This window comes from Neltuma alba, unplaced genomic scaffold (genome assembly GCF_004799145.2).
Source record: "Neltuma alba isolate B1F8T4 unplaced genomic scaffold, ASM479914v2 tig00011274_pilon, whole genome shotgun sequence".
Lineage (NCBI taxonomy): Eukaryota > Viridiplantae > Streptophyta > Magnoliopsida > Fabales > Fabaceae > Neltuma > Neltuma alba.
This window is the reverse complement of record NW_021635984.1, coordinates 5,036-125,649: the sequence shown is the minus strand read 5'-3', so window position 1 is coordinate 125,649 and position 120,614 is coordinate 5,036. Positions and strand designations below refer to the sequence as shown.

Genomic DNA, 120,614 nt, shown 5'->3' with positions numbered 1-120,614 from the left:
TTTTGGATAGGTTTGTTAGTTTTACATTGTCATTAGCTTGTATTGTTGATTTTGCTTTTTTTATGTGCTTGAGTTGTTGATTAGTGGCATTTGGTGTGAGAAAACCTCAATTACTTCTTGTATACGGTATTAGAAACATGTTTAAATGTTTGAAGTTGATTAGTTTTGAAGTTTTTGATTTTTTTTATATTTTTTTTGTAATAAATTTGATGATTTAGTAATAAATAATCTGTTAACTGTTTTGCGAATTTTGTTTTTCCGTTATGAACTTTGATTGATGATAAAGTGTTGTTTAAAATTTCATTACAAATGGATATCTTTTGTGTTCCTCTTTTGATTCAGAAGTTTTAGCTCTAAGAATTTTTATTCATTGAATTGGTTTGAAATTGAATTCTTATTTTTGTTTTATTTTTTACATTTCTTCAAATTTATCCTGTCTATAATTTGTTTATTACATTGTTAAGTTGGTTTGGTTGATTGATTGATTTGTTTATTTTTTATACGAATTTAGGATTTGTTATAGGAAAAATTAGAATGGAGGACCTAAAGGGAATAATATTTTTACAAAAATTTACTTCTTTAAGTATATATGTGTTTTAATTTATTTTTACAGAAACCTAAATTTTATATACAAATCTATTTTCATTTATTTCTATAACTTTAAATTAGAAACAAGTGTTTGAAAAAAAAATTATATTAAATTAATTTAATATTTTTATAAAACTTTATGCATGTTGAAATATGTTATGAAGAATATTTTTAATTTTGATTAAAATAATTTTTGTTTAACTATTTTACAAAACTTATATATGTTTGTTTGATTTTATATTTTTATCAACATTTTTGCTCATTCACTATATATACCAACTTTTAAGAAATAACATAATCTAATTTTTGAAAGTAATTATATATTTCATTTTTTCATTATAATATATTTAATATATTTATGGTCCTTTTAAATAATTATAATTTTTAAGAATCTTTATAATGAATATAACTTTTTCTTGGTCCTTTACTCTAATTTTCCTTTTGTTATATATTTAAGGGGAAATTCTGTCAAATTTTTTATTTTTAAAAAAGAGACATTCCCTTTAATTTGTAATTAAGTGTTAGTCAATTTTAATTTATTGACTAACATTTAATTATTGTATTATTTCAATATTTGAATTAAGGAATTAGAATTGAGCTTGACAACTATGTTCATTGACTTTGTAGAACAATGGATCCTAGTTGGATGAAAGCTAAGAGAATTAGCAAAGAATATGAGGATAAGGTTGAATGGTTTCTTCAGTTTGCTTAGAGAAATGCCCCTAGTCAAAGAGATGGATTGTACTATTGTCCTTGTGTCAAATGCTTCAACAATAGTTAGAGGAGTATTTTTGAGATAAAAGAGCATCTTATCTATGATGGGATAAATTTGAGGTATACAAATTGGATATGGCATGGAGAAATTAGAAAGACTACACTATCTAGAAAGGAAAAGGTTGTGAATGAAGACTTTGGTGATATAATTTCGGATATGTTTCATGACATAAGGTCTAAATCCTCTACACAGTTCTCTCCCACTTTTGAAACTTTGTGTAGTGATGCAGAGACGCCTTTATACCCAAGGTATAAAGATGATTACACAAGGTTGACAACCATATTAAAATTGATGAACTTGAAAGCAAAAAATGGTTGGATTGATGCTAGTTTCACGGAATTACTTGAACTGCTGAGTGATATTCTTCCAAAGGAGAATTTACTTCCAAAACGAATATATGAGGCAAAGAAAATTTTGTGTCCAATGGGTTTGAAATATGAGAAGATACATGCGTGTCCTAATGACTGTATATTATTCAAAAATGAGTATGAAGGGTTGAATAAGTGCCCTAAATATGGGACTTCAAGATACAAAATTAAGAAAAATGATGGTGATTATAATAAGATGACTGAAGGTTCTGCTTTGAAGGTTATGTGGTATCTTCCAATAATACCACGATTTAAGTGTCTATTTGCTAATGCCACAAAAGCAAAGAACTTGAAATGGCATTTTGATGAGAAAATATGTGATGGAAAGCTTCATCACCTGGCAGATTCTCATCAATGGAAAACAATAGATAAAAAATTTTCTCAATTCAATAGTAAGCCAAGAAACCTTCGGCTACGGCTTTGTACGGATGGAAGTAATCCATATGATAATCTTAGTAGCACACACAGTGCTTGGCATGTGCTCCTTGTAATTTAAAACTTACCTCCTTGATTATGTATGAACAGAAAGTATATCATGCTATCTTTGATGATCTCAGGGCCAAAACAGCCAGGAAACGATATCGATGTGTATTTGGCACATTTGATTGAGGATATGAAGAAATTACGGGAGGAAGGTGTTGTTGTGTTTGATGTATATAAACAAGAGACCTTCAATTTACGTGTCATGATCTTCACCACGGTAAATGACTTTCCGGCATACGAAAATTTGTCAGGATATAGTGTTAAGGGCATAAAGCATGTCTGATATGTGAAGAAGGCAACCACTACATGCAATTTAAACATGACAGGAAGACGGTCTATCTTGGTCACCTAAGGTTTCTTAGTCAGTACCACCCTTACCGTAGGTTGAAGAAAGCATTTAACAACTCACAAGAATATCAAATGGCTCCAATACTATTCTTGGGCACAACGATCCATGACATAAAAGTTCTGAAGGATCAACCAAGGGTGACGGTGGATAGGATTCTTCATGGTCATAGTGGTACACCAGTGCCCAATCTTACTGATAAGGTTTGACTATTGGTTCGGGCTAAAAGACATTTCATTTTATGGACAAAGAGACTTGTTACAAAGCCATTGACGAAGAAGGCAACAGCGAAGAAGGCCACAAAAAGCGCATCATCAGATCCTGTACTCCTACCTCTTCCTGGTGATCTTGCCCTTATGTATTCCAGTTTGGAGGTTCTTCATTCCGTAATGGCAAACATGGATGAGCTTGTTACTTTCCAGATTCTGTTGGGGATTGTGGGTTCAAATGTAACATACAACTTCACCATTGACAAGAAGGACCTCGTTCAGTTCCTCAATTTTGAAGAGCTGGATATAGTCTTTATGCAGCTAGCTATTTGTAAGTTACAATCTCATTTTTTTAATTCATACTATACTTATGCATGTCCTAAAGTTTCTTATTTGAACAACAGGCACTTTACTCAAATATGTCAGCAAGGAGGACTTCAAGGAACATATGGCTTTATGTGTTCTCAAAGGGTGCAGAAAATAGTCAATGCTATAGAAGCGAGGTCAATCTACATGATGACCACAATGACTCAGGCAAGAAAGTAAATATATTGTGCATCTTGCGTGAAAAGTTAAGTATATAAGTTAAGTATATTATTGTATTTGAGATACACAAGTTGTATGTATAGGATTATAATTAACATGGTTTTTATTTTGTAGTTATCACTAGACCCTAATTGTTTGTGCCCCTTTTGATAACAAAGTCTACTAGTTCGATTTTCTCTGTGGAAGTCCATCCGAAAAAACCAGAGATGTCATCGACATGTTAATTTATGTTTATATATTTATTACGTATAAAGTTTATAAAAACATACTCTAACATCAGTAAATTTTATTGTTGATGGGACTTTTCATAGTTTCAATGTTGTGGTGATAAAGCAAAATAGACAACCACCAACATGAATTTTTCCAAAAGTATGTTGTTTTGAGCTAAATATGTACTTTTAAATCTTTTTCAATATTAAAGTTAATGTTTATAATCAAAGTCTAATATTCAATTTTATGTTTCATTTTGTTAATACCATTGTCAATAAGGCAATGTTGAGTTTGGATATTATATTTCAAAAATCTACACCTGTTTAATTATAAAAATAATCATTATCACTCAACAGCTATGTTAGACTCATTGAAGAGGCTGGAGCATCGATGAGTTTTTTTTTTTTGAGCCAAAGACAAAAGCACAGGTGAAATGTTTAAGTTAAGGGGGAGGGAGGAAGAGGCAATATGACAAGGCTTAGTAAGGAGTCAAGGAAGAAATTAAAAAAAAATAAAAGAGGTAGCAGAGGGGAAACGAAAAAGAGAGAAGCCCAATCCATCTCTCTTAACAGAAATTTGAACCCTTATATTGTGGTTTTTCCCTTAGAGACTAAGACCAGATGAGTTAAACACTACTACAAAATATTTGATTTGTAGCATTTATTAAACAAAACGCTATAGCTAATACTCATTAATTTATTAAAAATAAAAAATCATATTCTGTAGCACTTTTCTAAGAAAGTGCTATAACTAGTATAGGCCTTCTTGTAGCGCTTTCTCAAGAAAGCCCTATAAAAGGTCTTTTTTTAAAAAAGAAATTATATCTGCTATATCTCACTTGTCGTAGCGCTTTTTTAGGAAAGCGCTCCAGAAGGTCTTTTTTTAAAAGATATAGTATCCCACTTCTTGTAGTGCTTTCTTGGTCTTTTTTAAACTTGTAGCATTTGCTTAAATTTTGTTTTATGTCCCTTTTTTTTTTTCATTTTCCCTCTGTTTTTTACCCCCACACAGTCGCACCTCACCACTCCCACTGCTCATCTTCACCATTTTTTTCTTGCTCCCTATTTCCCTATAACACCCTCCGGTCTCCACACTCACCTCCTTTTCACCAAGCGTCCCCAACTCTCATTTTCCCTCCCCGCTTCTACTTTCCATACCACGATCCTTCTTTTCATCCCCACACACGGTTCCCACCCCATTTTCCCCTTCCTTATTCCTACCCCTTTCCTGTCCCCACACCATGTTTCCTTCCTCATTCCCACCCCGTCCCCTTCCCAACTCCCCTTTCCTTGTCCCTATCCCAACTTCCCCTTCCCGTACCCACCTTTCCCAATCCCCATTTCTATTCCCTTTGTCCTCTCTTTAACTTTTCTATTATGATGGACTGAATGTCTTTCATAAGGAATCAAAGAAAGATACAACGATTTTTTTTCCCGAAAATCCCCAACAAAAAATACACATTATTCCCTCTTTTCTATCGAATCGATCATAATCACTACTTTCATTCCACGAAATTGTTCACCACAAATAAAAGATAATAAAAAGACCAATGATTCCATAAAAAGACATCACAACCCCTCTTCCCCATCCCCACTCTCTTTTTACTTTATTTATTTTTTTTATAGTGCATTCAATATAGTTCCGCTCAATTGTAGATTTTTGTTCCCGTTGTCCCTGTCCCCGCTCTCTTTTTATTTTATTTTATTTTATTTATTTATTTATTTATTTATTTTGCAAGGCACTCAATATAGTTCAATTCAATCTACAATGCATTGTAAGTATTTTTATTTTTTATGCTAACATTATTTTAAAAGCCTACAAATTTACATTTTTCAACAATAAATATTTTAACTTGCTTAATATTTTTTATTTTAGTTGGTCAGATTTTGTAAAATTATTAATTCATTTTTATTTTATTTATTTTTTTGCAGGGTACTTAATATTAGTTCAGTTCAATCTACAATACATTGTAAGTACTTTTATTTTTTAAGCTAACATTATTTTAAAAGCTTACAAATTTAAGTTTGTTAGTAATAAATATTTTGACTTGCTTAATATTTTTTATTTTAGTTGGTTAGATTTTGTAAAATTATTCATTGATGAAAACTTGAAATATGTTGGAAAATTAATTAGTGAGACATGATTAATTATTATCAATTAAATGTGAAAGTATGTTATAGTTATAATTTTTTATTTTCTATTTTAGGTAGAATAATATATTGGCAAATATGATCTTTATTGTTATGGGCTGTGAAAAATCAATGACATATGCTATATGAATTGTTTAATTAAGTACCATTAGTTAAAAAAGAAGTTTTAGGAGCCAGAAATTTTTAAGTTGTTATGCTGCTAAATTTTATTAAGGTAAAGAATATTATTTAAACAACTATTTACATAGTTTTGTACTTTGATATTGTGATATATGCAAGTTAAAATGGTCTAAACATGAGACAACAAGAAGAATAATTAAGGAAGTAATGTCACAATATTTAATCTGTTGGCTTTTAATGCTTTCTATTTTAGATTTGATATATGTTAGCAAACATGATTTTTTGTTGTTGTTTTTAGTTGTGGAAAATCATTGAGTTATGCTGGATTAATTAGTTGATTAGAGATAGCTTGAACCTGGGAAACTTCCATTTTTAAGCCGTCATGTGCTGCCGATTTTATTTTGAGATAAGTAACAAAATATAAAAAGTTATTAATAAGTATAATAATTTGATGATATTACTGCAAAAAGCTACGTGTGGAAAAAAAAATTAAGGTATAATTTACTCAAGTTTTGAAAATAAACCACTTACATTCATAAATTGATTTAATTATTTGATGATATTACTGCAGTGCCCTTTCCAACTCAATACTAATGATTGTGGTTACTATATTATGATATTCATGAAGGGTACTATTATTCATTATCAAACTTTTATTCCTGACAATGTACATAATTTTAGTTTAATTTTATATTGTTTATTAATTTTAATTATTGTCTAATAGTTAATTTTTAACGATTTTAATTGGCTATATATGTAAATTATTGAGTAGTGTTATGAAGATGCACATTGCGCAAAGTATACTAACAACCAAGTAAATAAAGTCATTAAAGAGTGGTGTAGATATGTGTTCCAACAATACTTTATATAAGTGGATTGTTCTATAGCTTCTCTTCTATGTTTTGCCTTTAGTTGAGAACTAAATAAAAATATAATGCTAGTAAGTGTAACCATCATTGTTAGATGTATTTATTATATTGTAGAATTAGAATTAGATTGATCTTATTCACAACTGTTGTCAGTATACATAGTAGTAATCTAAGTTTGTTACTTAATTAGCTATGTTGTTCTGAGAATTTTATTGTATGTATTCAATCTCTGAATTTTACTGGCAGTTGAGAAATTTCTATGTAAAGTTTTTGTAAATGTGATTTTGGAAATTATATAGTAAATATTTTTTTAAACAATTATATATTCTGTAGTGTTTCATTAAAAAAATGCTACAGAATATCAATTAATTTTTTTGAACGAAAAATACTTCTGTAGCGCTTCCTTAAAAAAGTGCTACAGAAATTATAACTATGTTTTGTAGCGCTTTTCTAATAAAGCACTACAGGAAATGTATCTCCTATAGCGCTTTCTCATAAAAGCATTACAGGATATGAACTTCCTATAGCGCTTTCTTGAGAAAGCTACAGGAAGTTACCATATTAAAAAAAATAAAAAAAATATTGAAGCACTACAACTTATTCCCAACATCTTTTATAGTAGGTTTGAATGTAACGTTTTGAAAATTCTACAAAGGTGAAAAAATAATCACTATAGTTAGCTTTTTCTGTAGTGATGAAAAATCGCAATTGTGTTCATGATTAGGTTCAGTAAAATTAATGTGTAAATGAAGTTGTTTAAAAATGGTATTTTTGAAAACAAAGGTTAAAATTAAAGTTAAAAACTTGACTTTAAGACAAATATAGATCTGGGAATATTTCTCACTATTATACTTCATAAAACTATTAGAACTTCTCATTTAGTGTGTTAATGACAAGATATGTTAGTCTAAGATTCACAAATATTGATTAAGTTTTCTCAAGTTAAAACCAAGTCTTGTAATCTTAATAAACTTTCACAATCTCTTGCTTTTGTTGAAAAAATTACACTTTGAAAACCAAAATACTTTCTGGACAATGGCAGGTCAATAGATATATCTCTATTCTATCTACAAACCATTCATTTAATAGATAAACTTTTGGTCTAGTATGTTTTTACCCAAGTTCAAATATTAATTTAACTTACTCAAGCTTCAACCAATCAAACAAATCACTCCAAGTGGTGGCCAATCGCAAAGAAACACTAAGTTCAAGGTAAAAACAACATAACATTATCATTAATACTAAAGAGGGAGTTAAAACAAGAGTGAAGAGTTCGTGAGTATGCTGCTTTTAAATTCCATCTTCATCATGGACCTGTTTCGTATGAGGTTTTCATCAGAGGAGAAACATAAATACGATCCTATACTGAACCAAACTTGGCTGAAACTGAGTATCGACAGAGACTTGATGGTACTTGAAAGCTAGATTTCATTCTACATCTTGGATAAGTTGTATACAATTGTCGTCCCTGAGACTTATCAGGTATATGAAAGATTTATTGATTTAGTCTCTGACTACTTTCAGTGTTTTGATCCACATGCAAGGTTCGATCTTGTTGAAACCCTACTGAAGCCAGACAGTGATTCCAAGATCTCATTAAAAAATGGCAACAATCGTTCGGCAAATGACCCCCAAAAGAGGTATTCCCCCAGATTGCAGAAGTACGAGATCAAAGATGCGATTTCACTGATTTGATCAGGCATTTACAACTTTACCTACTATCTTAAGAAAAAGAAGAAAGGGTTAATAATATAAACTTTGGTCCTTCATGCTTGCCCTCATTTTGGTTTTGGTCCCTCAGGTTTCAAACCATATGTTTTGGTCCCTCTAGGGACAAAATGGTTGAAGTTTTATTAGATTATAGGAACCAATATTTTAAATGAAAAGAAACTTGCGGAATCAAAATTTATGATTTAAAACTTGGGGAATTAAAACCAAAATGAAGACAAACTTGAAAGACCAAAGTTTGTATTAACCCTTGAATAAACAACTTATTTAACTCATTTTCATAATCTTTGCAAATTAGTTATCTAGCTTCCATATGTATATTCGGGATCAATGAAAGTGCTATCTACAATAAAAATGGCTATATGATGAGAAACACAAACTGACACATTCTGGATGGCAACTAATATGATAGGTCTTTCTATGTCAATCATTTAGAACTAATTAAAAGCCCTTGCCTTCTACAAATGCAAGGAGTGCAACAAAGTTGCGAGAAGCAGGAGTAAGCTTTGAAACAGTTAAGGAAAGGGGTTACTTCGTATAAAATTCAAGAAGCATCCAATTTCGAGCTGGTTTCTCTGCTTGGGCTGTAAGCCAGCTTTAAGATGCTTCAAAGTCTGTTCAAGAATGCCCCAGTTCAAAGTAGACCACACAACAGAATATGTTTTAAGCAAGCTCATGGCCCTGGAACAGTATCATTACGAAGATAAACCCTATGTTTGCAATTATGTCTCTCTCCTTGAGACTCTCGTACACACCGGAGATGACGTGGAATTGCTGCTTGAGAAGGAAGTCGTTGTCCATGAACTTGGGAGCAACAAAGAAGTGGCCGTCCTAGTTGATGGTCTGTACAAGAATGTCATGACTAATGGGACCTGTTATAAGGTCTTATAGATGACCTGAATAAACATTACGAAAGCCCCTGGAATCATACAATGGCTGCTCTCAATTTGGTGTCCTTCTGAGACACTTGGAGAACAAGTTCCACTGTGATAGGAATCTATCCTTATATATATGATGCTCAACTTTTACAAACTTCTTCGTGGCTTCTTTTCTTATATGCCAAACATGTTACAAATTACTTGACTCAGCTATATTTGTAGTTGCATGTTATCATTTATTTCAGTTGGAAGTTTAGTAGTCTACTCGTTGGATGTAGAACTATGTTGCTTAATTTCAGACTTGTATTCTAAGACTCAGGACTTTCGATTCTTCTTTTTCATGTCTTATCATAGCGTTCTATCGTTAACGGAAAAAAGTTTTATCTCACGATTAATTAAAATGAACAATGAGAACGGGACAGGGGAAGAAGGGTGTTACACCCCAATTTTTTTTGGAGGTAACTGGCAAGGAATATGAGAAATCTCACATTCCCGAGCCTTCTCTTTCACTGACAATTAGTTAACAGGCACAGGTATCTTGCTAACCCGAAACATACATCTCCTATAAATAAATCATATAATCAAAATAATAAGCTGATTGTAGAAATTTCGGCAAAGTCTCCGTAGTAAATCAGACTTCCTGAAAGTTCTACAATGGCCTACAAGTTTAAAACAGTATTTAGAGCTCTACTCCCCAGCACAAGTATATATATAATTACATACCAATTTATCCCAAAAGACTAGGATCTAACTATAGATTTTGTGGAGCGTATAACTATAAAATTAAATACATAAGTGTACTCTTAGGTTTACATTAGTTAACAACTACTCAAAATAGATTCACATGTTTTGGAACATCACTGAGGCTCTTCACTGGTCAGTTGGAGGGACAAGGTCTGTGGTGCTATCTGAAGCCAAAGATAATCTACTGGTGAATAACATCCCATTATAATTTTTAATAAAGTATTAGGAACTAAATGAAATAAATTTAATCTTGATAGATAAATGGCAAGAATTAAAATTTCTATAGTATACAATCCTGAAGTAAAAGGATAAGTATATACTTGAACTCATTAAATAATTAAATCAAATCAAACTTCATAATAGGACAACTTGATACATGAAAATGATATAAAACATTATTCTATTTATTATTATTTTTTTCAAATCTTGTCTTTTCATAGGACCTCAACATAACGGGATAACAAGCGCGGCTTGAAGCCATGAATACAAGTGTGAACACATAGTTCACAAGGGTGAGTAACAAATCAAGCGCAGCCGAAGCCACAAAACAAGCACAGGGACGATGCTATGAATATCAAGCAAGCTCAAGATTTCTATGGTGCATGAAGGACTAACAGTACTGCTATTAGTGATCAGCGTTTTATATCCGGTCCTCCAAGAAAAACTCACAAGCATGCATGAGATCACTTCATAACTAACTTAACAGAGGAAAAAAATATATAAATTTTTCTAATAATGGAATCCCTTAAAAAGTATTTTTTGTAACAAATGATCCCAACAAAAAGGTTCTCAAATAACATTTTTAAAACTCCTGTTCAAATTCCAAGCATAAAGATTTATTAATTACCAAATGCTGATTAACATATCACAAGTGGCAATTTATTCAACATAAGAAGCAAAAGTATTTCTCTAAAAAATGAAACATTAAGACATTAAATAATTAAGATTTTAAATGATAACCTGGATAAACTATTTAGCAACAAAAATGATAATTTAACTAGAGTAATAACAAGTAGTAAAACCTTTTCTTTTTTTTTTTAACTATAATAATGGGATGCTATTCACTCACCTAACAAGTTCCCAAAATAATACTTAAATTTAATCATGTTTGTATTAGGAACTCTCCTCAATCCACTAAAGTCCAAAAACAAGAATATTACTACTCAAGTCAAAATTTATATAAAAGTTTTCACAATAACTAGATAGATAAAACTTCAAGAACCATCTAAAATAAAAATTCTAACAACTAGAACTCACTATTTTGACTCCCAAATTCTAATAGCTCTTATAGGATGGGCATTATGCTTTTAAATTTCTCTTGCAAGAGTCACCGTATTGGGTACTATTTCAACATAACATCCTCATCAATTTAAACCCAACACACATGAGAGCAATTTAACTTGGTCTTTAAATGACAAATCACATGTTTTACGTTCAACTTCAATTCTCCCGTTACTTGAATACCATCAACGTTGCAAGCATAAACCTCAACTACTCACGTTACAGCCCACAATTCACCGTTGTCATCAATCTTTCAATCCATCAAAGATCACGCAATCATTTAAACTCATCCACCGAACAAGCATCTTGGCTCAATAGATAAAGCATGACTTCTAAGCAAACCTTTTTCCCAAACATTTCTATAAACACCTTGTATGCAGTAATAATTAAACAAGATGACCAAGCATATTAATGTACCGTTCCAACCTTAATAAACTTCATAACAGTCACAACAAACTGAAAATTTCATAGCCTAGCACAATTATGAACATTAAATCCAAAACAGAGGAATAAAATGCAAGAGGACTAACTTATCTCCATCACTGAAAGCAGCAAACTAAGAATCTAGAGGACAGGAAGATAAAGATCGCATCAACAATCAAACAAGAGTAAGAAAAGATGAACTCCAAACCTTTGAACCACCAAAAATCAAATAGAGCAAGCAACAGAGATGGTACAGCAAAGCTGGAAAATTCAGAACCAAAGCAAGCCAAAAGAATCACAACGTCATGTCGGCGATAGCAACGTTGACGGCAAGGAACAGTGGAAGGAGCGACAAATCAAAGGAGGGAGAGTGGAGAGGTTAGGGTTTAAGATTCTAAGTCATTCTCTCAATTCCTGTCTCTCTTGTCGAAGTGATAGCACCAGAAGAGAAAAATAACCCTGTAAATCTCTCTGTCTTTTTTAACAAGGGTATTTAAGTAATTTTTCTATAAAACTGAGCAAAAATCGATTCTCCTTTAAATAGGGCTGGGATTCGAACCTGGAACTCTGGCCTCCTTAGCAACCTTTGTTACCATCTATCTCCAGGCTTGATTCAGACTACAACAATTAATATAAGTATTAATTAATTTATTATGAAAATTTCAAGATATTACAAAGGGTAAGAAAATTGAAGTAGGAGAAGTGGAGAGAAATACAAGAGGAGGTACTTAAACTCGTACTTTCATTAATAACGAAGAGGTGGTAAGGAAGCTCTAACCTTAAGGAATAAAAGATGAAAAAAAGAAAAAAGTAAATCTCAATATTTAAACAAATCTTGACCAAATAAAACAAAAAATACTGAATCTTTAAGATGAAGTAAATTTACATTTTGTATCCCATCACCAAGGTACTATACTTTATTGTTTCCTAATTTTCCCAAATTATTTCTTGAATGCTTCGGAAAACGCCTCTCGGATAGAATGATGGTAACTGGCAAGCAACATTTGATCAACTTCGCCATGTTCACTTTTTTGTTTTTGGGTGCGTATTTGGGCCTTCCCTCCTAGTCTCCAATAAACATTTTTCCCGATAGCAATCTTTATTTCCTTGTTTCCTAACCAATAAAACAAAAACAAAAGGAGGGAAAAAAGCACAGAGGCTTTAAAAAGTTTGGGAGGATTCAAAATAAGTGTTTTCATGTTTTGCAAGACTAAATTCTTCTCATATACTTATCTTATGTAGCATAAAAGCACTTCCCTATTCGGCCTAACACACACACACTAGACACTTCCCTCTCATTCTCCTTTCCAGGATGATTCATGTATATATATAATCCAATAACCTAATATTTCGCTTCATTTATTAATCAAATCAACTTAGCTTTGTAATTCTGAAATTTTTGTTTGAAAACATTAAATAAACAAATTGATCACTGGGGAGGGGTCCTTATGATTTGCTAAGAACAAATATCAATAAGAGAAATTAATATAATACACAAGAATAGCACAAATTCTCACTTCATGAAAGGACTAAAATTGTTCATGAACAAGAGGAAGGAATACAGCCTGATGATACTTTTAGGTGCAAATTATATGGGACCAGAATTTAACAATATTATCATTTTGGTCACCTCTCATGATCACCCTACAAATAGTCAACAGTAGAAGGAATACTACTCTCAATCCTTAATATAAGAGCTAATTTAATTTTTAATTTGATTATAAATATAAGATCCCAATCTACTTTGTTTCTCATATTTATCCATTTTTCTCAAGGTATTCTTTGTAATAGTTTCACGTATTAAAACTTTCATCAAATGATAGTTCTACTTAATACACATGATTAGTAACGGTATTTTAGGAAAAACAACACCTATTTATTATAAATAACTAACTTAACTAATTTTCTTAATCTACTCAAATTAGTTAAATAATTCTTATATTAAGGACCGAATGTAGTAATAAACAAGAAAACTACTAAATATATATACATATTTATTAGTTATTAGATAGTCAGGCCGCAATCTAAGAAGTTCAACGACAAAAGAACATACAAAGGGAAAGGGAAGAAGGTGGACAGAAGGACTTTTTTATTTTTTTTATTTGCTAGTCACAGCTATCCTCTTATTAGAGGTAACTCTATTTAAGGCATTGTCGGGCATCAAATATGGGTGCCTCTTTCAGTGGGGATTCGAACCTTGGTTCACTATATTATAAAAAACTAACCCCTTCTGCTAGACCTAACCCCTATTGGTGGACGGAAGGAAAATTAGATAACAAATTCCACACTTGTACCTAAACCCAAAAACTTTTCATAGTCCAAATTGATGAAGCCTCTAGCCCATTTCTAATATGTTACCTCTGGGTCCAGGCCCATACTCACAAAAAAAATAAAGCACGTTCTTTTTTTTGGCCCAAAAAAGCACATTCTTTTACATAACTGTTTTATAAGAAAGATTAACACAGGCAAATAATCATACATAAGACAACATCATAAATTAGACATCGGCATATAAGGAAGTTCATGAGACAAAACATAGTAACTTCAGACAGAACTACTATAATCATCCTAACTAATAACCAAATTAAGGCATGACAGTACAATTTGAGGGATTAAAAAGTTCACAAGCCAACTTTCAGCAGCAGGAGTAAAAGGATAAAATAAAGCACATTCATGACGTCACCCCTCATATAGAGATACTATTTGGGATACCCTTCCCAGTCAGCCCAGGTTCACTACTAGGATAAAGCAACGTGTAGGGCATATTAACAGGACCATGTCGATTTTTAAGTCTCACATCATTGTTGTCTGTTTCAATTCTTTCCTCAATTTTTCTTATACTTTCTTTGAATCTCTCAAATGCCTCTAAGGGCTCTTTATCTGATATCCAATCAATATGTCAGCTTGTCCAAGGTATGCCTCGGTAAAAGAATGCCTGGACAAAATAGCTAACACTGCTGTGACATTGATTGCCTGGTCCTTGGAATTAATGGTTTTCAATAAAGCTTTCTCTGGATTACTCTTAAGCTCTTCATATTCTGGGGTACCCTTTCGAGGCATGTAACGTCTAGTGATAGTAGGACGGTTAAGGATATAGCCCCCATATGGGTATTGCCCAAAATTAACAGCTGCATGGAGGCCTGAAGTAATCCATATCAAAATCGTGCAGGATTCTATCAATTCTTCACAATTTTTCATCTGGGGCCACCCTTGATCATCTTTCTTGTCACCATGACCAACCTGAACGAGTTCTTTCCACCATGATTGAAGTTCATTATCTTGTTGAACAGCTTCATCTGACTCATAGAAAAAGCAGCAGTAATCTTGGACCCAAGTCTTGATCGCAAACCAGACATCTAGTCCATCAACAGCATAAGGGTAATCCTTAATTGCAAGATTAAGGCCGTGAGGAGAAGTTGAATCCTCAGTTGCCATTCCCCTAAATCAAGGAAGAAAACAGCATCAAAATTACATATGATGCAACATAGAAACAAAGAGTTCTTAATATTGATGATGACTTCTTTTGGTGATAGATATTTACCTCTTCAGAAGATCAGCTGGCAGTGCTTGATCTGTAAAAACCCAATTCTTATAAACATTAGATGAGAGCTCCATAGAATATTTTCCTGGCAAAAATGTTGACTCTATAATGCCATTTGCATTAACGAGAGATTGTCGAGCAAGTGCATTTATCTTCATAGTGTCACTAAAGTGTGGATCTAGAAGTCTGAAAATAGGATGAATCACACTAAGCTGTCGATTTGTTGCAATGACGAAAGGCTCAACGACAGCGTGAGTGAGTAACCTGTTGTCATTCACGTAAGTAAAATTATCAATAAACAACTATGGAAAGGAGAAAAGCATGCAGTAATGTAAAAAATATGTTTGTGCGTGTATATATATATACCAATGGCTAATTAGTTGGTGATAATTGGAGTCGTTCACCGCAACGTAGGTTTTAGCCAACATCCAAATCCATTTCTCAACGCCTTGTTCAGCTGGCAAGTAGACTTGAGGAGTCCCATCACAATCACCATCTCGAGGCAAACTTAATTCAATTGCTAGTGGTTTTAAAGTTTCATCATTTTTCAAGAGCAGAATTGTCCTCGTAGCATACGCTCTAGGGTGAACTTTAGAACTAATATCCTCAGCAGCAGTTGTGTTTATTAGTCGTAAGTATGGAATGAAATCGTCATAATAATCCAGTATAAACAATTTCTTGTCTTCTATTGCCTGATGAATCAAATGTAGAAAAATTTTTCTTAATACAGGAAATCAGTTGAACACGATGAATTTTAAAGCACAGCACTCTTTTGGATGAATAAAAACCATGGTTTTAGATTAGATTACCTGTTGTACAGATCGCCCTTCTAGGTTTTTCTCGAGATCATCTTCACTTATTTTGCAGATAGTACCATCTACCTTGCTTTTAACAGGCCAATCCTACAAATAAATGGATATATACATAAAAGAAATGGAAGTCTCCATTGTAAGAATTTCCCTCGCAAGGTTATCATAACCATGATCCTTAATATACAACTACATAAATTTGCCTTTAAAGAAAATTTTTATTATCTGAAAAAACTCCCTTTCTTTCAATTGATAGTGCAATCTAACTATTGACCACAAATAATTAGGCATACTTGGAGACAGCAAATTTTGACGGGGTTTACTCCAGCAAGCATTTCTCTTGCGAATTCTTCATCTTTCATCCATGCATTTTTGTTATCTGCAAAAACTCCTTTCAATAATAACTAGTGCCCTTGCAATGATCTATAGATTGCATAATACTAGTGAGAAAATCGTTAGATAAACTCTTGTCAATCATTTTCTTTCTACACATTACACCAATTCATGTGTGTACTGCATCATTTATTTTAATCATTTCACAACTCCCTTTAAGCATATGATCTAGAATATTCAATGCTTGAACATCATGAAATGATAGACTACATATCTATATGTGGCATACCTCTAATCACTTGTGGCTTTTGAAATCTGAGCAATTCTTCTCCATCAATTCGGAAAACTTCCTTTAATTTTTGGAGTGGAATAAAGTGACTTACGGCCTTAAGTAAAGTCGTTGGCAACTTAAATCCACCTTCGTAGAGATCAAGAACTTCATCAAAGCTATCAAACTCTTCAGAAAGACGAGATTTCAAAGCAGGTCTAACAACCTTAGTCACAGATTTGAATCCAAAAGTAACGAAGTCCGCATTCTTCAGTGGAGAAAATTCTTCGTCTCTTGGAACGTAAACTGGGGCCCAAAGCTTCACTCTGCTCTCGTATTCTGGATCTGTAAAATGATAAAGTAAAATGTATTTTGAGATCGAGGCAGTTATTTGCTTATAATCCAAAACTTAATAATGTTTATGTGTGATTTAACCTAATTAAAAATAATAAATGTCAATGAAAACCAATTCTAGAAACCTGACCTGACTTTACTAACGACCTTCCCGTTCGTCCTCTACGAGGGTAAGGATATTTAATTTCCCCTCCAACAGTTCCTCCGAGAATCGGACGGTCATACTTTTTCGGATTGTTCAAGTCATTATAAACAGCATAATCATAGATCCTATCACGTTCTTCAAGGTGCCTATTTCCAATTCCATCCCCTCTCAATTTGGATAATTCTTCCTCTCTATATCTGCGAAGTGGATCTGGTGTTTTATCAGGAAGATATGTCTGCAATAACATTAGACGAACGTTGTTTCTTATCAGAAATTGAATAATTAAACAGTTCAATATACGAACAGTCTACTTCACTTTAAAGTGGAAATTTTATTACCTTGTTGCTAAAGAAAATGCGACCCTCTTCGTTTCTATTTGAAGGGTAAACCCAAGAATTGCAAGGGAAGTGGATTTCACTTTCGCCGACGAGCGGAACATTCTTTAGTGTCAAACTTATGAGAAAGAACTCGTTAGGATGCTTATTCTTAACCAGAATTGCTCCTGGAATCCCTACTTCTTCTTCCCACTCAAAGTGTACTTTGAATTCAAATTTTTCAGCTGTCAGATCTGGGGATTTAGTAATCCACTTTTCCAGATATGCAGGCTTTCCAAGTTTCCCTTTGGCTCCCCTTTCTACAAAAACAAAGGTTTTGGAATTATCAACAAGCTTCATATTGAATATAATGATATTATAATTATTAAGCAATAGAAGATGTTTTGGTAAATTTGTGTGTTTTATATATATATATATATACTCATTTGGGTCTATTTATAAGGTAGAAAGAAGGTTTTTCTTAATCCTATTTACAAATCACTTTATAAATTTTTTACCATGAATGTACTATTTTGTCTTTTACTGTAAATGTTAAATTGGGTACAATTGAAAAGTTATATTTTAATGGAGAGTTAATGCATTTTAAGGTTTTTCTTGTCTATATAAAATATGCTGGAAGTACCTTATAAATAGAATCAGATGAGTATGTATACATATATAATGCCCAATTTTCTGTTTGTTAATTGGGTGATATCATATGCTCTCTCTGATCTTTTTTATAAGAGTCTGAAATTTAAATTGTTTTTTGTCCTTTTTATAAGATGTTATTAAGATACAGGATGCACTAAAAATAAAATTGGCATGCTATGTGCACAAAAAAAAAGAAAAAGAAAAAAGATCAAAGTATTGGATGCATTACAAAGAAGATCTGGATGTTAAATACACCTTTACCTTTTATTCACTTAAGACTACTGTAGCTCAAAGCAAAATTTATGCTATACCCGATCCTCATTATAAAGAACTCTTGCATGTTCATATTATATAATATGTTTTTGTCTTAAGCATTAATTCTTTTTGGTGACATGCATTAACATTTTTATCTAATATCCTTAACTAACAATCAAGCTTTCTAACTAATTAACCAAACTCCTATAAGTAATTATTTTTATTTAGTGAAATTTTGAGATTTTACGATAAACAATTGATGTTGCCTAACTTTTTTTTAACTTATGCAAAGTAATTAATTAGAACGAGTAACAAACAAATGAAAAAAATGAAAAAAAAAAAAGGAACTGTTATGCTTAAAACATGAATAGAAGAAATTGTCATAGAAGAACAAAAGTGCTCTACTATGTAAAAAAGTAATAGATGCATCCCATATTGCCTAGCTTTAAGAAACTAACAATTTTAAGAACACACATTACGTTATCAAAAATAAGCATGAAACTTAATCTTAATGCTTTATTATCAACATCAGCCTTGCATCTGGAGAGTAGCTAGGGGGTTGATGAGAGATTAACGGACCATCTTTGACATACTTTATCTTTCTTTGGAACGAATGTTGAAGCTGATATTCCAAGCAAAAAGGAAAAAAGAAACTTTAATTGGATGAAGAGAAAATAGGAACTGAGGATGAAATTGGAGAGAAGAAAAAAATTGAGAAAATTTTGAGGAGAAAACAAATGAGGCCCCATGACTTTTTTTTTTTTGGGAAAAATGACAAAAAACTTATTCATAAATTTCAAAATCCTAAATTGTTAAATAAATAAAATTCCAATTTAGGTATAAGTGATCAAACTGAGATTTGCAAATTTACTGAAATGATCATATTATCTCTTATTTTTTTAAAAAAAAATATTAAGCACCCTCATCGACCAACCGGTGCGGTCACTAGAGCTTCAACAGTTGATCCCTGAAGCTCTAACAGCTGACAAATTTTTTTTTAATTTTTACAACTTCAATAACGTGATTAACAAGTTCTTTAATGCTATTAATAAGTTTGGTATAACATTTAGTAACAGATTTTTCAGGAAATTCAAAAAGTGATATTTTTACAATTTCAGTCACGACTAACAAGTTTTATAACGCTATTAACAAATTTGATATAGTAGTTAACAATAAGTTTTCTAAAAAAATTCAAAAAATAGTATTTTTACAATTTCAGTAACACGGTTAACAAGTCATACAATGATATTAATTAACTACTCTTATAATATCATTAACAAAATTTTCTTATGAAAATTTTTGTTTTTAATATTAGCTCCTTATGAAGGTTGTACATCAAAATTTTTTCATTTATTAGGCAGCCACTATAATTATGAGAGTTATTAATATTATCACATGACTTGTTATAAAGTTGTTAATAACATTACAAGAATTGTAAATATCATAGCATGACTTGTTAATCGGGTTATTGAAGGTGTAAAAATGTCATTTTTTGAATTTTTCTAAAAGTTTTGTTGTTGATTATCATATCGAATTTGTTAATAGCATTACAAAACTTTTTAATCGCGTTACTGAAGTTGTAAAAATATCATTTTTTTTAAATTTTCTGAAAAACCTGTTGTTAATTGCTATACCAAACTTGTTAATAGCGTTAAAAAACTTGTTAACCGTGTTACTAAAGTTGTGAAAAATTTTCAAAAAAATAGTTGTTAGCCACCGGAGCTCTGATGACCCGTTGTAAGCTGGCTGCCGGAACTCTAGTAATGGCAGACCACCTGACCTCTAGCTGCTGCCACCGTCACCGAAGCTCCCACGGTTGGTGGCAGGTGAGAGTGCTTGTATTTTTTTAAAAAAAATAAAGGATAATACAATCCTTTCAGCAAATTTACAAATTCTAATATAGTTACTTATACCTAAACTAAAATTTTACTTATTTAAATGACCAGGGATTTTGAAATTTAGAAATCATTTTTCCTTTCCTTTTCTCTTGCACTATTTCTTCCGTTTTTTAATTTTATATTTTTACCCAAATAGAGAAAAATCCATTCCCCCGTCCCCTTTTCTCCTCTAGATTTTTCTGGGCCCTTCTTTACTTTTCATCCAAACACTGGTAAAACTACGGTGCGAAGTTTGAAATGGAGAAAGGAAAGAAAGTTAAAGAACCAACCTCGGTCGAATTTAGAAGCACTGATGAACTGGATAGACACGCCTCGGCCTAAACGCAAACACTCACTTGCACGATCCGACAGAGACACGCCAATGTCAGTGAAGTCGAAGGAGTTTTTCTTCTTCACTAACACCACGGTCCCTTCGATCTGTTTGCCTCTTTTGCTGCCTAAGAAACCAGACAACATTGTTGCCTCCTCGTTCAAGTTTCACTCGAAGACACTCAACAACAAAACGATTTAAACTGCAGATGGCAAAAGACTAACAATCACACAGGCCGCAGGTGACCGAGTTCAGTGAGTATTTATAGAGAGAGAGAGAGAGAGTTAAATGAATTAAAAAAAAAGACCAGAAGTCAATGTTCCTGTCTTTTTTTCGATAAAAAAAGGATCAGAAAAAAAAAAAAACTCCCAATGGTGCATATTATACGAAGTCTTCTAGGGGATATTTTTGATCTTTTTACAAGAAGTTGACAGTTTCAATGATCATTATATAATTTTTTATATAAATGCGTATATTTAATAAGAATAGTGAGAGAAAACAGAAATTAATATCGTCTTGTTACATTTACAAGTTAATTAATATTCTTTTTCAATTTTATCTTTGTTGAATTAAATATATGAGAAAAAAACATAAAACATATTTTTAATATCTTTTATTTAATAATGATAAATATAAAAAAATATTAATTTAATGTGTTTTTTTTTATTTGTGAGCTTGAGATATAAATAAGATATAAATATGAATATAATGGTATAACGTTAGAATTAAACGTAAATAAATAAATTTAATGCTTTCAATTATTTTTAATATTTCGTATGACTTGGTTCGAAGCTCATCTCCTGTGAATCGGAGGGAGTAGCACCACATACCCTTGGTTCTTGAACCTTTGAGCCAATTAAGCAATTGTCCCCACAATCATAGCGTTGCTTTTTGTCAAAAAAAAAAAAAAAAGGGAAACTTGGGGGAAAATACCCATTTAAAAATTTATTTGGGAATTGGTTCCTAAAAATTTGTGAGAGGCTGAGGTCCTTTGGTGTAAATAAATACAATAAGGGAAAATACTAAAATATCCTTAGGTAAAAATAACGGAAGATTAATTGTATTTGAAGAAATTTTTATTTGTATATACAGATGATGTATTACACTTTATTAAAGTTTAGTTGCACATAGCCTCAAAAAACACAATAAAAGATCAATTGCATTTAGAGAGATTTTTATCTGCACATACAAATAATATGTTGTGCTCTGTTGAAGTTTGGTTGCACCTAGCCTTAGGGAAGATCAATTGCACTTAGAAGAATTTTTATTTGTACATACAATAATATGTTGCCTTCTATTAAAGTTTGGTTGCACCTAACCTCAGGAAACACAATGGAAGATTAATTACACTTGAAAGGATTTTCATTTGCTCATAAAAATGATATGTTGCCTTCTATCGAAGTTTGATTACACCTAACCTAAAGGAAAGCAATAGAAGATCAATTAAACTTGGAGGGGTTTTCATTTGCACATAGAGATGATTTGTTGCACTCTATTGAAATTTGGTTGCAGTTAGTCTTAAGTAAATATAATGAAAAATCAATTGCACTTTGAGGGATTCTTTTTTACACATATGGATGATGTGTTGCATTCTATTGAAGTTTAGTTGCATCTAGTCTTAGATAAACACAATGAAAGATTAATTACACTTAGAGGGATTTTTATTTACATATACAGATGATATGTCACCCTGTTTGAACAACTAATATATAGATCTCTGGGTTTGAGTGTCTCTCGATGGATCTTGCATTTGTTATGGTCATTTAATATTCGTAAAGCTCGCAATTTCTACTATAGTCTTTCACGGCTGTCATCATCAAACCATTCGCAAATCTGTATTTGAGAATCATTGTCTTTGGACTTCTTAGATTTATGTCGCTCAACGGTTTCAATTTCTTATGGTTTTGATTTTATTGTTCTATGGTTTTATTTTTGATGCTTGTTTTATGGTTTTGATTAAGGTGTGGGTGTGAGTTGTTGGTTCTGGTGAGGGTGGCCAGCAGTCTCAAGTATGAGGAAACGTGGGATTAGAGGCCCTTTTTTCTCTTAATTTTTTCAAGGACACTTTGGTAAAAATTTAGGTGAGTTGGATTCTGAGAGCTCATTAGGATCAGAATATACTTCCAGACTCAGAGAGGACATTTTGGTAAATTGATAGTGTATTAATTAATTTTACATCGACAAAAAGGAGCCACGTGGTCGCACGAGACAAAAATCAAATCAGAGAAAGAGAGAGGGAGACAATTATGACAGGCCTCACCTCTCAGAGTTGAAATATAACTCATCAGTAACCAATAAGAATTGGATTAGCTCTCCCTCATAATCTTATGACCGGATAAATTTAACTTTGAATTAGAGAGTACCTAAATTTAGTGTTTCATAGTGTTTCAAGCAAAATTATCTGTAACAGGAAAATATCTGCACATACTTTTTAAAAAAACATAAAAATATTATTTTCAGTCTATAATATAAGAACTAGTTATATATTCAATTTGATCTTAAATTTAAGATTTCAATCTATTTTATTTTCCATATTTATCTATTTTGCTTTCAAGTAATCTCTATAATGATTGTATCTATTAAGAGTCTTTTATCAACAGATGGGTACTATTTATATGATTAACAAAGATATTTTAAAAAAGATAACCCATATTTATTATAAATAAATAACTTAAAATTTTTTTAATATAAATAAATTAATTACCTAACCGCGATGACAGAACTTACCCAGAGAGGCGTCGGCAAAAGGAAAAACCAAAAACATAAAGGACATGTAGAGAGAAAAAGAAGGAATACCCGAGCCCACAGCCATGCGGAATACATGGGCCACTTTTGAATGGGCCAGCCATGTCTTAACCTTTAGGGTCAAAAAAGCAAAAAGCTAGGTCGTACGGGTTGTTGAATTTATTTATTTCAGGACATTTTAATAAATAGATGAAAAGAAGTTATACAAATGAAATATAAAAGTAATACTTTTTTGGAGGCTTCCTAACCACCCTCTTAATCTCACGTTTTAAATACATCCCGCTTCTCATGGAAACTGGGTTAGGTTAGGAGTAAATTTGTTTTCACAAAAAACAATTAAGGCATTATTTTCTATAAATATATATTCTTTTCCAATTCATAATATGAATCACTTTAACTAATTTATCAGAATCAGGTAATAATAGTTAATTCATTAAAATTGTTTCAAATTAATTTTTTTTTATTTTTGAATTTTACCCATATTGAAAGAGGTTGTAAAAAGAGAAATACAAACAAAATATTTAATCATTAATTATAAAAAAATTAACAAATAAATATTAATTAATCCCAAAACAACTTATATTTTCTTTGTGACGGCAATGGCTTCTCCTGCCATATCAACGTAACATGAATGACGTCTTCTCTATTATTTTCGCCTGCGTAATATCATGCTACGTGGCAGATACGTATTGGATCAATAAAGCCGGGGGGGGCGAAGGATCCGTGAATCTCACTGTCCATTTTCCAAGAGATGAGTGGAAAGCTGGAGTTAAGAAACAACAATAATCCCGCACAATCCTAACTACCATGACAGCTGTGAGCCATTACCCACCATGACAGCTGCGAGCATTATCCACCATGACAGCTGCGAGCCATAAGAGTCACTACTACAATAAAATCTCACCCGTTCAAAATACAAATTGAACGGTTCAAACTTAATATTTTTAATTTGCAGTTTTTGCAATAATAAATTTATCTTTCTAGAAGTATTAATCATAAAATTATCATCATTTTAAATTCTAAAAAATATTTAAATTAAATCTAAACTATTCAAAACTAGTTCAGATGGTCTAGATTAAAATAAGCACTCTATGTTTTTTTTTTTTTAATGATTTGGTTCCTTTGTTTGAAAGTTGTCAATAATTTGATTTTAAAAAAAAAATTGTTAAGATGAATAAAAGAAATGTGATGATTTTAAATAAATAAATAAAGGGTGAGATTGCTGCAAATTTAAAAGATCATGGGTAAAAAATTATAACATTAAAACTTTAAATTGCATCAACCTCTCATAAAATATGATATTTTTTTAACTTTATCCCTAATATATATACCTCTTGAGAAAATAATAAACTACACTATCTTAAATGAAGAACAAAATAGTATATTTATCCTAAAAATTATACCAAATGTGCATTGATCTCCATAATAAATTATTCTTTTTAATCATATACATTGGAATTATTTCTTGATGGGAACCTTTATACAATCAATAGAAATATTTTAGAGAAGACATTATAAAATTGAGTGAAAAAGTAGATTGAGATCTTATATTTAGAACTAAATTCAACTGGTTCTTATATTAAGGACTTGTATATATATTAATTATTAGACAGTCATAGGCCACAATCTAAAAAGTTTAACAACAAAAGAAAATAATTAACTAGCAGAAATGAAAATACAGACAGAAAATTGGACAACAAATGCCGCACCTCTATCTTTATACTAATGTTCAATTTTATACCACACTAGTTTTGAAGTCCCATATTGACAAGGCCTCTAGCCCATTCCTCACGTTCACGTGTTGCCTCTGGTTCCATGCCCATACTGAAAAAAAAAAAAATGAAGCACGTTCTTGCATTTAATTTTTAAGAAAAAAGTCAATTATATTTTTTTAACCAAAAAAGTCAATTAATTTATATGAAAGATTGGTACAGACAAACAGTCGTACATAAAACAGCATCATAAACCAAACATCAACTTATTACAATGAAGTTAACTAGACAAAACACAGGACACAACTACTATAATCATCATAACGAACAGCCAAACGTTCATGGCATCGCCCACTCAGATGGAAATACTATTTGGGATACCCTTGCCAGTGAGCCCCGATTCACTATTAGGATAGAGCAACGTGTAAGGCATATTAATAGGACCATATCGATTTTTGAGTTTCACATCATTGTTGTCTCTTTCAATTCTTTCCTCAATTTTTCTTATTCTTTCTCTGAACCTCTCAAATGCCTCTATTGCCTCTTTATCTGATATCCAATCAGATAAGTTGTCAGCTTGTCCAAGGTATGCCTCAGTAAAAGAATGCCTGGACAAGATAGCTAACACTGCAATCACATTGATTGCTTGGTCCTTGGAATTAATGGTTCTCAAGAAAACTTTCTCTGGGTCATTCTCAAGCTCCTTATATTCAGGAGTACCCTTTTGAGGCATGTAACGTCTAGTGATAGTTGGACGATTTAGGATATAGCCCCCATATGGGTATTGTCCAAAATTAACAGCTGCATGAAGGCCTGAAGTAATCCATATCAGAATTGTGCAGGATTCTATCAAGTCTTTATGAGTTTTCATTTTGGGCCACCTTTGATCATCTTTCTTATCACCATGACCAACCTGAACGAGTTCCTTCCACCATGATTGAAGTTCACTGTCTTGTTGAACAGTTTCATCTGACTCGTAATAAATGCGGCAGTAATCTTGGACCCAAGTCTTGATCGCAAACCATACATCTAGTCCATCAACAGCATAAGGGTAATCCTTAATGACAAGATTAAGGCCGTGAGGAGAAGTTGAATCCTCAGTTGCCATTCCCCTAAATCAAGCAAGAAAATAGCATCAAAATTACATATGATATGATATAGAATCAAGGAGTGTTTTTCTGATATATTTACCTCTTAACAATGTCAACTGGCAGTGCTTGATCTGTAAAAACCCAATTCTTGTAAACCTTAGATGAAAGCTCCATAGAATATCTTCCTGGCAAAAATGTTGACTCTATAATGCCATTTGCATTGACGAGAAATTGTCTAGCAAGAGCATTTATCTTCATAGTATCTGTGAAGTGTGGAGCTAGAAGTTTGTAAACAGGATGAATCACACTAAGTTGTCGATTTGTTGCGATAACGAAAGGCTCAACGACAGCATGAGTGTGTAACCTGTGTGATTGATGTAAAAATATTAGAATAGTCATCTTTGGAAAGGAGAAAAATTAAGATGCATGCAAAAAACTAAAAAATTATAAATACCAATGGCTGATTAGTTGATGATAATTCGAGTCGTTCGTCACAACATAGGTTTTAGCCAACATCCAAACCCATTTCTCCACGCCTTGTTCAGCAGGCAAGTAGACTTGAGGAGTCCCATCACGATCACCCTCTTGAGGCAAACTTAGCTCAATCGCTAGAGGTTTTAAAGTCCCATCATTTTGCAAGAAAAGAATTGTCCTAGTGGCATATGCTCTAGGGTGAACTTTTGAACTGATATCATCACAAGCTGTTGTGTTTATATGCCGCAAATATGAAATGAAATCGTCATAGTAATCCAGTACAAATAATTTCTTGTCCTTTATTGCCTGATGAATCAAATGCATAAAAATTGTTCTTAATATAGAGACCATATGTATAGGAAATAAGTTGAACTCGACCAGTTCTAAAGCAAAATACTGTTCTGGAGGAATAAAGAAAAAGGTTTTAGGTTCAATTACCTGCTTTACAGGTAGCCCTTCTAGATTTTTCTGGAGATCATCTTCATTGATTTTGCAGATGGTACCATCTACCTTGCTTTTAATAGGCCAGTCCTGCAAAAGAAACGGATAAGTCTCCATGTAAACCTGATTTTGCAAATTGTACCATCTACCTTTCCCCGACAAGGTTATCATATGCACAATACTTGATATATAATTGAACAAATTAGACTTCAAAGCAAGTTTTTATTATCCACAAAAACTCCATTTTCTTTCAATTGATATATCATCTTCACTTGTTTTGCATATGCATGGTACCATCTAACTATTGACATCAATTAATTAGGCTTACTTGGAGACAGCAAATTTTGACAGGATTCACTCCAGCAAGCATCTCTCTTGTGAATTCTTCATCTTTCATCCATGCATTTTTATTATCTGCAAGAGAATGATGGTTCTCAGAAAAACTTATTTAATCAGTCATTTAATTCCCTATTCCCATTATGTATATGATTCAGAATTCTCAATGCTTGTGCATCATGAAATGATACAGACTTTTCACACACTCATACACATGGCATACCTCTAATCACCTGAGGCTTTTGAAATCTGAGCAATTCATCTCCATCAATTCGGAAGACTTCCTTTAATTTTTGGAGTGGAAGAACGCTACTTACGGCCAAAAGTAAAGCCTTTGGCAACTTAAATCCACCTTCGTAGAGATTAAGAACCTCCTCAAAGTTATCAAACTCTTCAGCAAGACGAGCTTTCAAAGCAGGTTTGAAAACCTTAGTGACAGATTTGAATCCAAAAGTGACAAAGTCTGCATTCTTCAATGGAGAAAATTCTTCGTCTCTTGGAACGTAATTTGCGCCCAAAAATGTCACTCTGCTTTCATAATCTGGTAAAATGATGTATTAATAAGCCAATTAGAAGAATGGCGAATTTGGAAACTACCAAATTAATGTCATTGAATGTTATAGGCTATTGAACAAAATTCCTCTCAACATCAAAGATGAAGAGATAATCATTGGTTATCAATATATCTCCTTCATTTCACCAAAAAAACAAAAAACAAAAAAAAAAATACATCTCCTTTAAACTTTGAGTTATATGAAGACAACTCCATGATTTGTATTTTATGTCATGTGACATGTGAAGGTTGTTCATAGAAATAGGTACACAAGGATGTTTCATTGCCATTTTTTTTTCCCAGATAAGGGCATAGTTGTTGGCTTATAATCCAAAATTTAATAATGATGTTTATGTGCAATTTAACCTATGTAATTGCAGATGATAATTAAATCTTAATGAAAATCAACTCTAGAAACCTAACCTTTCTGTACTGACGACCTTCCAGTTCGTCCTCGGCGAGGGTAAGGATATTTAGTTTCCCCTCCAACGGTCCCTCCAAGAATCGGACGTTTATACTTTTTTGGACAGTTCAAGTCATTATAAGTAGCATAATCATAGACCCTGTCACGTTCTTCAAGTTGCCTATTTCCAATTCCATCCCCTCTCAATTTGGATAATTCTTCATCTCTATATCTTCGGAGCGGATCTGGTGTTTTACCAGGAAGATATGTCTGCAATGCATTGGACAAACTTTATTTCTCGTTAGATATATTTTGGGTTAAGGTTCATATCCATATCTTAGCATGTTTCCAGATTCGTTTAGTGTTTTGTGGTTTATCTAATAGCACCATAAAATATGTTCTCAGGTGTGTCCGACGCTTTAAAATATTTTGTGCTTTATACAGTAACCTGAAATATGTTTTCAAGTACGCTCTCAACACCTTAATGTTTTTGGCAAAATTGCACTAAAATATGATTTAAGGTGTTAAATGTGTCTAAAAAAAATACTTTAGAGTCTTGTATCAACTAGAAAATACTTTAAATTACTGGACACATATAAAAAAATATTTTAGAATACTGGATAAACTACATAATACTTTAGAGTACTAAACATATCTAGAAGAGTACTTGAGAGTGCTGGATCAATTTTAACCATATATTTTCAACTGAATAATTAACAAAATAATATATGAACAGTCTACTTCACCTTAAAAGTTGAGGATGTATTACCTTGTTGCTGAAGAATATGCGACCGTCTTCGTATCTATTTGTAGGGTAAACCCAAGAATTGCAAGGAAAGTGGATTTCACTTTCACCGACGAGTGGAACATTCTTTAGTGTCAAACTTATAAGAAAGAACTCGTTGGGATGCTTATTCTTAACCAGAATTGCTCCTGGAATCCCTACTTCTTCTTCCCACTCAAAGTGTACTTTGAATTCAAATTTTTCAGCCGTCAGATTTGGGGCTTTAGTAATCCAGTTTTCCAGATATGCTGGCTTCCCAATTTTCCCTTTAGCTCCCCTTTCTACAAGAATAAAAGTTTTTAAACCATGAATTGAAGCTTCATACTGAATACATTGATACTATAATTATTAAACAGTAGAGGGTGTTCTAGTAATTTTATATGCCAAAAGATATTTAACGCTCGAGTCAATATTCAGTTTGTCGATAATATGAGTTGGCGGGAAAAAAAAAAAAGATATTCATGTTTTAAGGAGAGGGGAGGAGAGAGAAATTTTAATAAGTTCAATTTAAAAATTTTAAGAAATTAGAATCTTTTGCATGTCTTATAATATAACATATTTTATTTAAAGTATTAATTTTTACTACCTAATATACTTAATTAATTATAATGCTTTCTAACTATTAACCAAATTCTTCTAACTAGTATTTTTTATTTAGGAAAATTTTTAAATTTACAAGAAAAAAGTGACTTTAACTAATTAACTTATTAAACTTACATATAGTAGTTAATTAGAGCCTATAAAAAGGAGTGGAGGGGAGGGAATAATAAACAAATGAAATTTCCCCTTCACGATATTTATCCCCTTTAACTGAAATCTCAAATGATATATATAGGGCTTTGAAAGATGAAAAATTTAACTTTTTATTATTATCCAAATAGAGAAAACTCGTCTTTTCTCCTTTAGTTTCCCCCCTTCTTTACTTTGAATCCAAACATAGGATAAAACTATGGTACCTTTTCTTATTATAGGCTATACTTTTAGTTAATTCACACAAACTAGAAGTGAAAGTCAACTCATTAAATTTGTTTTAACTTAATAAAATTTTTCAACTTTACCCCTATATCAATGAATTTTTGAAGAAGAAAGAAAAATACAAAAACCCACATAATTAAGCATTTAACTATAGAGGTAAAATTGGCAAATAAGCATTAATGACCGTTTAAGTGATTTAGGGAGAGTTTGGAAACCCTCAGAAACACTTTTTTTTTCTTGGGTCCAAAACCCTTAGAAGCACTTTAAAAAGTTCAAACAAAACTTCTCACAGATACTTGCTTCAAAAACAGTAAAATTACTCTCAAAATGCTAATTTAAAAAAATTAATCATCCTAGACGGCATCATAAATGCGAAATTGAGAAAGCTAAGTAAACAAATGTGAAAGAGCTAACCTCGGTCAAATTTAGAAGCACTGACGAAGTGGATAGATACGCCTCGGCCTAAGCACTCACTGGCACGATCCAATAAAGACACTCCAACGTCAGTAAAGTCGAAGGAGTTTTTCTTCTTCACTAACACCACACTCCCTTCGATCTGTTTTCCCTTTCTGCTGCCTAAGAGACTAGACAACATTGTCACCTTGTCGAGGAGACACTGAAAAGCAAAACAATTTAAGCTGAAGATGATGGCAAAAGACGACTAATCACAGGTTGTTGTAATTAAGTGACAAGGTTCAGTGGGTATTAATAGAGAGAAAGAGAAAGAGAGAGAATTTTAACGAATAAAAAAAAGACTTGTTGAAGTCAATGATATATGTAAATTAATTAAGTTTACATTGGGACTGAGATTTATAGGATTAACGAGTTTCATGGGACTATGCTACCTGTGATCATATGATTTGCTGTCTAATTTCGATAAAAATTAAACAGGAAGTACGTGGTCGTGCGAGATTAAGGCATCATTTTCTATGAATATAAAAACAATGAAGATATATTTTACAAAGTGTCACGAGTCGAAATTTGAATATAAAATTCCTCAAGTAGATTGTCCCAACAACCATATGTATAATATTGTTGCTTTTCTGGCAATTAAAAGAACCACAAATCAATGATAATATATTAATGGATTAATTAATTCATTTCTCATTGATGAGACTGAGGTTTGGTTTTACGTTTGATGTTCAGTAAAATCTGAAAACTGAATTGAGTACATTTTTGACACCAAACCAAAATTTAAAAAGAGAAAACAACCAACTTATTTCAATTATGTTTTGGGTTTGGTTGGTTTTGGAAAGCAAAAAAAAAAAAAAAGGCACATTAGTGATGATGGAATTCCATTGCTAAATCAGTTTAGTAACGAATCTTGTCCGTGATTAATTAATGACAATCTTTTTTGCGACGCAATTTATTAGTTCCGTGGCTAACATGAAAGAATTGTCTTGGATTTAGAATGGTGCTTCTCAAAAATATAAATGGGACACTGGGCCTTCAATTTGTTTTCATTGCAAACGTATGATTATTGAACCTGGACTTGGACAAAAACCAGAGGGCTGACGTTCTATCTTTAATTTTAGTCCTAACTGAAAGTTTTTCGTTCAATTAAAAAACCGATCACCAAATATGCATCTAACAAAAACAGAATAAAAAACTGAAAAATCGAAAAAAACCAACCTGAAAAACAAAATCAATTCATTTCGATTCAGTTTTCAGTTTCAGTTCAGTTTTACTTACCCTACTAACATTCATAGTGTTAACTTTGAGCCTTGGCTCAGAATTATTTTGGGAAAAGAAAAAAAAAGAGTTTCAAGGGGGATATGCGACTTCTGAGCACACGAATTGCTGTCTAATGGCGACAAAAAGGAAGCACATGGTCGTGCGAGTGGAAGACTGGCAAGAATGAGATCAGAGAAAGAGACACAGAGTGAGAAAGAAAGAATGCTTCAGCCATACCCACTTTAATCCTTGACGATCACGCATTCTCAAATAAAAGAGAATACATTAAATTAACGAAATTTTTCAATCTTACCGCAAATTTTTCTCTATTTACATTTGCAAATCATATTCATATTTCTTCCTTCTTTGTCTCTTTGTTATGAGAATTAAATGAGGATAAAATTATAAACAAGTATTAAATATACTCCAAGTAACTAACAATTAGAACTAGAGTAGCACAGTTAAAATATCTACAATTATAACTAATTGCATACTACCTTCAGTCTTTAATATAAAAACTAATTTAATATTCAATTTAGTTCTAGATATAAAACTCAATTCACTTTGTTCCTCATATTTATCTATTTTTCTCAAAATAGTTCTTGTATTAGTTGCACATATTAAAGATTTTATCAAATGGTAATTCTAACTAATATATATGATTAGCAAAAGTATTTTGAAAAAAAAAATACATTTTTGTTACAATAACCAACTTAACTAATCTTTTTAATTTACTTAAATTACTCGGTTAGCTCCTGTATTAAGAGACGGAGCCGGCATTTGATGTCTTAATCTTATCTTCTAACAAGGCATCATTTTCTAAAGTATATCGGGTAGTTTTATTAAAATTTGTGCCTGTAGTCAAAATTTGAATATAAAATTCTTCACTTGAATTGTCCCAACCACCATATATTTTATATATGAGGCCTTATCTACTATGATTGATGGAGGCAGTGTTGGAACGAGAAGGAGGGAGACTAGCGGGGCCATGGCCTCCAAAGATTTCTATATTAAAATTATATAATTATATAAGTGTTATATATTTCTTCTCCCAAAATCTATAAAAATTCACATTATATATTGTTTTTAATCTCAATCCCTATTATAATTAAATCCTTACCCTACTCTGAATAAAAGTATTCTTATAGTTTCACATTTAGGTTAGTTAAATACCCAATATAACATTAAAATTATGTTTTCTATATGTTGGTTATTTATGATGCTACAAGTCTTTGATCTTTGCTAAACTTATGTCTTCAAAGCTTTAAAAAATAGTTTGGCCGAAGGGAAAAAAAATACTTTAAAAAATGGTAAAATTTTGCCCATAAAATTAATGTCTTTTTTTTAATTGTCTTTTTTTGTTGGGACTAAGATCGCCTGACGTGCTACTCTTTAAAAGTAATTTTTTTTACAGAATACGAAATAAACATATTTGAAGAGTTTTATTTTAACTTAGGTGAACAGTGAACATGTTTATATTCCATTAAACAGCTTGAAATCTCACGAAACTAAAAGCTAATGGAGACTATTTATTGATTTTTTTTTTGCCTACGGAGTATTTATTGAAATTAAAATAAAGTGACAATATTTCTTTATTATTTTTGTAATGATTGAAAACCATTTAAAATGCTTTTAAACATTCAAATTAAAATGAAAAAAACGCATGCGTAATGGCTGAATTCTATTTATTCACAGTTAACAGGGGAAATAATCGCTGTTTAGAATTATTAATGATTGATGATAATAATGAATGATAATGTTTTGATTTGGTGGACAAATACGATTGCTTCTATAACATTTAGTAGTTTTTTTTTGGTTTAATAATATTTAGCATTATATATTTGATTGATTGATGATTTGATTTGATTGATTTCCAGGTAGAATTGACTTAACTATATAAGAAATTGGAGAGAGAGTAATAATGCACATGATCCCCATCTAATGATCTATTAATTTTTCTGACATGCAAAACATATTTTTAAAATTTTTTTCTCGTTGAATTGCTAGTTTAAAACTCAAAGCCTTCTTATCTTTCCCTCTCTAATCATTTGGCCCAATTCGGATTTAATAAATATGTTCAACAACTTGGCAGAAAGAAATGTAAGCCCCTTGAATTTCAAATTTTTTGTTGTGTTGTCCAAAAGGGCAACGATTATCGTGTACTTTCTTTTCTTTTTCGGTCAACAATTATCGTATACTTTCGGAGTTCACATCTATTTTATTTTTTCAAAATGAAAGTATGATTTTTTAGAACAATATGATACGCTAAAAGCAATTCGCAATTGTTAGAAACAGAAAGTTTCGAATTTGATGATATAAAAATGGAAAACAGAAGTATGAATACAATGAACATTTAAAAATTGATAACTTTCGTTGTCAATTATATGTTCGCCCCCCCCCCCCAGAAAACGTGTTTACGTGTTTAATTATTTCACATCGATCTACTTGCATCTTGATTTGGTCAAGATTTATTATACATTACATAATTTCTTCAATTATAACATTTGATTTAGCAATGATTCCAACTTAACTGGAGACCGTTCAAACGTGCCTAGCATGAAAATTGGCAAATGACTATTGAGAATTCAGAGCAATAATTGGTATCGCAACTTAAAATAATGTCATTGCTTCCTATCTGTAAATCACCTGTATCCCATTCTCACGTGTTAAGGAATGCATTAAATTCATAAAATTTTCACATTTGTTCCTCTTAAATGAAACGTATTGAAAAAAAAAATATGCTGTACATTTTCTCTCATATATTTTCTTTATTGTATTCACTGTCAACAGGAGTAAAATTGAAAAAAAATAATTAATTATCTTACAAGTGACTTATATTTAGGAATAATTTTTTTTCCTATAAGTTACTTACATATAGGAAGGAACAGAGTCATATTTGTCAATGGAGATCACAAACCTGAATAATTAATAATGTCGGAAGACAATTATTGTCGCTGATAAACTATGTAAAAAATTATTGCAGTTTTTCAAAATATTTAGATAGAAAGTTTTGTGGTTTACTCACTTAGTGTGAAACTATAGATTATAATGGAGATCAGCCTGCTTGAATAATTTATCAAAATAGCCTACATAGATTGGCAAAAGAAGGATTTATAAACCGATTCCTCATTTCACAAACATTATGAGAAAGGATTAAAAGACAAAAGAGCTTATCTCAAGAGATGAAAATAAACTAAAAAAACAAGCCAAAAAGCATTTTTTATCGCATGTTTGAGGAGTACCCCCGCAACAATTCATGAAACAAGTAGGGACTTAATTGAAATGACTTATAAACAATTCTATAAGCAAATTCAAATGGTCTGGTGTAAATGGTTGGCATCCCAACAAGAAATAAATTCATCAATAAATACTTAATTAGAAATAGATAGAGACCTTTTAGCTAATTCTTCTACCAAGTACAGAGTGCTTTTCTTGATAGCACAATTTATATAACGGCTACACCATTATTTACAATGGTCTTTGAATCAGTTTTGAACAGTGGAGGACTTGTTGATAATTATAGTAGTTCTCTGTCTCCTAAGATGACTTAAGCACTTATTTATACCAAAATTAGATAGTTGCTGGGTAATCTCTCACTGAATTGGCCTCTATGTTGAGCAAATTTGACAACTTTTAGTATATTGATAATGCCGTTAATAATGCAGGTGATATTCTGAATTCATCTCAATTCAAATTTACTTATTTCATTATATTATACTAATTCCTTCTTTATGTATATAATTTGTTTTTGACAGATGGACCAAGTGTAACCGATGGTGGAGGAGACAAATGAATGAAGACGATTAATGTTCAACAATATGAAAATTAAATTTCAATAATTTTTGTTCACTTGTTGTACTCCTCCGGTCCTAAATGTAAGACCCTTATACTAGTGTGTATAAGGGTCTTACATTTAGGACCGGAGGAGTATATAATATGATATAGACTTGATGTTAGGCTTATGCTTATGTTATCATGGATTTGTAATTTGGATGTTGCTTTTTGTTGTTGTTGAATGTTGTTGAAAATTCTGATGAATTTATGACCAGGTTTTAATGTTTTGAGATTAGTTCTAAAGTTAAACAAGTGACTTATTTTTTCTAAAACAAAAGGTGACTTATTAATATTAAAATTCAAATTTGAAAACCTAATATCAAAGAGCTTATCTAAGTGAGAGAAAGACTACACTTAAACTATTTTTTTTTAAAACTATTTTAGATTTGGCTTTAATTCTATTAAGATCATAAACAAAATTTCACAAACACATATTTACTCCCTCATAAAGGTATTTTTCAAGTCTACTTATGATTAGTTGACAATTAGGATAAGATTAATTGAACTGAATACTATAAATGTGGCGTTTATTGGGAGGCATATATGATATTTCAATTTTTTTAATTTTATAAAAAAATTTAAATTTTTTATTTTATTCTTTTCCCTTGTATACATGTGAGAAAAGAATGAAAAGAAAAAGAACAAAAGAATAACTGCCTCTGTAATGTATAGAACGGCATTTACTCCCTCGTCCCTATATGGGCCTATGCTAACTGGGCTCAACAAGACTTGGGCCTGACTGATTCTGGCCGCAGTTCACAGAAATTCAACGGAAATAAGTAACAAAACCCCTGCTAAACAAGCGAAAAGAAAAAGAATAGAAGATTTGAATTCTGACAGAGAGAGATGTTTATATTTACTACCTGAAAATAATGTCTATATTTATTACTTGAGAATATCTTAAATATAATTACCTCTAATAGAAAGATACATATACCTGCCAAAAACATGTAAGTGCTCTTTTAGCAAGAATTCAAACTTCGATTCACTATATTACGGGAACCAATTCCTTCCGCTAAATCCAATCTCCATCGGTAAAAACTTTGACAAGTGGGCTTTAATTGAAAGTGTATTAACCAAACATTTTTTTTTTTTCGCCAACTTAAAAAAAAAGTTTGACCAAACAAAAACTGAAGTTTGTGACTTTATTTTTGCCACGGAGGTTTGCGATTTCAAAAATTAAAAAATTTAATTGCTGAAAAATCTATAGAAGTTGAATTTTATTTACAAAAATTCACCCGATAATGTTACTCCAGAAAATGTCTAAAGCATTGAAAATTCTTTTTTAAATATTGTCTAGTTTTTATTCCTCAAGAAATTAACTATTTACATAGTTTAATGAATTTGATTGAGAATGATTCTGAAAGTTCTGGATGTTTTTCGACAAATTTTACAGATTTAACTAATTTTACCCAAATTTTTTGAGTTGTATGAAATCATTCAAAAGTAAGATTTTCTCACATGGCTCAGAATTAATTCTAATGAAAGTAGAATGGGAGATGGTAAACGAAGTGAAAGAAAAATTACGAATAATTAATATGCAAGTCCTCATACTTTTAATTAGTTTTTAATCAAGTCCCTATAATATTTTTTCTTTTTATCAGGTCCTTATACTTTCACATGTTTTTAATCAGGTCCTTATATTTTTTTTTTCTTCTTTTTATCAGGTTCTTATTGTTTTACTTTAATTTCAATTAGGTCCTTGTATTTTTTATTTTTTATTCTTTAAATAAAAATATTCTAAAAATAATAAATTATTATAACAATCTTATGTTAATATTCCTTTAAATTTTTAGTTAAACAAATATATTATTTATTTTTCAATTCTGATTTTTATAATTATAAAATTCAAATTATAATAATAAAATTTTCTAAAATTAGAATATAATTATCAATAATTTATAGTTAAGTATAATTAATTATTATGATTAATTATTAATTACTAAATGATTATATTAATTAGGGATAATTAATCTCCGGGTCCTTATAGTTTCATCTGATTTTTAATTAGGCCCTTATAAAAAATTTTCTTTTTATTAGGTCCTTTTAATTTTACATGTTTTTACTTAGGTCCCTCCATTTTTTTTTCTTTTTATTAGGTCCTTACATTTTCACTTATTTTTTAATTATGTCCTTTGTCATTTTAAAAAAATTATTTATTAACTTTATTCTTTACAATTAATTTCATTTTAAACTAATATTATATAATTGGACAAAATAGTTAATATAATCATTTAGTAATTAATAATTAATCAGAATAATTAATTATACTTAACTATAAATTATTTATAATTATATTCTAATTTTAGAAAATTTTATTATTATAATTTGAATTTTATAATTATAAAAATCAGAATTGAAAAATAAATAATATATTTGTTTAACTAAAAATTTAAAGGAATGTTAACATAAGATTGTTATAATAATTTATTATTTTTAGAATATTTTTATTTATAGAATAAAAAATAAAAAATACAAGGACCTAATTGAAATTAAAGTAAAACAATAAGAACCTAATAAAAAGAAGAAAAAAAAATATAAGGACCTGATTAAAAACATGTGAAAATATAAGGACCTGATAAAAAGAAAAAAATTATAGGGACGTGATTAAAAACCAATCAAGACCATGAGAACTTGCCTATTAATTATCCCTTTTAATTATTTTGTCCAATTATATAATATTAGTTTAAAATGAAATTAATTTTAAAGAATAAAGTTAATAAATAATTTTTTAAAAACAACAAAGGACCTAATTGAAAAATAAGTGAAATTATAAGGACCTGATAAAAAGAAAAAAAATTGAGGGACCTAAATAAAAACACGTGAAAGTAAAAGGACCTAATAAAAAAGAAAGTTTTTTATAAAGATCTAATTATAAATCAGATGAAATTATAAGGACCGGGAAATTAATTATCCCATTAAATTATAGGGAAAACTTATATAAACCCCAGGCATGGAAAATAAATTACTAATAGGTTCTCTAATTAAAGAACTTGTGTGAATTAATGCACAGATGATAAGTTTATAAATTTTTAAATTCAACTGGCAAAAATCATATGAAAACTTGTACAAAATTCTGTGTCAAATTCTAAGCAACATAATTGAGAAAATTAAAAAAAAAAGTCGCAATTAAAAAACAATAGGCATAAAGAATATATAAATACTCAATCTAAGAACTAGTTGGGGTCTTTATTTTGATTTTAAATATAAAATATCAATCAATTTTGTCTTCTAAATTTATAATTTTTTTCACAAACTATCTCTATTATTGCATATATAATAAAAGAGAGTTTCCATCAATTGGATACTAATTAAATGTTATATTTTAAGGAAACCAATATATATTTGTTATAAATAACTAATTTAAATAAATTTTTTGAGGTAAAATTCCACTAAAATACCTTATGAATTTCCAAAACTCAAAAAGGTGATCTCAATTTCAAAAATTTCAATTTAATACTCATTACCAAAATTAAATTTTGAAATGTTAATTATTTTATGATGTTGCACCTTATTTAAAAAGAACAACGAATAAAACCACCATCACCGACAATCCTGCCGCCGGATGTGTTTTTTGGGGCCAATTTGGGATTTGATCCCAGCACCCTTTAATTTAGATCCTTAAAAGCTCGGTAACCATAGAGTTACCAAATCTCTTTTTAAATATGATGCAAAATAATATACTAACTCTGAGTCTTAATATAATATTCGAAGTGCAAATTAAATTTTATATTAAGGACTAGATGTAGTATAAGATAACTATCAAAGTATATTACAAATCATTTACTATACTACTAGACGGATTTATAACATTTTTATAAAGTTTCATCAAAACCCCTTATAACAATTTTTTTTATAATTTTAACACTTTGGAAAAATACAAGTGAGAAGGTCATGTTTTAAATCATTTAGTATGCTACCATTTGTATTCACCATTTGATCACCATAACTTACAACACTGTTTTTTTTTTAATTATTTCAACACTTGGAAAAATACAAATAAGAGGGTCAGGTTTTAAATTATTGGGGGAATCTCAAAAAAATATCTTTGACTTTCAAAATTCTAAATCAATATTATTTACTACACTTTAATAACAATTAACAATATTTAGAAAGCAAATAACAACATACTCTTTTTGGGAGTATTTTTGTTGTCATTCCTGACTTAGGATTTTGAAATTTTAGAAGTATTTTTGAAAAATTTTCCTAAATCATTTACCACACTATTAGGAATATTAATTATTACAACATTTCACAGAGTTGTTTAATTGTTATCAGAGGGAGTACTGATAAATTTGGAGAAGGAAAAACACCATCATCTTTATTCTGTGCGGTTATGTATGTATATATACATCACTTATGAGATATACGATACGATATTTATCATATCTTCGACTTGATATAACTCTAGATAACAAACATATATTATATAACTTGACTGTCTAAATAAGATCCTAATCTAAACTGTACAGATATGATGAAACAATGGCAATAATATAATAGTATAAGATAATGAAATAATAACAATAATATAATAGTTATATTATTCTTCAATTACCAATAAAAAAAGATATTTTTAAATGCTAGTTATTAAAAAAAAGAAAAAGGAAAAAAAATGCTCCTCATGACTCATACACTAACTCATGTGATAAGGATGCTGGATAATTTTTTTGGTCAGAAAAGGAGATATTTTTTATTGGCTTAAAATTGACCGTGAATTTTTATCAAATTTCAAAGCAAAGACATTGAAAACGAATTCTATGTTTCTTGCCCAAATAAAGCTTTGGCATTATTATTTATTTTTATATATATTTAAATTAATTGTTTAAATTTAAATTAAGATATTATTCTCAATTTCAAATATTATTTTACTTGGAGATAAGGAGCAAATCCCATGGGATATTGTCAAGTATAATCAAATTGATTTACTCTCTCCCTCCCTGAGGAACTTTATTTAATCGCGTAAAATACCATACTCATGAAAATACGCAGCACAGGAAGCCAGAAATAGATCATTAGCCAGCGCCCGCAGTACGTATTTATGTATATGGCAGTTTTTTCAGTTTTGTTTTAATGATGATACGAGAAATTTGAAGTCTCAATGTTTAGTGAGGGATTTAAATTTATGACAGTTAAGCATCTAATTCCATGGTTTTAATTGAAGTAGGTATTGATCTATGACTATGATCTCTTGGCAAAGGATTCTCGGGTCTCTATGCCACACCGATTTGGTTAATTTATTCATAGGACATAATTAATTATACATATGGATGTGATTGTTTTGTTGTAATCGGTCCTTTAATTTAACAGAAGTTTATGATTTAATTTTTTCTCTCTCATGGTGCTTGTTTTAATGGCTGTTTGGTTGAGGGTCTTATAACTGATTTTAAAGTACAAACTAATAGCTACAATAATTTCTATGATGGATATTAGTCTTATTACCAAATATAGAGATGTATAAATATATGTGTTCTTTTTCCAATGCATTAACTAACCCTATACTTGCTGGTCAACAAAAAAAAAAAAACTAACCCTATACTGAATCTTCTAAGCTAGTGCAATACTCTTCTCATGGTTCTAGGTTGTTTGTTGCTTATAGGCGACATCTAATTGGGGAGATCTTCCTCACCTGGGGTGGTTCAAATATGAGGGTTATGGAGAGAACTCTGCTTGATGAAGAAGAAAGTGACAAGCCAGAAACCTTAGAAGATAAGAAAATGGTTCGAATTATAGGCAAGTGGGGCGTGCTTATTATAGCAGGGGCAACTTTGGGAATTTTAGTGTGGGCTAGTTATAGCAACAATGACCACTTAACCAAGTGCTACTACTTAGTTTTCTTATACTTGTTGATGCTGGTCTGGCTTTACATTTTAAGCTTCAGCTCTCAGAAAGCAAGAGAAGAAGGAGGAGGAGGAGGAGATGTATGATACACACGACGAAGAAGGAAGAGAGTATGTAACAGAAGAAGAGCTGGGAATATTGTGGAGAGGTTTCCTTCGAGTAATTATTAAGTTAATCCTGTCTCTCTCGAATAAAAATAATTAGGGTTTTGTATTCTTTTAACGTTTCTTTTGTTAGTTTGAGTAGATTGCTTTGTTGATTTATTTATTGGATCTTCGCTGGGGGTAGAGAAGCTCTCTCTCTCTCTCTCTCTCTCTCTCTCTCTCTCTCTCTGTGAGACGGTGCATCACATTGGCTTTCTTTTTTAATTCTCCGATCATCTTTGATCTTAGCGGTGGTATTTCTTATCTTTGTGGGTTTTCTCTTGGCTCATAAGGATATTAATTTGTTCAGCCAAGGATGCGTCTTCCGTCCTATTATTTTTTTCCTGATATAAATTGTCTCCAGCAGAAGGATACTCTAAAACAAAAAACAAAAATATAGGAACAACAGTCTCTGTAATCAGCATAAAGGCATTTACTCCCTATAAGGCTATGCTAACTGGGCTTAAAAATAGTTGGGCCTAACTGATTCTGGCCCGAGTTCACATGAAAACTCGTTGGAAGCGGAAAGACGTCCAGTACGTAATAAAATAACAAAACTTGGGTTATTGGGAAAAAGGGGGGAAAAAAAAAAGACAATGAAGAAAATTCAAATTTCAATAACTTATGGCCTCAGGTTCGAATCCTGCTGGGATATGTGCCTATCTATATGTAGTGCCTTGAATACGATATGACCTAATGTTGGGGATGGGAGTCGTGCAAAGTAAAAGTTTTCATCAGAATATATACGATTTCCCAGATTAAATTGGATTAAATTTTATCGAACAGTTCTAAAACGTTTCTATGGATTTCTCCTGATTCCCAAACATCTGTTTCACCATGTTCCTCTAAACTACAAGCAGATTCAACAGAACTATATATATATATATATATATATATATATATATCACTTGTTAATTCCAGGACTTGCTGCATTTATGGTGAGCCGACCACTCAACAGTGTTGGTCAAATTGCTCTTACTTGCCTCCAACATTTTGAACCGTTTCCAATCTCCGAGGACGGCCTTAAGGTCGGCGATCTTGGCGGTGATGCTCCGGCAACAGTTGGCGTGAACGGTGGTGACTGCTTTAAAGTCTTTGCTATTCTGACAAAACCCACTAAAGTAAAGACTATCTATGAACCTAACTCTAACTCCCAACTGTCTAGTTATGCCATGTCTTATGAGATCCTGAAGCACGTCTTGTTCCTTTTGACCTTTGGAATTGTCCTTCTTGCTGTACCATGCTTCGAACAATGAAATGGTCTTCTTGTTGGATCGAACGAAGTAGAATCCTGTGTTGATATCATGCTTTTCCGACCATGGATCTCCCAGGTACCTGTCAGTACTGATCTGTAAGTCCTCATTACTGTCGGTGCTAAGTCTTGTGAACGGATTTCTCAGCCACATCACATCAGCATCCTGTTTCATTGAATATTCAGATCAAACATTGTAGCAGTTAATTAATTTGCAAAGAGATATCAGAAATGGATTGTTCTGGGGAAAAAAAATTATATTAGAGGTATAGTATATATTATATTATTTCAGCAAAAAATGATTTATACATCAAGTAGACGTGGACTTGATTAATTTGTTTATACTAAATTACTGACGATGAATGTAGCCTACGGAAAAATATCCAGAGAAACTAAAAAAAGAAATGAGAAGGGAAGAAAGGAAACTCGTACCGTGAAGATGAAGCTGTATCCTTGTTTGAGAACTCGCAAGAGAAGGAGAGTCCTTCTCCACATCATGTTAATAAAATCAGCAGACATGAACAATTTCTCCCCTTCAAAATCAAAACCCTCCGTTTCCAATCTGAAGCAGTTCAGCCGGCGAAACCGACACCGATCATACGCCGTCTGGTCGGCGGCAACAACCAGAAGGTGGTCAACAAGAGACCTCGTTCCTTCTCCTAGCCAGAAACTGGTCAGGAATAGGTCAAACATAGAGGTGTCTCCATTAACTTCTGCTTCTGCATAAGCCTTGTTTATGAACGTCACTATCACAGTCTTGTCTTCCATGGACGCTTTACCCAAAGCAGATTCAAGCAACTGTTACAGTAACGTCAGGGAAAAAAACAATAGGTTAAAGAAAGACTGGATCTTTTGATTCATTCTGAAGCATATATGATGTTGAACTTACTTTTTCTGATGGTGGTTTCTGGATCAGAACCGGACGAGAGAAAGAAGAAGGCCGGAACAGAAAAAGAACTCCCATCAAGAACAGCAGTACGACAGCGAAATTCCCAGGATTCTTTTTGACAGGATCCATGAGATGCGCCTGCATAGATATCCAAGAAAATTTGCTTTTTGGCTATGGCGGAAGAGAAGGCGAGTTGAACATATAGAACGCAGTTGATCGAATTTTCCTTTGTACGGATACAAGTTTCTTGACCACGAATTTCCTTTATGCGGGGGGTCCCATTTAATATGTGGGGCTCACCGGTACTTTTCTTTAACAAGTCGGTTTAACTTTTCGGGATAACTTTTCCTATTGTCCTTTTTAGGCCAAGCGTTCCCATGGGCTCCAAATGGCATCAATGTTTTTAAATAGACAAATCATTGAAATTTCATAAAATATACTACTCCTCCGGTCCTTATTATAAGACCCAATTTGACTTTTTATTTGGTCCTAATTATAAGACTCAATCCATTTTCTCTCTTATATTTATGCATTTTTTTTCAAGATAATCCTTCTAATAATGATAGTTTTAGCCAATATACTTAATTAGCAAGGATATTTTAGGAATAACAACACTTATTTATTATAAATAACCAACTTAACTTACTTCCTTAATCTCCTCAAATAAGTCAATTGGGTCTTATAATTAGGACCGGAGGAGTATTTTATTTTCAATATAAGAATTAATTTGATTTTTAATTTAATTTTAAATATAAAATTTTAATCACTTTTGTGTTTCATATTTATCTATTTTTTTTAAAATAGTCTTTACGGTAGTGCACATGTTAAACATTTCATCAAATGATAGTTCTAACTAATACATAGGGCTGCACATGGGCAGGGCTGGGCAGGGCTGGACCCTTGCCCGATGCCCAGCCCGAAAAATGAACGGGCTGAAAAATGCAGCCCATTGCCCTGCCCTGTCCATGAAAAGCCCTAGTAAGTTCGGGCAGGGCAAATGCGGGCTGGGCAGGGCGGGCTTTCATGCCCAAAAAATCAATATACTATATTATTTAACTAGTTATTTATGTTCTTCTAGATAATAAAATGTAACTTTATATTAAAATGGTAACTTGACCTTAATTTAGTTATTAACAATTGATATATTATGAAACAACATTTTATAGTTGCTAAGAGGAGTAAACTATGAAAAACAAAAATGTTATTAGTATACTTTATTAAACTTGATTGTTTTTCTAGTTTTTAAAATTTCTTAACCAAATGTAAATATTTTTTTTCCCCACAACTCCTAGATACTCATAAGATCATGGATCAATTATACAAATTGCTAATGGTCATAATGTTTGCATTAAAAAAGAGAATGGTTATACAAATCACAGTAAATGATAACACGTTTACTTTCAAAATCATTTGAAAATAAATAAGTATAATGAATATTGAATATTAATGCAACAGAGTGTTTGATTCAGGAGATAAATATGAGACAAATAAAGTATATATAAATAAAATTATATATATTTTTGCGGGCAGGGCCAAATGGGCAGGGCAGCATACCGTGCCCGATGCCCAGCCCTGCCCAACAATATGCCCAGCCCGAACATGCCCAATATATCTTTTGGGCCTTTTTTTTTAGGGCGGGCTGGGTATTTTTTTGCGGGCTTGGGCAGGCATACCGGGCCACTGGGCTCCTTGAACACCCCTACTAATACATATGATTAGCGACAATATTTTAAGAAAAAATATTTATTTATTACAAATAACTAACTTAACAAATTTTTTTAATCTAATCAAATTAATCAACTAATTTTTATATTAAGAATTGGAGATAATAATAGTTAATCAAAATTTCACTCCTCAGCAAATTGCATTCACTACTCCATCTAATCTTAATTAGAGCAGCTACTTAAGTTATTTAAGTAGATTAAAATAATAAATAGGAGAAGAGAAGCATATATATATATATATATACACACACACATATGCTGCTGATATTTCTTCCGATAATTTTGCGTGGCTGCCGTATGACTAAGCAACCATTTCAGAAACACCCACCAATACGCACATTTAAAGCACATAAAGCAAAGATGGATTGGACCATTAACCATGTTTGCTAGAGTGAAAATTGGGGCATTGACTAAGTCAACTAGATAGGAATTTAATCACACGCCAACTTTCACGCATTCATGTAAATGATGGAATCTTAAGGCCTGTTTGTTTTCTTATTTTCAAAACAATTCTTTGTTTTTAATGACAAAAAAAACTTATTTAGTTGTTAAATTTTTAATTAAGTATTTTATGAAATAAAAAAGAGAAAATTAATTTAAAGGACCTTATAATTTGATTAGATTTTTATCAATTAGGTCCCTAAATTCTTTTCCCCATTTTATTACATCCTTTCACTTTCCACACGTCCTTGACGTTGCAACCGAGGAAGGGAAGGTATTTATGGAATGGTAGGAAGGAGGTCGGTCAAACGTTGGGGAAGGAAATGGCGTTGAAGGAAAGAGCAGAGTTTCGTCAAACATGCTGACTGGTGGAAATTTTTAACGGTGTTAATCATATCTAACGGTAAGGACCGAGGAATATAATGGTAGAAAGCTAAAAGGAACTAATATAAAGGGAAAAGAAAGTCCAGGTACCTGATTCAAATCCAACCAAACTGTAACGACTTTTAAATTAAATTTTCCAAAAGAAAAAAAGGAATCTTTTTTAAAACCAAAAAACTTAAAAACAACTTTTATATTTTTTTTTTTTTGGGTTCTGTCTTGTTATTTCTACTTATGCAGTTATGCTCCTTTTTGTGCTTCCTACTTTGTTACTTTTTCTCGTGCTTGTCTGTGTTGTTTCCCAGTCTTTTGACTCTGCATCCGTCATCGCTGCACTCTCCGTTTTGTCTCTCACCTTTTGTTAGTTACCCAAGTTAGATTTTAAGAATAATTATTTCAAACAAATTTCAATGGTTTTTTGTTTTCAAATGCAATTTTTAGAACAATTAATCAATTATCCAAACATATATCTTTTTTTCCAAAACTTATTTTAAAAAATAATTTTATATAACTATTTTTAAAATATAAAAACAGAAAATAGAAATAAACAGGGCATTATTTTGGAGGATTCCTTGTCCCCTATATGAGATAATTTAGTACAAAAAATTGTGCGAAATTCAATTAAATATTTTAATTGAAAATATCCTATTTTGATCTTAGTAATTAGCATCCTACACAGTTACACTTATATATCTGCCCAAAAAGAATTTATTTTAGTATAAAAAAACATCTTAAATTGATCTAATTTTCTTGCACTATTAATGAATTGATTATGTTAGCGAAGGAAGAAATTTTGTGACTTTATTTTTGCCACTGAAGTTTGTGATTTCAAGAATAAAAAAAATTAATTGTTGAAAAATCTATAGAAATGAAATTATATTTACAAAGATTCATCCAATAATGCTACTCCACAAAATGTCCAAAGTATTGATTATTTTTTATTAAATATTGTTTTTTTTGGGTTATTCCCTAAGACACAACTACCTACGCAGTTTAATGAATTTCATTAACAACAGGCTAATGTATATTTTTATTCCTTTAACTTTATATAAAGTTTTAATTTGCTCTCTTAACTTTAAAAAGTATGATATTAGTCGCTAAGATCATTAACAAAAAATGATGATATTGAAATCTTGAATGCTGATAAAACATTCTCAAATGCTAATATATTAAGTTCAATTTAAAAAAATTATTATTATCACAAAAAATATCACTTAAGACTAGCACATTTAGGATTAAAGGATTGAAAATATACTTTTTAAAGTTAAGGGATCAAATTAAAACCTTATATAAAATTAAATGACTAAGTATATACTTTAGTCTTAAGAATAATTTTGAATTTTTTGAGTCGTATGAAGTTGTTCAAAAATATTTAACTGTAAAGACTTTGTAACTGAGTTGGCCATTTAAAAAAAAAAAAAAAAAGAACTTTGTGACGAAAGTAAAATGGGTGTCGCTGAGGTACCAATTAAATTAGAAATAAGGTACTAAAATGCTCTGGAAGTGTTCACTCCCTCGGGAAAGTTTTTTTTTGTTTGTTGCTCATGTTAGATATTGGGCTTAAGTCCGCCCTTATAAGCCGGACTACTTGATCTAAGAGAAGAGAATCTCTTAGATCAAGAAAATCAATCACAAATCAGAAGCAATCAATGATTGATCAGGGAATATTCAATCAAGTATTAAGTACTTGATTGATTGGAGAAAAATAATCAGACATTAATTATTGATCGTGGAATCAAAATATTATCCCACAATAAATAAGGGAGATTGCATCTTCCTGAAATAAGAGCCACCCTGGCCCTATAAATAGGAGGTGCTTTCACCCTTTCTCTTCATCCCAACCGTTGAGCTTTCTGGTGTTCTCTTCTCCTCTCTTTAGTGCATCTGTTGTACCATTCTATCAGGACTCTAGTAGTCAGATACTAGACTGACCTGATACGTTTCTTTTCTTTGTTTATATTATTTCCTTTGTCTCAAATATGTCCTAAAATTATAGTTTTGTAGTAATTTTACCCAAAACCGTTTTTTATCGTTAACTTTGATTGTTAAGAACATGTGGTAACTAAAAATGCCACCTCATCACCACATGGCACTTAATATTACAGCTGACAAAATATCCCCCTAAAAAAAAAAAATTACACCTCAACATCACACTCCCCGCTCTCTGCACAGTCTCCTTCTTCATCGTCCATGAAAACACCAATCACAAAACAATCAATAATGAGAAAGAATCAGATGAACAATCCAGATAATCAGCACCCAGACTTTAAAAAAAATAAAGAGAAGAAGAAAAAGAAATAATAGTGGGTATCATGATAGAGCAGCTGCTAATGCTCAATGCTCAGAAACAAACGAGTCTAATCCATAAACAAAAGAACAGCAAAAAGCTTCTCCTTAGCAAGAAACTAATTCTTAGAAACCACCAAACAAGGAAAAATATTCAATGCAAAAAGCTTTTGAAGAGTATTACCAATTCCGATCAAATGGGGAACAAATAACTCCTTGGCAAAGTTGACCCTTAATGAACCCCAAGAATCATTTCCTTCATGAGCCCCTCCCTCCCAAGAATCAATCGACACACCCATATAAAATACTACCTCATCTCCTTAATATAAAAACTAGTTAACTAATTTGAGTATATTAAGAAAATTAATTATTTTTAAACTAGTTATTTGTAATAAATAAGTGTTGTTTTTCCTAAAATATCTTTACTAATCAAGTATATTGCCTAAAATTATCATTATTATAAGGACTATTATGAAAAAAATAGATAAATATTAGAGATAAAATAGATTGGAGTTTTATATTTAAAACTAAAATAAAAATTAAATAAGCTCATGTTAAGGACAAGGGATGGTACAACAAAATTTATCCATCTAACAGGTAATCATCGTCATCATCTTGATCGGTGCTATTTTCTTCATGGGCTTCTTCCCCATCTAAATCCGCCGATGTACCGACTCTCTCTCCGACAGCATTCGGCTCCTCGTCATTCTGATCAGAGTAAAAGGATTCTGATCAAACATACGTATTCTTCAGCTACCCACCGCTCATCCTCACCTTTAGCCTCCTTACACGGCCTTGTTCATCCCAACCAAGATGACGCCGATAAGCAACACAAGTAACGACTGGAGAACATAATTAAAAAAAAAAAAAAAAGACAGAGATGAGCAACCCATTGAGTCATTAGGTGTCGATTACTCGAAACCAAAATTAATCCCCAAAATTAATCTATGAATTGGTATCAAACCAAATTAACCAAAGCTCCAAAAATCAGTAAAATTAGAATACAGTTCTTCCCTAATAGAAATCAAATCAAAACACAACCTAGCTAAACGAAGCAATATCCGAGTCAAGCAACCGGCTTCCATGCCGGTTATAGTCTCCGATTGGTGGCCTCTTCGCAGCTTCAGTGATCGCATATGGTGACGAAGTACAGCTATGAGCAGCAAATCGTGCTTCCTTCGGTTCGTTCCAGGCCTGCTCCTCTCTATTTCGGCCCGAATCGTCATCGAGACCTGAGACAGAGATTAGAGAGCACCAGCCTCTTATTTGCATTGGGGGCCCTTCCATGGTCGCGGGTAAGAGTGATGGAAAGGAAGGAACTTTTTGTTTTTGGGTTTCAGAGAAAGAGTGAATGAGGGAGAGAGAAAGGGAGACAAGATGAGTTGTAACGATGAGGTGTATAAGTCAAAATCCATGTGGCTGCCATGTAAGCATTTGGAATCAACATTAACGGTCAACGTAAATCGTGGTTAAATTGGAGCAAAATTGCTACGAAATTGTACTTTTAGGACTTTTTTTTGGAGGGGGGGGTTTGAATCCTGGGCGCTCTTTGGGGTTTGTTTGGTTGGAGGGAGGGGAAGGGAAAATGAGCCCCTCCCCTCATTTGGTTAAAAATTTTGGAGGGAAGGGGAGCTAAAATATCCCCTCCCCTCCCCTCCCCTCCCCTCCTCTCCCATCCCCTCATTTTAGCTCCTTTCTAAATTGGAGGTTTTTGGAAGGGAGCTAAATTTTTGGACCATTATACGCTTATAGACTTTTTAATATTTCACTTTTACTCATAAAATATATTATTATAATATTTATTTTAAATAAAAAATATATTATCCTAAGTAAAAAAATAAAAAAATACATTATTATAATTAAAAATATATTATAAAAAATTATTTAAAAATAAAAAATTATCTAAATAAAAAATTATAATATTATAAAATTATTTTTTTATAAATATATTATTTATTAAATATATTTTAAAGCTGGAAAAAAAGATAGCCTAAAGAGAATAAAATTTCATTTTTCTTAGAGCATATAAAATTTGTTAATTTGATTATTTTAAATATATTATTATATTAATTAGAATAAAAAATTACTATACCAATTTTTTAATACACATATTAACATGATAAGACTGAATTTTTATTAAATTATATAATTTAAATTAAGATGTAAATTAATTTATATAATATATCAATAAAAAACATAAACTAATATGTAAGGGTAAAATGGTAAATTGATTATTACTATCCCTCCTCTCCCCTTTTTGAACCAAACAAGGGATCATTAAATATCCTCCCCTCCCTTCTATTTTAATCAAACCAAACAAGGTGAGGATAAAACCTCCCCTCCCCTTCCCTACCCCTCCCTCCTCTACTCTCCCCTCAAACCAAACAGGCCCTTTTAGTAAAATGTTCAAGACATTTTAACACCTTATTCCATTGAATTATAAGAAAAATTTATATAAATTCCAAGGATGAAAATTAATTGCAAATAGGTTCTCTAAAAAATTTGTTTGAATTAAATTCTAAGCCACATAATTGGGAAAAAAAATCTAAAACTACTCATGGAGATATTGACGTATCAATTTTAGAACCTTACAGTTGATCCGTGTGTTTTTATACGAGTTCTCCAAGATCCTTTTATTCATAGGCCAATAGGCCATATTCGTAGGGTTTGTTAATAATTAAATTTTTTATCCGGATGTTCTTTGTAGGTTTTCTTAAATTGTTTTTTTAGGCAGAGTAATTTTTCCTAAGTTATTATATGATACTGCCCTAATAAATTGAACTTTGCCCGATCTAGTCATTTTTTTAGAATTATGTGTGCCCTTATGTATTTCATGTGAGCTAGCAGTCACAAAATGGATTATATTATTTGCAATATATGAATAGTACAACTTTTTTTCCCAGAAAAATTTCTTTTATATTAATACTAATATTGATTGATACATTGGTCTAATATTGTCCCACACATCCAAATCTATTATTGAGAAGAGAAAAATGGAGAAAATTTGGATTAATCTGCTTCATACACTAAATTTCAATAACTAATTTAACTATTTAATACTCATAAATTAGTTATCTTATTCTGATAATTAAAACGGGAGAAAGAGCAAATTTAATCGACAACAAAGCTCATGTTTAAACCATAATTACTCTAAAACCATCAATCAGCTCGTAATGTCCACCATATGAAAAATTCAAATCTTTCTGAGAAATAATAATTCTCATCTACAACAAAACGGTAAATTATAAAATGAATAAAACACATTCGAATGTTTCCCAGAAACAATAATGAGTAGATTCAACGTGAACTATGCTGGCAAAAAAAAAAAAAAAATTCAACGTGAACTATCTAAACGGCCAAGTCCAGTTAATGCCATGAGCTGCGGCATGCACGGTGAACCGACCACCTCAAAGTAGTCGTCGAATTACTCTGACTTGCCTCCAACTTTCTGAACAGCTTCCAGTCGTGGAGGACGGCCTTAAGGTCGGCAATCTTCGCGGTGATGCTCCGGCAACAGTTGGCATGCACGGTGGCGACTGCCCTAAAGTCCTTGCTATCTTGACAAAACCCACTGAAGTAAAGGGTGTCCATAAACCTAACCCCAAGACCTAACTGTCTTATTATGCCTTGTCTTATGAGACCTTGAAGCACGTCTTGTTCTTTCTGACCTTTGGAGCTGTCCTTCTTACCGTACCATGTTTCAAACAATGAAATGGTCTTGTTGTTCGATCGAGCAAAGTAGAATCCTGTGTTGATGTTGTGATTTTCCGACCGAGGATTTCCAAGGTAACGGTCAGTACTGATCTGTAAGTCCTCGTTCGTGTTGTTGCTGAGTCTTGTGAATGGATTTCTTAGCCACATCACATCAGTGTCCTGTTTCATTGAATATTTAATTTGATCACATCAAACAAGTTAACGAGTCAAATAACTAAGAAGTAAGAAATAATAATCATTTCATGGTAATCTCTCCTTCAAATCTTAAATATAAGAGTAATGAAAGGTTTGCTTGATCAAAACTTGAATTTAATTTGTCTTTCAAATTTGTAACTTTCTTCCTGAACTATCCACATTATTACACTTAAATACAAAGGGATTTATGTTAATAAGGTAGTTTCCAAATACAAATAATCTAAATGAGTATGTTAATAAAAACAACATATAATTTTTTTACAAATAACTAATACTTAGCTAACTTCATTAATCTCCATAAATCAGCCATCTGCTGCAATTTTTACTATCTCCGATCTTTAATATATAACTCAATTGACTAATTTAAAAAAATTAAGAAAGTTACTAAATTATTTTAAACTTTTTATATTTATCGTTTTTCTTCAAACTAATTTGCATCACTTAGACATATAATCTGATGATCTACATAAGTATTTTAAAGAGATCATGTAACATTTTATAATTAAGTAATTTAATAATTTTCTTAATTTTTTTAAATTAATTAACTGGATCTTATATTAATGACCAGAAGTAGTAAGAAAGTATGTCTTTGTGCCCAGAATCAGAATTAAAATATAAAAAATAACATTCATTTGCACGTACGTTACTAACTCTTCCACAGTACGCCACCCAGCCATGTTACGTAAACATAATCGAGCATTTCTCGTTCAAGTTTCTGGGTGACTCGTTCTTCTAAATATTATTCTATTGGCTAATCAATTCAATAAACGCACTTTTCTATCCGAAGCAAACATCAAAGAAGCATTATTAGGAGTACTGAGTACACCTTTGACTTCCAATGTCTATGATTAAACAATATTCAATATCGTGCGTTTCAACCTGTTACTTGTTCTCACAACTGATAATGAAAATGATCTTTTTCTGAGACCAAATTGATTAAAAAACCTATAAACACGCACGCGTACATGCCACGTATAGACTCGTATAAAAGAATAAAATTTCAACACAAATTATGCTTTCAGCTCTATGTATTTATCTCAAGTTCATATTAAAGATGTAGTTAATGTTAACCTAACCTATTACAAAATATCTCATGTGACAGTAAGCTAAGCAGCAAAAACAAGATTAAAAGAAAATTTTGAGTTTTTGTCTTAATTAATGCCCAATTTTTCTAATTCAACACCTACAAATACCATATGTTAGGCATGTCTAAAGAGAATAACCAGACTTGGTTCTAATAGAAGAAAATCCTATGCCGAGTTAGGCAAGTCATATGCACAACATTATTGCAGGACAATTAAATAGAAATAACCCATGGAATTTATGCATCACCATTGACTCTCATCATCTCAGGAATTTCCTCTCTAATTTTTTTTTTAAAAATTTTAATGAACATCACTACAAAGTTGATTACTTGATATTAGAAATAACAGCTATAGCAACTTTTATAACTTGGTTATAATAGTTTGAGATTCATTTAGATGAATATTTAAACATAAACATTAATACAAGTTCAACTTTATAAATATATAAATATATACATAAAAAAATCAATAAATATATATAAATTTTAACATATCCATACAATCAATATATGTTGATAATTGAATCTCATACGTTTTCCAGATAATTCAACACCACTACCAAACAAATTGTGATTTTTTTTTAAAACAGCAACATTAACTCTGAAGTCGCAATAGTTTTCTTATACATTAAGATCTAATTATGTAATTAATTACTTGACCTGGCATGTGTTTGGCCAAAATTAAATGCAGATTTCACGTTCCAATGTAAGCCATTCACGTGTCATTTTACTATATAAATCAACTACGATCGTTAACCATCACCCCTCTAATTCATCGAAATTTAGTAGTCTTAATCCCTTGGCTCCCCCCATTAATTACACAGAACCGTTTCAATAACATTAATTGACAGCTAATTACGCCCCTCTAATTCATATTCATACGTATCTCTAAACACGTCAATTCTGTATTTAACTACCTTAAGAAATATGACAGCTTAATTCACAACAATAATATAATAATACCTTACTACCAGATTATTTCTAATAATAATAATGCTCTGGATACCTACTAAATAATGAACCGATAGAAATTAATCCAAAAATGTCTCAGTAGTGAAGTGTGTGAGAACGAAAAGCTATGTGTTCAGAAGCCAAAGGACACGTACGTAGGCAGCACAGTTTACTCTTAATAATAATTTTTTTTCTTTAAAGGTTATATTGTTGAATTTCGGAAACAATTCTGAACGAAATATATTGCATTTAATAAGAAAACAGATAAATATAAACCTCTCAAGGAAGACGCGTATGAACGTACTACAAAGGAATCAAGAGCAGTAATTAGATTCCCAAATATAGAGATAAACCATTATATCAAACTTCCAAGGATTTTAGTATGTTTTGAACTTATACGGCCTGAAATTAAAACTGTATTTAAATTACAGCTTTGTCATAAGCAAATATAGTATTTTAGTCATTCAGTTGAATTGCCCCACAAGAGACACAAAACCCAATCCGTAAAACTTGATAAACGGAATTAATTAATAATCAAACAATATGTTATTTCAGTAAAAACAGACCTATCTCTTTGATGGTGACTGTATTAATTTAATTCCAAAAATAAAGGAATTGAAAGAGAAACGTACCGTGAAGATGAAGTTATATCCTCGTTTGAGAACTTGCAAGAGAAAAAGAGTCCTTCTCCACATCATCTTAATGAACTCAGGTGACATGTACAATTCCTCGCCTTGGAAATCAACACCGTCGGTTTGCAATTTGAAGCAGTTTAGCCGGAGAAACTTGCACCGGTCATACGACGTCTGATCGACGGCGACCACCAGAAGATGGTCTAGAAGAGACCTCGTGCCTTCTCCAAGCCAGAAACTGCTCAGAAATAGGTCAAACATGGTGACGGTATCGCCATTAACGTCTTGTTCTGCATAAGCCTTGTTTATGACAGCCACTATCACAGTCTTGTTCTCCGTTGAGGCTTTCGCTAGAGCAGAATCAAGATCATTATCTTGACTTCCAACAATGGCACTCTAAAAATTAAAGAATGTCACGAAAAATTATATGAACATTGGAAAAGATTGAATCTTGTGATTCATTCTGAAGCAAGAAATTGATGAGAAGGTTTAATTATAAAGTTGAACTTACAGTGTGCGACGGTAACTTCTGGATCAAGAATAATGGGTTAGAGAAAGAAGACGACCGAAACAGGAGAAACATTCCGATGAGGAATAGCAGTACGATGGAGAAATTGGTAACTGTTTGTTTGGGATAATCCATGGCGCGTCTTTACAAATTCTGGTATTTCCTGTGATGTTTTGTGGCGATGAAGAGAATTTGGAGACAGAGTGTGAGGTTGTTTGGTAGAAAGATCATGCAATGTTGGTGATCTCAAAGAGGAGGAGAGGAAAAGAAAAATAGAAAGGCGATTCTCTTTCTTACATTTAGATTCGTGGATAAATATATAGCTGGACGAGGAAGATGTGGATGAATGAAGGAGGAAAAGGAAAAGATATAAAGAAAAAGGAAAAGAGTTTCCCGTTTATGGTTCAGAGAGGTGAATGTAGGCAGACTTATATAGGGAATTCATGGGACCATTCCTCGTGTTTTCATCGATTCATCACTCAACATTCACCCTCACGTAAAGTGGCAAGTTTTTAATTATTTGATAAATTAATTTTCTTGTCCACTATTTGATATATTAATTTACTAGTCAGATAATTTTTTTTTTTTAAAAAAGAAGTTTTTTCTTTTGTTTGCCGCAACTCATGAACCGATATATCCTCTAAGGAGATTTCTAATTCAAAATCTCACATTCCAAAAAGACTCATAGAAAAGGTGTTTGGCGTCATTAACACATTTTGACCAGTAAGTTTGGTGTCATTAACTACAAGACCCCAATTATGAATACGAAATAGTTACATGTTTGAATAAAAATACAATGAATAGTGTAAAATTTAATTTAATTTATTGGCAAAAATAATTTAATTTAAGTTTTTGGTACAATGTATAATTTAAATTTGATCTATATATAGGTATATTTAAATCTATATATCCATATATAAAAGCCATGGTTTATGACATGATGGGTCGAAATAATATGCTTTTATATAAGCTAGGTAATGTGATAGAATGTGACAGAGGCTGGCAAAAAAAGATCAAAAAACGGGACAGAGAAATGTGGGTCCCACGTCATATCGGCAATTTTTAATTCTTATCTTTCATTTTCAAAAGTTAAAAGCGCGTGTAGGAACAGAAAGTATTTTGTTTGGCATGTTCGGTATCTTAAAGCACTTTATAACGCATCTGCCACCCTAAAAATATTTTTTCAGTCATATTTAGTATTTTAAAATAATTCGTAATTGATCTAACATTTTAAAATATTTTTTCACATGCTTTTATCACTCTAAAAAATATTATATGGTACTTAATATATATTTATGTAACGGAGTTTTTTTTTTGAAGAGTTAATGATTAAGTTAAAATAGCACAATTATTTTTGAAAAAATTAATACTTTAAGAGAAAAATTATATCACAAAATCTTTCAGCAAACCGTATGCATCTAAAAAAATACTTCATAATATTGGATGCATTACAAAATATTTAAAATGCTAAACACTGATAAAATACTCTAAAGTGTTAGATTTACCTCGAAAAATTATAAAAATGGTTATTGGGTTAGTTTCACGGGAAACGAATATTTCGAATTTGGCAGCCCATCACTTTTCTCAAAGGTTCTCATTATCTGATTCAATTTCCAAAGAAGACATTCTTATTCAATTGAATGATGTTATCCTTCCAACTCTTGCACATGATTATATCTCAAGTTTGTCAAAACCATTGAGCATTGAGGAAGTACAGGGTGCTATTAAATCAGTGAAATCTGAAATGGTGCTTTGGGGGACTTGATGGCTTCAATCCATTTTTTTTTTCCCAACAATATTATGGCATATTTTGCAAGAGAATGCTCGGGGGTGGGGGTGGTGTTTCAGTGGTTTTTTCATGAATCAGAATTTACCACATCCTATAAACAGAACTTTTATTTACTTTGATTCCTAAAAATAAGGACGTTCAATTCTTTCAATGACTTCAGGCCAATAATAAGCTAATAAGCTAGTGATATGTAACAGGTTGCGACCCAACCTCAATATCTTATTTCTCCTTTTCAGAATACCTTCATAAGAGCACTACTACAATGAAGACTTTTTACTTCTGTTTTGGATGATTTTTTACTTTTGTTTTGAAAGGGACATGAAAAGAAGGGATACAAAAAGTACTCACTTTTTACTTTTGTTGCAGACAGAGGAGAAAAATTATGTTATTTACGTTTGTTTTGGAATAGAAGTAGAAAGTTTTCCCATTTATTACTATTTTCTTGAAACAGACGTGAATGTGCTTGTTTTTTTTTTTAAAAAAAAAATTCACTTCCTGAATATCACTTCCCATACAACCACAACAGCCACTTTCCACTTGAAATAGTAAAAACATTTAAACCAGTCAATATTTTCAGCCAACATATATTAAGATCATGATTTCATCAATATATTAACACAATAAATACTTAATCAAAAAGAACAAATTGCAAAAGTCAAAATTGATAACCTATTATCTCTAAACATAAACTTTATTAATCCCTAGACTACTATTTTTGAAGCAGTTGCTGTGTCAAAAGGTCTTAGATAAAGTCAATATCATCAACAGTGTATGAGCAGTCATTATCAAAAATTTGTAAATTGACAAATGAACAAATTTAAACATATGAAGAAAATAAAATAAGTAACAATTCAATTTAAAAATTCAACAACTATTACTAAACTAAAATTATATTTACTTACCTCGTCAAATTTTTTAATACATCCACTCTTAATAATTTCAAACATGTAATGGACAATGTAATATTTGCACTCTATTGACCTCGTTGCTTAGCACACTGCAAATCACAAGGAAATGATAATGCAAATTTATATATAAAATAACTGTCAGACATGTATACTTAGAACTTCCAGGATACAAAGGTATCTCTGTATCACTCTGCAAGCTATCATTTGTATGTGATTGTGCAAAGAACTCTACCCTTACATCACAAATCATATCGCTCATTCTATCATTTACGTCATCTATAACTTTTTTTTCTTCAAGTACTGAACTTGTTTCTACTTTACCATACCATATTCAACTTGTGTATCGAAGATTTATATCACCGTGAAGCATGTAATCCCTAATATCATCAATACTCAGTCGACTCTCATTTAAACACTTAACATACAGGCTAAAATACATTCCGTTTTTGCTAGGAGCATTTCTTTCAGCAAATTCAGTAAATTGTTCTACTTCACCATACCATATTCCTCTCTTGTTCTCAAACCATTCATTTAACTATAATCCATTGCATTACTAACTAATAAATTTTGAAACATTTAATTCAAGACTAAATTCAATAAGGATTTTTGAACGATTTAAGAGTAATTCAATTCAATTTAGGAAAAAAAAAACAGTCAAACAATTCAAAATTATTGATGGCACTTTAATACAATTCCATTAAATTCCAACAAAATCAAACCAATTCAAAACTAAATTCAACAAGGTATTTTGAATGATTTAAGATTAATTCAATTCAATTTATGGGAAAAAAAACAGTCAAACAATTCAAAACTAATGATGACAATTTAATACAATTCAGTTAAATTCTAACAAAATCAAACCAATTCAAAACTAAATTCAACAGGAAATTTTGAATTTATGATTAAATTCATCAATTTAATCTAATTCAACTCAATCCTAATAAAAATAAAGCAATTAGCAAATCCAACTCAAACAATTCAAACCAATTCAATTTAACACTAATTTTAGCTCTTTAATCTAGTTCAACTTAATTCAAACAAAAATAATGCAAATTCAAGACTAATGATAATAATTTTGTCCAATTGATTAAGGTCAATTATTTAATCCAACAATTTAAAGCAATCCAAAATATAAAAAAACTTGCTTTTTTAACTTTACAATCCCAACCACAATTTTCAAGTTTACTCATTTTGGAAATTTTTTTTGCTAAAGCTTCTTTCTTTTTGAGATAATACATCCAAAAAAATATCAATTTGCTATTAAATAAACCTTTCAAGATCATAATAATTATACTATCATTGTAATGCGATACTAATATATGAAAACTCTTTCTTAGACATTTTGACAAACGCCTTGTGTGCATGAATTTTCAAACAAGTTTAACAAACTTCTCCATCTGCGAATCTATTACCCAATCAACATATACAAGTTTAAAACTTTGTAAATACAATTCAAGATTCAGCAGCAACCACAAACCCACATTCTGTTGTAGCACAAGTAGAATGACCAAAAGGAGGAAGATTGCTTGTCAACTTACCTTATTCAGTACGCAGTGCTATCAAAGAAGGGAGAGGCAGATCGCCGAGCTGCAGAGGGAGAACTATGACCTTCTTTGTTCATTGGAGTCGCCGAACTGGAGAGGGAGAACGACGGCTAGCTCTTCCTCGTTGAGATAGAAACGCTACAGCATCGGCGGAGACGCAACTGCCGCCTGTTTTATTAGTAACAAACAGGAAGGAGCCAACTTCTCTCTGTTTTAATAAAACAGACGAGAATTTCTCGTTTACTGAAGACAAGAATACTCACTTTTTTCTCTTCCATTTTCATAAATAGACATGAATAGGGAAGGTAAAACGTATGTTTTCTTGTAGTGGGGATGTCAAATTAAAATCATTGCAGAAGCAGGTGGTGTATTCTTAGAATACATTTCCAGTGGCAAGCTAACTTGCCTTCACAAGCTGGGAGATTTACTTTAATTAATTAAGTCTATTACTTCTTTGATGATTACTGAGCACAATTCTTCGATTAATAATCTATTTAAAGATTTGGTCTTTAATAAATCCCAATAGTAAGTATCATGCGATTTATGTAACCAACCCTACTAAGTGAGATAAAACTTTATTATTGTTATATTGGTGCACCCTCTGACTTTTATAAGCTTCTAGTGTCTGTTGCGCACAAAATTGATATGAAAATTGCAGATTTCTTTTACGGTCTTGGTGATTGTCACAGGAGGATGTATCTCCTAGCGGGGGACAAAATTTGTTATTCAAGGAGTTTGGGTGGCGTGGGGCTTCGGAAAATAGAGGATTTTAATTAATAAAACTTTGTGGGCAACTGATAAATCTTTGTTGAAATTAGTTTTGGCCCCAAAATATTCATCTTCTATGGAAGAGGGAGTTTTAGACAAATGAGCCTCACGTGCAATCTGGGATGTGCGGCTATCATTAATGCGATAGTTGAGCCATGCACTACAATTAATATGGTCCATTATCCAATGCGGATTGATTTGGGTGCCCCAAAAAGCTGATTTCCTTGGTCCAGATTCAATTTTTTTTTATTTTTTAAAAATAATTATGTTAATAAATTTAGAATTTAAAATAAAAGATGATTTCTTAACTATTATTTTTTATTTAAAAATAATTAATTATCAATATTAAGTTTGAACTGTTCGGATCAAATTTCATTAGTTTAAAGTGAATGAGCTTTGAGTGCTTATTAAGAGTGATAGTAATGGGTGCTCAAACCTCATAAAATCTGAATCATTATGATTTTATTTTTTTATTTTATAAGTAATTATTTTACCAGATGTAGAATTTAAAATAAAAAAAATATATTAACTATCATTTTTAAAAATAATTTTTTATTCAAAAATAATTAATTAAAAAAGTTTAAATCTGAAGGGTCTTTTCAGAGTTGGAATAATCGGCAAAGCTCAATATCAAGATCTATTGCTAGGTTACAAATGAGGCTATGTTCTCAGCAGACTTTTGAGTGGTGTCCTAGACTTAACTACTCCAAAAAAGTCCCTGATCATCTCTGTCCGGTTTCAAGGTTCTATTCTAAGGGTCTTTCGTGGCAATCTCCCAGGAGTGTTTGGATAGATACTACTGATCAGAGCTCCAATGACAATGGATGTCATTAATCCAAACATTTTGGAAATCGGCTCCATTGTCCACTTAAGGAATTGAGTTCTGCTTTTCTGGAATTCTATTAGCTGACCATTTCATCCCATCACCCCTCCTTCTGAAAAAACCAAGGACAATGACGAGGATGATGAAGGATTGTGTGCGGATGACGCCAAAAGTGAACGACGCCTGCAAGCTCTTCAATCTGTCATCTTCTTGAGCCGCCCTCCTTGTCACTCACTCCAACTTTTGTTCTTCAAGACAACGTGTTGTCTTTGATCATGGAGTTCTTCAATCAGACATTTGTCTCCTCCTCCTCCTTAGATATGCGCGGTTGGTTTATTTCCTGGTGTCTGCATATAATTTGTTGGATTAAGGTGGATATAACAACTTGAAGTATTTTTTCTGGTTCATCCAATATTGTGAATAAATTTTTTAAGTACTTTCAGTATCTTAAAATATTTTTTTTGTGTATTCAGTACTTTAAAATATTTGTGCACTTTAACCTTAATTTGTTATTTGGTTTATTTTAATTTTATTTATATTCACATAGTAACATTAATCCAATTGTAATATGAGACTATAGGAACTTGTATATTAATTTTTTAATAGAAAATGTATTTAACAAAAGGAAGACATTACAACAACAATCTAAAACTAGTTCACTTCATCAACCTCCTCCTCTTGTTTAAGAGCTGAATACTAATCAAGAGTACAAAAATTTTTCTCGATAGTACATGAAGACTAGTAAGAAAAAAAAATATCAGCAAACCTAAAATTTTTCTGAAAGTATAGTTAATTAGAAGCTGCCAATCCTATGAAATAACATCCTATTATCCTCAATAAAATTACCTCCGGTTTTAATTATAAGAGATTATTCGAGTATAGTACCTCTAAAGGATAAGAAGTATCACAATCTATTTTCTTTTTGTTTTTGTCAGAACGGCCTCTACACAACTAGAAAATAAGACAATGTTCCCGTATCTTTCGGCCCAACAGATATTTAGGCCATGGCCATGCATGATTCTCCGTGATGTTCTTATTATAACTTTTAAATAACTAATTTAGGAATAATAAATAATTAGTTAAAATTAATTAAAAATAATAAATAAGCTAGAAATATATTTTTGTTTTTGAATATGTCCTTATAATAAATGAGAAAAAAATAAAGAGAATATATAGAAAAATGTGATAAGAGAAAAATAATTAAAAACAATATTAAAAAATTGTATTAAATATTAAGACAAACCAAAATTGAAGTTTATAAAATAAACTACACTTTTTTAAAATTTGAAACTTAAAAATAAAACCGAAGAAGAAAAGACTGGTTAAAGTAGTCACTTAATTTTATATGTTCTCCTTTTATTAAAATAATCTTAAATGTTCCATGAATAATGACTAAATTCTATAGAAAGTAATCTAGCCCCACAGTAGAGAAAAGCGACACAAAAAGATTTGGCAGTTAGTTCCTATTCCCTGGAATCTTGAGGATATATTTAACTAAAGAAATAAGGTAGGGGAATCTTAAAAAGAAAAAGGAAAAAAAAATTGTATCCCCAAAAAAAAAAATGAAAATGAAAATGAAAAACCCAGTCAACGCCTGAGGGCGAATTCGTAAATTCATAGAGCCTCCTTGAACTTTCCTTTTCGTTATATGATTCTTCCTCAGCCGCAGGCGGAAGGGGATTTCTGATATCTGATCTCGATCATTCTGCTTCCTTCTCTTTGCTCTGATTCTTAATCCTTTTTGTTTGTGTGCGATCTCCACAAGCTGATTTATGGATTTCAGCTGCAAAATTGATTCGATTGAAGTGGGTGTGATCGCAAATTTCTACGGGCAACAAGCATCTGATTTTCTGGTTCCATCGATATTTCAAACCCTTGATCGATTGATTCCTTGGTTACGGTTTCTACGGTTTGGTCTTCCCAAGTAATTTATAGCTTGCTCTCTTGTTTGATTTTTCAGGAAGGTATCCTTTTGTGTTCCTCGGTCAGTTCCCTTTCCCTTTTAAAAATTAAGTTTTGCTTGATGCATAGGTGAATTCTATGCAGAGGAAAATGAGAAGGAAAAGCAGATTTGGTTTCTGAGCATCGATTGAAATTTTTTCGAGTATCTAAAGCTTCTGATTATGCTACCTACTTCATGTCTTGAAGGGGTCGTTATAAACCAGTTTCTTTATATTTACTAAACTGAAATTTAGTTGATTTTGAACGCACTGAAAATATACTGTCTCTGTTGTAGCTAGATCCTGTTATAATGAATAAAGCATCATTTTTAACATCACAAAGCCTATCAGATGAGGGGAGTGATATACTCTGCAGGAGCAGGAACAGATTTTAGAGAGAAAAGGTACTGGGCAGAGTTTAGAGAGAAAAGGGAAAACAAAACCTACTAACAATATCGGCCAGTCGGTAATAATTCAATAATCTAACCAGTGTTAAAGCAATAATTGATTTTTATGTTGTTATACTCTTATTATAAACTATGGTAAAGTCATATAATAATAATTTATTGATTTTGCTATTATTCTTCAATTATATAATATGACCATTTATTATCCATATCATAGATTCCTTAAGCTACCAAGTCATATTAGGTTATCTAGCCATTTCTGATTATTTCCCACTTATTGGGAAAAGCTCAAGTCATTCAACTTTTTTAGGCGCATTGGAGCGGAAAATGCCTACTTGAACCAATAGTTATGGCTAGTCGAAGGAATGAAAGATGCTTCAACAACTTTTGAGAGTCAAAAATTGCATTTCTTGTTAACTCATCTATAGCTTCCATTTTGTTCCCCCCTGATACGCCGAAAAGAAAAGGATCTATAGCTTCCATTAGGTGTACTTTTTTTCAAGTTGAATCTTTCTGCTACTTTCTTGCTTCAGAACTCAGGGTTGAGTTTTCCCTAACAGTGGAAAATGATGAGGAATAGTTATGGATATTAGGAGCACTATAATTATGGTTTGTATTTACAAGTAAAATGGGAATTTATGATATGGGCGGTAATTAGTTAAATACTTGTGAGTGAGGATTATTTGGGTCATATCAAAGGTTAAATTAATTGTTATCTTAAAGGTTCAAAATTTCTAAGCGTTTCTTTCTATTTGGATTTATCAAACTTGAGACTAAAATTCAATTTTTTTTTTTAACTAGAGTTCTGTTCTTTCCTTTTAACTTCCTGAACTTCTATTTGATTTCTTGCTGGGTTCTGCATCAAGAAGTCAAATTATATTAATTAAAATTTGTGTTTGTTTGAATTGAGTTGAAAGAACCAGAAAGTTTGATTTTTGATGTCATTGGCACTATTGTACTATGCTTCCTTTAAACTGACAACCAGAAAATTCTCATTCTTCTTTATGTTCTTTTATACCCAATGAAATGAACCAGTTTAAATTAAGTCTTGTTGCATCTGATGTGTGACTCCATATCGTTATTTTATATTTCTACTGTTGCTTGAGAATGATTATTTATATACTGTGTGTTTCGATTTTTCACAGTTTACTTGGAAAGTTTGCACATCGGGTCTTTTGTCATCTTATACTGGGCTCCGGTGTCTTTTACATAAGTTCTATAGTGATAAAAGGGAAAGCAGTTGAAACGATTGTCTGTCTACTATTTTACGGTTAAAAACTGACCATGTCAGCCAGATCTTCCCTCAAGAAGATGTCGCAGGCTAAGGGTCAATCTTCTGGTTGGGCTGCTTTTGATTTCAAGCAGAGACAGAAACAGGGTCTTGAATCTGAAGTTGCCCAGGACCCATTCCCGGCTATAGCAAGCAAACGCAATTCTTTGCCTCAGGGTGAGAAGATGCTCAGGAATAACCACGCTCTGCTCAAGTCATTTTCTTCAGTCCTCCTTCCTTCTATTAATTTTCCAGCTGCGAAAGAGAATGGGAATAACAAAACTATGTTTTTAAGCGGTGACTCTGGTGGCAATCATCGTAGTGCTGTTCCTCTGAAAGATGCTACATTAGCCACAAAGAAGCTCAAAGAGCAACATTGTTGGGCTGAAAATAGCTTGATTGAAGATGTGTTGGCTACTGTGAGTAATGATATTTCTAAGGCCTCAACATTTTTGGAAGCAATGGCTTCTTCAGTCAACTTTGAAGAACATATTATGGCTTCTGCAGTCAATTCTGAAGATCAAAATGAATCAATTGTTCCTCGATCAGCTGCTTTGGCTGATATTCCATGTGATAAGGCAAATAAAGGCCTCGCTTTAGAAAATCCAACGGACCTTGCTCCTTTTGGTTCTACTCATTCTGGTCATCACAAAGACTATGACAAAGACCATGAAGGTGGAAAAACTTCCCTAGTCCAAAGCTTCTCTGGCCATGAAAACTTGAGATTCAATACTGGTCTCTTGAACTCTGTTCCTGTTGAGCCTGAGTGGGAAGAGGATGATGTTTATTTAAGTCATCGAATGAATGCATTGCGAGTGATGAGGTATGAATGTTGGCTCATTCCTTTACCCCTGAGATGTCCTTGAAAATTGTCTGTTGCGTATTAAAATTTTCTGTATCCTGGGGTCAGTATTTGGCTAACTATGTGGTGTTTATACAGCATATCTTACTTGTACTTTGTTTGGTCAACCTTCGACAAGACCCTAAGGTAATATATTATATTTGTTTTACAGGTCAGCATCCCGACACTCAAAGGGAGCCACTAATGCTTTTCTGAGAGGTGATCATTGTTCTGCTCGGCAGCACTCAATGAAGGCCCAAGAGAACTTGCTTACTGCTCAAAGACTTAATGCTAAGGCTGCCAAAGAAATTTTTAGTATAAGGAATAGTGAAAATGATATATGGAGATTGGATTTGCATGGTCTTCATGCATCAGAAGCTATTGAAGCCTTGCAAGAATATCTGCATAGAATTGAAAGCCAGGGATTCTTAAAAGGTTCAAATGGAGTGAAGGATGAGGATGGGGTTGTAGATTTGACTTCTGGCTCAGTTAATAGCATGGATAAGCGAAATTTAGATAAAAAGCAGGCACCTGTAAGGCTTAGGTCATCAGCTTTGGAAGTCATAACAGGTATCTTTACCTTTTTCACTATGGACAACTTTTCGAATATATGTTTGTGCTTATCTGGGTATTAGCTAATAGCCTAAGAAGGCCCTGGGAATTACTTTTTGCCTCTGTTGATACCAAGCAACATGTCAACCTTTATAGCCTTGAAAGATGCACAAGTGTTGGAGAAATAATTCATTACGTCTAACTTATGTTGTTCTGTATTTTAGTTATCTTGTTTTATTGAAGGGTTATTTGCCCTTTCCAACGAAATTGCCCACTGCCCAGTCAGCCAGCCTTGAATTGGCTGAAAATACATCTCTTCTTATCACTTGCCACTGTCTCAAGGGGAATGATTTTCCTTAATGGTCCTATTGATTCTCTTGCTTGTTATTGGCTAAAGAAAACATCAACTCTGGGCTGCTAAAAGTATTTTTGTTGCATTAGTATGCATGTCACAGCTTATAAATTCCATGACAAATGAAATTAGAAAATTTAATTCTATAGAAGACCACCACGGGGATTTAGGAAGCAGGATAGAAATGATACTCAGTGAGTGAAAATCGGTAGTCTGAAGGAAGGGAAAAAAAACAGAAAAATGAATAAATCTTTTTTCCCATCTGTACAAGTGATGATGTAATTTTTATTACTTTGTTTTGTTGGTGCTATGATTCCCATGGCAGTGGATTGATTTGTTTTATGTAAACTGTCAACTTCCTTAATTACTGGACTAGTAACTTTATGTCCATTGGATGGATCAGTTAATTACCTATCATTTCGTCAGGTATTGGTAATCATAGTCGAGGACAAGCTGCTCTTCCAACAGCTGTGAGAAGTTTCCTTAATGAAAATGGGTGAGATATCTTTCTTTTTACAGAGGACATACCCCATGTACCATTGGAATCTAGTTCACCTTGCTTCTTTGTACCTCCTCATTTTCTTCTCACTTTAATTTAATGATGTTACTCTGCAGATACCGTTTTGAAGAGATGAGACCAGGAGTACTCGCTGTGTGGCCCAAGTTTCGTCGAAGTTGATTTCTGACCTTGTGGGATCTATGCAAAATATGTCATTGTACCATTTCAAAGCTTCATCAGGACTGCTGAGCTAGTTTTAGCAACACTTGATTCTTGTCAATTGAGATTTCCCTCTTTAGGTGGAATCGTAACAGGTTATCTTTGTAAGTTCAGGAAGGGAAAACTCGCTTAAAAATTATGATATTGAAGCAATATGCTGTGTGTATAAACATCTGCAAATTCAGATCCATTGCTGATATGACGTGGCTCAGCCTGGGCCGGCTATTCACAATGTGGACGAGAAAGATACGCGTCCCTCCCCTTCAAAAGCTAAGTTTAGAAACTTTTGAATTGTCGAGCAGTCGTTGTCTTTGTCCTATTGGTAGTGAATGAATGGTTTCCAGTATTTATTTAAGAAAAACATTGTCAACAAGTCAAAGTATTCGCTGCATGTGGAATGGTCTCCTCCTGGTTCATATATGTGTATGTATATGTATGTATATATGTGTGTATCCCATTTTCAGATTGGAATAATTTGGGGGAAAAACGTGTCCAATTTTTCTTTCTTTTGCATATTCCATAATGTACCAATGCTTCAATAAACAAAAGGTACGTGTATTGCATTTAAAAAGAGGTAATACAGATTTCATTTGCAAGATTTTAACAGTTTACTTATGCATGTAGTTCCTTTACCTTCTTCATTCTTCCTACAATTTTATAAAATATTCAAGGGTTAAGGTACAAGTTTACTCTGAGAGTTTTTATTCAGAAGTGCTAGGTATTTAGAAGTATTTTTAGGAGCAAATTTGTTGTGAAAGTTTAAAATTATAGTAATGTTGCCCTTTTTGTTACAAATGTTAACGGTCAACATTATTATTTTAATAGTCAACGTTGACGGCAGGAAATATTTTAAACTTTTGAATACCTATTGTTTCTAAGTAAAAATTTTGAGATAAATTTGCATCTTAACCCATTATTCAATCTATTGATGTTTACTTTTTAATGTGGTACGTTTATTGATGTGTGGATGTAAATAATTATGTGTGCTTTCTTGGATGTCCCATCCTAAAATATTAAAAATTTTACTAATCGGTTGGTTGAATAGAAGTAAAACTCGGTTTCTCTTAAATAAGGTTAAGAGTTTGAAATCTGGAAACTTAGGAAAGAAGTCACATAAAAAGGGTTATTTGAATTGAATTTCAAATTGAATTTGACAATACTTTTATCCGGTATAAGAATATTTGCATCAGAAAATTCTATCAGTAAAAAACCTTAAAATTTTTCCCATCGTGCTGTGTGATAGTTATAAGATAATAATCCAATATCAATCTCTTCGATTGTTTCCAGACTCATCCTAACAGCGTATAGTAAGATGAAAGAAAACCGTCCTAAAAATACATACAAATCGAGCGTATCAGAATTCACAGTGAGGAACTTACAACTCCTATTTAATTGGTTTTCAATATTAAAAGAAGAGACTCACATGAAGAACCTAGGAACTATGAAAATTATTAAAACCCTTCAACTGAAGCGCCTTCGAATCAATAGTAATATGACAGTCTCTGAAGTTAGCGCCATTGAAATTACCATGAGTCTGTCCTGCATTCAGAATAGCATTAGTATTGTTCTGTGTTGTTGCAATATGAGAAGCCCCGCCATTATCATTAAAGTTGTTGCCACCTTGCCCCTCTTCTCTCACCTCGGTACTGATCATCATCTGCTGATGAACTACTCTTACCTGTTTCATAACATCGTGCGGAGGCATACCTTGTACATGATCGACCTTACATAAACCAAGTGGTCGTCTGATAAAATCATGGAACTCACAGTGTGGTCCACCAAGATCCACGTCAAGGCCTTTCCAAGGATTACACAGTATGCGAATGAAATATGAAAGAACAAAGCCCCCAGAAAAGCCAGTATTGAATTGAATTTCCCATACGTCTCTTGTTATTCTATACAACCATAACTGACCTGTTCTTTGTCGAAACTTATCTTGATACCTTAAAAGTGACACTCCTGGTACTGCTGTTCGTACTATGAAGCTCCCTTTTGATTCATCAACTCGAGCGTCTCGAAACATAACAAGGCCATTGAGATTATCTCTCTGAGTTGAGAGTTCCATGTCTACTCTTACTGGATTACCTTCACATAAGCAATCAGAGAGGGTGAAAAGCACCTTGTTTCGACTCAATCTACAATAAGAAACACAAGTTTGTGATGGGTCGTAACGTGAAGAGTAAACAAGAGCGAACTCTTTGAAGAACTCTTCACTTGACCATGCGTAGAGCTGGGCTTTAACCGTGGGGTCTTTAGGCATGCTAGGGCGCAATAAAGGAGCTGTGCCCCAAGTGGAACCCCTAAGCATGCGAAACATTCTCAAGGAAGAGAAGAGGAGAGAGGAGAGAGGAGAGAGGAGAGAGGGAGGTATGCTGGATGAAGAACGCAATTAGGCAATTAATATAGAATATAACGAGTCTGTGAAAATTAGCATAAATCCTTAAGAATAACTTTTGAATTACTTTTTTCTTAAGGAAGAATTCAATTCCATTCAATTATTGATAATTACAAGAGGACTTTTCATTAATGAAAATATATATTCGAATACATCCAGCCATATCCAAGGTGAAGGATAATGGAACCTCTCAAAGAATTTTTAAAGTTATATTATCCCTGTTTGCTTTAGTTCCTCAGATTTTTAGGAATAGCACTAGGCATTTCAATATAATTAATTAAGCACATATACCTTTTATAATTTTATTATAATATAATTATGTTTGGCTGGCTATATAACTAAAGGAATTTCACTCGTAGAAATCATGATTGCTTAGAAATTGGAAATTTACGTTCATAATTTTATATATCTATTAATTTGTTGCCCTCCTTTTAAAAAATAAGTCTATGATCATTACCATTTTATATATTGAGCTGTAAAAAGATGTTGATAACAATGATGATGGTGTTTTGGCAAGAAAAGCAAAAAAAAAAAAAAAAACGATGGGGATGATGTCATCATCATGAGGAAGAAGGGAGAAGAGGAGGAGTAGGAGAGCTATTTAATTGACAGAAACCAAGTTTGGATTCTTCTCTCCTCCTGATGTTCTTCATCCTGTAACTCTTCTGCCTTTTTCTCCTCTTTGTTCTCCTTCTATGGAGGAGGACGAGGAGGAGATGGAGGAGGATAAGGAGAAGCAGGAGAGGAAGAGGGAAAAGGAGGAGGAGGAGATGGCGACTAGCAATAGTTCTAATCAACGCACTACCGATGATCATGTTGGGGAGAAAAAGTTTTTATTAAAGAAAAAAGAAGAAAAATATTTTAATAAATGTAATTTAATTTTTAATTTCATTAGAGTCTTTTGATATTTCAAGGAAATCTTCTTAAATTAAAGGATTAATTTAACCGGCATTACGTCGTCCCATAAAATTAGGGACCTAATTGAAATTATCTGTGTATATAGATATATGCAGAAACAGTTGGGATATTGGCAGTGTGGTTCAACTTTTATTACCGGTTTTAGTCTAGTTTAACCGAGCCTGTCGAAGGACCTAAAAATGCTATGTTAAACAAAAGATCTTCTAGGGTAATAATGTAAGTGCAATTAATGTAAGAATAGTTTTCCACGTGTTGAAACGAAAGAAGGCAATTAAAACTGGGTGTTGCAGGAAATTAAAATGCAATCAAAACAGCTAAATACGACTTCTTTGGTCTTATTTATCAGGGATTTTCAGCGTATTTTACATAGACAACAAAAAACTTAAAATACATTAACTCTTTATTAAAATATAACAATTTTTCAACTTTAACCATTTTCAATATATACACCTTTTAAAAAAAATAACTACCTACACTATAATAAATAAAGAATAAAATAGTACATTCATGCTGAAAATTTAATGAGGTGACTTATAAATAGGACAAAAAAAAAACCTTCTCTCTCTACCCTATAAACTATTCTAATCCTATTTATAAAGCACTTCCAGCATATTTTACGCATACCAAGAAAAACCTTAAAATACATTAACTTTCTATTAAAATATGACAAATTTTCAACTTCACCCATATTCAATATATACACCTTTCAAAAGAAATAACTATCTACATTATAATAAATAAAGGACAAAATAGTACATTTGCACTGAAAATTTAATGAGGTGACTTATAAATAGGACAAAAAAAAACTTCTCTCTCTACCCTATAAATAGAACCAGAGGAGTAAAACACTTTTAAATAAAGCAAACTAGCACTAAATAGGAACTTGGACAAATGGATAACAAACAGATGGAAACATGGTTAATTTGGCCGAGAGATTCAAGTGAATGAGCGAATCCAATTGTAATTAATGACCTTAGGACCCTTAGGTACAAGTTACATGTAATTAACGTAGTTAGAAACCCCTAAACCAAATTAATTAACATGAGCCTCTTATAATGAGCAAATATGACCACTAAATCAAATGATAATTTGACAAAATAATCTCTGGAAATTAAGCCAACTTAATCAACCAAGAAAATCACACAAAAGTAACATTAATTAAGTTCAAGATACCAACTAACCTATGCAGGACCCTTAACATAAGTTTAATCAACATTAAATTGTACATGATTACAATGCAAACCCACATCCAATCCAATCTAAGACCTAGATTAAAATTAAATACAAACTTACAAAAGTCCCTAGCCATCAAGTGAATGGTCAAGCTCCAATCCTCTAACCCAAGCTTCATCCATGACACCCACCAAGCTCCTTATTAGTCTTCCATAGAAAAATGAAGAAGAGAGAAGAGATAAAATGAACAAGATGAAATGTACGTAGGCGTGAGAGGAAAGAAGAAGAAAAAGATGCGACCCCTCTTGTCCAAGGAGAGGAAAGAGGCGTAGGGTTAGAGAGAACGGAGAAGAAAGGGAAGCAAGGGTAGGAAATTTTGGACCAAGGGAGCCCAGACAAATTAAAATGAGCCAACAAGAATATAGCGATATAAGAAAAAGGTAAAAAGAATGATTTATTTCCTTGAAAAATTGTCAAATTTGCCCATTCAATTGTCTTCCCCCTGTTTTATGTATTCTTTGCTTTTGGACCTCTTTTGTTTTGTTTTGTTTTTTGTTTTTTGTTTTTTGCCAACAGTTTTGGATCTCTTTTGGAGTGCAAGAACAAGTCATAGTCATTGAATCTCTTTTTCGAGTGCCCACACGACCTAAAATAACAGCATGAAAGTATATTGCAACGTTAACTAATTCATGTCACTACAAAAAAATTAACTTTCAGCGGCGACAAGTCGCCACTAAAAAGTCGTTGCCGTAGCAGCCGTGGCTGAAAACTTTCAGTGACGACTAAAAAGGTTGCTGCTGAAAGATACTTTAAGCGGCGACTTTTAGAAGTTAAATGTCGCCGCTGAAAACACTTTCGGCGGCGACAAAAAAGTCACCGCTGAAGGTCTACTTTCAGCGGCGACAAAAAAAGTCATCGCTAAAAGTTCAGTTTCAGTGGTGACAAAAAAGTGTCGCCGTTGAAAGTCAACTTTCAGCGGCGATTTTTTTTGTTGTCGCCGAAAGTCATCGCCTAAAGTTTGTTTTTTTGTAGTGTGTGACACATAAAATCTTAGGCCTAAGTACTAAAATCAAAAACGTGTTAAACAAAATGCACATTTGTTATCATTTCAAGAGGAGAAAATAAAGGAAAAGAAAAGTTCGAAAAGAAAATAAAATAGAACGAGGTCAAAGGATAATTGGAGGAAAAATTAGACTAAAAATTCATAATTTTCTCTAAAATGAATGCTTGACATCTTCTAGTTTAATCAATCATGAAATCAACGATTTCATTTCATCTTACATAAAACGTAATGAAAAATATTAAACTTCATGAACATTAGAAAATAAAAATATTTACAATTTGATCCCGAAATTTTCATGATTAAATAATAATGTCTAATAAATTGAATTAAACTCAAAATCAACTGTAAATATGGAATAAAAATATGTAAAAATGAAAATATATCAACAGCTATCAACTCCAATAAATTCATAAGTTGTTAGCACATTTTCCTCCTTAAATTTCTGTTTTTAGAGTTAAATTGTGTATACAAGTAGAGCTATTGAGGAAAATGTGTTTAGTCTAGCTCTTTGAGATACTTCTAAGATAATTGTGATTATTTTGAGTTATTTAGAACTTGCACATTTTTCCTTTCAGCAGGAGGATGGATACCAGCACTTTGAAGCCGTTTAGAAGACCTTAAAGAGTGGAGTAGTTGGAACAAAGCATGGAAGAGCTTTAAAGACCAATGCAGAAAACTCCTATTTTCAAGTGCATTCACTGCTAGTTCGCCGCAGTCAATGTTGCAGTGAACAAAAGAAAAATTCAGCCCAAGAGGGGTGAATTTATGGCCATTTGCTATTGGTTTCGTCACGGCCAATCCACAGCGAATAAAGAAAATCTGCTGCTATGTGTTTTGATTACTGACACGCTATTAAGGTTAAAAGGAAGGAGAAATGCGATGGCTGGGCATTTTGGACCAAAGGGAAGGCGATTTCATACTGCTAGGACTTGGGAGAAGGAGGTTTGGAAGAGTTTTGGAACACTGAAGTGGATTCTTGAAAAGATTCTTAGAATTCCCACTTGGTTTTTCTGCCTTCCTTCTCTTTTCCACTTTGAATATGATATGGCTAAGATGTATCTATATAGTTTTAGTTCATTTTGGATTATGAGTAGTTAAACTCTTTATTCTAGGAGTGCTTTGAACTATTGTATGGATTAAACCTGATTTATTTCTCTTTTTTTGCTGATTAACAACGTTATGTGTTGATTTTACCTTGTGCCTGTTGCTTCTAAGTGTTTGATCACCATTTATGATGTTTAGTTCAGTGGAATGGAGCTCGAGAGAGATCATTTGGCTGTAGAACGTAGGTAGAAATGTGTTAGACTTGAAGTTTTTAAGTAAATGGATGGTTTAATTTGTTAGTAGGGTAGAGATATTCCTATTAACCTAACATTGCTAAATTATTGAGCTTCTTTAATCAACATTAAACGAGAGATTGTACTTGTTAATTTGATTTTCTAAAAGATTAGCTTTGACTTGAGAAAGCTTAATCAATTGATTTTGAACCTTAAGGCACTTAAACTTTGTTATTAAGCTAACTAAGAGGAATCCATTTGGGTTTTATGAAGTACAATAGGGTGAAGCAACCCTATGTCCCTTTAATGATGAATTTGAATTTCCAGTCTAGTTTTTTTGAATTCAACTTAATTTGTTTTCAAATATTTCGTTATAATTGCAATCACTTTTAAGCTTATTTTTAAGTTTAACCTAATTAAAATCATGTTTGTGAAAATCAATCCATTTTTGTTTTAGTTTTTATGACAACGACACTTTTCTTACCTATATTACTTGTCAACAATCCGTGTACATGTGGTTACATTGGAAGGTGAACAGAAACCCAACTTTAATTTTGATTAAAAAAAAAAACAACATAATATTTTATGCATATGTTTTGTTTCGAAAAAAATAAAAGTAATGTAATTTACCAACTGGATGTCAAATATATGATACCAACTTTTTCTAGAATTCTGCTTACGAAATCAGTTGACGTTTCACTAATATACGTCAGCAACCGATTCAGATATAAAATGATCTTGTCCCAAAATGTTTTCAACTTTAAATAACTCAGAGTGCTCAAGTATTTTTTTTTTAAAAAAAAAGCTTGCTATAAAATGTTACAGTAAGATTGTGATGTGGATCTTCATAACTACCCACCTGGCCACCCAAGAATTATCTTTTAGAATTCCATTTTATTGTCATAAATACCCTAACCTAGCTCCCAAATGAAAAGCTATGATTTAATTATAGTTTTTCCTTATTCCAATATTCTATTTAAAGAAAAAGCACCGCAACGTTTTTCATGATTTGTGATACGCGATTCTCTCAATTGACGGTTCACCGGTGTGTTGTTTGTCGGATCAAATTAACAAAAGAATGAAAAATTTTCTCCAGAGAATCTCTAAAAGGCGAGTAGCCACTTTCGCAAAATGGATCAATTCAATTAAGAAAACATATTAAAATTTCAATAATGCACCACTGTCAAAAGATCGATTGTGTGCTTTACTATAAACTAATAATCCATATCAATTTGTCAAAAAATGCTCTATGAAGTTAAATAAGTACTGTAATACGAAGTTCGCAAGAATTTTCCTACCTATCTTTGTCATATAAAAATCCAAATTTTTCTCCCATTATTTTGAAGGAACCTCCTTGCGCCACTTTCATAAATGGCTCGACTCCGACAAAAAAGTACAGATCAAACTTGCAATCATCCATTACCATCAAAACATCTAGGAAGAATTTAATTTCAAACAAGAACCATGAAATTTCAAAATACCAATAGAACGCCAAGGATCCCTTGCTAAATTTAAAAAGACTTGTTAGGTACAAAGAAATTTCGATGGAGGTGAAAGTGGAAGTAGAAAAGGAGATGAAAGTGTGGTTTTAAAACATGTAAGGTATGATAGAAATGGGATATAGATTCGAATGGAAAAATGTATTTATAATATGAAAAATAGCAAAATGCTCTGAAAAAATTTTCTCCGATCTCACCACCACAAGCGTCCATCAATGAAAAGAATAGCCACTACCAGCCAACATGAATCGAAAATTAATCAACAAGAAAACCCCAAAATCATATAACTAGCTCTCAGCTTTGGCCTCACATAGTCATATAAGGTTTGCCTCTGTTTCAGTTGGGCCGCAGCCAAGTCAATTGCACTGCAACTCATTTTGCCTTTGAAAAATTTTATACTTCTAACTCAAATAATGAAGAGTTCTACCTATGATTTGGCCTCTATTTGTTCTTCTTTGATCATCAAAAATATTTTTGAGAAGCCTTAATTTTTAGTTCCTTCTAAAGTACTTCCAAGTGGCTTGAAACTTTAATTCTGAGACAAAATAACCTTGCAAAAGTGACAAACTTTATAAGCTCAAAAATAACAAGGATAAATGCCAAAATATAAATAAATACATCTCAGAGTGCATAAAACACAAGAAAAAAGTGCTGAAATGACATGAAATTCTAGAGATTAATAGTATCCTCTTCAGTTTTGTTTTACTTTTAAAATATAAAAGGAAACCCGCACTCATTACTCTATATTTCTAAATTTTTAGTTTGGGCTTTGTGTGAGACTGCCTTGATTCGAACTCGTAGTTTAGGAGTTGAATGCAAAACACGATCACCGCCAAGCCATAATTTTGACAGGCTTAGTGTGTTCTTTGTGTTTTTAATCAAACCATTCTCCATGATCTCTTCACTGATATTAATATGGTATTTGATATAGTGTTATAACAAATGTATTTGGTACTGAACTACAATAAAAGTATATGCACTTGTCACCAATTCATAGCTGACTTTTGAAAAATATCATATCACAGTATCAAACGGTGTCAAAAAGGAAAACAAAAAAAAAAAACCACAGTATCGGAAGCAAGTTTGATAAGATGTACGTTATTAATTAGCTCCCTTCCTTCACTACAAAAAAAAAAAAAAAAGACTTTTAGGGACACCTTTTAACAGTGACTCAAAAGTGAGACTTTTAATGGTGACTCCTAATGTCACAGCTGAAATGGACTTTTAGCGGCGACAATTATTGTCACTGCTGAAGGACACTTTCAGCAGCAAAATTTTGGTTGCCACTAAAGGGTAGTTTCAGTGGAAAGTCTATTTTAACTTTTTATTATTATTTTAAGTTTTTTGTAAAAAAAAAATCATATTTAGACAATGATTTTATTCATTAATATGATTTGTTCTGACAAAATAAAGTATTTTTACATGTTGTGTTAAAGAGAGAGAAGGAGAGGGTTAGAGAGATAATATGGTATGTGGGAGAGTAAGAGGGGGAAGGAGGAAGAAATCAGTGTGTGTATGAAAGTGAGATATTATAATTATTTGTGTGTGAGAGACTTAAATAATCATGATAAAATGTATAATTAAATTTTATTATTTTTATATACTATTTTCATATTTCATAATTATAAATGTGAATATTAAAATAAATAATATAATAGCTTAAATAACTAGAAATAAAAAATGTAACAAATTATATTGTATGAATTATATTTTTTATACAGAATGGATCTTATAAATAAATTTTTAATCAAATAAGAAAATTAAATATAAATATTTAATAATAGTATTAGTATTTAACAATATTTAATATAATAGCTTTTTGTCGCCGTCAAAAGACACTTTCAATGGTGACATTCTTGGAATCTCATGAGTGTTATGGGGTTTATAAGTTTAATATACTCTCATTCCTAGTAGGTTAATCGTTTGGGATAGACTTTCCCTTTGAGCTTATGCTCATCACGTTGGTCTTTTATTGAGAATCGACTAACCAGAAAGGGCTACCTATAGAAGGTTGTGACCGGTAAGAAGACTAAGTGAAGTATCGTAGAGTAGAGCCACCAGGGATGTTGGCTCTCGAGGGGGTGCTCTGTTATGAGTCTCACATAGGGGAATCTCACAAGTATTATAGGGTTTATAAGTTTGATGGGTTCTCCTTCCTAATAGGCTAGTATCACTGCTGAAAGTTTATTTCAATATTTTGTTACTATTATATGTATTTGATTTTACAACAATTATTACCAAATTCATTCCAGCTCAATGGCAAGAGGAAGGGACGCAAAAGGAGGAGGTCAAGAGTTCAAACCATAGAAGGGCCATATTTATGGTGATAATATCCAATTGGTGACGTCGTACATCGACGTGTAGACATGTGGCATAAATGAGGTGGCGAGTAACATGGCGGCTGACCAGTAGTGACGTGGTGGCGGTCGATGGCCAGCCAGTGATGGTCTTATTTTCTCTGCTAATACTTTCAGCGGTGACTTCTTTCTGTAGCGACACTGAAACTATACTTTCAAACAATCACTATGGCAACGACTCGGTTGTTTCAACGGTGACTTTTTGAAGTCACCTTTTTGTTAGTGCTTGTTATTATTATCACCATCAGTAAACATAATTCATCTAAACTAGATATATTTTTCCTTGAAAAGCGTGGAGGTAGGGAATTAGTGGCATTACAGTATGTTAACAGTGGGTTTGCTATAAATTGATATATGCTCTACTGGTGTTCACTACTCGGAGTCTCTAACTCTGCATTGACATCAATTTATCGAAGACGCTGTAAAAACTTTAAGACGGAACAGATTCCATTAAGACTGATCATAGATAAACACATACACGATGTTTCATACATAGAGTACAGCATTGAACACAATAATATGGTACAAACTTATTTGTCAACATCTGATTAATTGCTTTCTGACACTATAAGACACAACAGACTCACATGTGAGAACCCAAACGTGGTACTATATTTTAAGTCCTTGAATTTCCTCAGTCAATCGCGCAAAATGAAAATTACAACCATGGAAGTTAGAGCCATTCAAATCACCTTGAGTTTTTCCAGCATTCAGAATAGCACTGCTTTGTGTTGAAGATGATGAAGCACATGAAGCTCCATGCATGTTGTTGCCTTTCTTTTCGTCTTTCAAATCACTGATCTTCTCTAAAACATTACGTGGAGGTTTTCCTGCTACATATTCAACGAAACAGTAACCTATGGAAGATTGTGGGATCAAGGGATCACCAAAATAGCATTCAGGACCATCAAGATTCACGTCAATTCCTTTCCAAGGATGACAGTGTATATTGATGGTATAAGTAAGACCAGGTCCCCCAGCAAGGCCTGTGGTGAAATCAATATCTGCCTCGTTAAGTTCCATTGTCTCATACTCTAGTTCGCCTTCTCTATGATGATACGTATCTCTGTACCTCGTTACGCACTCTTCTGGTTCGTCTGTTTGCTCTATGAACTTCCCACTGCGTTTACGGACTTCATAGCTATGCATCACGTAGAATCCTCTGTGATCTCTTTCAGCCTGGATCTCCATTTCTACTCTCACAGGATTACCCACACACAAGGAATCTTGGAGTGTGAAAAGCACCTTGTCGCGATTTGCTCTCCAATGAGAAATGCAAGTGTGTGATGGGTGAGATCGTGAAGTGTAAACGAGAGCGTTTTCTTCACGAAATTCTTCAGTCGACCATGAATAAAGCTTAACACTAACCGTTGGGTCTCTTGGGGGTTCTCTAGGCATAGCGGGATGTAATATGGGGCCGGCGAACCATGGTGGCTGAGGCATAGGCCTAAAAAACATTTTCAAGGAAGAAGAGACTCGAGAGGCATGTTAGATCAAACACAGAATTCAAATCAATATATAATATGGGCGTGAAGGAAGTTAAAACAAGGCATAAATTCCAGAGGGAAACTTTTGCAAAGCGAGAATTCGATTCCAATAATTTATTGAAAGGACATTGCAGTCATGAATAGATTCGAACCCATCCATTTTGAAGATGGAGCATTTGAGGGTAAAATAATATGTACAAGTTTTAGAAACTTTGATCTAATTAGTCCACAAGAAGTCTAAGCATTTTTGCACGGAGCCATCTGAGATCCTTGTCATGTCCATTATTTTCACCTCTTTAGTATGCAATTAGAAGAGTTATGGTTCAGGCAAATCTTTTTCCATTTTTCTTCCCTGAAATTTTCGTCATTTTCCTGAATTTTCCGGTAGCTATTTCATAATTGCCATTAATGACCCGAAGCCGTCAAAAATTAAACTTTTGATACTAACATAACTTGTCATTGTAATCCTCTTCAAAGTGGATCTTAAGTAGATTGTAAGCCTTTTCATCTTGAAAATGTTCTTTAAATCATTTTCTTAAAGATTCACGTAAAGGCCTGCTTCTCAAGGATCAAATATATAGTATGGGAATAACGTAAGGAAGAACTGAAACCCCAGTAAACTATAGATGCATTGAATTAAATATTTTATGCTTCGGTCACATTATTCTTAATTTATAACCCTTGCATACCTTTTACGCGTCGAATTTCATATTGATACTGATTCCTTAAACATCACCATATTGAAACGCAAGAAGTCTTTTAATAAAAGATCAAACAAGCAATAATCATGGACTGTAAAAAGCACGCTGTCCCAGTTTGCTCTATAAATGATGACAAATGCAAAATTTGAATATTTTACCTTGGTCAGCTCGTGAAATTCATGTTATTTCATCACATCTTCCGTTAGTTATTAGACTTTTTCGTAAATTAGTGCATATCTAAAAATACTGGTGAAAGGAAAATGTGTATAGTTGACAGTTGGGCTAAAGTTATGAATATTTGGTTAATTGTGAATACTTTGCCCCTACTTATCAAATTTGGCTTTCATAGTTTGTCTTGCTTTGTAGGTGATTGAAGCTTGCTCATGGGGCCATTTGAAGCAAATGTTAATCCCCATGGAGTTGGAAAGAAGCTTAGGAAATCAAGACACAACAAAAAAATCCAATAAAAAAGATATCCAAAACATTGAGCTATTAGACTCAGCCAACAAAAGACTTTGGCTTTAGCCAACGAAGGAGGCAGAGAGAGATTGGCCATAGCCAAGATTTCTCTTGGCATTTTGAAAACAGCACGCGGAATTATTGAAGCTGTGCGTTTTGAAGACAACACACATCCTGGGGCTCCATATGTTGTATAAATCAAAGGGATGCTTCGTTTTCACCGATTCTAGACCTCTAGGGAGCTGGTGTGCTAGGGTTTTGGGAGATTGAAGAGCATCAAGCAAGAGATTGAGCTTTGGGAGAGATTTGGAGCTCCTTCTTCTTGGTTTTTCTGCTATTCTTCCCTTTCCTTTCTTCTAATATGCTATGGCAGTAATTTTTCTTCATAATTGTGGCTTGTGGTTGATTTTGAGTAGCTAAGCACCTTATTCTAGGATATACTTTGAACCTTGTATGGATTAACTCTTGATTACTCCTCTTATTTTGTGATTAATGATATATGTGTGTTTATTTTACTCTTTTTTTAATGCTTCTAAATGCTGGATCACCATTCAGTTGTTGTGTTCACTTGGTTAATGCTTGAGAGAGCTAGATTAAGTGTAAAATTTGGGTAAAATTGTGTAAGAACTTGATGTTTGCTTGTTAAATAGATGGCTTTGTCGGTAAGATAGAAATATACTTGCCAACCTTACATGGTCACTTTAGATTTGAAACTTAAAATTGGATTTTATTAATTGTAACAAGAGGTTGAGATGTTAATGGAACTAAATGCTTGTTCTTGACTTGAAAAAACTTTTACAAGTACCTTTTGAATTATAGACTAACACATTTTTATTAAGAACATTTATGAGAGGAGATAAATCAAAGGTTATGAAATGCAAGGGGAATGAATAATCCTATGTGTTTTTCATCCCTTGAAGTGTAAGAATCAATTATTTTAATTACTTTCTAGTTTAAAATTAGTTTTCAAAATTCAATTTACCCATCAAAAATTTTTTTGGCTCAACTTAATTAAATTTACTTAATCTTTTGTTTGGTCTTAATTTTTGCATAAATGTCTGTGGAAATGATCTTATCATTGTATTACTTGTCACGACCCATGTTCTTGCAGTGCCAACAACCGGCAACAAAGTTAGAATCTGATATCTTATTGACAAAAAACCTCAAATATTTTAAGAGTTATAATCATTTCATGCAGATCCAGGCACGGACAACCCAAAATATTAAGATATCGTTATTCATTAATGAAATAAAAATTTGAAAAAATAAATAAATTGGTGTATAGAACATAAATTATTTGAGACTAACAAAACTGATATAATTTACCTAGAACTAGCATCATTTATGATTTATAAATAATACAATTTTTCATAAATTGTATATTAAATTAGATGATAGACATTATCTATGTTAAGTTTGACGTGAGCCAAACAGTTTATGAATTAAAAAGACTTAAGGTATAAATTTGCCTTAGAAATTTTCACTTCAAAATACTGGGCACCCAAAAGTTTTTTGGTGTGCAAATTTGTTTTGAAAGTTTAACATTATAACAATCTTACCTTTTACCATGAAAGAACTAATATTGACCATTAAAATAGTGACACTGCCATTAACGTTTTTAACAGCAGGGATAATATTGTTACGATTTTAAACTTTCCAGGCAAATTTGCACCTTAGCTCATTACAAAATATAAATATGTACAACCTGATCAATTTTTTATTATTATATATATACAGAGACAAATATAGTTTCGGCTCAAAAATAGCTTGTGTCGCTCAACTACATGTCAGAATTCTATTAAGATATAAAAAATATTATTTGTTAAAAAAGATTATACACTTAGGTATCGTTTGGTACGATGAATTGAAAATAAGGGATAAAGATTGTGATTGAAATTGACAAAATAGTGTTTAGCATTAGAAATTGCTTTTGTTACATGGGATTAGACAAACCCATGTATGTGGGATTGAGAAATATTATGAGAGGAAGTGGTATTCCCTAATCCTATTTTCATAGGTTTGCCTAATCCAATGTAACAAATAATTACTAATGCTAAAGACTTTTTTAATGATTTTTTTTTCCAATTGTAATCCTAATCTATATCTCTTATTTTTAATACTTTGTAGCAAATGGGACCTTAAAGTCATGATCATAAGAACAACATTAGAGTAGGGAAAGCCTAATTGAAATCCAACATTCTCCAGATATCAGGTCAGAGGATCTCCAAAACGCAAGTAATCACTTCCACAAAATGGATCAATTCCCTTAAAAAAAACATAAAATTTTAAATAATGCAACCATGCCAAAAGATCGATTCTGTACTTTAAACTAGTAATCCATTTAGTCAAAAAAGGACAATAGAACTTAACTCCTCCTCATTTAATGACATAAAGGATAACAGAATAAATTATTAAACCGCGTACAATTGAAGCTATCATCAAGTTCCACACAGTTGCACTTCAAGGTTTACTAATCTTCATTGATTAACGATTTCTTTTATCATGTGTCGAAACTTGAATGTCTATATTAAAAGATACCCGTAGATAGTTGAGACCACATGGGATCTGCTGGAAGCATTTCTTTTTTCTCCTTTATTATCTTTCCAATTTTCATCTTACGGTTGTTAAAAATCAAAAGGTAAAAGCATGCTATAGTCAGTTTTAACTTTCCGAAAATCATTGTCGAATCTTTAATTTGTAACTAAACTAATTAATTAATTAAACAATTTTTTCTTTCAACATTCTCATTTAAAATTCGGAAGTTTAGTAGAAAATTATCATATTACCTCTGTCCTAAATATAAGAGTTAGTTAGAGATTCAATTTTATTTTAAATAATATAAGACATTAATTCACTTTGTCTCCCATATATTAAACTATTAAGAAGTCTCCATCCAGAAGTAGTTTCTTTCTTTCTTTGTTTTTTTTTTACCAAAATCTAGAAGCAGTTTCAATGCAAATGATTAATAGAAACAATTTAGAAAAAATATCTATTTATTATAAATAACTAACTTAATTAATTTTTTTAATATTTTCAAGTTAGTTATTTAGTTCTTATATTAAGAACAGGAGGTCACAGTTAATTTTAAATTTTAAAAGATGATTGTCAAGTCCCTGATTTTTTCCAATATTCTATGTTAAGAGTTGAAAGAGCAGTTCCGGGACGATGAATGTCAGCATTCTAGTGGCCATTTAATTCTTCTTTTTCCTTAAGAAGAAAGCTTTTGCCTTTTGGGATCTGATTCAAATATAGTAATTTCATTTCAGTGGTGGAAGAGAATCACATGCTTTTTTTTTATTTCGTGATTTTGGTTGTTTCCTCTATTGAAGATTCCATTGTGACCCTTGCATAAGAACCTGTCAAAATGATAGTGATTGTGCCTTCGGACAACGGTCTGGGCATCGATATTGTGTTTTTTTTTTCTTTATCTTTTTTCTTCTGGTTTTATAGATTTATTAGAAGGGTTCGAGCCCTTAGTTAATTGCGCCAGATGAGTCAATATCAGGTGCCTATATATTGTGTTCTTTTAATAAAAGTAGTTTTTATTATCATTGTTATTATACTGTTTGAATGCTTACTTTATAATAACATCCATGAGGAATTATGAAGAGCAATGCACAAAAAAGTCCCTACCTAGTTCCCCAGTGACGGCTTAAGCTCCAATTCTCTGACCCAAGCTTCTTCCATGGCGCCCACCAAGCTCAGAAGCGTCCCCTCTTGTCCAAGGGAGACGAAAGAGACGTATAGGGTTAGAGTTTTTTGAGGGGGGGGGGGGAGGAGGGTGGGAAATTTGGGACCAATGTGATTGTGAGAAATTAAAATGATCCAATAAGAGAATAGTAAAAAAAAAACAGAGAAAAATGTAAAAAGAATGATTTCTTTTCTTGAATTTTCCCATTCGGTTTCTTCCCTTGTTTTTTGTAATCTTCACTTTTGGCTCTCTATTGGAGTGCAGAATCCAAGTCATAACCATTGAGTTAAACACTTATATGACCTAAAATAATCAAATATGGATCCAATAAAGTATGTTGTGACATAATATTTGGCCCAAATATTAAAAACCACGATGTGTAAACAATTCTCATATGTTATCATGATCAAGAGGAGAGGAGAGAAGAGAAGAAAGGTAAAGTTCAAAAATAAAATAGAACGAGGTGAAAGAGGGAGGGAGTGTAAGTGAAGAAATATTACAGGGTAAAATAATTCGGAATTTTCTCTACAATAGATAATTGACATCTCCTAATTTAATCGAATATGAAATCAATGGGTGTCATTTAATCTTACACAAAACATAATTAAAAATATTAAATCTAATGAAAATTAGAAAATACAGAATTTCTGCAATTTGATCCCAAAGATTTTCATTATTTATATTTTTTCCAAAATCAAATAATATCCAATTGATTTAAGCTCAAAATCATCAATAAACGTGGCATATGATATATAAAAATGAATATCTATCGGTAAACCAACTTTATTTTTTTTTTAAAAAAGCCTAAATAATGTAACATTTCATTTATGTATATATTGTTCCGGAAAAATAAAAATTAATATTATCAACTGAACGTCAAGTATAATTTACAAACTTTTTTCTACAATTCTGCTTACGAATTCAGTTGACGTTTCACAAATATACGTCAGCAACCTAATCAGATATAAAAATATGGTCTTGTCCCGAGATGCTTTCAACTTTTGTCATTTAGTAACTCAGCTTGCTCAATTAAAAAGAAAAAAAGCTTGCTCTAAAATTATTACAATAAGAGTGTGCGGATGTTCATAATCACCCACCTGGCCACCACCCAAAAATGATCATCTTTTGGAATTCTGTTTTATTGTCATAAATCCCATAACCTAACTCGATCCAAAATGAAAAGCTTGCTATAACTTGTCATAGTTTTGGATCCCATCCCAGTGCTTTCTTTAAGAAAAAGCACCACAACGTTTTTCATGATGTGTGAGATGCGATTCTCTCAATTGATGGTTCACAGTGTGTTGTCGGATCAAATTAACAAAAGAAAGACAATGTTCAATAATGCAACACCATTAAAAGATCGATTCTGTACTTTAACGTAAGCCAATAATCCATCGTCAATAATTAGTCAAAAAAGGGCACCAAAACTTAAAACTCTTCATCAGTTGCTAGCATATATACTCTTAGAGAAAAGACCAGTTATAAATTATTTTATATTTAGTTGTAAATTTTGGACGGTGTCAAACCCTATAACTAGACGAATGAGCATTGCATATATACTTTTCGGGTCCTTAATACAAAACTTAATTAACTAATTTGAATAGATTAATTATGTTTGTAATATCCCAAATTTTATGGATTTGAGTAAAGCATGATGAAGGAGAAATTTTTAGAGAAATTGTTGAGATTAAGACCCTTAAAATATGGTCTGAATAATTATAAAGTTAATTTCAAGAATTTAGGACCTATTTTCTTGGAATATTCAAGAAAAATAGTTAGAGGCTAATTTTTGAGCTGAGATTTTTAGGAAAATTATTTTATGGACTAAAGAAGCTAATGGAAGAAGAAAATTCATATAAAATATCCAGGTTTGATTTCTGGAATTATCTGATTATCCTGGAAAAATAGAGAAGGATCAAATTGAAGGGAAAATAAAGACCAAAGGGTATATGGTCATTCTACAGCCCTCACCGACCTAACATCTTCTCCCTTCTTATTTTCCCCTGCTGCACGACTGAAACAGAGAAAGAGAGAGACGGTGGACTAGGGGAAGAACGAGGAAGAAGAGGAGGTGATTGAAGGAGACTATCGATTCATCTAAAAGTGGAAATCAAACCAGGTGAGTCTCCTGAATCTTCTTCCATCTTTGTTTTCTGTTATTTGGTCATGTGTTGCAGGACGATGATGAAATGAAATCTGGTTTTTGAGAGAGAAAGTGAAGAGCATGAGAGCTAAGCTATAAAAATCGTGCTTAATGGTGAGGATAGAGTTTGTGGTTGGAATTTTTGCACTTGCTTGTATAGTTGATTACTCTGGTTTTAGTTACCGAAACAGGGACGTTCAGTTTGTTCGGTGGTAGTTTGAGAACCTTGGAGGTGTAGATGTAATACACACACACACACACACACACGTATGTGTGTAGGTGTTGTCCGTGTCAAATCTGGAATTTTAGTGGCAATATCTCAAGCTGGAAAATTGAAGGATCATCACGGGTTGATGCTCTGCAGCTATTATTGGCATATTGAGTTATTGGATCAGGTTTAAAAGCTCTATTGTGATAGTAAGAAAATAGTTTTAAAGCTGGAGAATTTTTAGAACTAAAGTAAAGAGTGCTGTTCCAAATTGGGAGTATGTTTAGAATCTGGAAAATTTTTCCAGAATTGCTTATGACTGTGGCGTGAAAAATAGGAAGGGAAGAGAGATGATTAAACCTCAGTGTAGACATATTAAAATATTTTTGGAAGCATGGGGTGCTGTCCGAAATTGATTAAAGTGTGAAGATAGATATTAAAATCTGAAAAAGTTTACAGCTTAGCAAGGTTGTTGAGATTAATGTAGAATTTGAATACTGATTTGAGAGGACTGAATCAAGATTTTTGGACCTTAAAATGGGAAATAGAATGACGCATATGAAGCTGGAATTGTGGGAGAAATATCCGAAAAGATTAATGTATGCTAATTGTTTATAAGTTTGTGGAGTATAATTGTTATATATATATATGCGTGTGTGTGACTTTTGGAAGTATGACCGTGGGAAGCATGAGGGAAATGGGAGAGTACTTAAATACTTATACCTATATACATATATATTAATCTATCCTTGCCTATATAATTTATAGGATTTGATATTTGTTCAAGTCCATTAAGAAAGGAGTCAAGGAAGAAGCAAGGGGAAGTTAGTACGGAAGAAAAAGCAAAAGGTAGTAACTCTTTTCCTTTAATGTGATTGTATATGGATTGCCACATGCTTGGATGTGCCTTTATGCTGATTATGCATGAGAACATGTAAGTTGCCTTTGCATAATAATATTTGTCATGACAATATGCGCTGGTTTCCATTTATTTTGGAATGTGGGCGCGATAGATAGCGATTAGCTATATGGGTGTATGGTGTATATGCATCATTGATTATATTTGGATGCAAGGTGTTGTTCTCTTTGGCCTGTGTAGCATGTGTTTGTGATCTTGTATGATTACGTGAGGGAAATTTGTTACTACTGAGATTCTTTAGAATCTCACCCCTTCTTCCATGTAATACAGCAAGAGCAGGTACTCCTAAGGGCAAGGGAGTAGTGATCGGTGGAGTTTAAAGGCGCAGGAAGCTGGCGATCTTTTGTGTATATATATTTTGCTAAAATGCATCTTATTTTGAAGTGAAGATATATTGTATATCTATTTTGGTTTGTAAATATTTCTCCATAAGGAGGTGGCTAAGGGCTGATAAACCATGGTAACTGCTATTGAAAGAAATGATCAATATTTTGATATATAGCTATTATTTTGTCTAAAATTACGTGTATCTGTATATGTAACTCGTTGTACGAGCCAATGGCCAGAATATTGAATGTTAGATCCTACTGGCTATAATTGATTTGATATGGGATCCAAAAGGTTGGATGGAAAAAGAATGGGTTCGATGGTTGAATATGAACCATGAGTCTTAGACGGTTTTTACCGTTTTTGTAAAAGGGTTAAATTGGGTACTCGAACCACTAGACCGGTTACTTTAAAAGTGAGTTTCTGAAAAGTTTTAAACTTTTCAAAAAATCCTATTCCTTGAACAGGATCAGATTTTGTGCTTGGGAATTGTAAAAAAAAAAAAAAAATTGATTTTCCCAGGATTGAAACCTGGCTTTTAATGATTCGAGGTTAAATAGAACAATTCTATTGGTGTATAAAGGATAGTCGTGACAATGTTAGTTAAATTAGTTAATATGATATATTTTTTCTAAAATACTCTAAGCATCTTCTTTAATTCCCTCCCCCCTCTCACTTAATTGTTGTTGGAGAAATATCAATAAGATTAATTTACGAAAAAGTTGAAAAATATTTGAAATAGATCTTACATATAGGATCAACATTAACTCCTCAACCAGGTCCTACAGTATTTTTTTTTTCAATGTTTCATGTTAAAAACCAAAACAGGTTAAAAAAAATGTTAAAAGTCGAAAGATCAGTTACAAACATATCAGGTAAGTAGTTCTAAATTTTATAAGAAGAGTATCAAATTCTTACAAGTAGATAAATTGTCCAATGACTATTCACCAAAAATAAATAAATAAATGGTCCGATGACCACCCTAACAAATGTTTGCTCAGTCCAAAGGAAATTTATTCAAAAGCTTTTAGTTTTACAGAATTATTAACCTGTTACTTTTTAATATTTACCCCCTTCCCCGAACTTCTTTAAAAAAGAAATTAAACAAGTTTTTTCATTGTTCAATGTTCAAAGCTGGAAAACCAGCTTTAAATCATTCTATAATTAAGTTAAAAATTTTGGACGATCAAATCCCCCAACAAGATGAAATAGCTAGCTAAACTTTTTTTTTTTTTTTGAAAAACCATTTTAAACTCACCTATACTTTTTCTCAATTTTTAATTTGGTATCTATGTGTTTTCTCTTTTAATTAAATCTTTAAATTTGCTCTGCTATTAGCACCACTAATAAAGCAAAGTTAAAGAATAAATTAAGAGAGAAAAACAATGGGTACCAACAAACTAAAAATTTAGAGAAAGTATATGAACTTCCAAAATAGTTTCCCCCCCCTCTTTTATGATCTATGTGAAAAGTCGAAAGATTTGGCGCAAATCATGCTAGTTAGTCGTAAATTCTGAATGATGAACATCAAATCCTTGGAAATATAGGTGAGTGAGTCAAATCCTTGAACCGCTTCGGTCAGTCGCACAAAATAAAAATTAATTGAGCATTCAGTGAAAAAGGGTGAGACAGCTTTCTCTTTGTAAAATGTGGGCTAGAAACATTCACATATATATAATATGTGAATGTTAAATCTATATGTAACTCTAACTTACCTTCTATACGTCGCAGTTCGTATTGATACGTGAAAGAGAACAGTGCAGGTCCTTCTCTGCGCGCTATGAAATTTCCGCTACATTCATTAAACTTTAATTCGCCATATATTTCCAAACGCAAAAAGTCCTTTGTAAGATCAACAAGCTACCATGGACTGTAAAAAGCACACTGTCACGTATGGCTTGTCCTATAATGACAAATGTTTCCGTTCTTTCACTTTTGACCAGTATCATTCATGATTTATGGATCATATAATTTATTATAATTTTACACTATCTCGATCTGGTCTTCTAATAAGAGTTAAATAACTAATTTGTGAATATTAAGAAAATTAGTTAAGTTAGTTATTTCTAATAAATGAGTGTTGTTTTTTCTAAATAACCCTGTTAATAATATGCATTAGAATATAAATCCTTTAGTATGTGCAATCATCATAGGTAGTACTTTGGGAAAAAAAATGAATAAACATGAAAGACAAAATGAACTGAGTTTTATATTTAGAACTAAATTGGATCTTCAACTTACTTTTATATTTAGTGTCGGAGGAGTATTAAACTACATAGTAGACGTGATCTACATTGAGCTTAAAGAGAGTCAAACAGTATATGAATAACAAACATATGCAGCTTGGTACAAATTCGTTTAGGAGTATTAAACTAGATAGTAGACGTGATCTACATTGAGCTTAAAGTGAGTCAAACAGTATATGAATAACAAACATATGCAGCTTGGTGCAAATTCGTTTATTATATACAGACACAAATACGGTTCGGCTGAATAAAACAGCTGACGTTTCTCAAATATGTCATACTTCTAGTCAGATATGAAAATATTACTTCGTTAAAGAAGATCCTAACACTTTAATCCGGTCTTTTTATTTAGGTGAAAAAAAAAACACTTTAATTAAGTCTGACAAGAGCAACTTTATAATAGGCATTCATTTCAGCTTTTTCCTTACAAATTAAAGGAATCCTAAATTGGGATCCAATTCCAATTCAGCGCGTTTCGAAGAAAAGCATCGGATACTCTCTTTCACAAATTGAGCTCATTGCTCCAGAAACATGTTAGGATGTTTGAGTAGACATCAATGCCTCAAAACAAAAAGAAAACAAAACAAAACAAAAAGCATTGCATGTTCTCTTTCACAAATTAGGTATGATACTATTGAAGCGTGTTAGGATATTCAAGTGTGAATCAACTTGAGTTGACATTAAGAGAAGTCCCACATTAGATAAAACTGGGTTTAATAATAGATATATATTAAAATGAGAGTACCCATAACCTTAAATATTAAGGCTAATTTATCTGCAAGTCCTTACAATTTTAACCTATTTTGAATCATGTCCTTATAGTTTTTTTTTTTTAATAAGTTCTTATAGTTTCACCTATTTTTATGAGGTCCGTATATTTTTTCCTTTCTTATCACATCCATATAGCTTCACATGTACAATATTATTTAATGTTATTCTATAAACAATAATATTCTATGAATAATAAGTTATAATAATTTTATTTAAATATTTATTTAAAATTTTAATTAAACATATATTTGTGTAATTTATTTTATAATTATAACTAATTATTTCAAATAAATAATAATTAATTAATTATATTAGTTATTTTTTAATTATATAATTATAAATTTAAATTTATTATTAATCTTTCATATATCAGTGTTATTTATTTAATTAATTTTAAATTAAATTATTAAATACAATTAAAAAATACATGCACTTGATTGTTAGAATTACAAACGTTTTCATATTCGGGAGAAGTGTGCTTAGATTTTAGAGAGAGAGAGAGAGATTATTTTGTAAGAAATAAAATGCTTTTGACTTTTTTACTTGAAAGCCCTGTAAGAAATTCTCTGGTAAAAGAAAAACTAAAAGAAAAAATGTAGTTATTTAATTTGGCTTTTATTTTCAGGTGAAATTAAAATATAGTTTTTTACTTATTAAAAAAAATAAGAAAGGGTTTAGATCTGATTCTAACTTAATGCTTTCTTTTTAAAGGAAAAGCATCAGATGCTTTCTACTAATTTGTGATTTTAGTCGTTTCCAGGATTGATAATAAGAATAAAGGGAGAAAACCGTATCTATTAAAACCAACAGCAATGACCGGTTACAAACATTAGCTTAATTGTTCATATGCTTGATTGGACTCCATTATGTTTGTCCAACTCACAACATATATGATGCTTTGAATAAATAGAACTATAAAGTCGTGTTCAATTTTCTATTACCTAAATAAATGTACTTATTAATTATATAAATAATATTGAATTAACCTCTTAAAAACTTCTTATGACTTTTCAGGCAAATGTTTTGGGGGAAAAAAAAATTTAATACTGTAACAATTAATTTATCATATATTCAGAGTATGTTTTTGGGCGCTCATCATCTAATGATTCGTTCAACAATAATACTTAAGAGCAAATTATTTCAAGAAAATCATTGAAGAAAATGTGACGAGATGGCAGCTGTTTTTTAATTGAATTTTTCTATATTTTTCTCTTACCTCGCCGTTCCCAAAATGTGAAATGGGGCGGCCAAATAGTGTTAGATGGCAGTTGAACTTATATATGCCATAAACTCTCAAGTTGACTATTATATAAATAAAACACTAATTAAATATATGATGTGCAGATAAACTTGACTAAAGGGAGAATAATATTGAAAAACCAAGATATAAGAACATTTTAGCTTAAAATCCCTTAAAAGTTGAAATTATTATTATTAAGACCAAATCAATACAAACATTTTTTCTCTACTCACTTTCTCTCTCCTACTCAAGCTCCCAAAGTAAGGTCATTTTGAGAAAATAAGTTGCATTCTTTTCATATATTTATTATCTTTAACTAATTTTCAATTTGTGTAATTTAATTATTTGAAGCTTTGTATAAAGGAATGGAGCAAGTAATTAATCTAAAAGTCACATCTATATATAACGTAAATTGAAAAAAGAAAAGTGAAAGTACCTTGAAAATTTCTTTGTTAATCGTTCGTTTCATACATAGAATACAATAATCTGTGTTTTCTTGGCACAAGATTGCACACTAAGATCACAAGAGAGTACTGTAACACCTACTATAACTATACCAACAGGGTTAATTAATTAGTTGTCAAACCGCTAAGCTAGATTTAATCCTAGTTAAGAAAGAAGAATACTTTCATCAAATTCTTATTTAAAGCTTCTTTCCACATAGGGTTTTGATTCTGTGCGAGGGATGAAATTTTTTGAAAAATTTTAAACTTTCGAAACAATTTGCAAAACAACATGTTCAGTTATACAAGCATCTAATTAATTCCCTGACTCAAATATCAATGAGCTACTTCGATAGCTAATAGTTAATATTGAAGTCACAATAATAACCGAACATCCATTTATCGTTTTATAGCCATCTGAGCTTATGGCACTTGCTAGCTACAAAAACTATGACTTCCCTCTTCACAGAGGTATACATACACAAACCTATAAGTACTTTAGGTAATTACATATAATTATATACATATCCTTGGCCACACATACAGCCCTACCAAAACATAACTAAAATATCAAAATAAGATTTGATGACCAACTATTTTATCACTTCAGCTTCGAACCTGCTAAACTCCTTCAATAACTACCCCTTTGCCCTTGGAGCCTCTTAACCTAGCTATGTGTCATAGACGAAAGGGGTGAGATTTCAGGAATCTCAGTAATAATAGTAATTCATCATATAATTATACAAAGCTCATAAACACATGCAAAACAAGTCATATTAACAGCATTGGCAGCCAAGGATAAATAGCAATTCTCAAACAACATAGGCTTTGCAAACAGATATAATCAATGGTGCTCATATACATCTCACACTTTGCAACACACATGGCTATGACAATTAAATCAATACAAGAAAACATCACACACTCAAAACGAAGTATAGTTCTACGAGCTCAATGCAAAACAAATTCCACATACTGATGAGAGCCTTTGTCGTTCGCCTTGGGGTTTCCACTCAAAAATAAATCCAAGCAATGCAATATAGTGCAAAACTCAGGTCGTTTCACTTTGAGGAGCCTTTATTTGGAATCCTAAGCAAACTAAGTATCAAAAATAAAGAATTGACTTGAAAAGGAATTGATTTTCTTTTTAACTAACTAATTGACAAAATTTAAAAGGATGCAAAATGAGTAAATAATTTTTGGGTTTTTAGTTTATAAAATAGATATGAATGAAATAAACAAAGAGAATTAACAAGTGACAACAAATGGAAGAGCAATCCTCTAGCACAATGATTAAGGCTATCATTACTTCAATTAATTTGGGAGTTAGCTAAATTCAAAAGACTCTAAGAGCCACTCCCTAGACTCGGTTTAATTAGAATAATCAACACCAAGTCACCTTGCATATTAATTATTCACAATTAAACTGTTTCAGCACAATTAGCCAAAAAGAAAATCAAAGAAAAGCAATTAACATTTTTAGTCCAATAAGCAAGCCACCTTGAATTACCACTGAATGTTCACAATAATTTCAAAATATAGTCTAACCCAGTACAATGTAAAGAAATTAAAGCTAATCACAGCATAATGTTAAATGCTAATCAAAGATTTCAACAACTACAACCAATCTCAATACAAATATAAACCATCACAGCCCATTCAAACATTATAAAATTTATTCTAAGATCTAGAAATCACAATTATAATGAAAGAGGTAAAGATTAGAAGAGCTGAAACTCCCCTTTGAAGCTCTAAGTTCAAGCCATAACCATTGCTCTAGAGAATTGGAAGTCAGCCACGGTTTGTCATAGTGAATGCCACAATCAACATTCTGCTACAAGCTACAATGGAGGAACGCCGAAGAGGAAAAGATATTAGTGACAATGAGTTATTGGGATCTGACTGCAGCTTCACGGCGCCACTACTTCGTCGATGATCACTCTGCCACGCGGAGAAGAATAAGAAGATGAAGGTGATGATGATCCTGTTCACGCTTCTGGTCTTGCCGTCAGCTCCTTCCTTTGCTCTGTTGCTGTTCACGCTGCTGCTCGCCTCTGTTTCGTAGCGTGGCGCTGATGATGGGAGTAATTGAGGAGGATGGTGGCGATGGTGTTGGAAGACTCTCCCTCTCGCCGTCGAGCCTTCTTCTGTTCTTCGTTCACGCTCTGCTCGCTTTCTCTCTTTTTTCTTTCTCTCCGCCGTCAGCTCCCTGCTTCGTCCACTATGAAGAGATGATTGAATTATAGGATATTAGGCTGGCCCCTTTTATTATTTTATATATATATATATATTATTTTTTTTTTATTTTTTTCTTCTTTTATTTTTATTTTTATTTTTAAATCTTCCAAAAACCTGCAATCAAAATTTAGGAATAAGGTAGCATTAATTGTCCTTAAAAATCAATTAATCATAATTAAACTAAATATGACAATTTTACCCTAAAAATTAATAATTCAAAATAGAATATAATAAATCAATTAAGACAAAAAAGGACCAATTAAGTTGACAAAACCCATACAAAAGATATCAAAATATAAAAATAATTGAGTTTGTCACATACTCATACTTAAGTACACCTCTACAAGTTGTCACGGACTTGGCCGTAATTCCAACGAACCGTGCGGCCTAGCAAACCTCTTGCTCTAAGTTGCTAGTCAGCCTACTCACGAAGGAACCAGAGACTCAAGGAAAGAACTTTGTATTGATCTCTTGAAGTACTTACAACACTCTCACTTTCTTGAGTTGTATCAAATGAATGAGGGGGGGAGGGGTATTTATAGTTCTCCACCTCCTCAATGGACGGCTAAGATCTACTTGATCCAACGGTTACAATCTCGTATCTAGAATACTCTACAAAAATATCTAGATATTTACAAAGGGGTTAGGTGTCTCTACAATTATCTATAGTATTCTGGAACCCTCCAAGCTTCTCCAACAAGTTCCACACATTTCTAGAGAGTTCCGGACTTACCCAAGACTTTTGTGGGCACCTCTAGACAGTTCTGGGCAGCGAGCTTTTGTGCATTTTGGGCAAAACATGAGCGGTGCGTTACATTCTCCCCCACTTAATGTGGCGACGTCCTCGGCGCATCCCTCTTGTATGCCTCAATCTTCTCCTTATAGTCCCATAAAGCCAGCTCGTGTTCCCAGCTTGCTTCACTATCGGGAGACCCTTTCCATTTAACAAAGTATTCAATGTAGCTCGGATGACTCCCACGTCTCGGTATTACTCGGTGCGCGAGGATTTCCTCAACTTCCCGTTCTGGCGCCGTAGTAATTGCTGTAGGGGCTCTTTTAGACTCACCTCTACTTGGTTCATCCTTGTCTTTGTTGTATGGCTTCAGTAGACTTACGTGAAAAACAGGATGCGTCTCCAAGTGTGAAGGTAGAGTCAAGCGATAGGCTAGCTTACCGATGCGTTTCTCTATAGGAAACGGTCCTTCATAGCGCCTCACTAGCCCTTTATGAACCTTGGCGAACCTTCGGCTTTGATGAGGAAGGAGTTTCACCATGACTAAGTCACCTTCCTCAAACTCTAGGTGCCTCCTCTTAGCATCGGCCCACTTCTTCATCTTTTTCGCGGCCTTAGCTAAGTACGCCCTTGCCATGTCTGATTTTTCATGCCACCCCTTGGCAAACTTGAAAGCTGAAGGACTCGGGCCTTTATAGCCAACAGCTAAAGTGTGCGGAGTCATCGGTTGTTGTCCCGTGGCTAACTCGAACGGACTTGACCCAGTTGATTCACTTTTCTGCAAGTTGTATGAAAACTGGGCAATGTCCAAGAGCTTAACCCAGTCCTTCTGGTTGGCACTTACGTAGTGCCTCAAGTATAGTTCAAGTAAAGCGTTCACCCTCTCCGTTTGGCCATCGGTCTGCGGGTGAAAGCTTGTGGAAAAGTTAAGTTCGGACCCCATAATTTTGAAGAGCTCCATCCAAAATCTTCCTGTGAAGCGAGTGTCCCGATCGCTCACAATAGTCTTTGGTATGCCCCAATACTTTACCACGAACTTGAAGAATAACTTCGCAGCATCTTCTGCAGTGAATTTGGTTTGGACTGGTATGAACACTCCATACTTGCTAAACCTGTCCACCACCACCATAATGTTGCTGCATCCTTCCGTCTTCGGCAAACAAGTGATGAAGTCCATGGAAATACTTTCCCATGGTCTCTCGGGAATTGGAAGTGGCTCTAGTAAGCCAGAAACGGGGCGGTGTTCCACCTTGTCTTGCTGACACACAAGACAAGTCTTCACGTAGAGCTCTACATCATCTCGCATCTGGGGCCAAAAGTATGCTCGCTCAATGAGTGCCATCGTGCGTCGAACTCCGGGATGTCCAGCCCACCTCGAGTCATGACACTCCTTAATGATCTCCTTCCTTAAGCCTTGCCATTTCGGCACGTACACTCGGTTTCCTTTGGTTATGAGCACCCCATCCTCAAGCCAAAACCGGCGTGTCTTCCCTTGACTTGCCAATTCCATCAAACTTTTGGCTTGTGGGTCTTGCTTTAATCCCTCCTTGACTCGATCAACTAAAGGAAAACTCGGGCTAGTGATGGAGGCAAGTTCGGCCTTTCTACTCAATGCGTCGGCCACGACGTTCCCTTTTCCTGGTTTATACTCCATCACAAAGTCAAACTCTGCTAAGAAGGCTTGCCACCTTACCTGCTTTGGTGTAAGCTTCTTCTGCTTAAGGAAGTAACTTGTGGCGACATTATCGGTTTTCACAATGAACTTGGTACCCAACAAATAATGTCTCCACGTTCTCAGGCAATGCACCACTGCCGTCATCTCCTTTTCTTGGACTGTGTAACGCCGTTCTGCATCATTGAGCTTACGACTCTCGTAAGCCACCGGATGACCTTCTTGCATTAGGACTCCTAAGGCAAAGTCTGAAGCATCCGTTTGTACCTCGTATGGTTTGGTGTGGTCAGGCAAGGCCAACACTGGTTCCTTGATCACGGCTGCTTTCAGCTCCTCAAAAGCGGCTTGACACTTATCATCCCAATCCCATACTCGGTTTTTCTTTAAAAGATCAGTGAGGGGGGCGGCTATCGCAGAGTAGCCTTTGATGAATTTTCGATAATAGTTGGCCAATCCAAGGAAAGAACGAAGTTCGGGTACCTTCCTTGGCGGCTCCCATTCCTGTATAGCACGCACCTTGGACTCATCCATCCGTAGTTTGCCCCCTCCGACAATGTGCCCTAGGAAAGTTACTTCCCGTTGAGCAAAGGCACATTTCTCCTTCTTGACGTACAACTCGTTCTCCCTGAGGACTTGGAAGACTTGCCTAAGATGCTTCACGTGCTCCTCCAACGTCTTGCTATAAATGACAATGTCATCCAAGTATACCACCACGAACTTGTCCAAGAACGGTTGTAGGACTCGATTCATGAGGGTGCAAAATGTTGCTGGTGCATTTGTGAGTCCGAAAGGCATACAAGAAATTCATACGAACCATACCTCGTGACACATGTTGTCTTTGGTTCGTCTCCCTCGGCTATCCGTACTTGATAATATCCCGACCTTAGATCCAACTTGGTAAACCAACGAGCCTGGCCAAGTTGATCAAAGAGATCGGCAATAAGTGGGATTGGGTACTTGTTCTTCACCGTGATCTTGTTAAGCGCCCGGTAGTCGATGCATAACCGAAGTGACCCATCATGCTTCTTCTGGAACAATACCGGGGCTCCATAAGGTGCTTTTGATGGACGGATATATCCCATGTCCACCAACTCCTTCAATTGCCTCCTAAGTTCCTCAAGCTCCGGAGGCGCCATACGGTAAGGCACTGCCGCAGGTGGTGTGGCACCAGGCACCAACTCTATCTTGTGGTCCACCTCTCTCTTTGGTGGCAACCTCTTGGGCAACTCGGGCGGCATCATGTCCTTGAATTCTTCTAGGACATGCTCAATACACCTCGGGAGGTTTTTAGTTGGCGAGGCTACTGCTTCTTCTTCCAAAGCAACTAGATATGTGGGCTGCTTCTTCTTTATGCCTTTGGAGAGTTGCATGGCCGAAATCTGCTTCTCTCGGAGTTGGGTTTCCCGTTCTAGAGGTACTAGTCAGGTGTTACCTTCTTCCAAGATGCACATCGTGTTGGCAAAGGGGATTGGCACGGCCTTAACCTTGTCCATGAATTCCATACCCAAGACAATTGGATAGTCATCCATGGTGACAATGGAGAAGTCTACGAGGCCGTTCCAATCGCCCAGGCTTACCTTGACATCGCGAGCAACTCCAAAGGTAGCCCTCGCTCCTGAATTGACTGCCTTAAGCCAACCACGTTCTCCTTGGTAGTGAATGCCCAACTTTTTAGCCTCTTCCACTCTAAGGAAGTTGTTGGAAGCTCCCGTGTTCACAAGTGCTTTGACGGTGTGTCCTCCAATCCGGTTTCCACAAATAACCGTCCCTTCCTTCTGGACTTGGGCATCTCCACTTTGCCTTAATTGCATTGAGGAGTTGTAGGGATCCTACTCTCTCCTCTTCTCGTTCCCGTTCCTCCCTTTCCTCGATCAATGCCGAAAGTTTAGCCTTCTTTGGGCAATCCCTGGCTTTATGTGGTCCTTCACAAAAGAAGCATTTAAGTGAAGGCCTTTCTCCAGCTTTGTACTCCTTGGGACCCTTCGACTTGTCCGTGGTCTCCTTGCCTTTGTGATGCTCTCCCCCACTCTTTCCCTTGCTGCCCTTGTCTTTCGACTTTGGCTTCTCGGGTTTCTTGAACTCAATAAGGGACTCAGCAATGGAGATAGCGGTGGTCAAGTCTTGAGCACCACGTCTCTGGATCTCAAGTTTAGCCACTGTTGCAATCCATCCATAAAGGCAAAGAAAGCTTCTTTATCAGGATAGTCAGGGATCTCAAGCAGTACTCGGTGAATTCCTTCACATACTCGCGAATGCTTCCCTTGTGTTGAAGACGCCTTAGCCTACCCCTGGCCTCTTCTTCAACATTGCTAGGATAAAATTGCTTCTTGAGCTCACCCTTGAATTCAGCCCAGGTGTCTATGGTGCAAGTGCCTTTCTCTATGTCTCCTTGTCTCCTCCTCCACCATACCATAGCGGTGTCCTCGAGGTAGAGACATGCCATGCTAACCTTAAGTGCATCGTCGGTAACAACGTTCGCTCAGAAGTATTGCTCCATACTCCATAGAAAATTATCTAGTTCCTTCGCATTTCTTGTCCCTTTGAAAGCCTTAGGTTGTGGAACATCTACTTTAGAGGATGTAGTCCTTACATCAGACGTTGACGGACTTCCTTGTGCAAGAGCCTTCTTGCACAAGATGAGCTCCTCTTCGGCACTCTCTAACTTGCGCGAGACCCTCCCGAGTTCTTGACGGATCGAAGAAACCTCATCCCTGTGAGACTCTTCCATGGCCTTCATGTTGTCGAGACATTGGGCGAGGACTTTGTTCATGGCGGCTTGCATCTCCTCACGGAACTCGTCCATGCTTTGCCCCATCTCCTCGAACTTCTCCTCCCCGTCAGCTATTGCAAGCTCCACCTTGGCTAGCCGTGTCTCAAAACCCTCCATGGTTTCCCTTGAACTAGATCTCTGGGCTTTAGATTTCTTCTTGACTCCCTCAGACATATTGATAGTCTCGCTTCCGCCTTCCATCTACCTCTATGTTCCAACAATCTTAAAACCTTGGCTCTGATACCAACTGTCACGGACTTGGTCGTAATTCCAACGAACCGTGCGGCCTAGCAAACCTCTTGCTCTAAGTTGCTAGTCAGCCTACTCACGAAGGAACCAGAGACTCAAGGAAAGAACTTTGTATTGATCTCTTGAAGTACTTACAACACTCTCACTTTCTTGAGTTGTATCAAATGAATGAGGGGGGAGGGGTATTTATAGTTCTCCACCTCCTCAATGGACAGCTAAGATCTACTTGATCCAACGGTTACAATCTCGTATCTAGAATACTCTACAAAAATATCTAGATATTTACAAAGGGGTTAGGTGTCTCTACAATTATCTATAGTATTCTGGAACCCTCCAAGCTTCTCCAACAAGTTCCACACATTTCTAGAGAGTTCCGGACTTACCCAAGACTTTTGTGGGCACCTCTGGACAGTTCTGGGCAGCGAGCTTTGGTGCATTTTGGACAAAACATGAGCGGTGCGTTACAAAGTTCAACGCAAAGCAAATTCCACATTCTCATATATGAGTATAGCTCTACGAATTACCAATATAATCATTCATTCTAGAACATATCCCCCATATATTCGTTACAGAATATAATTGCTGTGGCACAAACAAACATATAGAATTAGTGCACAAGTATATGAGAGGGAAAGAGTCACTACCTAAAATCCCTTCTTCTGGTTTACCTTATCTAGATTTCTTTTTTATTGGCTTTCTTAGCGGGCTCGAGCAAACATCAAATCCTATAATATAGTTTTATATATAAATGGGTCAATGCTTAGTCTATTTAACTTTTATCATCAGAATATAACTTCTCTCAACCCATTAATAACCTTTACTCCTTTTTATTTAATAGTTGCTCATCTAGGACAATATTTTATATTTCTATTTATACACACACGCAGACCTACACACACACAATATTTCATTCTTCCCTTTCAAATCCTATGAGACACGAATATAATCCCCTGCACAAACGCCTCAATCAACCATTCTTCTAACAGTAATACTCCTCCGGTCTTTAATATAGGACCCAATTGTTAAGTTGGTTTTGGTCCTAAATATAAGACCCATTTCTCATATTTATCAATTTTCTCTAAATTACCCTTATGGATACTCCCTCAACCATAATCAAGTAGAAGATAAAGAGGGGGTATTAAGAAAAATGATTATGGTGTTTTAGGAAAAACGTGTCACATTTTTTATAATTAACTAACTTACCTAATTTCCTTAATCTAATCGAATTAGTTAAATGGGTCCTATATTAAGGACCGGAGGAGTAATATATAAATACATGTATATATTGTTTTGCTTTCTCTTGTTTCCCTTTAACAGAAACAGAACTTATTAACCCCTTAAAATAAAAGTTACAGATTCAACACCATCTCTCCAAAATATCATATGGCATCATCAAATCTCCAGGATTCTAATATTTAAACTCCCATTGGCTTGTCAGATATGAAACTCGACACTTCACAACCAAAATGGCAAAGTGAGCTTCGAAAACCATCACAAAACCGAGCCACCCAACATCCAATTCTAATATCATCATTAGACAGCTCCAACCACACATGCAAGGTAACCTATAGTTACATTTCGGACTTCCCACTCCCATAGCTCCATGAATTCGAAGCCAAAGCTTTGAGAAATCCAACCCCCTGTTCGGTCAGCAAAACCAGAGGAGAAAAATGAACTTCCAGCCACAAAAATCAAAGTGCAATCGAATTTTCTCACATGCAACAGCACCATTCGTTCATACAAGCTTCAATCCGCGCTCCTTCACACCTATTTCATCCGTTTCCTCTCTTTCTCTCACTAGACCCAAAACTTCTTTCATCATCAACTTCATTTCCAGCCACCAAATGCAGAAAATAACGGGGGAAGAGTGCTTAGGAGACTCACCTTGCTTGAATAATCTGTTTGCATGCAATAGAAACCACCTCCAATCCCTCCTCCATTGAACTCGTCTTCTGCTTCTTCTCCTCGGCTTGCTCTGCTTCTCTCGACCCCCTCTCTGTTTCTTCCAATCTCAGACTCGAGAATGAGAGGGGGAAGGAAGACTGTAAGGGCGTGTGAAATGTCCATTATGCCCTTCACTTAATGCCTTCTTCACTTTCATCCTTTCACTAAATTTCTGAAATCATAGAATAAACCCGGAAACTTTTCCACAATGTTTTGTGTGGTTTTTTCCTTCTCCATTAGCTTCTTTGACGTAGAAAATAATTTCTTTAAAAATATTGGGTAAAAAAAATCATCTCCTAACTATTTTTCTTGAATTTTTCAAGAAAATAGCCCTTAATTTCAAAAATTAATCTTTAACACAATATGAGGATTTTATGCCTCAATGAACTTCTTTATATTATGAAATAATTATCCTAAAATTTTCAATTCAAATGTGAGCCTCTTACTATTTTTCTTTGAATTTTTGGAAAATAGGTACCTTTTTGCTTCACAAATTAGCTTCAAAATTATTTAAGCCATTTTTGGGGAAATTAACTCTTCCATGATATCCTAAACTCTCAAAATTAATATTTCATAATTTTCCCAATTTTCTTAGGAATTAAATAATTTTAATAATTCTTCCTAATTCCTTTAATGCCTTGAAATTCAGGATATTACAAGTATAAACTTGTATTTGTCAGCTTCTAAAACACATAACATACAGACTTACATGTAAGAACTCAAAAGTACGTACTCTCTCCAGTTCTAAATTTATACTATAAAATGGGTTTTAGATTTAGGACTGAAGAAGTATTATATTTTAAGCCCACGAATTGCTACGGAGCGCAAAATGAAAACTACAACTATGGAAGCTAGAGCCATTCAAATGACCTCAAGTTCTCCCAGCATTCAGAAGAGCAGCAATGCTTTGGGTTGATGATGATGAAAGCCCATGAATGTTGTTGCCTTCCTTTTCTTCTTTCAACTGAGTACTGATGATCTGCTTTAAAACATCACGTGGAGGCTTTCCTGAAGCATATTCAAGGGCACAGAAACCTATAATAGATTGTGGGATCAGTGTGTGGTCTTTATGCATGGACCTATATCCAAAAAAAGCAAAAAATGTCTTTATGCATGGACGCATCTGATGGTCAAACCATTTTGCTTTAAATAGGTTTAATACAGCTTGGAGAGTTTTCTCAATGAACTAGAATGAGACATCTTTCACCTTGGTACGTTTAATTCACCTTGTTTCGCAAAGTGGGCTAGAAAGATTCACGCGTAAAGGCCTTTTTGAGGATCACATATCTAGTATGTAAATATATAACACAAGTTAAGAACTGAATTGAACCAGCAGCAAAATTCGAATCTAAGTGAGGACTCAAATAGCTTCCTAGAAAAATTAGTTTAGTATTGAATAAATTTGGTTAGATTAGATTAGATTTTAAATTCACATTAAAATATCTTTATCAAGTACGTGTTTGAGCAACCTTAGCGACAATCAGAGGTACCGTAGAGGCCACCGGAACAGACCGGCGAGTCTTCTCAATGCGAGCCTCTTGTGCCATAAGAAGCGCTTCAATCTTAGCAACAATATAGGGCTCAAGCCTGGTAGAGACAGAGGTTATGAAGGAATCATAGTCTTCTGGGAGACCATCAAAGATGAACTCCAGTATATCAGAAATCGAAACTGCCGAGCCAATAGCAGCTAGTGCATCGATGCTAGCTTTGATCCTGAGAAGATATTCATGCATAGATGAATTCTCCTTTTTGGTATTCTTTAGAGTCATCTTCAATTGCTTCACCTTGGCCTTGGTTTGCGAACCAAAGAAACTGTTGATTCGGTCCCAAATTCGGGCCGTAGTTTCACATCCGACAACGCGGGTAAGAACAGGGTTAGACATAGAGGAGAGAAGCCAGGACATGAGAAGCTCATCCTGATGCATCCACTTAGTATATGTCGGAGTGAGAGCAACTCTCTAATCATCATAGAACTCAAAATGATCTGATAGAGTAATCGAGGAGTCAAGAAATGATTCAAGTGCATATCCTTTTATCGCACTGAGGACTCGCCGTCGCTAAATCGAGAAATTTGAATCATCCAGTTTGACAGAGATAGAGTGAGAGAAGGCTACAAGAGAATTGGAAGATGGGACAACCAAAAGAGAAGAGGGTGAGGCCATGGAAAGTACAGTGGCTCTGGATACCATATAATGAATCTGAAGTAAAAGTGAATGAGTCGATATTATTAAACTATAAGCTTACAGTATATATGGCCAGTCAAAGCTAGTCAAGACATAGATGTGGCTTTCTATTGTGAAACTAATGGTTATAACTAACTCTAATATTGACGCTAAGCTAATACAGTTGACAGCTAATATACAATTAATTCTAACATATATTGTAAGGAAAAAGTTAAAAAAAAAATTGAACTGATATATAGAACATGTGTTGTTTTAGCCTAGCAAAATTGATATAATTTACCTAAAACAAAACGAGTCATATATTCTATATATTATATGAATTTTAAAATAAATATAGTACCTCCGGTTCTTAATATAAGAGCTAGTTGACTAATTTGAGTTAATTAAGAAAACTATTTAAGTTAGTTATTTGTAATAAATATATGTTCTCTTTCCTATAATATCCTTACTAATCAAGTGTATTGGCTAGAATTACCATTATTACAAGGACTACGTTGGGAAAAATAGATAAATATAAGAGACAAAGTATATTAGAATCTTATATTTAGGACCAAAATGAAAGTCAAATAAATTCTTATATTAAACACCGGAGGTAGTATTAAACTAGACAATAGACAGCATCCACATTGAGTTCAAAGTGAGTCAAACAGTCTATGAATTACAAACGTGCAGTTTTGTGCAGGTAATTTTATTATATGCAAAGACAAATATGGTTCGGCCTGAAAAACAGCTGACGTTTCTCAAATATGTTAGTATTCTATTTAGATATAAAAATATTACTTTTTTAAAAAAGATTCTAAAAATTAATTCAGTCTGATAAGAACAACTTTATAATAGCCATTTATTCCAGCTTTTTCCTTGGAAGTTAAAGGAAGCCTAAATTGGGATCCATTAATTCCAATTGAACGCCTCTCGAAGATAAGTATCACATGGCCTCCTTCACAAGCTGGGTACAATGCTATCGAAACCACCTGTTAGGATGTACAGGTATAAGTGGATTTGAATTCATGTAGAAGAAGTCCCACATCAATTAAAATTAAGTCTAATGATAGAATAAAGTAAAAGCACACATGAACTTACCAATGGGCGTTGAATTGATTTGAATAGGATTACCTCTAGTAAGAAGATACTTGTGGTTAGCAGAAAAAAATAGTACCCATAAATAAACTTAAATCTCAAGATTTCTCATTCAAGTTGTGATGTCCTACGCTACTCTTTCTCATTTGTTGTCTTTCCCATTTTCAGGTGGTTTTCTCATACCGAAACAATACTCCACTTTTGCGAATTCCCCAAATTCTATTTTTCTTATTCTTATTTTCTGGCACAAAATTCAGGTCCAACGGGAAGTCTCTAATCTAGTTTTGACTGATCAAAATTTAATCAAACGCTTCTTAAAAAATAAATTATATGAATTTTATCTTTGATTTGTTAGAATTACAAGCATTTTCATATTCAAGAAAATTGTGCTTATATTAGAGGGGAGAGATATTACTCTATTACTTTCTTTTTTTAAAAAAAGCTGACGTCACACCTGTATACGTCAGCCTTCGATATATGGTTCGATTGAGATATGAAAAATATCACTAGTCATAAAATGCTTTTAACTTTGTTCACTTGACAGCCCCGTAAGAAATTCTCTGGTGAAAGAAAAAGTCCTATAAGAAAATCTAAAATAGAAAACTATAGCCATTTAATGTTAGCTTAAAAAGAAAGCCTTTGGATCCAATTCCAACTGAATGCTTTCCTTTTAAAGGAAAAGCATCAGATGCTTTCCTTTTAAAGGAAAAGCATCAGATGCTTTCTTCTAATTTGTGATTTTAGTCGTTTCCTGAATTGATCATTCCTAGTGTGCTACATAGTAGAAAAATGTATTGAGAAGAGTAAACCGCATAGCAAGGGGCTAGCTGCAATCCAAAGGCACATGGATATGTTAACAAAAGGGCACGATAAGCAGTTGGGTCTGGTAAAAGAGACTAGTTTCTTATAACATAGTAAACTATAGTTCAAATTCTTATTAGGAGAGGTGCCTATATTTAGTACCCAACGGTATCTCAAATAGGATTGCCTTCAACAAGAAGATACCTATGTTTGACTTAAAAAAAAAAAAAAGCAAGGTAAGCTTCTAAAACTGAGACCAGTGCAGATGATGATTCAAGGTTTAATAATTCAAAGGGAACGGTCATAAGTAAAATAATATATTTTAATAAACGGCACAATTAATCCACAGGTAACCCTACCAAAAAAAAATGAAATTAGTGATGAAATTCGTCACTAATTTCATAACTAAAAGTAGCAACGAAATTTAATAACGGAAAATTTCTATTGTTACATTAGCAACAGATTAGTGATATAATTTTATTCTGTTGTTAAACTTCATCACCATCAATCCCTGATTTTGTTGTGAAAAGATCAGTGATGAAAATTAGTGACAAAAAAATTCTGTCACTAGTGCCCATTACAAAACATTTAACCCTAATACTATTAAAGAAAAATAGTGATATTGAATTTTTAATGTTGACAAATAATTTTTAAATATTAACATATTAAATTTTATTTTCAAAGTAATAATGATGATTACAAAAAATTATCATTTGTTACTAAATGAAAAATTTGGTTCCAACAATTTATTTAAGATTGAAAGGATGTTCCATTCATGAACATATCCCAACATTTTTCTTTCTGCAGAAAACATTTCACGTGTGTGATGGTACCCTTTACAAAGTGGGCTACAAAGATTCATGTAAAGGCCTTTTCAAGGATCACATATAAAGTAGTAGTATGTGAATAACTCAATTAATTAAAACTGAGCCCCCACCCAACTATGTGTGGAATTGAATTTTATATGCTTATTTTGTGTTTTTCTTAATTTATAAACCTAACTTACCTTTTACGTCATTGTTCTGAAAAATCTGTCAATATTTATAAAAATGCAACCCGTCACATTTTCAAATCATTGCTGCAATAAATGATGTAAATTAAGCGGTCTAAAAAGGATTTTTTCTAGTAGCACAGCCAACTATGCATGGAATTGAATTTTATATGCTTATGCCATGTTATTCTTAACTTATAAACCTAACTTACCTTCTATGTCACCGATCTAAAAGATCCATCAATATTTAAAAAATTACCACACATCACATTTTCGAAACCGTGTCGTAGTCAACAAGTGGCATGAATTAGACAGTTTAAAAAGAATTTTTTTCTAACAGCGCACCCAACTGTGAATGGAATTGAATTTTATATGCTTATGTCGCGTCATTTGTAATTTATAAAACTAACTTGCCTTCTCAGTCCCCAAAATGAAGGGGGGGGGGTAACTTACCTTCTACGCGTCGAAATTGGTCATATCGGTGCTTGAAAGGGAACAGTCCTGTTTCTTCTCCATGCTCTGAAATTTCCACTATATTCACTAAACCTTTGCCATATCGAAACGCCACAAGATTAGTTTAATATTGATTAGATTAGATATGATTTTAAATTGTTATTAAATTATCTTTAATCAGGTATTGTAGTAAAAGGGTTGCAAAAAATAAACTGATATATAGAACATGTATTATTTTAGCCAAAGGCTGGGCGCTATTAAACTCTCGCCCAAGGCTCTTACAATCACGAACAATGTTTACTGCGACACAATTACGTACATTGAAACGAGGCATCATGTAATGTGCACTTTGTCGCATTTCGAGCAGTAAACATTCACATGAAAGAGGTGACGGGATGTGTATATATACTACTTTTGATGATCCTAAATATAAGAGCTACCAAAAGATTTTTCTTTATTATAAATGTAAAACTCCAATCTACTTTGTCTCCTAAATTTGTAATTATTTTCCTAAACTCTCCTTATATATGTTAAAGAATATTCATCAAAATATGACTAGTCACAAAAATGCTTTCAAGTTTTAACTTTGTACGCTTGACAGCCCCATAAGAAATTCTCTGGTAAAGAAAACGTCCGATAAAAAACTAAAATAAAAAATGCAGTCATTTAATATAGCTTAAAAAGAAAACCTTTGGGTGCGATTCTAACGAAATGCTTTCTTCTAATTTGTGATTTTAGTCGTTTGTGCAACATCAGATTAATGAGACAATCGATCTTCCGTTCAACGCCTTTGTTATATGAGCCATCCACTACAAAAGAAAAGAAAATTAATTATGAAATTTACCAACGTAAATATTTCATTCTGTCACTAATGTCATTGTTGATTTTGACGACGAATTGGGGGACGAAAATTTGTACGGGAATTTTTTTATTCGCAATGAAAGCATTCCATCGCAATTAGTGATGGAATTTTGTGCTAATCCATTATACAAAATGCGTAACAAAAATATATATTGAGAAGAGTAAACCGCACAGCAACGGGTTAACAAAAGGGACACACATACAACTTCTCTTACTTTGAGAGAGAGAGAGGTGAAAAAAAAACTGAAGATGTTGCATTGTTCACTTGTTATGTTTCACGTTGGACGAGAATACATATACTATATAGTAGAAGCCAGCAAAAGTACCTTGAAATTTTCGCTGTTAAACTTTGGACTGATACCGACAGGGCTGGATTTTCCTACTGTTGATGATACAGCCGTTGCCATCGCCTTGAGAAATTCGCTCATTATAAACAAAATTTCCCAAATTATAAATGTTTTGTGAAGGCCCGCCAGTACTGTTGTCATCCTCCATCATCAACTTTCTCCGAATATCATTTAGTTCTTTCATAATAACATCATCCGGAGGCTCACCACTGCGATGTCAAAGGAAATGACCAGTAACTTCCATGAACGGTTCGCCGATCTCAACCAGATATCCTATAGCGTAGGACACATATAGACCGCTGGTAGGATTAAAGGCTATGCGAACACAGTTATTAATATCCACCGAAGAAGGAGACCTTGACGGGAATTCAATTTCATATTCATCCTTTCCTTGTCTTTTCAAGGCTAATTCATTTGTTCTTCTTCCCATTACATAGCTCAAAAGCAACATCTCAGGTCCCAATGATCTTTGTCTTCTCACTGTGAAATTCTCAGCAAAAGTCTGCCACTTAAATGCCACCAAATTTGTAAGGCCCATAGTCGCCATCTCTTAGAGCCACGAACTCTATGTTTACTGCCGCAAGGTTATCTTCACACATAGCATCATAGAATGCGTAAATCACCTTCCGCGTATCCCCTCCGTAATAAACAACGCAAGGTCGTGGTTTTGTGTCCAACGCACGGTAAACGAAAGCGGACTCGTAGCCGGATCCGTTTGTTCATTTGCGTTCACCAAGACTCGAGTCGTCCGAAAGTTGATAACCCAAAATATGTTTGCCAAACGAGGAACCCGTATACTCGCATTTATGAACAACGCATAAACTTAGTGAATATTTATTGCGAGGGATATATATATATATAGTTGAGGCGAGATTGGACACATATGTCTTGGATGATAGGTACTTTTGAGTAATTGAATCGAATAGTATGTGTAACGTGGCTGACAAATATTTGCATAAATGCCTTAGAATAACTTTTTTAAAGGGAGAACCCAATTCCCCTTAATCGTTTATTCTAATATCCCTCGCTGCTATAAGTAGTTACGACTAATTAAATCATGGTTGATCTAAATATTGATTGATAAAAATTAGTTAAAGTAATAAATATGTAAAAGATGTACTTTGTTTTCTTCCAAATATACTTCTATTTTTGACTCACTTGAAATTCAGTCCTTTTTTTCACTTTTTTAAAAACATAATCATTATCAGTCCGGCTCATAATCATCATATGTGGGTGCCACGTCAGATACAAATGGAATAAATATATACTTGGAAAACAATTCAATCATGATACGCTGTGTTTGGGAGTTCAAAAAGAAGAGCGTCCTTCTCCCCATCTTCAAATCCCAGACTGATACAAGAATGTCCTCATTCGAAGAAAAAAAAATTCAATCAGGATAGAACCTCTAGACAAAATACCCACCCTCTAGGCAGTTCTCATTCGACGAAATGAGAGAAAAGGAAAGATGAGCTTGGTAAAGAAAGAAGAGAGGAAAGAAAAGGAGAAAAGAATCCCAGAAACTACGTCATTTTTGGCACTGTCGCAGGTTGGGTTGAACAGATGAAAGTGAAACACATGACCCTTGTCTTTGGCTTCCATCAGCTCCACCACGCCATTCCACTCACTTTGATCCACACCACTTCTTTATAGTGCCAACCTCTCTCCTTTAACGTGTCCTTCTTTGCAACACGAACCAATATCTTTGCAGCCCAAGCTTCCCAGCATCAGATCCTTCTATTCACCGCTGGAATGGGAAGCGACCCATTTGAGCGAAGTCCAGGTGGTCGCGTTTGCTCTTCGCAAACTTTCTTTTTGGTCACGTTTGCCGTCGGCAAATTCTACCTGATTTTTTTTTAAAATTTTATATATATTCCACATAAATCTTACTTGGCAACCACATATGATGACTGAGTTATGAATTGGACTGATAATGATTATTTTTTTAAAAAAAGTGAGAAGAAAAAACTGAGTTTTAAGTGAGTTAAAAGTTGAGGGGTTGAATTGCATTGAGTCATATTTGAGGAACTGAGTTATAAGTGGGTTAAAAGTTAAAGAACTCAAAGATTAATTTTCTCTTTATTTATAGAGAGAGTAAGTGAGAGAGAATATGGGGGGAGTTGAGATAGATAACGTACAGACATGTATTTAATGAGTAAAAATGCAAAAAGTGGATTAAATTTTAGATGAAAAGGAAGTTTAATTTGATAGCTCCAGTATTTAATATAAGAGCTAGTTTGACATTCAAGTTAGTCCTAAATATAGAACTCCAATTTACTTTGTCTTTTATATTTATCCAGTTTTTTTCCAAAAGTAGTCCTTATAGTGGTTGCATATGTTAAATGTGTCCATGAAAGGGTAATTCTAATATCCATTATTAGCAAGGGTATTTTAGAAAAAACTATACCTGTTTATTACAAATAACTAACTAAACTAGTTTTTTTTTAAACTCACCAAAATAATCAAATAGATCTTATATTAAAAAACAAGAGGTAGTATATATAGGACCAACCCTATGAGAGATAATGTAACTTATAGGGATAAAGGTCATTTTTGTCCCTGAAATTTCCGCAAAAGAACACTGGGCAAAGCCTTTTTTAGAGCAATGTTACCTTGTAAGTAATAAAAGTGTAGCAACCTCGCCCTCCATTAATAAGCCTTAATGGTCAACCATTAGTTGGCCAAATTATGTTGATGTGGCTCTGCTACGTAAGATATTATGACGTGTTGTCCCACATAGAACACCAAATCATCAAAATAAAAACAAAATATATGAAATACTAAACATGTCCTTAGCCTCTAATCAAAGCATTTAGGAACAATCGAGAGAACTACCTTAATTCTTCCGAGCACCAATTCTTCATCCACTGCGGCGACTCCGTCCCCACCACCTACAATGTCCCCTCCACGCGCGTCATTATCCCCACTATCCGCGGCGTTGTCCCCACCACCCACGACGCCCCCTCCCCTCGCGATGCCATCCCTACCACCCACGTCGCTCTCCACCGCTTGTGACGTCAGTGACGACGTTGATCACATCCCCTGCGTCTTTGTTATGTGATCCCTGTTGGCTTAATCTCTCCCTCATCAGCCGATGAAACTCTCGAGCTTCTCCCCTCTCTTGTTCTCTCTTTCACTCTACGTATGCTGGTTTATCTCTTTTCTTCTCACCTTCTCCACTTCGCCATCACCCTCATCTCTATCATCATTGACTCCGATGAACCTCCTCCACTGGGTTCATCTTCGTCGGGACTTTGAGTTCTTGGGCAAAGACAAGACGATTGTGCAAACCAATTTCTACAGTCGTGGGACTGGGAGCAGAGTAGATCACGATCTGAGGTTCAATAGCTCCATGGGTTTCACAGGTATGTGATTAAATGGGATTGTGATTCTGATTCTTGAAGGAGACTATGGAATTCCAGGGGGCACTAGATTCGCTCAGGGAACTTGTGGAAGTAGATCCTGATTAGCGTTGTTTGTCTTTTTCTTGGTGTATCAAAAAAAAAAAAAAATTCTAACTCCTGATTTGGTTTCTTGATCCTCATCTTCTGCTACTTGTGTCTCTTGGTCATATGATTTATAGTGTTGTCATCCTCAGATCATGTTCATCCTAATCCCTTTAAATCTGGGTATTCTTATTTGGCTTTTTTTTCTTTTCTTTTTTTAAAATTTTAGACATGATTTGTTATTCCATTCTATTTGATTTTCATGATAAACGAGTGCGGGTTGGATTTGAAAGAGAGCAAGAAATAGAATTCTTGCTCAATTTCATTAGCTCATTAGTTCTTTTTCACTGGTTCTATTTGGGGAAGTTATTTTGTTTCTTTTTCTTTGTAATTTTTGCAGATTTGGGACTGGTGAATCAGATCTCTGGAGTAGAAGGATTTGTTGGGGTTCATGATGATCATCTCCAGCAAGCTGCAATTTCGGGCTAGAGCGAAGAAAGTTTCAGTATAGCAGTAAAGGTGATGATGACATGGCATATTATGTGGAATAATAGGTGGCATATTATGCCACGTGGCAAGCCGTATCAGCATAGTTTGGTCAACTAAAGGTTGACCATTAGGGTTTGTTAACGGAGGGTGATATTGCTATGTTTTTACTACTTCTGGGTAATATTGCTCCAAAAAAAAAAAATTCCTGAAACCCAGTGCTCTTTTGTGGAAACTTCCAGAACAAAAAGAACCTGTATCCCTAACTTATATTAATGGCAGAGGGAGTAAAATGAGCTCGCCCTTAAGGGGTGTGTTTAGATTAACTTATATTTTTTGTGAGTTTGCATTGTAGGAAGTAAATACATAAAAAGGAATTTTGTCTCTAATGACCTCATCATTCAATGGAGGATGACCTCATTATATTTAAGGGATTCGTTGGCTCAGATTTTATGTTAGAACAACATTGCAACATTCTAGTGAGTTTAAGGGTGATGTTACGTCCTTAATATAGTTTGGCATACATGGTGCTTTTGAGAAGAGAGTTTAAGGAAATAAATATCAGATCATGCAACTCGTATTTGGCAGTATAACTTTTTTTCCAATTTTGTGAAACAAACAAATGCCTTTCATTTTACATGTAATTGAATACAAATTGCATACAGGTGAAGAAAGTGGCGTTAGTTAAAGATAGGTTACAATTGGGCTCTTAAACAAATTTGGACACATTAATTTAAACAATAAATTTTGTAACGAAGGATTTTTCAGCAACTTTTCCTCTTTAAAAATGCAACACTCTATACTTCTAATAACTGAAAATTTACCATCAAAATTAGTCGAAAAAAGCGATTCAAAACTTAAAATTTCCGCACCACAAATTGCTAGCATAATGGATTGCCACAAAAATCCTTATTAGACTTTTCTTTTCTTTTCCTTTTTTTTTTTTGTTGGCCACCAAATCCTTATTAGACTATTGCTTAGAATTATGGCCATCATAATGTCCAACATATGTGTAACTAATTGACCAATCAATTCTTAATGTTCTGTAGACGTGAGATGAGGGATATATAATTACACGGGCAGCCCAGGTTTCGTGGAAGTTCATAGGCGGCTTGGGACCTGGAAACATTTATTCTGTATCATTCCAAAATTTCCATCTTTAGATGGAGCTATACACAGTTATTGAAGAAGATATATTGGAAGATGAAGAAATGAACACGATACTCACAAGGGAGAAAGATTTAATCATAAGAACTTACGAATAAGATGCAAAATAAAATTGAGCGGTATATAATGAAGAACCCGGTACATTCTCAGAAACCTTAATTAAACTGAATCCTCCCACCTCCTCCCATTTATTAGAGTTAAGGAATTTATTTGCCTTCTTTAATCTATACAAAATAGCTATTGCGTAGGAGTATATTATATATAGAGGGAAAGATGACCCTGCCGAAAATAGAGCCTATGTGGCGCATATACGTCAGCATTCTATTCAGATATAAAAAATACGGCTAGTGAAATAATGCTTTCAACTTTGTTCAGTTGAATTAGACCTGTAACAAAATATAGTTGGCAAAAAACAAAGGCCTATAACGAAATATAAAAAGAAAAAACTGCAGTTATTTAATTCAGCTTTTCCCCTTATAAATGGAGAGCCATTCGATCCGATTCCAAATGAATGCTTTCTTTTAATCGGGGAAAAAAAAAAGATGCTTTTTCTTTCCCAGTGTGTGATCATATTTTAATCGTTTTCTCAATTGATGATCCACAGTGTGCCACATGAGACTAAAGAAACATGTGATCTTATCCGTTCCAGATTTATATTATACATGTGTGTGTGTGTGTGTGAGCCATTGTTTGTTTGCACGATGAAATACTGGAAGAGCAAGGCTTGACTTTAATGGATAGCCAGACAATTACTAGCATATTGAATAAAACCACCAGACAAATCGTTATCAAAGCTCGCTCAAGTTTCGCGGAAGTTTTTGATAGCTGGCTTGGGACCTGGAAACGATTTATTCTGCATCATTATTAATTACAGTTACCATCTTTAGGTTGACCTGTACAGTTATTAATCGTCCAAGTGTTAACATAGAGCATACACAGAAGAAACTAGGAAGATGCATGGAAGGGGAAGAAATGAACACATGCTCAGCAGGGAAAAAGATATATATATATATATATATATATATATATATAGTGAATGATCATAAAAGGTTACAATAAGATGCAAATTGAGAGATTTACAGATGAAGAACCTAAACATTCTGAGAAACCTTAAACTTAAGCCTACGACCTTTGATATGAAATTGAGGGTCATTGAAGATAGAGCCATTGAAAAGACCTTGACTTTGTCCTGTATTCAAAATAGCATTGTTTTGATAGGAGGGAAGAATGGTCCCTCGGTTCCCATGAGAGACCACTGTGTCATCTTCCATCAACTTTCTCCTAATGAAATTTATGTCGTCCATAACATCAACGGGAGGCAAACAATCATATATAAGACTACTAATGAGACCATCAGACTTACCGACAGGATCAGCAAAACCTAAACGGTCCACGACAAGACCTTTCGATGGATCACAGGATATGCACAGAAAGTTACGAAGAACCACCAAAGGAGATTTTGCCTCGAATTGAATTTCGTATTCCTCATCTCTTCTGCACAAGGCTAACTGATTTTCGCTTCTTCCCATTTCGTAGCTCCAAAACGATATCTGGCGCCCGATTGGTCTTCGTCTCTTAACTGTGAAATTCTCACCAAATTGTCGAGCTTTCACAGAACCAAACTTGTAAAGCCGATCGCCGTCTCTTAGAGCCAAGAACTCTATGTTTATCGCCACAAGATTATCTTCACTCATGGCATCATAGAATGTAAAAAGAACCTTGTCATGACTCGCCCTGTAATAAGAAGTGCAAATTCCTGGTTTCTCGTCCCACTCCCTAGTGTAAATGATGGCGCTCTCCTTGCCGAATTCACTTGACCATTCGTATTGTCCACATCTTATCAAGACAAAATCTCTTCGACGATGGGGCGCTATGTGGCTCAATGAAGAACCCATATGCTTGTGCTCATAAACCCATCAACTCGCTCAACGTTTGCCGGGAAAAGGGGTTATATATACTGGAGAGATACCGGATAAGTGTATATTCGATCATGGACCCTATTTCAGTGATTAAATAATATGGGGATAAGATGCAATCATATCCACGAAAGTATTCCCGCAGCGGCATATGACACCATAAAATTTTCATCGATGCAATAGTAAATATGATTTTAATTCTTATTTTTTTATTTTATTGCCATTTATTGTAATAAGGGGATTTTCTTATTTAATTTTCCTTTTCAATTTGTCACATGATGGATTTCTCAAACTTACCTTTCAAGAAAGAACTAAGGAGGATATTAATTTTTTATTATTCTTTTATTTCATTTTTATTTGCTTCATTTACATTTAATATTTCTTGTGGGGCCTGGACAAAATTCGGTGTTCACAAGTATTATTCATAATTTATAAATAATACAATTTGTTATAAATTTTATATTAAACTAGACATTAGACGTGATGTACATTGAGTTTAAAGCGAGTCAAAAAGTATGAATCACAAACGTGCAGTTTTGTACAGATATTTTTATTATATGCAAAGGCAAATATGGTTCGGCCTGAAAAAACAGCTGACGTTTCTCAAACATGTCAGCATTCTATTTAGATATAAAAAATATTAATTTGTTAAAAAAAGATTCTAAAAATTAATTCAGTCTGATAAGAACAACTTTTAATAGCCATTTATTCCAGCTTTTTCCTTACAAGTTAAGGGAAGCCTAAATGGTGATCCAATTCCAATTGAACGCGCTTCGAAGATAAGCATCACATCACATGGTCTCTTTCACAAGTTGGGTACAATGCTATTGAAGCCGGCTGTTAGGATGCACAAGTGGACTTGGATTAATGTAGAAGACATCAATTAAAATTAAGTTTTAATGATAGAATAAAGTGAAAGCACCATAAAGTTACAAACAGGAGTTGAATTGGCTGAAATGGAATTACCTCCAATAAAAAGTACGTGTACTTAACAGAAAAAATAGGTAACCATAAATAAACTTAAATCTTAAGATTTCTCATTCAAGATTTGATGTCCTTCGCTACTCTTACTCATTTGTTGTCTTTCCCATTTTGAAGTTTTGGTCATACCAAAATAATACACCATTTTTGTAAGTTCCCCAAATTCTATTTTTTAGTTTTATTCTTATTTTCTGACAAAAAATTCAGCTCCAAGGGTAAGTCTCTAATCTAGTTGTGACTAATCAAAATTTAGTCAAACCTTTTTTAAAAAAATAAATTGTATAAATTTTATCTTTGGTTTGTTAGAATTATGAGCATTTTCATACTCAGGAAAAGTGTGCATATATTAGAGGGAGAGCGAGATTACTCTACTGCTTAAAAGAAAAACAGCTGACGTCTCACCTGTATACGTTAGCCTTCAATATATACTATTGAGATATACGATCCTTAATACAGGACCTAATTAGAGAGTTGATATTGGTCCTATATATAAAACCTATTTCATATATTTATCATTTTTTTTAAATTATCCCTATTAATATCCCTAACAATAATCAAGTAGGAGAGGGGAGGGAGGGAATTAAGGAAGATGATTATTTAACTAATTTAAGTAACATCCTTAATATACTCAAATAGTTAATTAGATCTTACAATAATGACTGGAAGTATGACGACTCATAAAATGCTTTAACTTTGCTCAAGAGACAGCCCCGTAAGAAACTCTCTGGTAAAAGAAAAGGTCCTATAAGAAACACTAAAATAAAAAATATAGCAAGTTAATTAATATTAGCTTAAAAAGAAAGCCTTTTGATCCAATTCTAACCGAATGCTTTCTTTTAAAGGAAACCATCAGATGCTTCACTTGAAAAAAAAGCATCAGATGCTTTCTTCTAATTTGTGATTTTAGTCGTTTCCTGAATTGATCATTCCTATTGTGCCGCATAATAGAAAAATGTATTGAGAAGAGTAAACCGCATAGCAATGGGCTATAGCTGCACTCCAAAGGCAGATGGCTATGCTAACAAAAGGGCAAGGTAAGTACCAACCGGCCGGATGTAGCCAAAAAAAACTTATTCCTCATAGCATGGCGAATTAAGATTCAAATTCCTGTTAAAAGATATGCCCACATTTAGTACCTGATAGTACTTCAAACATGATTATTTCCATAAAAGGATACTTGTGCTTAGTTAAAAAAAAAAAAAAAAAGAGCAAAGTAAGCTACTAAAAATGAGACCAGTACAAATGATGATTCAAGGTTTAATAATTCAAAGCGAATGGTCATAATTAAAATAATATATTTTAATAAAAGGCATAATTAATCCTCAAGTAACACTACAAAAAATAAAATTAATGAAGGAATTTAGTGACAGAATTTTGTCACTAATTTTAGTGATAAAATAGTGACAGAATTTAGTAATTGAAACTTTCTGTTGCTACATTAGTGACAGATTGATAACACAATTTTATTCTGTTATTGAATTTCATCACCAATCAATTGTTGATTCTGTTTTAAAAGGACCAATGACGGAAATTAGTAACTGAAAAATTCCGTCACTAACGCCCATCACAAAACATTTAATCCTAATATTGTTAAAGAAAAATCGTGATATTGAAATTTTACATCTTGACAAAACTTTTTTAAATATTAACATATTAATTTTAATTTTCAAAATAACAATGACGGTTACAAAAAAATTATCATTTGTTACTAAATGAAGAGTTTGATTCCAACAATTTATTTAAGATTGAAAGGATGTTCCATTCATAAACATATTCCAACATTTTTCTCTCTGTAGAAAACATTTCATGTGTGTCATGGTACCCTTCACAAGGTGACCTACAAAGATTCATGTAAAGGCCTTTTCAAGGATCACATATATCGTAGTAGTATGTGAATAACACAATTAATTAAAACTGAGCCCCCACCCAACCATGCATGGAATCGAATTTATATGCTTATGTTTTGTTATTCTTAATTTACAAACCTAATTTACCTTTTATGTCACTGGTCTGAAAAATCTAATTAATATTTACAAAAATGTAATCGGTCACATTTTTAAACTGTTGCCGCAATAAATGGTGTATATTAGACGGTTTAAAAAAGATTTTTTCCAGCAGCACATCCAACTATGTATGGCATTGAATTTTATATGCTTATGTCATGTATTCTTAACTTGTAAACCTAACTTACCTTCTATGTCACCAATCTAAAAAATCTAGCAATATTTAAAAAATACCACTCATCACATTTTTTAAACCATGTCGTAATAAACGGTGTGAATTAGACAGCTTACAAAAAGTTTTTTCTAATCGCGCACCCAACTATGTATGGAATTGAATTTTATATGCTTATACCGCGTTATTCGTAGTTATAAACCTACTTACCTTCTTAACATACTGGTACCTGAAAGGGAACAGTCCTGTTTCTTCTCTCCGCTACATGAAATTTCCACTACATTCACTAAACCTTTGCCACATCGAAACGCCGGCCACAAGTCCTCTGTAAGATCAAACAAGAAATCATGGACTGTAAAAAGCACGTTGTCACGGTTTCCGATTTTAGTCACGGACTCAAATAACTTCCTAGAAAAATTAGTTTAATATTGATTATATTAGATATGATTTTAAATTGTTATTAAAATATCTTCAATCAAGTATTGTAATAAAAAAAATTGAAAAAAAATTAAACTGATATATAGAACATGTATTATTTTAGCCAAAGTCTGGGCGCTATTAAACTCTCGCCAAAGTCTCTAACAATCACGAACAATGTTTACTGCGACACAATTACGTACATTGAAACAAGGCATCATGTGATGTGAAAAGCACGGTGTCGCATTTCAAGCAACAAACATTCACATGAAAGGGGCATGTGTATATATACTACTTTTGATGATCCTCAATATATAAGAGCTAGTAGAGAGTTTTTTGTTTTTTTGTCATAAATATAAAACTCCAATCTACTTTGTCTCCTAAATTTGTAATTATTTTTCTAAACTCTCCTTATATATATATATATATATATATATATATTAAAGAATATTCATCAAAATATGACTAGTCATAAAAATGCTTTTAAATTTTAACTTTGTTCACTTGACAGCCCTAAAAGAAAGTCTCTGGTAAAGAACATGTCCTATAAAAATCTAAAATAAAAAATGCAGTTATTTAATATAGTATATAGCTTAAAAAGAAAGCCTTTGGATTCGATTCTAACTAAATGCTTTCTTTTTCAAGCAAACGCATCATATGCTTTCTGTTAATTGTTTGATTTCAGTCGTTCCCCAAATTGAATGTTCCTAGTGTGCAACATAACATTAATGAAACAATTCCGCGCATTTGTTATATGAGTCATCCACTACAAAAGAAAAGGAAATTAATGACGAAATTTAACAACATAAATGTTATATTCTG

At 33.1% G+C, this 120,614-nt stretch overlaps 5 protein-coding genes and 3 long non-coding RNA genes across 9 annotated transcripts; 3 read left to right on the top strand and 5 right to left on the bottom strand.

The window, feature by feature from the left end:
* Positions 1-14,337: 14,337 nt before the first annotated feature.
* LOC114763286 (uncharacterized) lies at positions 14,338-31,817 on the bottom strand. Its single transcript, XM_028952913.1, is given in 21 exon segments — positions 14,338-14,610; positions 14,613-15,157; positions 15,260-15,523; positions 15,626-15,951; positions 16,069-16,161; positions 16,362-16,447; positions 16,691-17,014; positions 17,154-17,403; positions 17,507-17,802; positions 20,556-20,751; positions 25,083-25,165; positions 25,423-26,165; positions 26,245-26,508; positions 26,599-26,924; positions 27,057-27,149; positions 27,388-27,473; positions 27,619-27,936; positions 28,372-28,621; positions 29,121-29,416; positions 30,525-30,726; positions 31,803-31,817. Coding segments are annotated over 21 exon segments (5,262 nt in total). The 3' UTR covers positions 14,338-14,404.
* A 10,525-nt stretch (positions 31,818-42,342) lies between these two features.
* Positions 42,343-43,874, bottom strand: LOC114763330 (uncharacterized protein At1g28695). The gene is made up of 3 exons (XM_028952956.1): positions 43,744-43,874; positions 43,287-43,652; positions 42,343-43,020 (listed from the first exon to the last, which is right to left on the bottom strand). The coding sequence occupies exons 1-3, from the start codon at positions 43,870-43,872 to the stop codon at positions 42,514-42,516; spliced, it is 1,002 nt and encodes a 333-aa protein (XP_028808789.1). The 5' UTR covers positions 43,873-43,874; the 3' UTR covers positions 42,343-42,513.
* Positions 43,875-51,941: 8,067 nt separating this feature from the next.
* Positions 51,942-55,734, bottom strand: LOC114763285 (uncharacterized protein At1g28695-like). The gene is made up of 3 exons (XM_028952912.1): positions 55,663-55,734; positions 55,152-55,547; positions 51,942-52,448 (listed from the first exon to the last, which is right to left on the bottom strand). Exons 1-3 carry the CDS (start codon positions 55,732-55,734, stop codon positions 51,942-51,944), a joined length of 975 nt encoding a protein of 324 aa, XP_028808745.1.
* A 7,422-nt stretch (positions 55,735-63,156) lies between these two features.
* On the top strand, positions 63,157-65,072 carry LOC114763323 (uncharacterized). The gene is made up of 2 exons (XR_003742334.1): positions 63,157-63,475; positions 64,984-65,072. It is a non-coding gene; the product is annotated as an uncharacterized LOC114763323 (long non-coding RNA).
* Positions 65,073-65,113: 41 nt separating this feature from the next.
* On the top strand, positions 65,114-68,142 carry LOC114763322 (uncharacterized; the record flags this gene model as incomplete). The annotated part of the gene is made up of 4 exons (XM_028952946.1): positions 65,114-65,931; positions 66,122-66,519; positions 67,280-67,349; positions 67,469-68,142. Coding segments are annotated over 4 exons (1,350 nt in total), but the record flags the coding sequence as incomplete, so codon positions are not given.
* A 407-nt stretch (positions 68,143-68,549) lies between these two features.
* On the bottom strand, positions 68,550-88,208 carry LOC114763282 (uncharacterized). The gene is made up of 3 exons (XR_003742330.1): positions 88,130-88,208; positions 81,364-81,372; positions 68,550-68,561 (listed from the first exon to the last, which is right to left on the bottom strand). It is a non-coding gene; the product is annotated as an uncharacterized LOC114763282 (long non-coding RNA).
* On the bottom strand, positions 68,842-69,900 carry LOC114763281 (uncharacterized). Of its 2 annotated transcripts, none has more exons than XM_028952910.1 (2): positions 68,995-69,900; positions 68,842-68,899 (listed from the first exon to the last, which is right to left on the bottom strand). In XM_028952910.1, exon 1 carries the CDS (start codon positions 69,886-69,888, stop codon positions 69,004-69,006), a length of 885 nt encoding a protein of 294 aa, XP_028808743.1. In that variant the 5' UTR covers positions 69,889-69,900; the 3' UTR covers positions 68,842-68,899; positions 68,995-69,003. The 2 variants fall into 2 exon arrangements, with proteins under 2 accessions (XP_028808743.1, XP_028808744.1); XM_028952911.1 differs by having other exon boundaries at positions 68,887-69,110; positions 69,486-69,900.
* Positions 87,746-88,496, top strand: LOC114763283 (uncharacterized). Its single transcript, XR_003742331.1, has 2 exons — positions 87,746-87,791; positions 88,132-88,496. It is a non-coding gene; the product is annotated as an uncharacterized LOC114763283 (long non-coding RNA).
* Positions 88,497-120,614: the final 32,118 nt, after the last annotated feature.

Coding starts and splice junctions, on each gene's coding strand:
- LOC114763285 (XM_028952912.1), bottom strand. CDS start 55,734: ATGTTTCTCCTGTTTCGGTCGTCTTCTTTCTCTAACCCATTATTCTTG. Junction 55,548..55,662: donor AGAAGTTACCGTCGCACACT/GTAAGTTCAACT, acceptor TTTAATTTTTAG/AGTGCCATTGTTGGAAGTCA. Junction 52,449..55,151: donor GATATAACTTCATCTTCACG/GTACGTTTCTCT, acceptor TCAATGAAACAG/GACACTGATGTGATGTGGCT.
- LOC114763281 (XM_028952910.1), bottom strand. CDS start 69,888: ATGTTTCGCATGCTTAGGGGTTCCACTTGGGGCACAGCTCCTTTATTG.
- LOC114763330 (XM_028952956.1), bottom strand. CDS start 43,872: ATGGATCCTGTCAAAAAGAATCCTGGGAATTTCGCTGTCGTACTGCTG. Junction 43,653..43,743: donor AGAAACCACCATCAGAAAAA/GTAAGTTCAACA, acceptor TTACTGTAACAG/TTGCTTGAATCTGCTTTGGG. Junction 43,021..43,286: donor GATACAGCTTCATCTTCACG/GTACGAGTTTCC, acceptor TCAATGAAACAG/GATGCTGATGTGATGTGGCT.